This window comes from Tenebrio molitor, chromosome 3 (assembly GCF_963966145.1).
Source record: "Tenebrio molitor chromosome 3, icTenMoli1.1, whole genome shotgun sequence".
Classification (NCBI taxonomy): domain Eukaryota; kingdom Metazoa; phylum Arthropoda; class Insecta; order Coleoptera; family Tenebrionidae; genus Tenebrio; species Tenebrio molitor.
In genome coordinates, this window is record NC_091048.1 from 28,648,986 (window position 1) to 28,770,881 (window position 121,896).

Genomic DNA, 121,896 nt, shown 5'->3' on the forward strand with positions numbered 1-121,896 from the left:
AGCGACGAATCGTCCGTCGATTTTAACAGTGTACCGAACAGAATGCTAAAGAATGTTTATATGTTTAAGTAACATTAAAAGCGGGAGTGTATATTGAGTTATATTCAGGTTTCAAGGAACAGACTCTCCCGTATTTTGAGCTTAAGTCAGCTCTATATAAACATCGTTTCGTTCGTTGTGGCCACCAATAATTCCCCGAATAAAAAATCGGAACGCACAGAGAAAAACCCTAATGACAACTTAGCCCAAAAAAAATTGAAAATGCCGCTCACGCCGCCCTAATTCCCAAATTACTTAATGACTTCGCAAAAAGAAGCGAAGAATTCGGCCAATCGTATTTTCTTTTGAATCACGATCAATTTGCCCTAACCACAGCTTCTAACAGGGGGTAATAGCGCTCGTCGAACGCGACCGATTTTATTTGAAAACGCTTCAATCAAGGGACTCTCGACGTCGCCAACGCCGGATGGGACAGGTTCGGGTGGCGTCGCCGCCACAACAATCGGGCGCGCCCCTGGAGCCGAGCGTCGCTCCGAGCGTGGCACCGCCGCGGAGCGAAGATCTCCAGCTCCGTTGACAACTTTAGCAAACTTTTTTGTTGGCCAATCAAATGCCATTCTGTCTATACTTTGCGTTTGAGAGAGTCGTGGGGTTGGGGCGCAAATTGCGGAATCAATTCAGCGGCGTCGACTTCTTTATTCGACGGTTAAATGGGCACGAATTAGCGCCTCCACTCTAATTTCCGGGGGCTCGACGCACTGACAGGCTATAATGATGGTAATAATAATTGGGAGTAGTTTTGTTCGGGGTTGAGGACGATTTGGGAAAGAATGCGAAGTTTCGGAGGTCGGGAGAGTGCAAGAGGAAAACAAGCAAAAGGAGAAATGCGACAAAGCTTTCTATACAAATTTCTTCTGAAATATTTTTAACACTATTTTTATTTTCTCTTTTACTCACGAACAACGCACGAACTGTATAATATGGGTAATGTGGAGCGTTGACAGATATTATGTGTAATTAACAAAGGTTCTGAAGTAGCGTCCTGCGGGACGCTTTAATTTTTATTTTTAATCAAAAGCAAGCTAACGGTAATTCACTCAACCAAACTGATTATCTAAGTTATCTGTACTGAAGTAACTTCTCTATTCACTAAATCTGATCCCCAGTAATTATTATTATTGATTCTCTGAATTAAAAAATTGCTTGGTGCTTGTTGAGACACTTTTTTTTCAAAATGTATTAAACCTTCTATATTTTAAAGTACATTTTTGGTCTTCATTCTCCTCGTGTTTGTTTATTGTTTACATCTGTTTATCTTTGGTTTTTCCTTTACCCTTTTCGTTTTCATTTTCCTCGTTGGTCTTTGATCTGGTTTATTTTCATTTTTCCCAACTGTCTTGTTTTTCTCTGATCTTATTTCATATTTACATTTTCGACCCATTTTTCTCACTAAATTTTCTTCATTTATCTCCAATTGCTAAAAACCTATTTGACTTTCATTTCAACTCCAAAGTAGCAACTACATATATTATTTCTTCTTTACAATGCTTCAATTTTCTAAGCGCTCTCTGCTTTTATAACTTTTTTTTCTTCCTAATTTACCACCTGCTTAATAGTTATTTACGAACCGAGTGCGAGAAGACATTTTTCGCACATGACCATATTATTGCCGAATACGTCTTCGCGCATCGAAGTTTGTACAATATTTTTTGAAACGAACATTAGCATTTTTAAATTATTACTCAATAGTTTCCAATTTAGTGAATAAATGGCGCTTGCCCAAGTGTCAATCGAATTAATAACGATTTATTTTCATTCTTTCGTAATTTTCAACATCCAAATTGGAGAAATGACGTTTTGTAAACCAGATTTTATTATTATCAAGTCAAATTATTTTCAGAATGGTCAAAAAGACCAATGCTTTTTGGATGATTTTGAAGCAGTAGTGCGCGAAATTTACATTCGCGGTTAACTGTTGCGTTTGCGAAATGTCATTTTGAAGTTAGTGAGTTCAAAAATTGTATTTCTCTTTTTAGGTTCATTTTCTTTTTTTTTTCAGATATTCTTCTAGAATATTTATTTTTGTATTTTCTTTGCACTTATGTTACTTTTATATTTACTCGACTTTTTTTCTATAAACCCTGTAAAATTTATCTTTATTTCCTAGAAGCTTTTTTAATTTCCATTAACTCCAAAATAGGGACAACATTTTTTCTTTTTTCTTCTTATTTCTTCTTATTCAACCTTGTACCTACTACATTGCTTCAACTTGCTGAGTATTTTCTCTTTCTCTTGCTTTTTCTACCCTTTTCAACTTCATCCTGTTTAACTAAAATTTCTCTTTCTACTTTCTACTCTTCATGTACTTTTCTCTTTCTGTTCCAAATATTCTTCTAGAATACTCCTTTAATTCGGTTCTTTTTATAACATTACTATATTTCTTTCCAATTGCCAGAAATCTTTTAGATTTCTAGTGTAACTCCTAAATAGGAATTACATTCTTTCTGTTTTCTTCTTCTTTCTTCGTATTCAACCTTGCACTTACTACATACATTGCTTCCACTTTCTGAGTGTTTTCGCTTTCTTCTGCTTTTTTTACCCTTTTCAATTTAATCATGTTTAACTAGAAAATGTCTCTTTCTAGAGTTTCTCTTCATCTACTTTTGCTTTTCACTCTTCCAAATTTTCTTCTAGAATACTTCTTTGATTCAGTTTCTTTTAAAACATTCCTACATTTCTCTCCAATTGCCAGAAACGTTTTAGATTTCTATTGTAACTCCTAAATAGGAATTACATTCTTTCTTCTTTCTTCGTATTCAACCTTATACTTACTACATTGCTTCAACTTTCTGAGTATACCTATTCTCTTTCTCTTGCGTTTTCTACCCTTTTCAACTTCATCCTGTTTGAACTAATATTTCTCTTTCTACTTTCTACTCTTCATCTACTTTTCTTTTTCTCTCCCAAATATTTTTCTAGAATACTTCTTTAATTCGGTTCTTTTTATAACATTCCTATATTTCTCTCCAGTTGCCAGAAATCTTTTAGATTTCTATTATAAAGTAACTCCTAAATAGGAATTACATTCTTTCTTTTTTCTTCTTCTTTCTACGTATTCAACCTTGTACCTACTACATTGCTTCAACTTTCTGAGTTTTGAGTATTTTCTTTTTCTCCTGCTTTTTCTACACTTTTCAATTTAATCATTTTTAACTAAAATGTCTCTTTCTACAGTTTCTCTTCATCTACCTTTTTTTCTTTAGCAAATTTTCTTCTAGAATACTCCTTTAATTCAGTTCCTTTTATAACATTCCTACCTTTCTCTCCAATTGGCAGAAGCGTTTTAGCTTTCTATTTTAACTCCTAAATAGGAACTACATCCTTTGCTTTTTCTTCTTCTTTCTTCTTATTCAAGTTCAACGTTATACCTACTACATTGCTTCAACTTTCTGAGCATTTTCTCTTTCTCTTGCTTTTTCTACCCTTTTCAACTTCATCCTGTTTAACTAAAATTCCTCTTTCTATAATTTCTCTTCATCTACTTTTCTTTTCCTTTCCCAAATATTCTTCTAGAATACTTTTTTAATTCGATTCTTTTTATAATATGCCTATATGTATTTCTCTCCAGTTGCCAGAAACCTTTTAGATTTCGATTGTAACTCCTAAATAGGAATTACATTCTTTCTTTTTCTTCTTCTTTCTTCGTATTCAACCTTGTACTTACTGCATTGCTTCAACTTTCTGAGTTTTTTCTCTTTCTCCTGCTTTTTCTACTCTTTTCAATTTAATCATATTTAACTAAAATGTCTCTTTCTACAGTTTCTCTTCATCTACTTTTTTTTCTCTTTCACATCCTTAATAACTTCCTTTTATAACATTCCTACATTTTTCTCCAATTGCCAGAAACGTTTTAGATTTCTATTTAAATCCTAAATAGGAACTTTTTCTTCTTCTTTCTTCATATTCAACCTTGTACCTACTACATTGCTTCAACTTTATAAGTGCTTTCTGTTTCTTCTACTTTTTTTTACCCTTTTCAACTTAATCTTCTTTGACTAAAATTTTTCTTTCTACAGTTTCTCTTCATCAACTTTTTTTTCTTTTCCAAATCATCTCCTAGAATACTCCTTTAATTCAGTTCCTTTTATAACATTCCTACATTTCTCCCCAATTGACAGAAACATTTTAGATTTCTATTTTAACTCCTAAGTAGGAACTACATTCTTTTCTTTTTCTTCTTCTTTCTTCTTATTCAACCTTGTACCTAGTGCATTGCTTAGAATACTTTTTATTTGATTTCTTCTGTAAACTTGATCTTTTAGATGTTCAAATTCAAATTTCTTCTGATTTTTTTTTTCTTCTGATGTTTATTCTAGTTAGTGGATTCACATGTTGATCTATTTCCGTAATTTTTCCAAATTGTCTTCTGTGCTTCCTCCAGACCATTTTATTCTCTTTTTCGATCAGATTTTTTTTATTCTTCCTTAAATGGACTTCCAATGTTCTTCTTCAATAGTTTCAAATTTCCTATCCATTTTTTCACCTAACAAATATCTTCAACGAAAGCTCTAACTATTTCCATTCATTCTGCTGCTATTTACTTTTTGTTCTTTTACACATTTTTTCATGCGCTTATCTCTTCCGATTTTAATAAATTTTTTCTTGTTCTCCAATTTTCAACCACAGCAAATATTTCCCTTCTCTATTTAGTTTTCCTTTCTGATTCACTAATAATTTCTGTTCTTCGAGAATTCTTCTGCAACTTTCTGTTGCAAACATTTTCTAAGTGCTCAGTCATCTGTTGCGGTACCAGCAGATCGTGCAACAACAAATCGGTCTCTTCCGAAAGTGGAAAAGTACCAAAAGCTTGAAGCAAATATTGATTGATGCGCCTGATCTAAGAGTTCCAGTCAACGGTACTACATTTTACAACCGTTGTTCTCCCAAGTGGTACTACTAGATGCGAAGTGTCTAGCGTTGACGGGCGAAGCCCCAGCTTGTTTCCTATAATTCTCGATTAATAAAATAATAAACAGTCGAAATATTTCCCTCGCGAAAATATTTGGAGTCGGCGTCTCTCGTCGAGGTGATTCCCGTTCACGTAAACTAGGTACGATGTTTGTACGAAATGAATTATAATAACCATATGCGAAGAAGTGGCCCACTTCGTTCAAGTGCGCCTACTTAAGTCGACTTGTTTATAAAATAACTATTTTAGCCGGCTTAAGTGGCCGGCTACGATACTTTTTTAAGTGGATAGAGCTTCCAAATATTACATGTCCACTTAATCCGTCGATAATTCAGCCGAATCGCGCCGTTTTACATTAATTTCTGACGCAAACTGGTCGAGTACGGCATAACTCAGGGCCGGATCGACATCGCCTGATTAAGACCAAACATATTTATTGCGCCCTGCAAGATTTACGGCATTGTACGTCGGTGGAGTGGCGCTAATCGACCTGCTGCACTATTTTTTCGAATGGACTTTTCCATAACGAGGACGAAAATAATTTTTACTTCTGAGAGGAGGACCCCGATTCGCTCGGACCAGACTTCCTCCGTGGTGATTTTTCTTTCCGCGGCGTCACTCTTCGGGGCGATTTGCCTCTCAACCCCGCTCAATCCAAACAGGGGCACTAGAGCCTCCCCCGAAGGAGTTGCAGCGTAAGCAAGCGGCGGCAGGCGGGGGCGCTAATGACAATATTCGCGCTTGGCTGGGCCCCCGTATGTAATCAGGCGGCGGCAACAATACGGTTCTTTAGCGGCGGCGTCGCCGCAAAAGAATCGGCCGCCGGAAGGCGTCCGGAGCGGTCCGGATCGCTCCGGGATGCACCTGCGTTATTGCGACCGCCCTAATTAAACCATCCGTTTAACGTGTGTCATAACGTAAAATTATAAGATAATAAAAGTACCATGAACAACACATTTACTACTCCAAATCCAATATAGCACCGTACGCATTCGTAGCTCTGGATGGTTAATGGTCCGTTTTATTGGACAATCAAATTCCGAAATTCTCTTAGAAAAATAATCAAACAGTGGAACGTATATATATTATTTTTAACTGCTTTTTAAATGGTTATTGGTGTAAACAGAGAGTGACGTACTTCCGGAGTTGTTTAGGCCATCAGAGCGACGGAAACGCAGCCCTCGACTTCTTAAGAAAATACAGACGCCGGGAGGTGGACGGGGCTGTCGGGGTTATAATTAAGACGAGACCGCGAGACACGTGTTGTGTCACTTGCCCAGAATGGGAACTCAACACGGCGGAAAATCGGATGGGGGAAGTGGAAGAGCGAAAATTGGGACAGATTGGCGCATTCAAATCGCACAAGTGCTTGATTTTTTACGCGAGTCACGTCCGAAAAAAACGTTTTCGCCGAGGGCGTCCGAACCAAAACTGTTTAAAGTGTTTTTCAAATTCTAAATGAGTAAAATGGATAAAGAGGAAAAAGAAAAGAAGGAAAAGAAATTACAGGAATAAAATATGAACTGAAACAAAAACAAAACAAAAATGACAACATCAAAAATAAGAAACTTACTTTGAAATGTAGCAAAGAAAAAGCAATAGAAAAGAGAAACTCAAAAAATATTAATTTAAAAATTGTTATTGTAACGTGGGAAGAACAATCAGAACGCATTGGGAAGAGTGTGGAAGCAGGACCTTCTCGAATGATGATGTGATGGGTTTGGATGAATACTGTGTCAAGATCTACCGCGAAACGGTGAGGCCTACCTGGAATGTCCTAGACAGGGCCGGCATCGGGATAAGAGAGGGACCATTCGGAAGTCCAGTGAGTCAGTGATTTTAAGAGGCGTTAGTGTAAGAAGTGTGAAATGAATGATTGTTCTGTCTTAATGTAAATTGTAAAATTGACAATAAAGCAGTTGTTATTTTTTTCTGCATGTTTTTTTAAAGCGTATACGTTATAATATTCAGAAATACTAGAAAAACTGAGATGACAGAAAAAAATTGTCAATAATTAAGGGATTAAAGACTGAAAAAAAATACGTTTGAATGTTATACAGGGTGTCGCAACTAGAAATCATTTTTTCCAAGTTATCATGGCTAGAACAATTTAATAGTATATTATATCACGAAAGACAGCGAAGGCAATAATTACACGAGGGGTGAAAAAGCACCTTAGTCCCTATGCAAAAATCAAAATGTCACAATTTATTTCTGTCATCCATTTTTTGAATATACAGGGTGTATCTAAAGTACGCGTATTAATTTTAACCAGTGGAAGAACTCGCCAATTTATGAGACTTTTCTCTACAACATTTTGCAAAATTCGCAAAATTTTCCAAGATTTTTTGCCCCTCAATTTTGACCAAACGAGTCGTTTTGTGCGATTAACTAGTCTATTTTTGTGTAACCATGAGGATTTTAATTTTGATTATTTAATTTTTTAATGATAAACAATAAACCATATTTTTCATTGTTTGTTACTGTTTTTTTTAAATTAACTAATTCTACAGGGTGTCGCAAAATTAACGTATTCCAAGTCGGGGGTCTTGTAGGGAAAATCTCAGGAATCTCGAAAAAATAAAATAAAAAATACAGGGGGGGTCTTTACAAAGATATATGGGTCGGACGGTTCAAACTTTTCATCATGTTTTCTTCAAATAAAAAATATAAATGGTTGACATTCATTTTGAAATATGGTGAGGATGATTATGTAAAATATTAAAATATAAATGAAAAGACATTTCTTGAAAAAATAGCTTTATCTCGAAAAAATAAAAGTTTTATTTTTCCAATTGTTGTTCAAAAGGGAAGAACAACATAGCTAGAATATTAATCAGGTACTTTTGAACAAATATTGGCAACTTTGATATTTTTTTCAAAGTGACAGCAATTTTTTTTAAACATTTTTACTTGGTCAACAGGATGTCCCCTACTAAGCCCAGAACTCGGAATACGATAATTTTAAGACACCCTGTATAAAGAAATAGAAACAGAAAAAAAATGTTAAAGGAAGGAAAAATCAATGATTCTTATAATAATAAGACAAATGAAGGAGGACAAATCAAAGATTAGAATAGGTGACCGAAACAAAAGAATAAAATAAATGCCAAATAAATTATTACACAAAAGAATACTCAAGGGAAAAATATGGTAGACATAAATACATATTGGTTGGGCCAATGATAGTTGGTGTAAATAAAGAAAAATGGTTCTATATAATGAAAATTAATTAAAGAAAAATTAAACTAAAAAGGGGGAAAATTAAAAACCAAAAAAATAATGAGAAAAAGACAAGCACTAAAAAATAACCAATAGAAAAACTTGCTTTAAATGTGATAAAGAGCAAATAAAAGTCAACAAAGTTGGAAAAAAATTGCAAAAAAATATCTAAATCAAAGAAACGGATGTGACTAAAAGAGTAAAAATGAAAAATTCACTGTAAAAAGTAGCAAAGCAAGTGTAGAAAACAGAAAAGAAGAAATTTGATGATAAACAAACATATGCAAGATCAAAAGAAAAAGATGAAGAACTGAATTTAACATCTAACAGATGGATAACAGGAATAAGAAGAAATTATACAAAACCTATTATACATTAAAAAAAAACAGATACAATTGATGAGTGGAAAGAATTACACAAAATAAACGACGCAAAAAGGTAGAAAAAACTATTTTTTAATTATCACGTATAGGAGAAATTATTTTAGATTTTAGAACAGGTAACGTAAGAGAGACGATTCACAATGCACAGTTTGTGCGGCCCAAAGAAAAAAAAATGGATGCAAAACACAGGATTATCAAGAATATTTTATTGAAACAGCAGAAAAGCAATACATAAAATAAGAAATATGAGAAATCTGAATAAAAATGCTACAGTTACCGATGAGGATCATTTGTAGTTATACTACTTATCATGGAAAATGCAACACCCATATTTTGATGAAACTTTGTACAATATGCATGGTCGGATAAGAATAATCTAAAAGATACGGGTACTTTCTTGAGGTATTTCTTTCAAATTATCATCATTTTATCTTTAGTTAACACCTAATTATTGTACCAAGTTTCATCAAAATACATTCACTATTTTCCAGGATAAGTAGTATACTTTTCTAAATATAATTTCTTTTGCTACCTTCAATTTGATTTTAAAATTTCTCAAAATTGAAGCATCACAGTAAGCACATTTGCCCTTGTCATTTCACTCCATTGTATTAACATTCATGCCCAACAACAACAATACATGAAATATCAGGTGTTCATTTAAATTTTATCGTCATAGTTGGCGTTGAAGAGTCGATTGTGAACATACCACTCGTCAGTCTGCACAGTAAAAACACAAACAACGCAAAAAGTGAGGTTAGATTAAACAGACAATCCGTGATCGGTAATCCGTGGTGCGTTCACAATCGACTCTTCAAGGCCAATGAGGAGAAATTTAAATGAACACCCGATATCTGGAATAATTTTTAATAATGTTATACAATTAATGACAATAAATCAGTGACCTTTAATAAATCTTGTTACAAATTACATTGTATTTTGAATTTTATTTATTAACAAATTTTCGAGAAATGTCAACGTAACGTCTTTACTTTGATTGCCTAGGGAGGAAAAAAGACCCTAAATGAGGAAGAAAATGTCTAATTTTATACTGAAGTTGTTGAAAAAATTACTACGACTTACACTTGTTGTCAATTTTATAACAAAAAGGAAAAATTTTAGTGCCCCCGCTTTGCTGTGTCTCATTGAACAAATTTCTTTGTGGATGAAATAGTTATCCGTCGCGTAATTATTGACCTCGCTGAAGACATTTAATAAACATATACACCCGGGATAAAATAATGCAATTTAATCCCTTGTCACATAATGTAATATCTTTCAAAGACTTCTTTGTGCAAAAAGTGTTACAAGTTTACAAAAAATTAGGATTTAGCTCTATCAATCACTTTACTTTTTATTACGAAAACGCCCATTCACTTAAGTAATCACTTAAGCTGAATTAAATGCTGAAATTAGTGAAAAATATGCGAGGGAACAAAAAGTCAGTGTGTTGTTAAACATCTTTCATTTATGAATGTTTAAATTGACAAATTTGTAAGAAAATTGTGAAATGGGAAAATTTCTCGTTGGGAAATTGAACAGCAGAGTGAAACTCAAAATAGAGAAAGTATTTATATCTCCAATATATTGATTATAATAAATTACATCCGACCAGTTTTAAGTTGATTAAATTCGGATCGCAACACTCTTCGTTGTGAATTAAATAATGAATAAATTTGAAAAAAAAAATCTTTACTTCTTGTAATTATTTGATATTGCACCACTCCGCAACCCTGCCCTTCGTGGCGGTGTAATCGTCAATCCTTTCTGGCGTAAAAATCAATCTCAATCACAATATGTAATTGATTGTTCATTTTTGAGTCGTACGTCGGAAACGGGGTAGAACGCGGGTCGCGTTTCCGGCCAGCACCCCCCGGAATTAAACAAAGACTTATTAGCCCAGCGAAAAGAACAGGCAAATTTCCGGTTTTCCAAACAAACATTCCGCTTTTAATCACGAACGAGCGACGGTGTCGACGTTTTCATGAACAAAACCGATCGGAATTGATTGAGCAGTCGTCCAACATTGGATAAGAAGCATTTAAAGAATTAACTCAAGTCCCACCCTCAACAAATCAAAGTATCGGCGAAAGAGCGAGACGGCGACGTCGCCGCCCGCGTCCGACGAGGAGCGCAACACTCTCGTGGCTTTATGGAAGCACATGAGTGGTGTCAGGAGTAATTTAGATGATGTACGTCAGTCAGTTTGACTTCAGAATTTGTTCAAGGAACAACAGAGCGAAGAGGGAAACGGTGATCTGTGGGGGCGGAAGGATGGACGACGACGCAGCCAAAGTGGACAAGACGGCCTCGGTGACGCCGTTCTCCATCAACGATATACTCAACAGCAAGTGCAAGGACGAGGGGGACATGCAGGAGAAGGCGCTGGACATGTCCAAAGCCAACAAGGATCACACAGGTAAGGACGATTCTTTTTCACGCACTCAGTGGCGCATTCAATTTCCATCGCTGGTTATTTTATTATTAGAATTACATTTTTCCTTTTGATTATTATTATTACTTCACGCATTTACATTTGTTTTCTTTTATTTTACTCCAGTCGTGTGTTTATTTTATTTATTCTTCTAGTTGTAAAGTGTAATGATAGCGTCTGGTAAGTTGCTCCAGTCTTGTCTCATCACTATTATTATTTTTATTGTTACAAAGGTTGCGTTGCGGAGCGGGTGCGCTGCGACGCATAACGGAATATCCAGTCTGTTTAAAAAAAATCACATATTTTATTATAAGAGATAATGTTTGATGCGATATGAATTCGTAGGAATTCGTTGTAAAACTTTTATCCGTTTGTGAAAATTTCACACGGTTATTTTTTTATTTTGGATCCTGCAGCACCACCTTTTAGTGCTCTAAATTCGTTTTTAGAATTTGCGTCTCTAATAGGTCTATTATTGTATTCAATTTGGAGTCGTTTATGGCTATCTATTAAAGCACTCGTGGTTTAATAGATCTCTTAGAAATTTTTTATTAATATTTCCTAGAATTTGAAAATTTAATTTTTCTATTTAAAAATTAAAACAAGGGTGCAAATTCTAAAAAATAACATAAAAAACTCGTTTTATAAGGGCATTGGCGCACTCGTCCCATAGAAAACTCCCCTACGGCTCGTTTTCTACACTTGGGACTTGCGCCAAATAAAGCCTTATAAAACTCATTCTTTAATGTACTATTAATTGGTATTTTAAGTTTCATTTTGCCTAATAATGCTTCCAAAGATATCTATCTTGATAAACATATATTTTTTTCATTAAATTAGTGCCTTTCATTTTGCAAATTAATAAATGTCTCCGGGTTTATAATATACAGAATGTCCCACCTAAGACTTTTATGTCTTATCTCTCTATTATTTATGGACTGATTTTTGTGAAATTTTACAGACAGATAATTTACAGGGTGGAAATTAATCTCGCGTAGATTAACAATAAACAATAACTTCCGCAAAAATTCCTAAAGCCAATCGTACTACAAGAAAAAGGGGGAAAAGTCGTGTTCATTTTCCAAAAGGTTTAAAACGCGATTATCCTTGAAACAAATGAGTATCAGTGTGAAATTTTGGACATTCCTGCAATTCCTGAGCAATTTGAGTCAATGCATTTTTCCAAAAGAAATCTAAAATTATTGCTAACGTTTTGCAACGTAATACATATTTGCATTTATGGACGTAAAGACTTGCCGAATTTAAATTTAAATTAATCGGTCATTTTATTACCAGTAATTAATTCTTTATTTACTAGAATACATAGGATCTTCCAAATTTCACAAAAATCGGTCCATAAATAATATATACAGGGTTATGATAAAATAACGCACAAAATTCATAAAATGCACAGTATTAATTTTTGAAAAAAATGCAAAAACACGGCAAAGGGTTTTGTAAATTCTACGTCTTTTAACGTATATAGAAAAAAAAGTGGGTCAAATTTGTCAAAGTTATGACGTCATTAATATTTTTTTCAAATGGGAAGCTACGATTCCGATTAGATTATTTGATAGAGCTTATTTTTCTGGATTATAAAAATCTAGTGCAAGTAGGGATTACATAAAAAAACTAAGCAAATTTATAAACAACAAAATAAACTTGATTTTAATAATAACTAATAAATAAATTAAACAATACTTCAAAGCAAGAATTTACTCTAAAAACTGTTTTTGCATTTTTTTCAAAAATTAATACTTTACCTTTTCTGAATTTTGTGCTTTACTTTATCATAACCTCATATACCGGGTGGGGCATCGTATACGCGCACACGAGAAATCGCGACTTCTAATTAAATTAAATTGTCGAAATTTTATATACCTAACTAATTATTGGTAAGGTATATTTGAGAATTTTTAAAAAAATTTTTGTTAATAAATAAGGCCGTAACAGTTTTATTAGTTTTCTCAAATTAACTGTTAATTTACCTATAAAGTTTTTACACTAAATGAATCTGTATCTGCTAGCCCATCAAACCCTGGTGGCACAATTACAAATTTTGACTTGGTTAGCTAAATAATTCGCTTTTTTATTTAAACGCAAACCAGACGCGTGATTTATGGTACAATGGTATAATTTCCCAATTTCGTTTTAAACCTTTTTGCCACAAAATTGACAGTTTCCATTGTCACCTAAATTTACGACAGCACAAGTAGCAGGTCATAAATAAAAGTGATTTTGAAAGTTGAAATGTAAAACAGCGTTTAATTCAAAATCTAATTGGTGTTTTATTCCGCTGATTTCGTAAATAATTATAGGAAGTGAACCTGGGTAGGTTAGTATAAAAATCAGAATTTGACTTTTTGGTTGAAATTTACATTTTTTTTTTGTTGGCTTTGTTTGTAAGTGAAAAATTATCAAAAAATTATAAAATGTACCTTACCAATAGCCAGGTCAGTGTGAAAAATTTCGACAATTTTATTTAATTAGAAGTCGCGATTTCTCGTGTGCGTGTATACGATGCCCCACCCGGTATAAACTGAAAGTCAGGTGGGACCCTTGTATGTTTCAAAAAATTACTATTTTTAATAGGACTCATAATACACTGCACTTTTTCAATTTTTTGAACGGTGCTGCTTAAAAGTTGTCATTTTTACTTAAATATAATTAAGATATACGAGTAGGTAAATTAAAATCAATGATCTTTTTTTACGAGTCCCTTCTGTTGTTTAATTTGTCTTTATCAACTTTTTTCTTTGGTATGTATTTGCTTTCTATTTATTTAATAATCTTTGACATGCTTTCTCAGATATCTGTAACTATTTCTTGAAGGAAGAATGAAAATAACTATTAATCTAATTCATTTTTGAATTGACAATTTTCAATAAAATATTTTGTAAATGTTGAGAGACGATGTTTTAAATCACACCTCCATTTACAACATTTCTAAATTCTCTTCATTCTCTTTTTTGTACCAATCTTAATCCATGTATTTCAATTTGTTGCTAAACTATATTTGTTTTTTTAATTTGTTTTCTTCCTTATTTTCAATTTTTTTAGTCCTCACAATTATTATTTTGCATTCGTTGTATTTCTAGCTTACTATTCGATGATCTGGGCTTTGCCCTATTTCTTTAATATTTTTTGAAACTTTCCTTTGATTGTTACATTTTTTTTTTCTCTTTATTTCCACACTAAGTAAATTATTCTAATTTCTTGTACACACATCCACTCTTCATTGTTGTTTTACCAGTTTGTACAAAGAAATTATTATTTACTAGAGCTGTACTCTCAATAGTACTGAATAGTAACGTTGTTGCCTGGAAATAATTTAGTTCACTTATAAAATATTCCTTTTTTGTTTTCACACAAACGACCAAAATAGGAATTAAAGTTAATTTAAAAAAAATATTTGTGTCATTTTTCATTTCTGTCAATCTATTAGTACGTTCTGGTACTCCGCTTTTTTCCTTATTATTCATCTTTCAATTTTTTTCCATCACGATTCTCTTTTGATCTGTTACTTTCATATTTTTGAAAATATTATCCACGCTAGAACTGTCTTTTCTTCTCTCCAGCTTATCATCCTCATTTTTAACACAAATATGTTGTACTTCCGCAGAACAGCTGCAGTTTTCAAATTTTCTGAGTAGTACCGCGGTTGCATCGAGATGCAGTTCCTTAAATCCGCACTAACCAAAAATCTTGGAGAAGTATAGTTTTCCCATTTATAATTTGGTTTTACTACCAGCCCTGTTGTAAGGGTGTTAAATACCCCGACAATAGGCAACTACCGCCATAAATCCTAGGACTGTAAAAGAAGGTCTGTTGTCTGAGCAGGTTACAATATCTTCACTATCGCCAAAACCACAACCCCAGCCCCTAATAATTACAATTGCACTGCCATAAAACCAAATTATAAATGGGAAAACTATACCGTTACTTAAGTTTTCGTACCATTTTCTCTCCCTCCAATTTATCTTTTACTCTTATCAAATCTTCTTCAACTTGATATTTTTTCCTTTCTTAGCACCTCACTTGCTTTCGAAAATAACCTATTCCTTCTTTTAAAATTATTTTCTAATGTTGCAATCAACAAATACTCAGTTTCCTCTAATATATTTTACAAGAGTGAAAAAAGCTCCCTAATGTGGATGTTGGATTTTCTCATGGGCTATGAGTCATATCTGCGCAAACGACGAATATCGCTCTCAAGTAGGCCCTACAAACCGACCGAAAAACATCGCCACTCGTTACGTTACTGTCGTCTCTCTCTCTCTCTCTCTCTCTCTCTCTCTCTCTCTCTCTCTCTCTCTCGTCTATGTGCATGTAAAGTAGTCGACGTTTTCAGTTTTCATTTACAGATTTTTCACTAGTTTATCGCTCCGCCTTCGCGCAGATATTTCCAAGGTCACAGCCCATGAGAGAATCCAATACCTCTACTTTGACAGCAAATGTGCACTTTTCAAATTTTCTGGACTCTTAGAAAATTATTTTTTATGTCTATTTTCTTCTGCATGCGCCATATTTGTTCCGAATAATGTCGAAATTATTTTCTTTTGTAGTTACTTATTTGCTCTCCACTTTAGTTTTTGCTTTCATAACACCTTGTCAGACCTGATTCTTTCCTCAATCTTCAAGAATGTATTTTTTCATAGCTATCTGCTCTTTATTTCTTGTTTTTCTTCGTTCAACTTACTTAACAGAATACATATTAACTTCTTACTTAAAAAAAGTACTTTTCATTGTAATTTTGAAAAAGTAAAATGGCCCCTTCATGGTACCTTTTTTGGAGTACCGTTCTTTTAACATCCGTAAATATTTTCTTCTGTATTTTCTTTCCCTTCAAGTCACTTTGACTTTCATAAGATCTTCCTTGACCTAAACAAGTTCAAATGCTGTTGTTGTTCTTCTTACATTTCTTCTCCTTTTTCACACCTTAACCAGGTACTTCTTTTTAATAAAAAGAACCTTGCATTGTCATTGGTAGTTTGTTTCATAGTTTCATAATATAAACATAATAAAGTAGTAAGTAAAAAGCACTTTAAGATGGTACCTCAGTACTGCTGCACGTTTCAAACGTCCTAAATGGTACCACAGTGACACACATTTCAAATTGGACTCATTATTAAAGTTGAAACGAAACCACAAAACCCCGAATCAATCGATAATCTCCGATCGACAAGGAAATTGCCAGAAAGTGGGTATCACTTCCGCCATAAACAATCCACGATCATTCTCCATTGAATATTTTTATATCAAAGCACCAACGCATAAATCCCGACCGTCGAAATTTTATTTCCACGCTTTTATTAGTTTCCAGTTTCTGCATTGAAAAAATACACAATCTCGAGCTGCTTTTTCCGCCCAGTCCTACATTTTTATGAAATTCGGCCTTAATGTCTTTTAAATGGACGCCATAAATCTCACCCGTGCCATTGTGTCCCTAAAAACGGTTATTCTCCCACCAATTACCGAAATTAAGTAATACGTAAGCAAAGTGCAAAAAGCTTTTAAGCTAAAAGCTCCAAGTATAGGTACCAGGCCGTACCACCCCGGCCGCCCCATTGTCCCACCGGAGTATACCATCTTCCTGACTTCTTCATTGTCATTATTTGCTAATAACGCGACCTCGACGACACATACAGCGTGGCTCAAAAACATATCCCCAAAAAAAAATCGAAAGGGAAACGAGGAGTTCTTAGTAATAGTAATGATGATGATGATGATGATGATGATAAAAAGCAAACATAAATAATAGTAATGATGATGATAGTGTTGGTGTTTAATGAATTAAAATAAATTGATTAAATTCTGTTGCGTGGCAGTCATCAGTCAAGGTCGCAGCTGTCAAGAGAAGGTTGTTGCGTGTTCTATGGTTTGACCGTGCCACTGTTTCAGAGCCTCTGTCCGGAATCTCCGGCCTGGCCCCGGAGTATTGCGCGCCGAGCCAATCAGAGGATTCCGGGAGGGACGCGGGCCAACCGTGCCGCAAGAAGAGGTCGAGGGCCGCATTCACGCACGCGCAGGTCTTCGAGCTGGAGCGTCGATTCAGCCAGCAGCGATACCTCAGCGGTCCCGAAAGAGCCGACCTGGCCCAGGCGCTCAAGCTGACCGAGACCCAAGTGAAGATCTGGTACCAGAACCGGCGCTACAAGACGAAGCGGAAACAACTGCAGATGCAGGAGTCATCCATGCTTGGCCAGAACGCCAGGAAGGTGGCCGTCAAGGTCCTGGTCAAGGACGACGTGCCGCTGTTCCTCCAGCAGAAGGCGCCGGTCTACCAGAAGGGCTTCTACGCGGAGCCCAAGGCCGACTTCTTCATCTACGACCAGATCAAGGCGGCGGCGCCCAAGTACCCCAAGAGCCTCCACGAGTCCATGCTGAGTCTCTGCCAGCAGTACTCAAACTCCATGCAGCTCTTCCCCTACTTTAACTACTACCATCCAGCTATCATAGGCGGCTTGGGGCAGCAGGAGGAAGAGGAGGCGAGGGAGCAGAATTAGAGTGTTGCGAAAGCTTGACGGGGGCTGTTTCGTAAACAAACAACCATCTTGGAAATACTGTCAAATTATTTTGTATACAGCGTGGATGAATCAGATTTTTTCCAAATTTTAAAATAAAAATACAAAACAGCCTCGTAGCAACTTCGCGACAAATCACTCTAGAATCTAGGACTTTTTCCACCGTTATGTTGACTGAGCACTTTTAGTTTTAAGTCGTTTTCATAGTGTGCAATATTTGATATCTAACCAAAGTTATACTTCTTATGTAAATATCACTGTACTATAATGTAAATAAATAAGTCAGAGTAAGCGTTGATTGATTGATTGGTCACGAATTAAGCATCGATCGAGCGGCGTCGGAGAAACGCCTAGTGAGGTTAGTTTTGTTTCCCCCGGGCGAGAGATGGCGCCAGCGTTCGCGGCTCACTCCGGAGCGCCGCCGCGACTGATACAAAGCCTGCACGTCGATTTTCGCGCATCTCGCGTGCAGGCAGAGGATGTCCTTAATGAAATATTGTCGCGGTTTATTTTCGTTGTGTACCTACGTTAGTGGCCCATTAATAAATATTTATAATAGAGTTCTCGAGTCAAGTGTTGTGCACATGGCAACACTCATAATTTAAGTGTAAACAATATGAAATTACTGACGTATATACAATTACCGGGGGAGATTGTGTTACCCCAACCCCGGTGCCGCCACCCAAGACTTTCCACCGTCGATGAATGCCAAAGAGGACGTGTTTACACTGGATAAAAGGCTATTAGGGGCGACCGTAAACACCGAGTCAATCTCGAAAGCTCAAAGCTCAAAGAATCTGTTTGTTCAAATAACGAACTCGTTCCCCATGCCAATATATACATCTCTAATGTGTTTTTGCAAATGACGCTTTGTCCGCGCTGTCATTCCGCCACCGTTTCAACTCCTGAAAGGTGATTAGCATGTGAATGACGTGCGGAGAACTTTTCGCCGGAACTTCAATTCGCTTATTCTTTCGCAATTAGACGTTGGAGTTCTGCCACTTTTCTCAAACTTTCTGTCGACAAAAAAAACAACACTTTCCGAGTCGGTCTCGCCGGTGAAGAAAACTGTAAGCGCCCCCTGCGCCAGGATCGAGAAGCGACGAGTGCGGCGCTTAGACACTAGACGGCGCTCGAGGTGTACGAATGTTTCGTTCTCTGGGAAGTGTTGGGGGTTGAGGGAGTTTTAATTTAATTGGGATTAGGGGATGGTTGGGATGCTTAATACGGCATGACGAATGTGTTTGTTTTGTCATTAAATCGGATACTAACAAACAGAAATGTGATAGCGTTAATCCATTATTGCCATTAACCGGCAATTTTGTGCAAGACTTGTTAGATTTTTTTTTCAATTACGAGGGTTAATATTTTGGGGTGACGAAAATAGGGGGTGGATTCGAGAGATTGATGGCGAGAAAAAAATTGAATGGAGAGGAATCGGAAATAAAAGGGAATAATTAAGAAACTTGTAAAGGGTGTTTTTTTAAATTTGGCGTCGAAGTAGGCGTTGGAGAGTCGATTGAGAACGCACCACTCGTGTAAAAGCCTAAGATTTAAATAGCTGATCCGTGATCCGTAACCTGTATAGTGCGTTCGCAATCAACAATTCAACGCCTACTTCGACGCCAAATTTAAAAAAAACACCCCTTATAATTTTAAATTGATCAAAACGATTCAAAGTGGGGTAAAAAATGATTTCATTCACTTTTTAAAGAAAAAAGAAAGAGACAAAAATAAGCTGTTTGGTGAGTACATATCTGAAGCTCAGAAGCTTTCGAAAAATAAATCCAAAAACAAAAATCTTGGTGAGGTTTGCAAAGTTTAATTTATTTCTTGAAATCTAAGAGCGAGACGACAAAAAATATTATTTGAGACAACAATTCGACCTGATCTTGGATCAGTAGAGATTTTGTGTATGACATATTTTAATTTTTCAAATAAAATTGTACTTTTGAAAAATATGGGAAGAAGAAAATAGCATGAACTAAAATAAAGATGGAAGAAATTTAAAAATTAGCTACTGAAATTTTTTTCGGTTAAATTACATACATAGTTAGCAGCTGGGACGTGTTTATGAAGGGTGTTTTTTTTTTTAATTTGGCGTTGAAGAGTCGATTGTGAATGAACCATTCGTCTGATTTTTCAAACTGCAGAATAAAAATACAGACAACGAAAAAAGTGAGGTTAGATTTAAATAGCTGATGAACCACTCTGCTTGAAAAAGACTGATTCTTAAAACGGCCATATTAAAAACACTCAAAAAGTGAGGTCAGATTTAAACAGGTAATCAGAGTTGTAATTCGGTGGTGCGTTCACAACCGACTCTTCAACGCCAACTTCCGCGCCAAATTTTAAAAAACACCGGTTATAATGCCATTTCAACATAAAAATACGAAGACAAATTATTGCATTGTCGTAGATACACAGAAAACGTTGATTATTTTGCCAGTTGGGCAATAAAAGTTGTTTGCCATACTGGCAGAACATTTAATTATATTCGTGAGCTGCCAAATATGTCATCTTTTGTTGGAAAAGGTTTTTGTTCAGATTGAATAATTTACGTCGATGATTTAAAAAAAAAATACATAAATCTATGAGAAAGTGAGCCAGTAATTAAAAAAAAAATTGTGGGATGATCTGAGCTTTTGAAGCGTGGGTTTGAAAGTGTAAAAACAAAAAATGAGGATATTATACGTATACGATAAAATAGATGAAAGAAAAATTGTCTATAAAATATTATAAAAAGAAAGAAAATAAAAAGATTGTACGTTGACTGGTAGGTATAATATAGCGACCAGAGTTCCTTTGATTAGATTTGTTAATTAATATTTGGACAGTCTTTGTAGCTTTCTGTTGCACAAAGTACTGGAGAAAAATAAAAAAATATTTTCCATTAGAGAAATGAAAGTTGACTGTGACACTGGCGAAACGTAAAAGTAGATTTTTACTCCATTTATAACCTACAAAATATGTACAGTCGCGAGCAATAAATTTTGATCGTCAAGGTCATTCTTTGACGCAATTGAGAATGCTCCATTGTAAAACAGTCGTAAATGTCATAACCTAACATCATGTTGTATGACATTAATTGTAATTTTTTTCTCATTTTTTTGACACTTTGTTGACATGGGTATAATCAGGCAGGGAAAATTGTTTAACTTGTGAAAATCTAACCAAATTTTGAAATGACATTGACGACCAAAATTTATTGCTCGCGATATTATGTTCAACAGCTCTAATGTAATTGAAGAAAACAACATTCAATGAAAAATATTTTTGCTTATTTTTCATCAATTTTGCTTTTTTTAATTTATAATAAAATGCTCAATTACAACCGTCCTACATATTGTAGAATCAATTGTACCCACACATATAATCTGTTTCAAAATCAAAAATCCACCAACACTGCATTCTACCTCGAAAATACAACCGACAACGTCGCCAACTTTTGTTTTTAGTGTATCTGCAAATGTCAGAAAAAAGTGTGGTTATGAAAAAAAAATGTTGACAGTCGTTTTGATCGTAATTCATCGTGTTTTTTGTTCATTTTATTATTGCACTCAAAAGGTAGTTACGACCTTTTTGTACATAATAATTATTTTGTGTTACGTAAATAAACTTAACAGTTCAATGTCAAATTTTGGCAGGAGTTTGGGCCAACCCAAAAAAAATGAAGCTTATTCTAGGGATTTTTTTTTCTTTCAACATAATTCAACAACATTTTGGATTTTGAAACAAATTATAGCACTTATTGGGTGATTCAAAATGATTGTGGATGAATATGGCAACTATGTACGAAAATTTATGTGGGCAACTCTGTGGATAGGATAGAGTTGACATTTCTTTGACAGTTCATAGTCACGCAATTTTGAAAATGGTCAAGTCAATGTGCATTGGTATAAAAAAAAATCAAATGCACACTAATGAAATGTCAACTCTACGCCACCCACACAGTTGCCACATAAATTTTCGTACATAGTTGCCATACTTATCCACAATCATTTTGAATCACCCAATATTTTGTTTGAAATAAACTTTTAACTGTCTTTTTTTGCATATCGTAATGAAAGTGGCACTTTTTTACACGAAAAATCGTAGTAAAAGTAGGTATGTATAATCAATTCACTTTTGTAATGACGAACTAGAGTTACTAAATTTAGTAACTTTTGTCTTGTGAACACATCTTTTTACCGCGAATTTGGGCTTTTAAAAAGTTAGGTTATGAGTCACGTCATTTCTCATTTGTTCTGTCAAAACTGGTCCAATTCAAAGTATAGTGAAACTAAATGTGTTTAATTATTTTGAAGAAAAATCAAAGTTGCACTAAACAAATACGAAAAGGCAGTTGAACGTAACAATGAAATAATTTTGCATTTTGCTACTCATCCTCGTCATCGTCGCTGTTTTCCAAGTCCGAATCCGAATCTTCAACCAAATTAACAATCATTGGGGATACCTATGTCATGGATGCTAAAGTTTCCCATAAGCCTTGTTCTTGTCCTTCATTTAAAATTCCATACACACTTCTGGGACTGAAGCCTGTGCAGCACTTAGGAAGAGTTTTATTTTAGATTAGGATTTACCGAAAAAACATTCGCTACTGCTTCTACAATTTTGTACTTTACGTATTTACGTTTCCATTGTCTCCATGAGTAATTTCTTTCTTAATTTTGTTGAAAGCCTTTAAAATGTGCTGCTTCGCTTATTGATGCTTTACTCCGTTTTGGAAATTCATTCATTTTGGCAGTGACAATAATATGACATTTTAAATCATTGCCAACTGTCGAATTTTCATATATTTAAAAAAAAAAATTAACAAAAAAAAAGTTCCAGTTAGTTCGTCATTACAAAAATGAATGCATTATAGTACTTTTTTACATCATTTTATTCCATCTCCTTGGAGATGATTGTCAAAGCATACCTACCTATTTTTTTTGTAATTTTTCATAAATCCTTTTAGACCAAATTTCTCAACTTTTTTCGATATGCAAAAAAAATAGTGTGTACAACACGTTATGAAAGTCTCTTTTTTTCACTTATTTGCACTTATCTGCAAATTCGTGAAAAAAAGTATGACTCATAACTAGTACAAATACTTAACTATTTCAATTTTAATTTCAATAAATAAATAATCTTCACTTAAAATCCTTCGACTTGTTTAAGCAATTGTACCTGAAATTTAATTGTAGCTGGCTGAAATTTAAATACATACAGTGGCGGCCAAAATAAAGTAGGACAAGTCTTATTAAGAAATTTAGCCAAAATTGAGTTGAGTAAACCGGGGTTACTATAATAAATAAATAAATATTTTCATAGTAACCATAGAAAGGGCAAGCAAATTTACATTAGCGAAAAAACATTGTCCTACTTTATTTTGGCCGCCACTGTACCTAGATGTAATAAAAAAATATTATCGAACAAAAATTAATTTTCGATATTACATATTTATTAAATAATCTTCATTTAGAATCGTCCAACTTATTGTGTAAACAATATCCTGTTTTTATTTTCTTTGAAATCTGGATAATAAGAAAACAAAATTAAATTGCAATTGCTTTTTGTTTACTTTTTAACTTTTAAACCGTTTTTTGTTTCATTTTTAATTTCAATAAATAATCTTCAATAAAATCGTATGACTTCTGTAAGCAATTGTACCTACACATTAGGCTTTTATTTTGTCTGAAATTTAAATACATACCTAATAAAAAACAACATTGAATGAAAATTTATTTTTGTTTATTTATTAACTTTTACACCGTTGATTAATTTTTAATTTTAATAAATAATCTTCAGTTAAAATCGCTGTGTAAACAATTGCGCCTACAGATCACACTTTTATACAGGTTGTCTCAGCTAAGACTTTCAAGTCTAATATCTCGGTTATTTTCCAACAGATTTTTGTGAAATTTAAAATGCAGATTTTTTAGACGGTAAAGAGTAAAATCCCATTATAGCTATTAAGACAACAAGGGTTTTACAGACGATTTAAAAATCGAGATCGTAGTTTAAATCAGAGCGACCGCAGGGAGCGAGGATTTAATAGATCGAGATTTTTAAACTATAAAACACGCGTTGTCTTCAAGATTTTTTCTAACACTAACATCTTATCAGAAATTTATTCAGAAATTATTCGAGGCGCGTCACAATACACAAAATGCGGAGGTTGCCGTGGGTACTATGGTAATAATATCAACAAATTTGGAAAAAAACAATTTTCATCGTTGAAATGTGCCAAAACGTTCCAGGAGAAATAAGAAAAAAGGGGCAATTTGTTACCAATGAAGTCTAAAAGTGCATACGAGAAGGTGTATGTTTCATTTCAAGGCCGGAACAATAAAAAAAAGGATCACGGAGGTAACGGAAGGTGTCATTTTGGCTTTTCTTGATATGGGGTAAGTGTGTAGAACTTCATTAAAAGTTAATTCACACTACGGCAAGAATCATTTGAAGAAAATGTAAAGATTGCCAGTTTTCGATGGCCGGCACTTGCATTGGATGAAACAGCAGAAGTTAAAGAAGGATATGTTAGGAACAAGAGCACGAAGCTAATGTGGCAGTTCCAATTCAATAATTGTACTTTTCACTTTTGTGATAATTACTGTAAAAATGATGAATAAAATGTTACTTGAATAATATGTGTGAGCGTATTTTATGACTCTATAAGATACGTTGCTATTGACGACGTGTCTTATAGAGAAAAGCGTATTTTATGGGAAACATAAGGTGTGAGCTCAAATGCACCATGGAAACAGTATAAGATATTAGTGTTAGAAAAATGCAATAACCTAAGTCTTAAAAACGTGCCTTTTTAAAATGTTCAATCACTTAAGATTTATATCCAAAAATTGATCGTTAATAAAAAATGCTGTAAGGAGAAACTCGTCCTTGAAAGACGTCTGGTTTGCAAAAAGGAAAAAAGCTGTGGCTGCAGATGCAAAAACGTAGACACGTAAGAAACAAACGCGCAGTTTTGCAGAATTTTGGTCATCCCTTTTCGCAGAAGCTGAGGTGACATATTTGACGTTTATCTTGCTAACCTTACAAACACTTACAAAGTTAAAGACAACATTTGGATGTAATTTATTATACTGGATGCTTTAATTCTTCCATAAAGGACTAAAACACGATCGGGATATTTTACCAAGGTAATTTAATTCACGTACCCTTTCTGTGTCTACAAATAAATTGACGACTCTCTTAACCTTACATTTTGTAAAGCCAACTTTTGGATAGTGTTCCACAAGAAAATGATCTGTGCCATTGAAGTTCTTACGACACTCTCCATATGCAATTTTTTTTTCCTTTTTCAACAATATTGAAATTTCTGACGCTGTAGTCTATTTTTAGAGTATTTTCAATAAATTTTCACAATTTGACGTTTCCAATAAAGCGCGCCCAATTTTGACAGACTTTAAAGGGTGTACAAAATGTTGCTTGGCAATTAATCATCAATTGTTTCAAAAGGTAACTGCTCAAATACCTTCAAATTTTATATTAAATTTTTAACGACAAAATCTAATCTTTTCGTTGAATCAGACAAGTGATTTAAGTACTTAATTGTTTGTGTAGATCCCTATTTTTTAATGTTTAACAATCTAATAATAATTGCGCTTAATTTTCAATAAAGGAAACATGTGTTAAAATTACATTTTTTCACTTGAAGTAATTTTATTATTACTAATTGAACCTTCACCGTCTAAAATATCTGTATTTTAAATTTCATAAAAATCCGTTGGCAAGTAACCGAGATATTAGGCTCGAAATTCTTAGCTGGCACACCCTGTATACTTAGTTTAAAATCTACAAATAAAAATTTATTTTTAATCAAAATTGCTTTGCTTACTTTTCAACCGACTAGTTGTGTAAGCAATTGTACCTGCATATCACATTTTTATTTGGTCTGAAATTTAAACAATAAAAAACAACGTCGAATGAAAATTCTTTATTAAATACATAATATTAAATTAAAATCGCCCAACTTACTGTGTAAGCAATATCACACTTTTATTTTCTTTTAAATCTTTGAAATAATAAAAAAACCTTTAAACCGTTTTTTAATTTTTAATTTCGATAAATAAATCTTCAATCAAAATCGTTCGACTTGTGTAAGCAATTGTACCTGCACCCCACGCTTTTCTTTTTTTGGTTATTAATTAAATAACCATTAATTGAAATCGTCCCATCACAAAACACAAAATGAGTGTCACTTCACACACGGCTATTAACAATCCAATAATATTTTATTAATACATTTATTTGCAAAATTTATTAGATACAACAAAAATAAAGTTTCTTAAAAATAAAATTTGGGTCCTAGAATAATACTTTGTAATTTTTACATTAAATTTCATTGTATAGACGCGATATAAATAAAAAAATATATTTGTGTGCATTTTTATCTACATGCAAGACAATCACAAAAGCAAGAAAAATAAAATTTTACTTAAAAATTACTTCCCAAGAATATGTAATTGTATAGTACAGTTGAAAACAGTCTTCACGTAAATTCCCCACTGGATGCTTCCACATAATGTAAACTGCTGCCCCGAGTTATGGCCCACTTCACATTAGTTACGACGCCACTTACATGCTCATCATGCAAACAATTGTACACACCGATTCGATTGTACAAAATGCATTCATGTTTATTTAAATTTTATCCTTCACAGGAAAATATTTTGTGCGATTTGGTGGAGGCGCCGATTAAAAATCAATTATGCCGTTGATGAAAATAGAGCACTCACCTCCACCACGGATTATTAATAGCCGAAGCTCCTGTTTAGTGTCTTTAAATCCGGGCGAAAAATTCAAGTAGTTAGCACCAGATCACCTTTTAACCTAAAAGCTTTTGGCACCGGTCCCGATAAGGCACGTATCGTGGCCGAGATAAACCCTTCCTTTCTAAATTCAACAACATCCGTCTGTGAAACGTATTTATTTGTAACTAAAATGCGTAAACTTACAAAATACATAATAATGAAATTGGATCAACACTGTCGTCGTCGTCGTACAAAACCCTAATCTACCCTTAATACTCTTTGGACATCTTTGGCACCGTCCTTTTCACACCCCACTACACGAAGTTGATATCTCCGTACTTGACCCCGTCGCAGGCGAACTCCTGGGGGTGGTACGCGTTGGTCTGGAAGACGTAGGGCGTCGTGCAGAATCCCATGGGGTTGGCGGTGACGTTGGGCCCCACTTGGCCCTTCTCCTCCTTCTGGCCCACCGTCTGGCGCTTGCTCTTGTACCTCCGATTCTGGAACCAGATCTTGACCTGCGTGGGGGTCAGCTTGAGCCCTTGCGCCATCTGCTCCCGCTCGGGGGCTGACAGGTACTTCTGCTGCTTGAACCGCCTCTCCAGCTCGTACACCTGGGCCTGGGAGAACAGCACCCGCGGCTTCCTCTTGGAGCGCTGCCGCCCCGACTTGCGCAGCTCCGTCTTGGAGCTGGTCACCTGGGGGTGCACCTCGATGGGGACGTCGCTCCGCGCGGTGTACTCCTTCTCTTTGGCTTGGGGGACGTAGTAGTCGAAGTGGTCGAACTGCGGCCTGGGGGCGCACTCCTCCGCCTCGGGGTAGTAGTTGTACGCGGGCTCCGCCGGCGGGCCCTCCCAGAACTGGGGCCCCAGGTCGTAGTGCGCCGAGTACTCGCGCTTCACGTAGTAGTTGTAGTCGGGGTCCATGTTGAGGATGTCCTTGACCGAGAAGGGGGTGCTGAGGCTGGTGGTGGTGTCGCACGTGGGGTAGCTGTCGATCTGGTATTCGAGCATTTTTGATTGGCACCGCACTGGACGCCGTCGGAACTAATTATGTGAGTTGGAGCCGGTGGTGGTGCAGGTTCGGACGAGAGATGGGTGCGGGACTTATGGAGGCGGCGTTAGGGCAGATTTTCGTGCGGAGTGGCGGAGATGAACGAGACCATAAATTGGATTCGCTTTGGCTTTTCCACGCGAGGATCATGACGTCAAGTCGTTCACGCCCATCGCCAATAGAACCCGAGAGTAAACTAATACTTGGACAAATGATTGATTGTTGTTTGAGAGGGAACGGATTGTTTTTATGGGGGGGTTGTTTGGACTATTTGCGGGGATATTTTTATCGACGCAATTACGACGCTTCCAATACTGCAAAAATTTTGCTAAGTACCCAAAAATTAACAACACAAAATGCAAACCTCTCCTTCCTCCAAATATCCTACTAAATTTTTTAAAAAATCACTTGCTATAAATACGAATTGCAAGCCAAAGAATATGTGGTTAAGAGAGTACTCAAGAGATCTACTCCTTGCAGTTGCAATTGGTACCTTTGTAACCGCTTCACAGGCCCGTTATTCATTTCTACAGCTTTAGAAATAATTATTATTATTAGTTTTTGTTTATGACGTGGACAAGACAAGATGTTGAAATGTCCTTTGGGAAGGTATGAAAAGGATCGTGTTAAGTTGTTAGATTTATGACGGTCCCTGGTCTAGTTTCTCTGTTGCCAACAAAATTTTTTTTTTTGCTCTTCCGTAAAGTACTAAAGAATGTTTACTGTGAATACATTTATCTGTTTTGTGGCGCCGTTAATAATGAAGTGAGTCTAAAATGGTCAGACCCATTTTGAAAAATGTGGGAATCGAAATGGAGACAGAAAAAAGCAAACAGGAATCAACTGTTGAATTTTGGGGGAAAAGAAGAGCGCAGAAAAGAGAGTATAGTGAGTGCATGACATAAGAAATGACTGGAAAGGTGAAAAATTATAAATGAAGGAATAAAAAACATACGTAAATACAAAGTAGAAATTAAAGAAAAAAAATTCTGAAGGAAATTATTGAAAAATGTGTGAAAACGAAACATTTTTGTGAAATTATAACGGAACGGATAGAATTAATAATAAACCATGGAAATAATTAAAAAAAAACAATGATAAGTTCTGAATAACGTTTAAAAGGTTTAGCGAAAATAGATGAAGATGTACCTACTATACAGGGCTTTCATAAATGATTCATGCATCAGGTGTGCTAAGTGCTATGGCTCCATTTATTAAAATGGCAACGCAGCACTCTTGTGACACGAATCATTTAGGAATGCCCTGTATAAAGAGAGGAAAAGAATACATAAGTACGTTAAAAAATGAAAGAAATTGTTACGACAGAATAAATAATATTTGACGTACCGAGAGACTTGTTTATAATATCGGGTGTTCATTTAAATTTCTCCTCAAAGTTGGCGTTGAAGAGTTGATTGTGAACGCACCACCAGGGTAAAAACACAAACGCTAAAAGTGAGGTTAGATTTAAACAGCTTATCTGTAATCCGTGGTGCGTTCACAATCAACTCTTCAACGCCAACTTTGAGGAGAAATTTAAATGAACATCCGATAATTGACACATCTGAGAGAAATGGCTGACATTCCATGAGGTCTGATTTCTAATGTTTTTATTGCAAAACTGTTGCCAAAATCAATTTTATAGAAAATGACAAGTTACTAAGAAAATGTTGTGGCGTTTAAAAACTCTAAATGTGATATTTATTTAAAATTCAAAATTTGTATTGAGGAGAAGAAGAATTCCTGATTTTAATGACATTTTTATTTTCGAAGCTAAATTTTTTTGCAAACAATTTTGAATAGAAATTTTGACATTCAGGTAAACTTTGAAGCTTTATAGTACAATTTTTGACAACAGAATCACGATTATCTGAGAGGGGCGATTTAATGTAGGTAAGTGTAATTATTCGCAGAAAACAGATTTGCCAAATTTTATTATAAAATATGCGGTTTTTCGATCTGGTATCCCGAGATCAACATTTTTTAAAGACTAAAGCGAATAAGAATTTAGCAACAGTGAAGTGAATAGAAACGAAATAATTCAATAAAACTATGAAAGCAAAAAAACACTCCATTTTCAAAAAAATAATTAACCTAAAACTCATAAATTCATAAATCCATGGAGTGAAAATAGAGAAATTTGATCTTGACAACTTAAAATGTGGAAATCAAAATTCAGATTTGTTATGTAAAATTTAAATAAATGGAATTTGATATTAGTGCAAAATTTAATTATCATTTATTATTAAATTGGGCGGTCACTTCCACAGAAGAGGTTGACATGGGTTCTTTATGGGACTTAAGAATTACTAGAAAAGTTCTCAACAGATGTTTGTTGGCTGTTTACCAACAATGAGGTAGGTATTTATTTTTACACTGTTAATGTTAAAAAACGAATAATTTTCCTTTAATGCGAATTTCATAAATGTGTTCTTTGAATTAATTACAAATTATAGCATGTACGAAAAAAAATTGTTTGGGCTCAAAATTGATTTTTTTAAATTTTATGGCTCTGAATGAAGTGATACGGGAAAATTTATTGCACACATTTGAAGCCTTATATCCAGGGAATGTAACCCCAACGTTTCGTAATTTTTACTAATTTTTTCATAGGTAGAGTTTACCGCCCGAGCGAAAACACACTTCTTTCTAATCGAATTAAAATTCTCAAAAAATTCAGGAATGATTGTGTGGCGCTGTAGAACATTCTGTAAAAATTTCAAAATTTTTAATGAAGCGAGTAAATATTTCGTTTTAATTCAATAACGGCTATATTAATTTACATAATTTTTCACTGAGAGTCCTTTCAAACATTTAGGAAAAATTTGATGTCATTAAAATCATGAAAGCATCACCGGTTTTGGAAATAAATGGAATTCGATATTAAAGTGCAAAATTTAGCTATGATTTATTTTTAAATTGGGCGGTCAGTTCAACAATTGTAGAGGTTGACATGGGTTATTTATGGCACCCTCAAGAGACTAAAGAATTACTAGAAAAGTTCTTAACAGATGTTGCCCAACAAAGAGGTACATATTTATTTATGACACTGCAGTTGTAAATCTTGATCATTTTTCGCTGCTTATGTTAAAATTGGAATAATTCAAAAACTAATCCTTTTCTTTTGATGCTAATTTCATAAATATGTTCTTCGAATTAATTGTGAACGGGCACGGAAAAAATTTTTTTTTTTGGTCAAAATCATTTTTTTAAATTTTATGGCTCTGAATGAAGTGATACGGGAAAATTGATTGCACACGTTTAAAGCTTTACATGAAGGGAATGTAACCCTAAAGTTTCGTAAGTTTTACCAATTTTTTAATAGGGTTAATCGTGCGGGCGGTAAAACTTGAATCACCCTGTACATATATGTTTATTTCTACATTCAAGATTTTTAAAAAACCGGTGATGTTTTCGTGATTTCAATCATATTCTTCCTCCAGCGAGGAATTGGGAGATTTTAAATTGTAGGCTTGTAACCCAACACTACAAAATGCACTAGAATACATTATTTAGAGCATAATTTCAGGACAAAAAATGTTACTGCTGAAGGATATATGTATTTCAAATTTTACGTCCGCTAGGTACTAACGGGCCTTCAAATAAATTTATATTTAGAGCAACCTCTGGAAATTCAATTGTTGGCAACATTTTTCCAACGTAGAAAATAGCACAAGAAACGTCTGACATTTTAACGAAATAAAATTAGGTTAGAAAATATTTTTAATTTTTGTAGTGCATTCTCCCTATTCTCCCTCCACGGAATATGACAATATGAAATTTGGAAAAAGCTTACTATGTAACCTGTGTAACTCCGGAGAATAATTGGTTACCCACAAAAATTACTTTACACTGTTAAAAGAAGTAGAATGTCTCCTACGCCTACTCTAAATATATATTTATTTGAAGGCTCGATACTTTCTGTACCTAGTACCGGTACCTTGTACAAAAAAGAAGGTAATAAACCGTTCCAAATTTGCGTTTGTTAAATTTGTTTGCAATTCAAGATTACTGAAATAATGAAATAATAAATAAAATAGATTCATAGAACTTATCGTCTTTATCACATATTCAAATTTACAAAAAATAGTCTATTATACATTTATGGAGAAAAATTATTTTTACGGAGGTGTAATCTCTAATCAGAGGGCGAAGCCCGAACAAGTAAGATAAAAAAAAAACGAAAAACTGATTTCTAAAACCTAATTTATAGACATTTTAATTGACATTTACTAATTTTAAAAACGGTATAATTAATCAACTTAAGTACATAACATTTTTGATTTACAATACCAAAATTTTCGATAATAATGCGGAATCTGGAAAAGTGTCCCGAATGCTTGCAGCATTTCCACGTCGAATAGCAAGGGAAATCCTCCCGAAAAGTAATTTCTTTGATTTTGAGTCGCCTGATTCCGCAATAAGTCGGTTTCCGATGACATTAATGAAATCGATGGCTTCTTTGCATCAAGGGCCTAAGGTTTTAAAGGCTAAACCTTGAAATATGTAATTTGACGAAATCTGAAACTTCAGAAGTTTTCTAATTTTAATAGTTATTTGTACAATCGCGGCCATCCAAAAGTGAACGATATCTTGCGAAAATTTTCGTATTTTTCGTTAGATTAAATCAGGCTGTATTCATTGGCGTTCGTGCAGAAGGCGTTACTATTTTAATAATAAAAAGTTGTAATAAATAATTTTTAATAAAAATGAGGCTGAGAAGTAATTAATACATTATTAAAGTGAAAGTAAACTGTAGTAAAGAAACCTTTCCAACACCTATTCGTATTGGCCTTGTAAGCCTGTTTTTTTGCCAACGCCTCTTTATATTGAAGATGCAAGTCTTATTACAATGTAATTCTCTCGCCACAGAAGGCAACGACCAATTTTCTTCTAGCTTTGCAATAGCCCTAGCTGTCTGAATCGGAATGAGATGTGGCATTTAAAAAAAAATAGTTTCAATAATTTTTTCAACGCTAGTGTCAAACTTTGACATTTTAGGACGCCTATGATTTAAAGTAAAAATCAAACTATTAAAAAAAACCGTTCACTTTTGGATGGCCGCGATAGTACAACTAGTTATGAAAGTCATACTTTTTTTCACGAATTTGCAGATTGATTAACGAGGTCGTAGCCTGAGTTAACTAAGCAAATAAGTGAAATTTTTTTGCATTTTTTTGTAAGTTGAGAAATTTGGTCTAAAAGGATTTATAAAATTTTACAAAAAAAAATAGGTATGTTTTGACAATCATCTCCAAGGATATGCAATAAAATGATGCAAAAACGTACTACTTTCACTACGATTTTGCGTGTAAAAAAGTGCCACTTTCATTACGATATGCAAAAAATTATTAGAAGGATGCAATAAATTTAAAAAAATTCCAGACAACTGTGAAAATGTATGTAATAAACATGTATTTTTTTAATATATAATTTTTATTTGAATCAATGAAAACTCCTTGGGGGATTTTTTGCAAAATTATTTACCTAAACAATAATTTGTTAATCTTCGCTACCTTTGATATTGGTTATTGTGTACTTTATTACTGAAAAGAATCAATAAATGAAATGAAAGATTTTATATTTTTTTCACTACCTTCTTTACATTTTTAGAAAAAAAAATTAAAATATAAATGAAACTTTCTCAAAATGGAAGCATCAGAGCAAGCACATTTACCATTACCTCGGTTGTGTTTTTACTTTATCTTCGCTGGTTGTGCCTTGTTTTTACGTATTTTCAAAAAATGAATTAGTAAGTAGTCATTATAGTGCCAATAAGGAAATCGAAATCGCTCCCCAAGATATTCTCGAAGTGGCGAAAGCGACCAAAGTGGATTTATTATGAAAAAAAAGTCAAGGTAAAGGTACGACATGAGATTATTCAAAAATTACACTGGATGTCATTTTGGCTTGTTTTTCAAACAACAACATTGGATATTAAAGAAAATATGTATCTGGAATCGGTGTTAATTATTAATAATTTTGATTTGTTGCTATACATATTAAAAAACGCGTCATTGTTATTTGACACTTTTTCTCTAAGGGATATTTTACTTCCGATGAAGAGAATAGTACTTTCGATCCTTGAACTTGTGAGGAAATATTTCCTTTCTCTTGAGATAGCGGAAAAATGTAGCTAAATTGATCAAGAGGCGGAAATGATCTAACGCTCTCGCTAAACCATCTGAAGACAACCGGAGCCGAAGTTTCTTAATTTTGCAAATATGTGCAACAAAAATGTTTTTAATCTTAATAATAGTGAAATATCTTAGATAACCTTCTCTGAATATGCGATGGCCCTTCAAACCCCACCAACAAAAACCTCAACCAAAACAAACAAACGCGCAAACAAAAACAAACAAATTAAGTAATATCTAAATACAAATTCCTTTTATTTGCGGCTATAATCACCAACATTGTATCATGTTTATTTTAAATTCGCCTCGTACGCCGCACTCGGCCTCACAAGACCTCGCCGCCGTGTTTATTGAACATCTAAAAACTGACGTCTCGGTACTTTATTTGACATTTTCATGGGAACGCCTCGGAACAAATGAGGTATACCAGAGCCTGCTCTCCGTCAAACAACAATAACTCATCGCGCACATCCCGAAAAAAACTGCGTCTTTTTTCGAATTCGTGCTGGAAGGGCCTCGGCGCCGCATCCATGAGCCGCCCGACGACACGGATGTCGCTCAACAGGCGCTCCATTTTTTGATGCAAAAGTGTCATAATTTGGCAGATAATTGGTCGGGTGCCGATCCGGCTAGACGGGCAGATAACAAATTGCCCACTTTCCGATACTTGTCACTTTAACACGTCTCCCTGGGGCGATACGCTTGTCGAAGGCTGGCGAAATTTGGGGCTGTCCTGTCTTTTGCGTCTCACGTTGGTACCTCTGTAATCGGATAGGTGTGTCAGCGGGTTTTTTCCTCCACGTGGGGAAATCGAAAGAGTTATGGCGTGATGGTGCAGCAGCACGTGCAATTTAACACAACATTATTTGTTTGCTTTGACTGCGACGTCATTTTCTTTTTGCAAATCTAGGGTGTTTTGAGGCACACGCAAGGCTGTTGGTACCGGCGTAAACAAAAGATTTTATTAAATGACAGTTCGGACGCTGTTATTAATTCGCGATTAAACTCAAAAAGTAAATAAAACCATTGATTTTCGTTGTGTTCAAGCAATAATTATCGTTTTGGAACGAGGATGTAATACGCGAGTTAATAATTGTGGGATTTGTGGATTTGCGGAAACAATGCGAAGTGTTTAATTAGAAAGGTCAGTGAACTTAACCTCACTTACGCCAGGTAATGAATCTTGATAAAGGGTGATTTTGGTGTTTACCGTAATAAATAGCCCCACATAAACCTTTCTTTGCGTCATTTCGTCAAAAATAATTTCACTGAAAGTTGAGTTAAAATTTATAAATAATAATCCTAATTTAGTGCCAGTTGTTGATAATAAATTTGTTGACAATTGTTGCAGAAATATTTTATTATCAAAATACATCATTGTAGTGAATAAATAAATAAATTAACAACTTTGTACAGCATGTACTTTACTCTAAAAATTTGTAAACAAAGTTGACCTTGAGAAAAATTGTGAATTACAAGAAAATTGAGGGTTGTGAAGACTACATGAAAGATGAAGACGGTGTTTTCAGTGTTGAATTGAGAAATAAATTCTACAACAAACTTACTAGAAGTAATCTGCAAGAAGAAACTAGATCAAAATCGCTAATACGTAAGTTAATGACGTGTACGTCTGGATGGCTAAAGAAATTGGAAGGCCTCCTAAAAAATGAAGAGCTTACGTAAAGCAGCGATGGCAATAACAATTATTTTTTAAGAGATTGTAAAGTGGAATCTCTTGCCAGAAGTAGTTGGTTATTAAATTGTCTCTACGTAGCGCCACGACAGTTTAAAAAAATGACAGAATCGTTTTGTAAGATACGGAAATTATTAAGATTATTGGAGTTATCTTTGGATGTGGAGATGTGTCAGATAAGTTGACTGGAATTTGATTGTTGTGAAGTCGAGGAAGAGAATGAAGGAGACGCTAATCGTTTCAGCGAAACACAAACAATTAAGATAAACTTTCTGAAGTAAAATCTTCTGTTAGAAGCTAGGTATCTTGAAAACAATCTTTAGATATCTTGTTAGTTCAAATTATGGATACCAAACAAAAAAAGTGAAGAAAGTAGAAGACAAATAGTAATTCACTGCTACACATGTTCAGGAAATTTGGAATATGTAGTCTGTTCAAAAGTAATTTGGCAGCAAATAGTTTTCTGTGTGGAATAAGAGAACATATTTTTTTCCAGTCAGAGATAATTGATGACAGTATTTTTTTCTTACGTTTGTTTTTTGTTTTGCCTGTAACATTTCTTTTTGGCCATCAAATGTCTTATGTTTCATATGAAATAATCACTGTTTATTTTGTACTAGACAAGGCTAAGTGGGATAGCCTAAATCGACTTTGCCTCACTAAAGCCAGTTATTTTTATTATTAATAATTAATATGCATATAATAATAAATTCTACAACCAAAATCTAAAATAATTCTGTTTTATTTTCAAATATGCTCCTTTGAAAGAACTAACAAAAGAATTAATATTCTAGAAAAGAAAGTCAATCAAATCTCTTCATAACATGGAATTACAGATTTACGCTTGCTCGAAAAATAATCCAATCATAATTTCCGTCATTTTTTTGGGATTTTTTTCTGTCATCCATTTTTTTTAACAAATACATATTCCATTTCATACTTCTCAGATAATAAATAATAAATGCAATCAGAATCGCTACCGGAATCCATTCCTAAAAAATCGACACAGCTAGAAAGAATTGCATAAACTGTGTGTAAAATAACTTTTGTAGCGGCAAATGTGCTTACTCCAATTGAAAAAAATAAATAAAAGGAAGAGCAGAAAAAATTGTAGCCAAGCCTTCATTTAAATATTTGTAAAAAGTTCTCGAGTTGCATTATAGAGTTCTTACTTAAAAAAATTTAATTACCTACTCCAATTTCCATATTTATAAAATGTTTACTCCTCGACCACTTCCCAATTCGTTTGGACATTTTGTTACCAGCGCGGTTGGTCCGACCACCATCTCGTAACCTTGCGGCATTTTAATTATAAACACACAATCCCGACTCTCCCATGCCATTAGGTAGCTGTTGAAAAAATTACCATATCCTATAAAGACCTAATTCATATATCTTGTACAGCTCGGCGAGCTAATTTACGACCAAAACACCACCAACGACGTACATTTTACACGTGGGAAATTTCCCTCCTAATCTAAATGGTCTCTCCGTTAGATAAGTCCCGAACGATTCATCGTACCCCTCGCAATTTTTCTGTAACCGAATCCTGGAGCCTCGTTCCCGACGCTCTCCTAAATGGAGCCGTTATGACGTTTTAGGTGAGAGAAGAACGACGGACAATGGATGCATTTTCTTGGTCCGTCGCGTTTACACAGAAACAGTATGGTCATCTGGTTAATGTAAGTGTTGCGCCCCACACGATCCGAAGAGAGTTGGCGCCACCAGAGGGGCACCCCGGGCGACTTACATGTGTACTACATGACACATCGATATCGGGCGGCGACGCACCGAAAAGGATGTTTGTTGGAAAGTTGAAAGGGAGACGATCAGACAAGAATGTATCGAAAACTTGAAGAATTTCAACCGTGAATGGATGAGGGTGACAGTTTTCAGATTGTTTTACGGCTGAAATACTTCCATTTGGTTGGGAAATTGTTTGGAGTTAAATATTATCATCAAAGAAAGAGACAAAAATTGGATAGGTGAAGTGGTAATTTAAGAGAATAAAAAGAAATTTACAATACATAACACTTTGTGGTGTTGCATAGGTGCAAATAAAGAATAGGGAATGAACCAGTACGATGCCTACAGCGTTCAAAACTATTTTTAATTTTAAAAGCCAGGAAATTATTTGGTCGTGTGGAATTCTGTAAAGTGCAGTTAAAATAGAATTCTGTAATTTTAAATACAAGATGGACTGCGCGTCATGTGGCGACATCTCTTGAAGGGAAGCTACACTCGCAGCTAGAATAAGCTTAGTCGCATGAGTCTTGGAACAGATTTTTTGCCTTCATTTTCTTTCTCCAACAGGTCAAGATCAATCAAATCACCAAAGGGAAGAAATGACACTTTACAAATATGTACATATAATTTTTTTCGCAAAAAAATTGAAACTAAATTTTCACAAAATAAAGAATCAGAGTAAGCACAGTTGCCGTTGGAGTGTTGCGTTTGCAGAATAAATTTCAGTAGTGATTAGACTGATTAGAGGAAATTGTTTTCCTCCAAGAGCATATTATGGCATCTAAGGAGAAGTGTTAAATGATGTGTGAGGTATTTGACAAATACCTAGATCACAAAAAGACATGGCAAAGAAAGTTTTTTTTTGGTAAAAATGTGTCATTTTGTATAGTATAATAACTATAACATGTAGTACAATAGTAAGATAGTAATAGAAATGAATAAATTGTGCTTTTTGTACATTTTCTTATAAATTATTTAATTTTATTTTTTGACAAAATTTCAAGAAACGTCAAATCGACGTTTTTACTTTTTATTCCCTAGAGAGAGATTAGCTTACTTTCGACCCCAAAAAGCAACCTGGTATTTAATATTTATAATTATCTATCATTTTCACGTAATAAAATACGTTTCAAAGTAGCAAACTGTCAGTCGGTAAATTACAGGAATCTGTTTCTCTACTATTAGGTCATTTTGTAATTATTTGTTTATTTCATTATTGTTTATCTCTACTATACTATTATCCTGTAAAGCTACTGTCCAAGAAGTTTTTGCAATGTTATTTGTACACATAGCGTGCAGAAATCTGTTTTCTGTTGTCATCTCAACATGTCCTCTCCTCTCTTAGTTCGCGACTTAGACACGAGATGTCTCATCGATGCCCAACCCGAGGCCACCACCTCCCCATTCTCCACACCGCAACATCTCCATCCCCCGACCAATTTTTGTTTTGTTTCTGGTCGAAATGAATTTTGTTTTTTTCGTTTTTGTGGTCTTCCTTTGAGTCGGCAAGCAGCGACAGGATGATGTACGCGTCCGGGAGGCCCAACGGCGTTCCAATAATATGATATACGACGGCTAATAAACACATGATAAGTATTAACAACCCATAAGTTGGTATAACACGATGGTGTATGTTCACAGTTAATAATAGGTGGAGTTGTGGACAGAAACAAAGCGGGAAGTCGGCGGGAGACCCCCGTTGCCCAGACACAGAACGGCGGACCTCGGTATAACAGAGTTGTCCGCCGTCGGGGGATCCTTTACCGCCACCCTGCGGGGGGCCGGACCCCGCACCACACGACCACTTAATGAGACGTGTATTTATATCGGCTGATAAATTGATACGAATTCAAATATGCGGCCCCCATAAAACAAACAACGAGAGAGGAGGCCAGCGCCACAAAACGCAAATGATCTCTCAACAGTTCCAGACGCTCGGAGGCCAACTTGCACTATCATCAGATCCACGATTTGTCAATTTGTGACAGTTCTATTTGTGCAAATATAGGTAACGTCTGTTCAAAAAGTTTTGGACATAACCTCAACTGTCAAGAATTGACAGAACTCGTTCGTGCGGCGAGTCGGGAGCTTATCTACAGCGGATCCGAAAATAAGATAAGTACGTCTGGAGTAAAAATTCCGATCGAGGGTGGCTGTTGTGAGGATGAGTCGCCGTTCCGCGGCCACCTTTGACGCTCCGCACCGACTGTACCTCTTCAATAAGTAACTAATGACGATGACTGGTCATGGTTTTAAGACCACCCAATCACAATATCACAACATTACCATTGTTGCCTCATAATAAATTACGTTAATTGTTGACAGCTAGCCGCATCGTGGCGGCCATGATAACATCTTAATTGCGCCTTGCTTAACTTTCCGCGAGTGTTTTCTTAATCAGCCACTCTGTGTGCGTGCGTCCTTTTTTTGGTCGGACCATTTTCGGCCACCTCCGATATCTGCCCCAGATGGGATCTTAACGGCCGCATTTTTTCCAAAAAACCAACAATCGAGCGGCCGTTGTCCCCCCGAAATAATTGATTAAGCGCGGTCCACGCGGGCCGACGCTGCACCGCCGCGCGGCACATCAAAAGCGAATTACAATCGCTAATTGCGTTAGAGATAATTTACCAAGTCGGGAGTTGGAAGGGAAGCGCTAAATAAGCAGAAAAGGAGTTGTTAATAGTTTTTTAGTGAATTACGGCCGGTCATATATTAGCAGCGCTAAAAGCCGCTTTGTTTTTATAGTTATTATCTTGTTTCCATTATTGGATGTGTTAGTTACCTGGATCTCGGTAGGCTACGGTCTCTGCCTTACCTGGCCGGACCCCGGTCTTCTTCGAGGGCCGGCATCCACAAGAAGCGTTCAGCGGGTTTTGCCCTACTGCCGTGGGGGCGATAAACATGTCAGGAGTCAGGACACAGCTCTTTCCTAATTTACAAATTTCATTTCCACAATTTTGGCAAATATTTGAACATTTGCAATCACAGCATAATTCTCTTACGTCAATTATTTTTTCTACTAAAACTCACTAGAAAAGAGACAAAGCAGAAACGTCAAACTTGTCAAATGATATTCTAATTAACAAGGTATTTTCCTTAATGACCATAGTATAGTTCTCAAGATGACACATGATTTTTCAGTTTTTTTTTTGGTAGTTCTACCGCTTTGGCAACGGCAAGTGTGCTTACTCTGACGCTGTAATTTTGAAAATTTTTAATTTAAATTTGGGTTTCTTTCTCTAAAAACAAGAAGTAGCATACTCCCCCCTTGGGTGATTCTTATCTAAATGACGAGTACAGTTCTTTTGACGGTAATACTGGCGCGTTGAACTTGTATCGGCGATTCTCGGTCATGTGTTGGCCTCATCAAAACAAAAGTGTCTTAAGTCAAGTTGACTTAGGTCCATTCTGGCTTTAGCAACGGGATCGCGCGAGATCAAACGGTCGCAAATTAATATTTAATTTCTTCCAGGAATGCCAATTCCCCAAAGTGCGATTATTTCATTCCGAGAGGCACAAGACTCGACCGTGGTTATTATTAGAAATCTGTAGCAGGTTTATTGCGGTCGACAAGCTGGGCGCAGCACCGGAGTCACCGTTTAACTTCCAAGAGTTCTAAGTTTGCTCACCGTCACTTGTCTCGGCTAATTAATGGCCGTTGTTTATTGTCCAGTTCATAATTCCTCTAATTCGAAACGATTAACCATCTCGGGGTGGCGGCGAATTCCCTTCTCGTTTTTTTTTCTACCAGAGCTCCTTCAGATCTCGCGGAATTTTCCCACACCCTCGTTAACACCTGTTACTGGATGTAAGGAAATTTTAAGGGTCATTAAATGCACGCTGAAGACCAGAACGAATCGTCTCACCATCGCCACTAAAAATTTCCAAGGCGGCGACCCACCCCAATTTGTTAAAATAGATTTTTTTTTTGAAAAATGACCGCTCTTATTTATGATATATGGTCGGGGTTTGGGACCCAGGCAAAGCCGTTCGTCGGATCTGGACGCTACGCCATGGGCCCACCGGGCGTCTCGCACATCTGGTGTGACCACCTAGCCCCAGAAATACAACCCTTGAGTATGATTTTTAAATTGTCTTGGATTTTCTCATGGGCTATGAGTCATATCGATGCAAACGACGAATATCGGTCTGAAGTAGGTGCTACAAACCGACCGGAAAACATCGTCATTGGTTTCGTTAGTTTCCAAGGTCACAGCCCATGAGATAATCCACCACCTTGACCACAGTAGGAAGTAGAGGTTTTCTCTTCATTTTAGTCTTGAAAGTATGTATACTATTCCTCTCTCCCTATGGAGTAAAAGCAAAGATTACTAAACAACGACAAGTGTGCTTACTCTGATGTTCCAGTTTTGGCTTGAACTGTAGATACATTTTTTTAATAGAGAAAAGATAGTAGGAAAAATCATTTGGGTGATACACTTTCCTCCCTTGCCATGCAGACAATTACGAATTCAGTTTTTTATGGACTCGATTTTGTCCCTTTTTGTCATTTTTTCCTTTTACTTCGAGCCTCTAAATTATCACCGCACCGAAATGCAAATCAGTGCGGTGGTCAGGAATCGTCCTCTACCTGTATTTAAGAGATGCCCTTATCGTCCCATCTCCCGCATAAATTATATCGACCGCTCCCGGTATGGGCACACCGATCGGGGTGTGCTCGTTAGAGAGACACCATAGAATTGCATTTAGTACTTGTTAAGTTTAGTACAAATTTACTGCACATCGTTTAATTTTATACACATGCCTCTGGTATTTAAGCACGCGCGATCTCTTGTACTTTCTACGCTGGCGTGCCTCCCCTCCACCGCCATTAAAATTTATTTCCATCGATAAAACGCTTTTCTACGTTTAATTGGTAGACGCTCGGGAAGAGGGTACGTGCATTGTCCTCGAATTCAAATTAAGATCGTCGACGTCACTGAAGAAAGTTAAATTGATACCAATGCGATTTGTACCACTCTCCTGGAGCAGTTCCCATCGAGATTTTGCTAGTTTTGTTGGTGGAGCGCGAGAGATGGCGCCAGTGGCGTCGACTCACCGCGCGGCTGTGACCGCTCGCGGTATATAGTGAGCGACTAGGTCGCCGCGCGCTCGAGTAAAACTGGCATTTTTTTGGGGAATCGACGGAAGATTTTTAATTTAATTTTGCCCGGCATTCATCTCCAACAAAGAGAGGTCTGACAAAGCGTTGAGATAAACTCCATCGAAATGGGATATTTTTTCGTGGCGGGAACAAATCGCCGTTCGGAAACAAAGCGGCGGCGGAATCGAGTATCGACCAGTCGATTTCGACTCCGGTCAGTTCGATACTTACTTCCCCGGATTCGTCCTGGTGGCCGTCTACACGACTCTATTAAGACATCACCGGAGCATATCTACATTATAACAGGCCGAACACGACCGGCTAACATGCGCTTGTATATTCTTTATCCGCAGGTGACTCGATATCGATGCGATAAATATGTCGCTTTTCGGCCGGGGCCGTTTATTTTCGCGTGATTTATCCGCTCATTGTTCCCCACCACCGCCGCCGCCGCGACAAGAAAACCAACCGAATCAAAAATCACGTGCAATAACAAAAGACGATCAATCACGGCGGCGACAGCGTGCGCCGGACCTAATGAACGGCGGCGTCACAAAGGCAAAAACCGTCGATTCATAAATTTCATTTGTTTTGAATAAATCAAATCCGGTGGACAAACAACGGCCCCTCCGGCTGATTAATTGGCTCCTAATGAGTCGAGGCGGCGGGCCCGGCCGCCGCCGAGACGGACCTGGCGGCGACTCCGGCCCTGGCTTTCTGTGACGGCGGAAGTGCCGCCTTACGACTGGATTAAAATTTGTTTCGGAGATGTCGTCCGTCCGACTAACTGTACCTGACGTGCGCCTCGATAACTAATTAATTCACGATTTTTAACGGCGTCAGGTGTGATCGGACCAACACGACGGATAAATCAGGTCATCTTTATAATATTTACGAGCAGACAGGTCACAATCTTTCATTATCACAATATGAAAGACAAATTATCAATTATCAATACGGCGACGTATTCTACTACAGGTAATTCCTGCAAAAAGCTTGAAAAGCTTAATTTTTTGTATTTTCTGCTTTGTTACCACTAGAAGTATTCGCTGCAGAAGGCTTCAAAAGCTCTATTTGTTAGATTTTTCTGCTTTGTTTTATCGCTTTTGAAATATGGACTACAAATTATCAATAGTTACAGAGCGACGTATGCCATTATAGTTAGTACCCGTTGCAGAAAGCTTGAAATTCTCAAATTTTTACATCATTGTTCTTTGTTGTGTCTTTTGAAATATGATAAATTATCAAAAGATACACGGTGACGTATGTCATTGACAGCAAGTGATCTAGAAAGCTTGAAAATCTCAAATCTGTTACCATTTTTCAATCAGTCCTCTTATGAGGGATAAGTTAGAAATTATGAGTAGTTACATGGTGACGTTTTCCACTAGAAGTATCCTCTGCAGAAAGCTTCAAAAGCTCTATTTGTTACATTTTTCTGTTTTGTTTTATCGCTTTTGAAATATGGACTACAAATTATCAATAGTTACAGAGCGACGTATGCCATTATAGTACCCGTTGCAGAAAGCTTGAAATTCTCAAATTTTTACATCATTGTTCTTTGTTGTGTCTTCGATACATTATCAAAAGATACACGGTGACGTATGTCATTGACAGCAAGTGGTTTAGAAAGCTTGAAAATCTCAAGTCTGTCACCATTTTTCAAACGGTCCTTTTACGATTGACAAACTAGAAATTATCAATAGTTACATGGTGACGTTTACCACCAGAAGTTTTTGCTGCAGAAAGCTTCAAAAGCTCATTTGTTACATTTTTCTGTTTTGTTTTATCGCTTTTGAAATATGGACTACAAATTATCAATAGTTACAGAGTGACGTATGTCATTATAGTACCCGTTGCAGAAAGCTTGAAATTCTCAAATTTTTACATTGTTGTTCTTTGTTGTGTTGCTTTTGAAATACGATAAATTATCAATAGTTACATGATGACGTATGTCATTGATAGCAAGTGGTTTAGAAAGCTTGAAAATCTCAAGTCTGTCACCATTTTTCAAACAATTGACAAATTAGAAATTATCAATAGTTACATGGTGACGTTTTCCATTAGAAGAATTCGCTGCGGAAAGCTTCAAAAGCTCTATTTGTTATATTTTTCCGCTTTCTTGTATCGCTTTTGAAATATCAACTACAAATTATCAATAGTTACAGAGCGACGTATGCCACTATAGTAGTTCTCGTTGCTGAAAGCTTGAAATTCTCAAATTTATACATTGTTGTTCTTTGCTGTATTGCTTTTGAAATACGATAAATTATCAATAATTACACGGTGACGTATGTCATTGATAGCAAGTGGTCTAGAAAGCTTGAAAATCTCAAGTCTGTCGTCATTTTTCAAACGGTCCTTCTACGATTGACAAGTTAGAAATTATCAATAACTACAAAGCAATCTTTATCAATAGCAATAATCGCTGCAAACAGCTTGAAAAGCTCCATTTATTGTATTTTTTGAAGTGAAAACTTCTTTAGGCGCACCTCATACGTTATTATATTATTCCCGGGCAGTAAATTAGTTTTACCGTCACGCGTCACGTCACACGCTCCGAGGTGAAATCCTGATTCTAGTAAGTTCGGGGGAGTCGAGTTTAACCGAGCGAGCGAGAAACAGTCAGCTGTGCGTCACTTCCAAATTTTCGTTGTGTTTTCATTGTGTTGCTAAGTGACAAATGACTAATTAGAAATTATCAATAGTTACACTACGACGTATCAGGTCCTGAAAGCTTGAAAAGCTCAAGTATGTCACTACCGAGTTGCGAACTTTTCAAGTGACCCCCGTACGAGTGACAAATTATCAACAGTTGCACGACCGAAGAAAACTAGAAACTTTCAATTTTTTTTGCATTTTTCTCTTTTTCATTCTTTGTTCTCTCGAAGAAAAATCCTTGGTAAAATTAGAAAAACACTTAATTAATGAAGTTAAGTGAATCGGCGAACAATTACAGCAATTACAGAAGAAGCAGCGAACAAGCACTTCGCCATCGCAGTCCCGTTGACTTATCTTATTTTCTCACGCATCTCTTTATTCCAGTAAAGAAGCAACAAGACAATAAAATCCCAAACATTTAAAGTACTCTATTGTTACAAAAACCACAAATCGTTTTGTAGCCGGGAATGCACACTCGGTAGACCAATAAATAGCGGGCGCAGTATTGCGTTCGCCTCGAAAATAAAATATCTGTCGGAGTATTGTCACCTTTGCGCTCGAAAATATCTCGGCTATTTTTGACGTTCGCCTCGGGAAAAAGCGGTGATTTATCGCAACAGCACGTTGCTGCGCCGCACTCGTCCACTGACAGTTGACGTTTCGGCCACACCAGTGCCATTCTTTGACCCCGACTAATCGCCGTATCAACGCCATCTCAGATCGATTAGTTTCTTTGAACAATGGCCGAGAAGCGAAGCCATCAATTCGGTCGCCGGGAAATAAATCAAAAAGATAGGCAGCGGATGATCGACTTTGGACACAATACAAATAAATTTCAAAAGTCGGACCGATCTTTGTTTCCTGACAATCTGTTGTATCATCATCGTAATATTTACATGACCGTTCGGGCGTTATCGCGACGGCGATCGCCCGAACGGCCCTCTCCTTTTTCGCCTTTTTCCCGGCGCCATTGTGCGCGCTTTTCCATTTTCGCGATTTTCCCAAGTGTTTGTTCTGCATTAAAATGGAAATTTCGTTCATTTCCTCGCGTAAATCTCGTTTGAAATATTACCGGGACGGCTGCAGACACCGGATTGATTTATACTTTTCACCGGAAAATTGGAAATTCAACTCCCAACCCTCCCCGCGCCGCCGAAACCTGCACTCGTTAGAAACGCGTTAGATTTTAACGTCGCAATCACGTCGGAGATCAACCCGATTTCGACCACGTCGAAAAGCGGTTGATTTTTGGTTGATCTCGTCGCTGTTTTAGGCGCGGGCTCCTCTCCTGCCTCTCTTATTAGCTTTATCGCCGCCCCGGCGCTTTACGGTCGTAATCCCGCGAGAAATGCACACACATTTGAATTTCTCTCGGCGTTCGGAATGTCGACAGCGCCGCCATTTTATTGCCACTTCCACTTTATATTTAAATTTGAAGCCATCCAATATTCTGGCAATTTCATCGCAGCTACTGTACAAACACGTCGGAATGGAGCGGGACCAGCTTATGAGGGCATAACGACGATTGCCTCTTCTCATCTGGAAACGTTCCACGGGAAAAGTGGGGAAAATTGCCGCCGAGCAATGGAAATGTATTCGCACGCCCATTTTCAGGCTGTATAAGTAGTTTTTTATTCAAAGCCGAGACCGGAGGTCGTCTTATTTGAATTCTGATATTGCCGAAGGTGGCCATTAAACATTTTCGGTTGGAGGAGGCGGCGAGTCGGATCACATTCGCTCGTTCTGCTCGGGGGTGGCAAGATGCGATCGGAATTTACATCTCACCGAAATTCCTTGAACCAACACAGAGTGGCGAAGGTGGACCAGCTTTGTTCAACAAATTAAGACGTTTAGTTTGTTTGCTCCGTTATTGCAAAATTTGTGGGGCAGCTGCTCTGACAAGGATCTAGAGAGATTTCGCAATTTGTTGCCATTCCACACAAATCGCCCAAGACCAGGTTCCACGAAAGCTTTACAACTCTCTTAACTTTTATCTCTGTTCAAAAATTTCACAGTTTATTTACTTCACTCCCAATACTACCAACAAAGATACAATATTACACTAGAAAAACCTAGAAAAGCATTTTGAAGTGGAAACTTCTCTAGGCGCAGCGCGACGTTATTCCCGGGCAGTGTATTAGTTTCACCGTCACGCGTCACGTCTCACGCTCCGAGGTGAAAGGCTCATTCGAGTAAGTAAGTAAGCGGTTGAATTAAAAATTCCCAGTTGAATAAAAATTGTGAATTAAGTCTCAAAAATGTTTTTCTTTCAGAAAATGGTGTCCAAAGAAATTTTTGATTTTTTTTTGTGGAGTGTGAAAGTGTTTTTTTTTTGTTCGGCTCGCAGCCCTCGCCGAAGCAGGAATTGAGCAGGCGAGAAAATTCAAATAAACACATTTTAAACGTTAGCTTAGCTCAGCAAGGAGACTGTAACCGGCCCCGGAGATCCCGTCGGCCGTAAATCACGTTCTAAGTTCCAGATGTAAATCGCAACCCCATTTTATTTGCATGGAGGATGTGACGTATAAGTGATTGCCAATCTCCCCGAAGATCGTATCGAAACTCCGGAAATCTATTGGCGAATGCTGATTACAAAACGTCTTCATTTAAATTTTAATACAATTCGATTCCGAAGGAAACGGTCCGATCCGTCACGGCCCTGCGGAATTGATGGCCCCGAAATAGGGGTAGTTCCGAAAACCGGACTGTTTCCACACGTAATTGAAAAACAAACAGCGGCCGTGACTAAATAAAGCGATTAAGGGGGTGCCACCCCTAAATATAGTGTTACAAAGCTACCGAGTGTTCCCATCGAGAATTAACATTTAAAATCGCTTAGCGCCGTGTTTGCTTGGATACAGGTGTGCCAACATTTTCACCACAAAAAAAAAAAACAACACCACACAACAAAATTATGGAATAGAAATGGCGCGTTTGTTGGTGGGACGGCTCACCCGATTTATATTATGTGTTTTTGATGGCCACTACCAAAACAATATTTAAATTTTGAAAATCCGGGACTTTATTTAAGCAGCGATCGCCTTTGTATGGTAATCAAACCTCTAGCCATCTTCCTTCGAGGGATTTACGAATTAATCTTCGAGGCACATGTGACAAGGCCCCATTAAGAGTGACGGCGCTCGCTTATTTCCTTTGAATTATCGTCACTTACCGGTTTCCTTTCCAAATCAAATAAACACCATTAAGGCGCGATCATCCAGACCACTCCAACAACCCCTCAATTAACGGGGGCGGCAATTAAAACTTCACAAGTGCCTAAGTGGCGTCAAGATTTGACATGTGTTAAGTCGGTGCACCTGTATTTACCGACGCCGGAAACACGATAATCGGTCGGCAAATAAAGAACCAGAGGGCTGATGGGGCCGACTTTAAAGGATGATGGAACGGCGAAGGACGACCGCGAATCCAAGATTTCATCGAAGTTTGTAGATTTTTAATAGCTTTTTCGAAGCTGATATAAAAATCAAATCAGAAGAAATATTTTGAGATAACACAGCGTGATGTGATATATCTTGTGACATTCCTGGAGGAATGAGCTTTCTATCAGTGAAAGTCCCGTCGAAATCGGTTCAGTTTTTAATAATACAGGGGTGCACAAACATACTTATATACATACATTTACCATTTAAACACATTCCTCCCAGTTAAGCTGTTACATTTGACCATTTCGAAGCTCCGACTCGACAAAGCGTGCCAAAAATATGTTTGGAACGTCAGTTACTCGGGAAAAACTGCAGTTCGAGCGGTATTTGCACGATGATTTCGCGAAAAGTCGTCAGTTTCGAAATTTGGAATTCAACAGGCTTCGGTTTAATGGCACATTGTGAGGTGAGGTACGACCGTGGCGGAGGCCGTCTGGGCGGTACAGCCGCCTGTTCGTTACCAGCTGAGTGACACCGCCACCTCGTACTGTCTTGTTAGTGCGGCGTGGCGACCGAGACCACTTTACATTGAATGAAGATATCGGAATAATAAGCTAAATGGACATCGCCTTACCAGATATTTATCACGGTTGGTCGTTCTTTTTTCCAGGTTTTTTTTTCGCCTATTTGGAAGAGCACCGTCAGTAGTTGCTGAACGGCACTTTACGACCGCGGCCAGGTTCTATGAGAACAGGAAATTGTGGCCTTAATATTGTCGCAGAGATTAACGATTTTGATGGCGGAGCGGTTCGTGGAACTGCGATGGGGAAAGGAGAATGATTTTAACGACGAGGAGGGCGGAGTAGGAGGTTTGCAAAAATTTACAAAAACGGTACATTTTTTGTTGAATTTGTGTTGAAAAGTCAATGTGGAGAAATTGTCAGATGGAAATGAAATCGCGAAAGTCAAAAGAAAATTTTTAGTTTGAAAACCAACATTTTTTTTTTGAAAAGTACCTTTTTTCGAAAAATCAAAAATCAAAATTTGGATTTACGAACGGAGAGAATGAATTTTAACCGAAAAATGAAGAGTATTCGTAAACGTGGAAAGTCCAAATTGCTCAAATTTGTATTGTGGGGGCCAAAAATTTTTGATTTAAAAAGCAAAATCTTCAGTTTTTATTTGTCCACCAGTTTCAGAGTGGATACTTTGATTTTTGAAATGTCAAATCATCAAAGCTTCGAGAATTGATTTGAAAATCCTGATTTGAAAGTAAAATTTTGTAGTGGAAGAATTTTGAAAAATCGTTTCACTTTCACTTGTTTATTATTAACGACCCTGTAAACGCACCCAAGGCGCCACTTCACCATTGTTCCGACCACATTCTAAATCTAATCTACTTATTCAGCATTCGACACCTGGAGCACATTTTTTATTTCCCCATGCCCACGACCCATCACGTGATTAATTAATGGATGTCATTCGACCGGATTTGTCTGGTCTTCATTAATAATTTCATTAATAAATTAATTCGCTCGTGAGTGCCGTTAGATTTATGCGTCTTGAGGTTGTTAACATGCCGCGATTACACGAGTGGTACATTTTTCCGGTTTTGGGACACCATGGTATGGTCAAGGCCGGATATGGGACTGCGTGCACGCCACCCATAACAATAAAAATGATTAATCGCGACGGATTCACGTTAATTTAATGGGTTTGTTGCGATTAATTTGGTTTGTTTTTCGGCGGCGGCGAGCGGGGGCGGCGTGCGGTAACGCGAATGCCAATTGAATTTATTTGCATAGGATATTGTTCAACGTCACGAATTGTAAAAATTCGTTCGTTATAATAAATTCGTAACGCTTTTGAAGGAGAAGACAAAGCAAAAAGTGTAATCAACAAATGATAAAAAAAATTACTTAAATTGTAGAACAATGGAAACAAAAGAACTTAATTCATAAAATAAATTCCAAAAATATTAATTAGGTAAAAGAAGGATTATGGAAAATAAAGAGTGGGAAGAAATATTGTAAATAAAAATAGATTAGACAGGTGGCGTGAATAAAAAAAGGTATATACAATGAAAACTATTAAAAAAAACATATCCAAAAACGAAAACAAAAAACAAACAAAAACAATGAGAAAGAAGCAGTTACCAAAATATTAATAATATCGAAAGTTTGCTTTAAATAAAAGATAAAAGAACAAATAGAAATTATAAAGAACAAACATTTTTTAAATTGATCTGGGAAAAAATAGTTAGAAAAACTAGACGAATTAAAAGCAAAAAAGAAGACAACAAAAAATATTAAAGTTAAAAAACCAGATATACGTATGTATAGTCGCTGAAAAAATAAAAATAAAAAAATACTCTAAAATGTAATAAAACAGAAATAGGAAATAAAAGATTATGATAAATATTTATCAAAATCTAACATAAAAAAAGAAGATTTTAGAAACTAAATACTGGAGAAAAACTAGTTCAAATTAGAAGACAAGCTGATAGGATGAATTAGAAAATAATCTAACAACTTAAAAGAAATTTAAAAATTCAAAGGAAAAATGATTCAGTAAAACTCTCAAGTAGGGAAAAGATTTGAGGATAAAATTAACAATATTAAAAAAGATTTAGGACAATAATTAATACAGCTGTTAAGAGGTCCATCTAAGAAAATGTGTAAACGTTGTGCTAAATAAAAACATATTTGTATTTCAATTACAACAATTTTTTGTTGTTGCAATTAACAACAATGTAAAATGCGTTCACGTTGTTTTGGCATAATGGGAGGCCATGGTAATTTTGCATTTAATTTGATAGTACAGCTGTCTGTTGAATTAGATTAAGATTTTCTAAATTTGAGGTTATAAATAGCATAAATGTCTAGTCAATGTCAGTTTTACTAGTTTGCAACAGAAGAGTACTCAGACATCGCGGGAAATTGAACAACATCTTAATTTTGATAGATCCACATGTCAGGCACTTTAGTGACGGAAATAAAACAGTATGTCCAACGTTAAAAAAATAAATCATGGCTTCCCATCATGCCAAAACAACGCGAACGGTGTTTAGAAGAGGAACTGGGTGTTTTCTCGAAAAGCCTTGAAAAGCAGGAGTCGAATCTGAGCAGATATCAAAAGAAACAATTTCAGAACAAATTATTATGGTTGAAAAAATTGATGTTAATGTTTTTGGGCCACCATGTAGTCAAATATGTAGTTGTGATTTTAATAATGAAGCTACCTGGATAGAGACATAAGCAATAAATTAGATAACGTTGAGGTAATGAATACCACAAACATAAAGCCTGAAATTATTCTTAAATGTTGTTAATAAAATACATAAATGGAAACATAAACATATTCTAAATTATCTAAACAGACTTGTAATAAAATCTTCAGAATTTCTGGAATTTTTGGTTCAACGCATTTAAAACCAAAAGATTCTGATACAAAAAAGCGGTCTAAATATAGACTAATTACTTGTTTACCAATAATCTATAAAATAATTACTTCACGCCTTATAAAAATAATTTATAATCATTGTCTGAAAAACAAGATAATTAATTAATGCACAAGAAAAACGTTGTATCGAGGGCGCTTTTGCTTGTAAAGAACAACTATCGATGACTCCACTGTAATTCAGCAAGCAAAAAAACGTAATATTTACACAACCTTTATAAACTATAAAAAGGTAAACCTGTTTTGCATTCATGGCTCGCTGAAATTTTAAAAATTAGTAAAGTTCATTCTACGTTAACGATGTTTTTATTATGAAATTTTGGCCCCAATATTTGGCTTGAAAATCAGACCCAATTTCAAAAAGGAAAGAATTTTTTCAAGGTCCTTGTGGTTTTCATATCGGATTTAATACATGAATTATAAAATTATTGCTTCGACCGAAAATTAGCTTATCTGTTTACCAAAATTAACCAAACATTTTTCTGCTGATGGACGAAACAACATACAGAAGCCACAATACAGAAAAATAATGTTTTATAGAATACTGTAATTATGACAGTGTTTTTCACTTAAAAAAATCACGGTAAATATCATAGCAACTAGTTTAATGCAATGGTATCAAGTATATAAAGTAATATGTAATTGTAAAACATCAGTTTCATTTTTTCTAATAATGAAACTTATTTATAAATTTCTCGTCATTGTCGTAGAAAAAGTATAGTATTGTACTTGCGGATAATGGCTATTACTCGCACACAATATTATTCTGACGAGTAATAGCCATCATTATCTGCTTATTGAATAACATACTATTACAGTAGTTAAGTGGACCAAAATTCATACTCAGAATATTAACATTAAAGTAAGAACATTATTCACAAAATTTAATATACATCATCCCATGCCAGCTATCGAAAGACTGAATTTATCATGGAAATATGGTGGTCGAGGATATGCAAGTTTACAATTTTTCTTGATAATCAAATTGCTAATTATTTAACAACCTACTTTTTAAAAAATGAAAAATGAAAATATATTAGAGAAGTCACTTATCGGAGCAGATAATAATTACAGAGTTCAAAATCTCAAAGAAACAACGACACAAATTGAGAATTTTTAACAACATTATCGGTAGGAATCAAAGAGTGTCCTTCACCATTTTGAACGAGAAACTAATTGATCTGACATTCTGGTTATGAATAAAACAATTAATGATGCATTCTTTATTGACATTTATATGCCAAATTCCAATAATTTAAACTAAATGGATAACAATGAAACTGCAAAATGAATGTACCTTGAGCTAGAAATAAAAAATCACCGAGTGACCGAGTCAAATGAAGCATTTCTCACGATTTATTTATCAATAATTACACAAAATATTTGATAATTAAATTACCCCTATTAAAAAAATACTCTAAAAAAGGGAATTAACGAAATTATTACCAATATTTAACCGGTGCCACTGTGGTGTAACACGAGTCGCCCATGTGCATGGATGACAGATGTCAAAATCAAAAATAGCAAGATGGCCGTTCAACGTTAAAAAGTAAACTTTAAACTTTAGTAGACTTTCCTTACTAATACTATTGAACCTTCAAGTACTAATAATATTGCAACAAGAGAATTAGGAATTACTGATGTTTTAAAATTTGAAAATTGTTAGTTTTAAAAAAGGAAAAAAATACATAAATGAGAACATGTCCGATTTTTTTTTTGTTATTCGCTTGAAGATTAAATAGTAAATATCATTCAAAGTAAAAGGTCTTTTTGTGTTTCGCCCAGTTGCCAACCTCGATTTCGTTTCGGTTCTCAATCTCTGGGGTTAGCACAAAAAGACTCACTTCTACTCTTAATGATATAATCTGCTATAACGTATAGATATAAATGAAAACGTTTTAATTCAAATTCAAAAAACAGTACCTAGTGTCATGCGCTTATCACTGTGTTTTTTTTTTAACATGGACCATTATCAATGGATTTAATACGTGATAATAATTAATTTGGCCAGAATGCCGTGTCACCGGATGTGTGGTGGGCCAAAACATAATATGTACCGCTTACCTACCAGTTTCTATAAATAAATTGAGTCTTGATTTGGGGTTGGGGGCGCAGCCTCGTCCTGTTGAAACATTTAAAGTGTTCGAGGGCGTCGGTGTTTATTTGTTAATAATCGTCCCCTCGTCGAGCACCCTCCGACTGAATTTTATAAAAGCGCCATAAATTTCCACTTGGAAGACAATAAAAACTCGGACTCATCATTTAAGATAATAAAGCTCCATCAGGGCGCGAGTTTCATCAAGTAATTGCGGTGGTTCCCCGAGTTTCGCGAAAAAAAAAAAGTAAAGATGTCTGAAAAATATGATCGGAGCATGTGTACGGGGGCGGCGAAAATCTCCGGCGGGAAGAGCCCCGGCGGAAGTCGAGTCTCTAATCTGGAGTTTCCGCTCGATTAGCGGCGCACACTAACCGCCATATTGGAGTTTGATTTAAGAACACTCATTTAGCGCCAACAAAGACGTTCAACTGTTCTATTATCTTTTTGACACGGAGTTTATCATGTCGGCTATGGGTCCGCCGCAATTCCGACCAATATCGTACGTCAACTTATTGTACGGTGAAGTGAAAAGCATCAATAATTTTTCAGTTATCGCCGCCCGAAAGCGCCGTATCATCGGTGCGTTCACCGTAAAAATCGCAATATAGCCCCGGAAGGGGTGCGATTTACGCGCCGCCCCCCGCGCCAAAAAACAATCAAATCGAAATTTTTCGCCGCCGCCGTAAAAGCGACGGTTATGCGTGTCAGGAGAGGTTCCAAGTTAAACGCTAAATTTTCAACACTTCAACTCGGATCTCCGCTGGAAAAATCTCATAACCATCAAAAAATAATAATTCGTTTTCCCCTTCGCACCGGTCGTCATGGAGACGGTGCGCCCGGAGTCCGCCGGATTGTTATTATGCGAGCGCCCCGAGGGTCGGGCCTTCCCGCACCTTTATCGATTCAAACGAGCTTTTTTCGCGAATCGTAATTAATCGAGGGCCGAGGATCGACGGATCAGGGGGTGGCAGCGGACGGGGATCGCGAAAGGAGGTTTTGCCCGGAACGGGTGCAGCGAGCATTAATTTCAGGGAATTGGGGGTGCGGTTTGATTTTCCTTTATTTCTGACTAATTTGTTGCTGCGCAGGGTGCCAGATCGCGTGACGAAAATTACGAAGGTAATTCGCTGCAAAAGTGACAAAATTCTTATCGGAAAATATAAAATAAGTATTTCGCAGTTATCCTGGAAATGCGTGAAAACGTTTTTCCCGCACGCCGACGTTATTTTCTTTGCAACACAAACTAGGGCAAATTGCTTTGTAAGGTTGGTATTAGGTGACGTAAGAGACGGAAACGTCAATTCACTTTAAACAAAATGGGCGTTTCGTCACATTTGTAAATGTAACATTAATTCTGATCAACACAATAAATTTTAGTAACTTGTAGCAAAGAAATAAGGAACAATTCTACAAGGTAAGAGTAATAACAAGGCCATGAAAATAATTATTGTTATTTTTCAGGTGAAAAGAAGCAAAATTCGAATAATAAAAAATTCGCACATTTAAATTTTAATAACCCACTAGTAAAAAAGTTACTAACATTAATTTATTTAATTTTAAATTTTATTTTTAAAAATTTTTGAGTTATTCCTTACAAAAAATTCCTTACTTCTTCGGTATACGCATGTAGCTTATTTTTTTTTTTAAACAATTGTCAATGTCAAAATTCTCTCAAATCTCTCTAGATCAGGTTTGAGGTTATCTAAATAATTTTCAAAAGTCTGAAAAGTTTTAGATTTAAGCAAATTTTATACCAAAAGACAAGAAATAAAGACATTCAAAAATACAACTGAACATATTCAGTAGCCCAAGTGTCTTTACATCAAAATGGCTGACGTACAATTGACATTTAATTTTGCCAACCTAATAACCATTAAATAACTAGGGGCTCATATCAATATGACAATACTTTGACAATTGTTTTATACGTCAGGTAAATAACTATTGATTTTGTTTTTGACAACTTAAAATCATCAAAATTGTTGAAAAAATTTCGGAAAACACATTTGATATGAATTGTTCGTTTTCGAAACCCGATGATAAATAAGAATTCGAAATTGTCACTTGAACAATGAAGAATCTTTGTTTTCGTTAAGTATTGCAATTTGGAAGTTGAGATTTTAAATTTACTTTTAACGTTTTGAAAATATCGAAAGTTTCACATTTACACTGTACAGTTGGTTGCAAAAAAATTGGGAAATTTGATTTTGTCCATTTGTCAGTTAATTGTCTACTTGACAGTACCTATCAAATAATTTTAAAAAATGTCTCGTAAGAAGGTTTCACACTATGGAAAAATTGTAAAAATGTGTCAATTTTATTCTGACAGTTCCCGTTTTTTTTGCAACCAACTGTACACACTAGTACAAAGTCTTGGGTGTGAAAGATTTTCATTAAGAAATGTTGAATTACAGCTAGAACTAGAATTTAATACTTTGGAAGTAGTTTTTTGAGCTTTGGATTGAAATTTTTGGAAGGAAAATTTCGTTTGTCAAATTTATTCTTGAGGAATATCGTCTCTTTACAATTTTTCTGGTTTAAAAGAGATATTTAATAGAATAAAATCAATATATAGAAAACACATGCTCTTTCAATTAAAAAACGAAAATTTGTAATTCTGAACTTGGTACAGGTTTGTAAAAGCATCAAGAACTGGAAATTTTGACATTTAAAAATTCAATTTTTTTTTATTTTCATCAATTCTTATGTTTGTCGAGGTTATTTCCGTAAAATCAAAGTTTTTTGGTAGTAATTAAAAATTTTTTGATAAAATAAAATTTATGAAAATGTTGACACTAAAATCTCAAAACGTGATACTTCAAACTTAAAAAAATTAGAAAAATAGTTTGGCTTCCAATTGGATTTTTTAGCTTTTAAAACAAAATTTTTGGAAATAAAATTACGTTTGACTGAGGGGGGGTAATTTAATATTAATTAATTATGTTAGTGTTTAATTTTAATTCTTCAATTATTTCTGACTATTTCTATTTCAGGGAATTGCCGTAGCAGATTTTAAAAGGTGAAAGAGAGAATTTTAGGAAATATTTTAAATTCATTTTTTTAAATTCTTCAAGAAAATTAAAATAAGTGTGATAAAACGTTGAAAATAATTTTCTCTTTAGAACGTACAAATTAAAACTCATTTTAATTTAATCCAAACTGGACAATTGTGAGAAAAATTACAATTTGATCGTGAGGCACGTCAAATTTTGACTTTCAAGGTTATCTTTGAGCACTAATTTTCCGAAAGAAAGCAGATTTGTCAGATTTCATTTTAAATAAATAAAAACAAAAAGTCATATAAAGCTTGCAAAACAAAACGAATTACACTTTGAAACTATAGTTTTACAAAACAAAACTTTCGGGGGTAATACCACGAGTGCTTAAAAATTACCGATAATTTTCATGAAAACTTGTTGTTAATAATTCCACGAATTCCAAGAACGAGTGGAAATAGACAACAAGGTTGAATGGAAATTATCCGGTTAATTTTTAAGCACAAGTGGTATTTAGGGAGAATATTTCTCAAATAAAAATACTGAATACTTGAAACCAATAGGTATTTCCCGTATATTCAGATACGAGTACAATTAATAATTCAGTACCTACCTGTTGCATTGTTACAACAATCTATGAGTGAAATATTCAATGAAAACGTTAACTTATAACTAATAAATTTATAAATCGATGGAGTGAAGATTTTATCTTCACAACTCAAAATGTGGAAATCAAACGTCAAAATTGTACCCAAAATTGAATAATTTTTAAATTAAGGAAAATATTGAAACAAGAGTCGTTATTTATGTTTACTATTGAAAGTTTATCTATATTGACAAATTTGGCAAAGTTAAAACAGGAGAAAGGACAAAGGTAAGAAAAATGTGTCAAAATTAAATTTGCTTGGAATTCAAGATTTTTTAAATAATGGAACAATAAATCCAATAAATTGATAACTCTGTTTGTTATCATCTTATCACATACATATTTAATAAGATTTTAAAAGTGATTATTTCCTTCATGTGTTTAGCAACCAATTGCGTGACAAATATTGACCAATCAAAACGAGAAAACAAAAAATAACCCGACAAAATTTCTCTAAAATGCACATGGGCAATAATCTGATAAAAAATGTCGGTACCTGATTTTTTTTAAAATTATTTTGAATAAAAAGGATTGGAATTAATGCGTTTGGTTTCATTCTATTCAGGAAATAATCAGCCGTATACCTCTCGTGCAAAATTTTAATATCGGCAATTTTTTTGCTAATGAACTCAAACATCCATAAATTATTCGGTCAGAAGACCAATTATTATCAAATAAAAGCCCTCGACTTCGTCTCGTGCTCTTATTTGCTAATAAATTGGTCTTATGACCTCATTTATGGATGTTTTCGTTCATTAGCAAAAAAATTTCCGATAAAAAATTTTGCTCTTGGGATTTAATATGTGAAAAAATAAAAATTATTCACATATTTATTTTAAGTCCTGTTGTTTTACCTTTGAAATTATAATTTTCATAACATACCTACTTCTTAATATTTCCACGATCTACGTAGGGAATAATTTATTATTTCTGTCATTATTTTTGTATGTTACAAACTGCTCCTCTTCTCGGTCGCGAAAAAAATTTTTTTTGTATGACTTAAAAAACTGTATTATTATATTTCACCATGATTAACTCGTAAAACATCTGTTTACGGTAATAGCGCAAAAAAGCAAAAAGCGTTAGAAAAAGTCCCGTATAGTGTGTACTTCTCTCTGACGTTATGCAAATATATCTATGCACTGAAACAGTTGAATCATATGCGTGCATTGAAAACAATTCAAATTGGCCGCGATCTTGGCTTTACAAAGACATTTAAAATTTGTGTTTTGATGTTTTCTAATCCTAGAAATAGCTATTTGTACAATAAATTAGGAAATATAATTTTTTCCGTATTAGGCATGGGATTTTTTATCGAGGCGAGAGCCGAGATCAAACACGCCTTGCACGGAAAGAAAATGGATTTTCTACGTATTGCACACATGATTTTTTCGACTGGAGAAACAATTTTGTTTACAAAAAACCCAAGTTTGTGAAGGCGTTTAAGTTAAATTTACGGAAATTCTATTAAAATATCTAATACAAGTGAACACGCAGCGCACGAATATTGAACGTTTTTCTTGTTAGTTTAAGCAGTGTTAAAAAAACATTAATTAGTTGTAAATTTTGAGGTTATCTTTGACAGTTCTGTATCTCAGGAAACGATCAAAATTGAACTTTTAGTGTTGAAATATTTTTTCCGCCCTTGTTAAGAAATGTTTCACTTTTTCACTTATTCAAATTAGTTAGTTTTCCAAACTTTAGTAGAAAAAAATATTTATCGGGACTCATGGGATTGCCGCACGAGCTACTTTATGCCCTTACTATAACTATTAAATATTAAAAACATTTTATCATGTTGTATTAGATACTTCATTTCCATTACGAAATCCTTATTCTCATTAAAAATGAAAATTTTTGACTGCGTAGAGAATTTTCCCGTTTTGCATCTTGCAATGGTTCTAACTGTGCCTTCGCGGTCAAATTTTCCCTCAGATTTTGGCAAATTCCGTTCACATTTTAGTCATGAAGTGGTGCGCCTAGATTCTTCCTCCTATTTGCCTTCCGATTGACACTCTCGGTCCTAAAATTACGTAAATTCATTAATTAGCTGGTCCCCTCTAATCGCCTCCGAAAAACAATAATCAAAAAGCAATTTTAGCGGCGGTCCTAATTGTCTTCGACAAGCGTTCTCGTGCCTTTCCAACAAACAAATCGGACACGCGTTAACAAACATTTACACTTCCACCTAATTATCGCCTTATATTCAGTGAAACACGAGTCGTTCACGAACAAATTTCGAACTCGCTAATGAATTGGAAACAGATTTCACCGAACCAATCGCGACGCCGGACGTCTAATTGCCATAACAACAAAAGACCATAATCATAAAACGACTATTTATCACTCGATCATTTTATTTATTTCGATACGTCTAATAACGCGAATGCAAATTAGACTGCGGATGCTAATCGGGCCGTGGGGGTCGCACCACGAACAATACAGGGTGGACGGAATCGAGTTCCCGTGGGCGTAACCGGCCGCATTACAATAACACGTGACCGGTCGATGATTGATCATTACGCTTTATGAAAATTGCAGACTTACGTGCTCGTATTTTATGCAGATCGAGCAATCATGTCGCGCCCCACGTTAAGCTCGTTTCTCTCATACGGTCTAGGGGGGGCAGATCTGCCAGAATTGCTGGCCCCAACGAGAACAAATCAAAACACATCACCAAAACACATCTTCAAATGTGTTTTCTACGATTCGCACCTAGATTGGTCTAAATTACTTGGAATTGCTCCATGCGAGTTTTCCAAGCGAGGGGGCTCAAATCCGGTCGTACTGGTGGCCACTAGGGGGGAAAAATGCAAATTAACCAGTACAATTTTGAATGTGAAAGCAAATACACCTACAAATGTGTTTTTCTATTATTATTATTATTTATGTGTAGATTGTTGTAGATTTCTTTGTTCGGACATGCAAGTTGCTCTATCTGAGATCTGCGCACAATTATTATGTTAATTCGTTAATTAAATAAGAGAGGTCCAACGTTTGCACATTTATGTGCGCTGTTAATTATATTTTCCTATAAAATTTGTGTTTTTTCTAATTATTTTAATTTTCATCTGACAATTAGTGGTTGGCTTCTAATTACTCGTTAATTAGTTGGGGGAATGGTTAGATCTTAACAAATTCATTTGAAAAAGTGCTCGCATGGCAACACTGAAAAAGCTGTTTTATGTATTTAGATGTGTTTTTTAATTTCAATTAATGTTCATTCTAAACTCGTTCCTGGTTTATGTTTCTTTGATGTTTACTACAAACTTCCAGATTTAATGGGCAAGGTGAGGAATATTATTACCTATCTTGAATTGCAGGTGGCGGTAATGTTGAAATACACTCTTTTCACACTTACAATTATTATTTGTTCGATATCTCCCTAGAAAGTGAGTCTGTATCCATAATTACCAGTGGGTGAAGGTTTCACTTTCGCTCACTGTCTTTCGCTCACGCATAATAACTATAAAATATTTACTTGAAACAGTATATTATATTGTTAGGAGCAAAAATTAAGCTGAATTAAACTTGATTTTAAGATTTTTTTCTACGAAAATGAGAAGAAGATTCCAAAGAACGTCATATCTATGATTCTAGATTGCATTTCGTTCCTTTTTATGCAACTGAATATAAAAAAATTAAAAACTGGTGCATTTTCTGGTTAAAATTTGCAATTCTGTGGAAACCTTCCCTCCCCAGCCCATTCCTCGCTGTCGCCAACCCTACCCTTTTAAAATATTCCGGGTGGTGCGGCATCCCGCTTCCCGAGGACGTCCCGAAGCGTCGGCATAATTCAGATTTGATATTAAAGACGTAATAACAAGGAATAAAGCAATAAAGAACCGCCGGTTAGAATATGAAATTGTCGCGCTCCGCTTTTCGCCAACTTTAATTTCTTTCGCTATAATTCAGCGACATTAAAATATCTCGCGACATTTTTACGACGGCCAAGAATTATTGGGCTAAATTACATTTCACATCTGAAATATTTAAATTTGAATTGGTGAATTATTCCCGGATTTTCGCCGCATCGACCAGCACCAAAAAAAAAACCAAATCAAATTCATAATTACGCGTGTGTGAAAGTCAAACAGCGTGATTCCATCACAAACATTTTAATAGCGGCCACGCGCGGCATAAATCAAATCGTTTAATATCTTTTACACATTCAATATGCCAACGGTAAAAAGCCGGGGCTAATCCTTGTAAACCACATAATCCGATGGACGGGACGCGTTCCCATGCCGAGGGGGTGCATATTAGATTACAGATTTATTTATTATATTGTTCGGAGGGTGTAACTCAATATCCGACCGTTCTCGGCTACATGAATATGATTTTATTGCCGGGACAGAGGACAGGGAGGGAATGGCAAAGAGAAAGCACCAATAATGAGCGAACTGGTCGCAGGTTTTTTACAAACGCAGATTTATGTCTTCACGTTTCACTCTCCACGCACGACAAATATATTGCGTGATGGAATTTGCTTCGGCAAACAATTAGTGAAAAGGAATTTGACTTTTCGAAAGCTCTAGCCGATAATTGAAAGCTTATTTTGTCACGATTATTTGCTAGAGATTGTCTTTACTGGATGAACCGAAGCTCCGGCAGTAGGTTTAGAAAGCTTAGAACAGAGAACTTAGATCTCTTTAACGGCTGTCGTTAAGAGCAACGGCCGCGAAATTCACTTTCGCGGATTTCGCTGATTTCGCGGCTTTCGCGGTACGCGAAATGCTCGTTTCTCTTCCAAGACATTGCAGGATATGTTTGTACCCACTTAGACCTGTTAAGCGTCCAGTATTGGCACTCTGGGTGGTCATCACGTCTGACCAAACTTAGAAAACTGCTTCGCGAGTTGCTTGGATTACTTGAACTTTCAAAATTTGAAGTTTCAGAGACGCAACAAAAGATTAATTGTTTCTAATGATTGCAGGTCGTAATGATGAGCATTCTGGTGGCGATTCTAGATCTGGACAAAGACAAATTCCAAAATCGCAACGAAAATTTTGGAAAACTTGCTTCGATTCCCAAATTTTGAACACTTTGGGGTTGGAGTTTCGAAGGCCACACGGTTGAGGTGTTCCCGAGGGGCAACGTAAATTTTGAAAATTCTTTCCAAAATCGAAATTTTGGCGAGGCATTTTGAAAAAAAGTGTTTTTTTTTTTGGTAGAGGTTGTTTCTCGTGAGGTGAATGTTTCCGTCGGGGTTTGTAAATTATGCGTGTGCGTGCTCGTTGTCTTATTAATGCGTCCAGTCAGGGCCCATTCGCATAACTCATCTGGAAAAGTGTCGAGTCGCGTTGCTGGACTGCCCACCGCGGATATATCGGCGTAACGAGCGCAATTTATAAGAGCCCGGATGAATGAGTTGTTACACGGTTTAATTTTTCATCAGGTCGTTTGTTATCCGGCTCAAAATGCCGATTAACTTGTCCATGTCATTCGAGTGCCGAAAGAGCCATCGCTCATCCGCCGCTGAAATGTGTTCGACCGCGCTCCCCGACGTCCGATATTAATAAAAGCGGGCCGAGTCCGGCCCTTATCGCGCCCCCGAAAATCGCACCGCCGCCGATTAGGGCCGATTTAACGGCGCGGGGACAATAAGGCCGTGGGGGCCGATAACGAGCCGGAACTGATACGCGCCCCCTGCTCGATGATTCGCCTTTTATTTCGATTTTTCGACGCCCACCCACTCGAAACCGTCCATAATCGGCTCGGATTTGTCCTCGATTCTCGCCGCCGCCGAAAATCAAAAGCCAATTTCCTGACGGACGAATGGAACGCACTTAGGCGCCCTATCTGCCCCCAAATGGGGCTCGATGGGGCGATTATAGACGCGTTCGGGTCAAATTTAGCGTGATCGAGATACTTTAAAACTTCTTCGCTAATTCGACTCACCATCAGACCTGCCATCGACAAAACGGCCCATCAGAGCCAACCTCCGATTCCGATCGACCCGAGATACACAAAATGATTTCTCACAGACTTACGATCATCTTCCTGCACACAACACCTGAACAAAATCCTCTCAACTCATATTTATTTTTATTTACTTTATTTATTCTATTTATTCTACAATTTTTTTTGTACCCTACAGGCTTTCGGATTTCTAGTTACAACGATATTAACATAACTAAACCTAAAGTATCAATTCCAGAAATTTCCAAAAATAACCTTTTCAATTCCTATTCTCCACCCCTCTCCTTCTCTATCCTTTCCCTCCTCTTCCATATCTCTTTTATCCATCTTATTTCCCTTTCGTCTTCATTTTCTCAAAGTTTCTTTCCCCCCCTCTCTCATTTCGCTACATCCATTCCACATGTGCTCCCTCTCTCTCCTCATAGCACATTCTGCACCTTCTTTCCTCTTCTTCCATCCAATACCTACCTCTTTTCTCTCTCCTCGTTTTACCACGTCTGAATCTCGCCATCATTTTTCTTTCCTTCCACTCTCTCTCCCCAGGTATTCCAGAATTTCCTCTGTCATACACCTCTCATACTCCCTTGTATCTGGATTCTTTGATTCTCTCCCTTCTTCCTTGCTCGTCTGTGTCTTTGTCTCTTTTACTCAGCTCTACATTCATCCATCTTCCTTTTGCTCTCAATCTTTCCACTTCCTCACTGGCATTCCCGTTCCACTGGTGGTATTTCTCTGTCTTCTTTTTCTCCATGTTCAATCGAGCACTGTGGCCGAGCGCCTAGCGCACCACTTTGCATTCGGGAGGTCCCGGGTTCTAACCCCGGTGCCGCCTGATCTGGTGTGGGTTTTTTTCAGAGGTTTCCCCACACCATCGCATCATGGTATGTCCCATATCACAGATAAGGAGAATGCTGGGTCAGTATATCAACCTTTCAGTACCTACCACCTTCCTTCCGCACCCATTCTTACCGTACCCATCCCGAATCTTCCCGTCAGTGTGACTGAAAAGGCTCTGGAAAGCCTCAGCAGCCCGCCCCCCTTCGGGAGGGAATGAAAGATGTATCATTTCCTTTCCTCCATGTTCTTTTTTTTTCTCCAGCATTTCGTTAGTATACGGCATCCTATCCCGCTCTGTTTCCCGATTTCACTCTCAGCCTATTCTCCTTGCACTTTTCCCTCACTGTATAACCTAGCGTTTACTAATTTTGACTTGGTTAGCTAAATAATTCGCTTTTTTACTTAAACGCAAACCAGACACGTTATTTTTGGCCCAAATGGTATAATTTGCCAACAAAAGGATCATTCACTATTGGCCGACCGTTTTGAGCCATAAAATTGACAATTCCCATTATCACCTAAATTTACAACAGCACCAGTAGTAGGTCATAAATTAAAATTATTTTCAAAGTTAAAATGTAAAATTGCGTTTAATTCAAAATCTAATTGGTATTATTTTCCGCTGATTTCGTAAATAATTATGGGAAGTGAATCTGGGTAGGTTAGTATAAAAATATTGCCACCAACACCCACAACAAACTTTTACAATTTGTGTTCATATTTTATTCGTTTTCTCGACTGCTCTTGGGTAACATTCAGTAAATTGTTAATAATCAATAACCGATAGGCTCTCGCTGATTGGATATAATTATTATTATAACGAATTAATCTGCCGCCATCTAATCAACGTAATTACTTAAAGAAGAAAATAAAGTTACACCGTTACATTCATTACTATGTACATATGTAATAACTAATTGAGCAACGAATCGATCAGATATTGAAAAAAACATTTGATCGGGTCGTCAAATTTTAAGCCAAGTTCTAGTAAATCTTGTCCTCCAGTCTGACTAAATCAAAAAATTACCGTAAGAGCAAAACAATTAATCTGGGCTTGAACCTGAGAAATTTTAGCATGAACCTGAGAAATCTGTAATTTAAAAAAAAAGAGAATTAGGTAATAATATGAGTTCCTAATGCTACAAAGTTAAGCTGGATTCATACTGAACCTGATACGTTTTAAAGAAATGAACCTGAGTAATACATTTTGAATAAAAATTTGACGTTACCAGTTGGATTTTATACCTTGAAAATTGCAAAAGAAATGATCTTGGATCGATATCAAGTTTGACAACAAAAATTAAACCTGAGTTTGGAATTTTGGTTTAATTCGTGTGATGTCTAAGAGAAGTAATCTTAGAGTTGACCTGAGCTGCACCAATACATTGCTGCTTCAAGAGGAAAATTAACTCTGAGTTTAAACCTGAAAAAATATGAACCTGAGCGCAATTTAAACTTGAAATACAAAATCTGAAGCTGGTTTTAGTCTACAGGAGAAACTTCTGAGCTTGCGTGACATTTGAACTACTAAAATGTAGAGAAGAATGTAAATTCTGAGAAAAAAATCGTGAACCTGAGCTGACTCAGTGATAGAATATGGAATTTGATCAAATCTTGCCGTGAAGTATTTGATGGGAAGATAAGAAGTTGCTTCCACGGCCAGACTTACTCTGAGCATAAACCTGAGAAACTTTAATGTGAACTTGAGTAAACCGTGATTTCGATAACATTAATTGTAATTCAGAAGTGCCAACAGTGATGATGTGAAAATGGCGAAAATGTCAAATTAGGACTGATACCAGAGATATTTTGATGATATGAACCTGAGAAGAATCACCAGGTTGTTTTAAAAAATTGGAAATCGTCTCAGGTTCAGACGTGAAGCAGATTCTGGTCTTTAATATCCAAGTTCAAGATATTATTTTGAAATTAGGTAGATTATCGGGTGCGCTTCCCACAGAATATTACATTTTGAAATGTTATTAAGTAAAGTTCAGTAGGTAAGTAAAGTTTTGTAAATTATGCTGTTAATCTACGACTGTAAATATTATGGCTGGTGGTTGTTGATTGGATGTAATTATTATAATGAATCAATCAGTGGTCGCCTAATCAACGCAATTACGCAAACAAGAAAATAATATTGGACCATTACACTGATTAAGTAATCACTTAATCAAGTCACAAATCGATCAAAAAGTCAAAGGGTGAACGAGTCGGTTTGCTTCCTTAATAACTGTATGTGAATTTAGCAAATACGTATTTAGTAGGGGGGCAGAAAATGAGAAGCGGCACAGTTTTGCAGCAAGGCCGGTAAGACTTGGTAGTGATCGTGTGAAATCTGAATCAAAACGAAAACAATTTGATCGAAAGCGACCAAAAAAATCTCACATCGCACAACAATGGACGTCGAGAATCACATTTCCGAGTGTCCGGAAAAAAAGTCTGAAAAACAGCGCCGACACGTGTTAACATGACAGCGGTGGCGTCGTTTCAAAAAACACAAAAAAAAATCCACCGAAAATAGCGCCGCCGCCCGACTGAAACTCATCACTGTTCGGAAATTACAACCGCCTAAAACCAAACAACTGGGAGCTTATCTCCGCAACGACAAAAGATACTCCATTTAACAGGCAATCTGAATCACTCGGTATAAATTACAAAATTCACCCCAGCTTATTTGTGCCGCTTATCGGCGCGGACCGATCGGCGGCGCGATTACGCCGACACGTGCGGATTAGCCTTAAGCACGCGTTTGTTTAAACAAATGATTGATGGCTCCGGCTAATTACCCACAGGGTAGGTGTCGATTTGACGATGGAGCTGCCAGTTAATTTAGACGTCGGGAGCGGCAGCGCCGAATTTAGTTTTTCCTGCCGGTTTGTTTTTTTCCTGCAGTGCACTTGTCGCCTGGTAATTTCGTCCTGATGTCGACAAACACATTGTCGGCTAACTGAATCTGGAGCGGTTTATCGGGCGAGGGTCGCTTTATCCCGCTAGGGTTGTAATTGGTATATTAGTTTTGCGGTCGTTATGAACTCAGCAGGACGGGGACGGCGGGCATGCGCCCCATGGACAAGCAGGAATGGAGTCGTCAGCGCTTTCCTGCTTTGCTGGACAGCGCCCCGCACAGAATACAGGGTGGACCACCGAAAATCAAACGGACGAATCGTGATACACTCAAGGGAAACATTTTTTTTACCAAAGACTCTTATTGCAGCACAGAATTGCAATCAATATTTTCAAAATTACAATTTACTCAGGTTCATTTTAAAATTTCTCAGGTTTGCAAAATCAAATTCTGCTCAGGTTCATATTTTCAAAGCATGTCATTGTCATTTTCACGTCATTTATATTTATCATTTGATACCCCTTGTCATTTAAATTCTAAGGGTGAAATACCCCTGCCTTGGGGTTGAAAATCCGTAAACTAAAATAGCCACATTACATCTCCCTTGCAAACTCCTTTGACCCACCTGATCGTTTTTCAAATCACTGAAATAGTTTTTATTTCGTTCGGGTGTTCCTCAGGGGTCCAGTTTGTCCCCCCGTGTATTTCCAGATTAATACACAGCGTGGCCCCGGTCGCCTTCGATAACTCGTCGATTCTCAATTATTTCCCAGGACCGCCGGACAATATGCACTCCATCATTGCTGCCCCGGGTTGTTATGGCTTCGTCGTGGCCGAGATCCATTCTGCTGTCTTCTGAGGCCGGCCAGGAGTTATGTCTTGGCCGTGTCGCTGACACACTCGCTTATATTTTATTTTATTGTGCCGGTCCGCACGCCCGATAACCGCCATATTGCCCGTTCCTACGTCTCAATTCGTTTTGACGACGTGTGTGCGAGTCCTGTTCTTCGAGACGCACGAGTTGCTGAAGGATCACCCAGACCAAAAGGTCGCACGAGAAATCATAATCGCGGGATTCGTTACTGTACTTGAACCAAAATTACGGAAAAAACGCAAATTCGAACGTAGCGTGAACATTGAGAAAAAATCTTGAACCTGAGCGTACTCGCTGGGTTTGACAAGCAAAATTTGAACAAACTGTGATTTGTGGCTCAAGATGCAAAATTGTCACTGAGCATGAGCCTGAGCCATCAATTGTGAACCTGAGCAATCGCTTCTCTTGAGGCTCAAAGTGCGAGGTTGGTATTAACTAACAAGTGAGAGTCGCGAACTTGACGAAAATTAAGAAAAAACACAAATTTGAACGTATTGTGAACACTGCGAGATAATCTTGAACCTGAGCATACTGGTTGATTAGATCTGACAAGTAAAATTTCAAGAAATCTTGATTGTGGCTCAAAATGCAAAGTTCTCATTGCGAATTAACCTGAGCGATCGATTGTGAACCTGAGCAAATGCTTTTCTTGAAGCTCAGAGTGCTTCTCTCGACACTCAAAGTTGAAGTTGGTTTTAATTAACAAGTGAGAGTCGTAGTGTTGACTCCTTAAGCCTGACTAAAATAAAGAAAAAACAGATTCGAACGTGTTCTGAACACTGCGAGAGGATCTTGAACCTGAGCGGACTAGCTGATTAGATCTGACAAGCAAAATTTGAACAAACCCTGACTTCTGACTCAAAATGTAAGATTGTCACTGAGCTTGAACCTGAGCTATCGATTGTGAACCTGAGCAAATGCTTCTTTTAAAGCTCAAAGTGCGAAGTTGGTTTTAATTAACAAGTGCGAGTTATGAACCTGACCAAAATTAAAAAAAACATGGATTTGAACGTGTTGTGAACACTGCGAAAGAATCTTGAACCTGAGTGAACTCGCTGATTAGATCTGATAAGCACAATTTCAACAAACTTTGACTTGTGGCTCAAGATGCAAAATTGTCACTGAGCATAAACCTGAGTAATCGCTTGTGAACCTGAGCCAAGCTTTTTCTTGAGACTCAAAGTGCGAAATTGTTTTTAATTGACGTGTGGGAGTCGGAGTGTTGAACCTGAGCACATGTCTGACGTGAACCTGAGATTGTGTGGATCGTGCGTAATCTGTAAGCAGGTCTCGGATGTAAAAGTATCGATGTTGCAAAAAGCGGCCTGCGATTATGGCGTAACGGATGAACCTGAGCCGGAGCACGCCGTTCCATTACAAACGATTTGAACTAACGATCCCGGCTACATAGTATATATTTGTTGATGAAGTCTGAATCGGCATCGAGCGGTTTCTCTTTTATCTGCATCGGTTGCGTTTCTGATTAGGCGGCGTTTGTTTTATGCGGGTTTTCAGCGATTGGTGTCGTAAATGGTTTGTACATTGTGAGTTTGACGGTCGTAAAATTGCGATGTAAATAGGTTCAACAGTCGCGTATTGATTGACAATGGCGTTAACGACGGCTCCTGGCGGTAATCGGGCGCACTACGTGGGTGTAACGAGTTCACCTTTCGCCGTCAGAGCCAGAGGGCGTCTTAATTAAGCCGTCGCGTACTCGGTATGACCGATGATGTATTAATAAATTCACGTCGCTGCCATCATAACGTCGCCGTAATAAACTAAATGAGACGTAGCAAAGGCACTCGGATATGTTCGGTTATTTGTCAATGACATTCACTATTTATTAAAGACAACGGAAAGTTAAGGATCTCCGTGCCGGGATTAGAATGTGAGGAATTCGTGGAGCTGTCCGGCCGAGGCCGAGCCTCGCATCTGCGACTCTCACAGTATAATGCCTGACATCCGCGGTATGCATCCGAGATGAATCTATTAAGGTATTTTTATTTATATTTAACCGTGGATATGGTACATCTTGTAAATATTTTTCTGATTTGTTACCGAAATATTTCTCTTCCACTGCAATAAATTCAGACAGGATGAAATTCCACCGGCTGGCTCATTTAAATTATTTCTTACGATGGAATTCTGACCGAATCGGACTTTTCGACAACGTCCTCCCGCATATTTTATCATAATTCGACTATCTCAGACCCGGATCGGACCGACATGTCACTAAAATAATCAATTGCCCATCGAACAACGACCAGACTGAGATAACACACCAAAATTTATCTTCCACTGACAACGACAAAACGCAAACTGGAACTCTCAAACAACCACGCCGGACGCGCAACAGACACAAAATTGAACCTGAGCAAGCTACGCACCAATTTTAAAGTTGCCACAACTCAAAACAAATCGGAACTCGTTTTGAGATCGATTCCTGAGACAAATTTGAACCTGAGTCTCAGTCTGAGCACCGAAAGCACAGAAAAACTTGAACCTGAGCTGCACCTGACTCTGAAAATGTATTAAAATTTTTGATTCTGCATGTCCATGTTCACAGAACTCATAAGAAATTCAGAACATGATTAATTTGAACCTGAGGGACCATGTTCAATTCAAAAAATAAACTTGTAATCCGAACCGACAGTTTTAAAATCAAGAAAATATAAATTTGATTGGATCAAATTAAAAATATGTTGAACCTGAGCGGTCTGAACCTGAGTTGATTTCAAACCACAAGATTTAGACGACTCTGAGCCAGCATAAAATCGGAAATTAATGAACCTGAGTAAATTTCTGGATTGAACAAGTCTTGAACCTGAGCTGACATTTTGAACCTGAGCTCTTGTAGTTGAATTAATTCAGAAATTTGTTCTACTTGAGTGTTTTTTCTGTCGCATGTTGTCAACATTTATCGCGTCGCCCTTGCGACCTTTTATCACGTCTATTTTTAAACGGAATTAAGAAATTGAATTTCACGGCGCATTAATTTGCGTTTGTTGAAATACAATTGGCAATTTGTCAAGTCCGCATTTAGATAAATAAACAAGATTGCTTTCACTTCGGCTTTTCCTTGTTTCCTTTTTTATTGTCGTTTCGATAAAGAATCCATTCTCTGTGTCCATTTCGAGATTATAAATTTACGTGACCGAAACAATAAAAGAACCGGTATTATGTTAAAATATTTTGTGAGAAATAGTCCCAATTAGCTCGGTTTAAATTGTTTACGGAATTGTATAATGTTACGCTTCCTGATATATTACGTGGTTGCGTAAGCTGATTATTCGGAGGCAGATGGGAGAAATGGATCGATCTAAGGACTAGATAACAATTTATAAATTCCAAAGGAGCCGAATTAATTTGGGGATGGCTCCGTAAAGGACTCTCTAATTATCGGAATTTTTATGGAGGAAACACCCACAGAAATTTTCAAATCTTTTAGGAAGCACTGTGAATTTTCTTCTGTGAAAGAAAACTTCCCTCCAAAATATTTAGATAAATAAAATACGTTTGCTTTGAATACCTACAAAATTTAATGTGCACCTCTGCTAAAAAATTCTGTTTGCCTCGGCTGCGCCTCGGCCAGAAAACTCAAACTCGCACGAAAAAAATGCACTTTTTGGCCTTGATTCCAAATAACTGTTAAAGAGAAAAGATAAGTTCAAAAAGATTTCGGTTCAAATTGCCAGAACGCTTTTTTAGGGTTCTCGTACGTTTTGAGCCTATGAAACTGTCAAATTCAGCAGGGCTGTAGCGTTTCTAATTTTCTTGGTCCGCGTCGTGGTGGCTGATTTGTCGTTGGTGTGTGTGCGTTGTGTGGAAAGCGTCGATTTTCTCGTCGTCGACCTTAATTTCCATCATCATCGATAAAGGGGCGACGGAAAGCTGTGGAAAACGCGTCGGTATCTGGGAGAGTGCGGTATCGGTCCAAATAAGCAGTCAATATGATTTTTATTGGGGGATAATAAGGATCAAGCAGCTCGACGGCAGTGGTTATCTGGTCTACGTTGCGAGATTACGCTACAGTGCCATATTGGTCCCGCATTGGGCGCCCTTTCATTCACGACGCTTCCCCGCGGCGGAGGCGGCCGCCGAGATTTCCGGTCCCGGACCCTCGGCCCACTCGGATATCGGGAATGCGATATTTATTAGATTTTTAGGAGCGCGAATTTCCTCCCCCGTCGAGATTTGTGTCTTTTCTATGAATTTATTTTCGACGGGGGCCTTATTCACACGACGAGAGAACTTGTTAGTCGAGGCTACATGTATTAGGGGTTTATCCGGAGCTGGCTTAAATGAAAAGGCGGACCCGGCCGATACGGGCGTCAAAAAGGGGCGATAAGGCCGATAATTGAACGTTTGCAGCCCTCACTTTTGGGGGACGCGATCATGTTTAGATCGCACATTTAGATCAATTTTGTTTGTTGTTGCTCAACAATTGCTGCATCATAATCCCTCTTTTATGTCCTCGACGGCACACACAGATAAGAATTATTTTTCATTCAGGCATGAATTCGTTCAAATGCACCCCTCCATCGACGCCACTGACTGACGACACGAATTATAAGCCCAAGCCGCACCTAATTAACCCCACAAAGAAACTTCTTACAAACAAAAAAGATTATCTTCCTCTGGCACTTGCAAAAAGAAACAATCACACCAAACTCCACAAACTGTATTCCCAAAAAAAAAATTCTGACCCGCTCGATAGAACTCGAGTCTGGACATATCTTGGGCTCCTTGCACTCCATACGCTGACCAAAAGCAACTTTGCAGGAAGTTATGATAAAAAGTTTGCTAAAAATATGTAAAAAGTCTTTTGCCAATTCGTGTTTGTGTTAAAATTTGATTTTTAACTGGAAAAAATCTATTGGTGTAGATTTTTCAACAGGACGAAACACGTCCCCACACGACACCCAATAGCGTTTTTAATTTCCAATTGATCAGAAGGAACGGCCGGGTGTCCCAAACGAGCTGCGACAACGAGTGGCGGTCGCCGAGGGGGTGCGAGCCGCCGCCGCCCCATCGTGTAAAAATTCGGTATTGATCCCTGCGAAATTCGGAATTAATTGTCGAGTGGCTTGCGCGAGCGAGAGAGAGCCCCGATAAGGTCGACAAAGGAGGACCATAATTGGTTTGTTTTAATTTAGGTGATGGTAGGGAAAACAATTAACCTGCCCTTTATAGTTTTAATTACTTCATTTTCGTGGCTATCTCCGTTCCCTGCGAAACGCAGCCGCCTTCACACCGGTCGACAGTCGGCCGCCCCTTTTCCGGCCGGCAGGGCCCCCGGGCTCGCTGGTGTCCGGGGGCGGTTGTGCGGTGTGAACCGGCCTCGTTATCTCCGAGGCAATTTACCATTTCTGTATTCTGATTATGCCTCTATATAATGACTACACCATTGTTAGGGGCGGCCATTTTAATTTCTAGTAAAAACAACATGGCGCCCTCGCGAGGCAATTAAAACAGATGATAGGCGATAATGGCGTTAATTAATTCAGCCTTTCTCTGTCGGGAGCTAATGTGCAAATTAAACTGTTACACAGGCCGGGGCCCGTTCACAATTGCGCCGCCGCTTATGGCGCCGCTCCACCGACCACGCCGTGAGCCGGGCCTTAGCCCGCCGGTAATTATCCCTGTAATTGCTAGATGGCGTCGCCCGTAGATTAGCCATTGTTTTACAATTCCCGAGGGAAGATGGATGTTGGTGCGATTGTTGCTCGTTTGTTTCGGAAGATAGAGCGACTTATGCTGCTGTTTCGGCCCTTTCACCGACGGATTATTTATTTTAATTAATATAAATTGCCCAAGGAGAGATTTCTGCGGTATTCCTTTTATTGTTGTTGTCGCTCTTTCAGGATCCGTCTTAATAACGGGACGGCGCTCGTAAATTTACGCCTATCTCGACGAGATCGCCTAGTTTTAACTTTTATAATTTGAAACATAAGGTCGACAAGTCGTGGTATTTCTGGTCCGGCCGAATTAACGTTGTCTTTGCTTAATTGCCGGGAACGCTCGTGTCATGGACCATTAATGCCCACAGACGGAGCTGATAGTGGTGACTCTTCAAATTCACATTTTTTTTATACTTACGACCAAACTCGTAAACACAACACTCCCTTTTTTCTTCCATCTTCCTATCTTCTTCCTTCTTCTCATCAAACACTATTCACCTTTTCTCTTCGTTCTTCAGACACTCTGTAATCTTTTCACTCAAAGAAGACAATATGAAAAAACAAGCAGCAGGAATCAGTTTTTGACAAGAACCCAGATGTTAATGCTTGCAAAGCAAAATAACTAAAAAACCATTTCTTCTTCCAGTGATTTGTCAGAATAATTTTAACAACTCCACTATCCAACAATATGATTAACAAAATTGCGAAGGCCGTATTTTATCAGTTTATCAAAAAATACTGTATCAACACAAAAGACCCGGTAGTAAATTGACAAATTAACAAAGAGGAAGCACCTGTATTACCCATTTTTTTGACACTCGTGTAACCTGCATCGCACTTCATGCGTTAAATTTTAATATTTTAATAACTGCCAATTCAAAAGGTGTGATTTTTTACCAGTTGGATAATTGGACCTCAAGGCCCCACATCGCCCTTGTCCATTGTCACCACTCGTATAAAAGCTCGATCAAATCTGACATCCACAACCAGTTCGAAATGCAGAAGACATTCCTGATTTGTGCTATTCTAGTGATGACCGCCGTGATGGTAAGATTTTGGGAACGTTTTTACAGGATTACAAGTGAGGTTTCAGGCTGGCGCTCAAGGCTTCCCAGGAGGTCCGAAAGGAGGACCACCAGGAGGACCACCGGGAGGCCCAGGACAACAAGGAGGAGGAGGATCCGGTGGTGCTGGCGGTGGTGCTAATGGTGGTTTTGGATTCAGCGGCGGGTTTTCTGGCGGTGCTGACGCCGGTGGCAAGGGTGGAGCTGGAGCCGGTTCCAACTAATAAATGATTTTTTACACCAGGCTAGAGTTGTACGATAAATGATAAATAAAATATTCAAAAAGTGTGGATGTTTTCTTTTAACGATTTCTTGGTGACCGTGGGGACCATTGGCCAAACGAGATAGACTAGTTTTACTCACTTTGAACGGTTTCTAAGACGGTTTTTGACTATCCCGAAAACAGAAAATACCTACATTAACCACATCGTTACAAGTTTCATCATAAGATACTCAGTTCAAAAAACACTTCTTTGATAAGATTTACCAAAAATGTACGGCTAGATTTACACCGTGTTTACATACATACGTATGTATCAGTGAATAACAAAAATTTGGTTAGATATTAAACGTATTTTCTAGATAAAACAAAAATATTTTAATATTTTAGCGGCTTTATGACGTCCCCACTCCGGACAAAGATTCACTGTCACCACACGTATAAAAGCTCGACCAAATCGGACACCAATATCGACAACCAGTTCGAAATGCAGAAGACATTCCTGATTTGTGGTGTTCTAGTGATGACCGCCGTGATGGTAAGATTTTGGGCATATTTTTACAGAATTACAAGTGAGGTTTCAGGCTGGCGTTCAAGGCTTCCCAGGAGGTTCGAATGGAGGTGAACCACCAGGAGGTGGAGCTGGCAGTGGTGTTGGTGGTGATTTTACAACCAGCGACAGGTTCTCTGGCGGTGCTGACGCCAACGCTGGTGGCCAGGGTGGAAGTGGAGCCGGTTTTAACTAATAAATGAATTTCCACTTCTCGTTTGTCAATGCTTATCACACCAATACAGGGTGCTCATTTTATCTGTTCACGCCTGAAGATTCAGAAATTGGCAACATATTAAACATTCCGTAATCAACTATGTCTTTTACACATTTGCATTTCCATTTGGTTGAATGAATGCAAATTTTTGTTGCTCGAGGCGCACGGAATGCCTGGCCCCCACGGAGTTCTGACCTGACGTCTTTAGATTTTTTTTATGTTTAATATGTTGCCTATTTTTGAATCTCCAGGCGTGAACAAATAAAATGGGCACCCTGTATATTATTTCTTCCTAACATTCTATAACCAAATTTTTGATTGACTTGTAGTCCTGAGCTTTGAAAATTAATCAAACTAAAAACTCTTTGAACCTTTACGAAGTAAATAATGACAATTTTTTTTTAAAAAACTACCAATCTAGATTTTCGTATCTTCTTCTTTCTTGTGGTGGAACAACTTCCATCTCATTGACAGTCAATGATTTTTAAATATCTGATAGTCTACTAAAAGATCATCATCAGACACTTTTTTTGCCTTGCTTCTTGATGCAGCAAAATGCTGTAGATAATTTTTTTGAATTCTTAGTTTTCAAGACCATTTTCTATTATCCAGAAAACATTTCAACTATTCCTTTATAGAATTTATTGAAAGCAATTTACACTAAAAAAAATTGATTATTTTTTCCTTGTAATTGACCTAATAATCTACCACGACAATTATTCTATAGAACTCAAATCTTGACTATGTCTGGTTTTACATGTAATATTCAAGCTTCACGAGAAGTTTAGGTTGGAATTTATAAAATTACCACACTGCTAAAATTGTTACGTCCAACAAAAATAAAGTGTCAAAAAAGCGACAAAATATGCAATTGGTGCATCTTGTGGAGATTTCTTCATTTGTCCTAGATAACCTAACAACCCCTAGTTCTATTTTTGTTTATTACACTAGAGAACCGAATATCCTCTGTCCTTAAGTTTTTAAAAAAAATTAAAAAACTATATCAACGGTTTTTTAAAATTTGCTTCTTGTCTTGTTTCAAAAATATGTACATCTAATTTTCCAATCTAGTAAAATTAAAGCAGTAGTTTTTTTAAATTACTGTTATATTTATCCCAACCAAGAATTAAGAACCTTAACCTTCCTTAGAAATAATACAAATAATACAATAGTACAATAAACCTGCTAAAAAAAAGATAGGGGCAGCTATGGAAAACAAAACTTTTGTGAACGTGTGACGTAGCTTCAGACATACCAACAGCGATGATAAAGAGGGATTTTGTGGAAACCCCAACGAAAAATGTTGTGAAGAGTAAATCCAGTCATCGTTTGGAAAATATGCTTCTGTCAAGAATATTTTGTGTTCTCGAATGAGAATCATTTTCTTAGTAAAATTCACTTAAATGTCAAAATAGACAAGTGACAGTTTATTAAGTCATTCCGTACGTTTTGAGATTTTTTTTATTCCCAGACCTTATCTCTTTTTTGTCCGTTCACAAGATAATGTTCAATCTGAAAGTACATTTGAATTTTTTCCTGTTCTTTGTAATTCCCATTTTTTTGACATTTAGTCTTCCAATAATCTGTCAAAACAATTTTAAAAACTCCACTATCAAACAATATCGTTAACAAACTTGTGAAAACCGGATTTTATCAGTTTATCAAAAAATATTGTGTCAACAGAAAAGACCCGGTAGTAAATTAACAAATTAACAAAAAGGAAGCACTAACCATTAAGCATTAACCATTTTTTTGACACTCGTTTAACCTGCATCGCACTTCATGCGTTAAATTTTAATATTTTAATAACTGCCAATTCAAAATGTGTGATTTTTTGCCATTTGGATAATTGGACATCAAAGCCCCACTTCGCCCTTGTCCATTATCACCACTCGTATAAAAGCTCGAGCAAATCTGACATCGACAACCAGTTCGAAATGCAGAAGACATTCCTGATTTGTGCTGTTCTAGTGATGACCGCCGTGATGGTAAGATTTTGAGAATATTTTGATAGGATTACAAGTGAGGTTTCAGGCTGGCGCTCAAGGCTTCCCAGGAGGTTCGAATGGAGGACCACCGGGAGGTCCGAATGGAGGACCACCGGGAGGCCACGGCCAACAACAAGGAGGAGGAGGATCCGGTGGAGCTGGCGGTGGTGTTGGTGGTGGTTTTAAATTCAGCGGCGGGGTTTCTGGTGGTGCTGACGCCGGTGGCAAGGGTGGAGCTGGAGCCGGTGCTAACTAATAAATGATTTTTAACACCAGGCCAGAGATGTACGAATAATTAATAAAATATTCAAAAAGAGTGGATCTTTTCTTTTAGCTGTTGTACTTCTTGGTGACTCTTATGAATATGATCATTGGCCGAACGAGTTAGCTAGTTTTACTCAATTTGAACGGTTTCTAAGACGATTTACGATTTTCCCGAAAACAGAAAATACATTAACCATATCGTTACAAGTTTTATTACAAGAGACCCAGTTCAAAAAACACTTGTTTGATAAAATCTACAACAAATTTACGCGTAGACTTGCACCATGTTTGCATACATATCATTAAACAATAAAAATTGTTTGAAACATTCAAAACATATTTTTCTAGACAAAACAAATAATAAAACAAAAATGTTTAACATTTTAATATTTTACCGGCTTTATGACGACCCCACTCCGCCTTTGTCCACTGTCACCACACGTATAAAAGCTCGACCAAAACTGACATCAACAACGACAACCAGTTCGAAATGCAGAAGACATTCTTGATTTGTGCTGTTCTAGTGATGACCACCCTGATGGTAAGGTTTTGGAATTTTTTTTACAGGATTACAAGTGAAGTTTTCAGGGTGGCACTCAAGTCTTCCCAGGAGGTCAGAATGAGGGGCAACCGGGAGGCCAAGGACAAGGACAAGGAGGAGAATCCGGTGGAGGTGGTGGTGGTGCTACTGGTGGTTTTGGATTCAGCGGCTCTGGCGGCGCTAGTGGCCAGGGTGGAACTGGAGCCGGTTCCAACTAATGAATGATTTTTTAAAACACCAGGCCACGGATGTAATGGGGGCCTAACATACAGAGGGAAGAGTCAAGACTTGAATGCACAAGCCACGGGGTACAGTTAAAACTCCGTGTGTGTGGAGAGCATTCAAATCAATTGGAATCAAAACTATCTTGATTTTTGGCGTGCACATTCAAGCCCGCGCGGGGATAACTTACTGTGTGTGGCGACAAGTCGCTGCATGCTTTGGTTAAAATTCAGTGGCGGCCGTATTTTGTCTGATTTACGAAATATGTCTCGTGAATACAATATAGGGGCACGCCACTGTTATCAGACAAATTTCCTTTTTGGTCACAATCACAATGAATGTTTGCTGCACAACTGACGGGGAAGCAGTAATGTGTGTGTGTACTCACAGAGAGTACTTAGGACAAGCGTGTACACTTTTAACTGCACATTCTTCCCTCTCTGTGTGTGTGACCACCTTAAGAGTGATTAATAAAATATTCAAAGAGGTCGATGTTTTCTTTTAGTGTGAATGAATGGTTTCTAAGACGATTTTCGATTATGTCCAAAACAAAAAATACATTCCTAACTATATCGTGACAAGTTTTATTATACAAGACACTCAGTTCAAAGAACACTTCTTTGATAAGATCTACCAAAAATCTATTGTTTTACAAAATATGGTTCAAGAATAATTTGTTCCGAAAATGTGTTGTATATCTTCTGGTTTCTTCCAGATCTAACAACACATTTCTTCTACCACCTTTATCTTTAGATGTGCGTAAAAAAACCCAAATGAGTTCTTCTTTTATTAGGTAATTAGTTGCGTTTGTTTTTTTACATTAACTCTCAATTCCAAAAGGGTGATTCGATCACTTAAATCAAGGTTCCACTTCGCCCTTATCTATTGTAACCACCCATATAAAATTTTCTAGTGATGGCCGCCGTGATTTTCGATAAAAACGCGAAAGCACTACGAGAACACCACCAACAAAAACCCATTTTTGACGAGAACCTAGATATTCATGTTTGCAAAGGAGAATGACAAGGAACGAATTCCGATTTTACAAAATCCGACTACTAGTAAAGAAACGAACATCAATACGAGCTTTTTGTTCCTCTTTTGGATTTTATTCTCATGGTGAACAACTTCCACTTCTCGTTTGTCAATGCTTATCACACCATGTTTCTTGTTATAAATACAGAGTGCCCATTTTTTCTGTTCACGCCTGAAGATTCAGAAATAGGCAACATATTAAACATTCCGTAATCAACTATGTTTTTTACACATTTACATTTCAATTTGGTTGGAAAATTGCTTTGCATTTTTATTGCTCAAGGCGTACGGCAGGCCTGGCCCCCACGGAATGTCTTTAGATTTTTTTTATGCTTAATATGTTGCCTATTTTTGAATCTCCAGGCGTGAACAAATAAAATGGGCACCCTGTATATTATTTATTCCTAACATACTATAACCAAATTTTTGATTGACTTGACTGAGCTTTGAAAATTATTCTTCATTACAACCTTCGAAGATTATTCTTCACTAACCAAACTAAAAACTCTTTGAACCTTTACGAAGTATAGTGGATGACAAAATAATTTAGAAAAATTACTAATCTAAATTTTCGTATCTTCTTCTTTCTTGTGGTGGAACAATTTCCATTTCATTATCAGTCAATCTTATTTTAAATATCTGATAGTCGTTACTTAAAAATCATCATCAGACATTTTTTTTTGCCCTGCTTCTTGGTGCAGCAAAGTGCTGTAGATTTTTTTTTTATTTCTTAGTTTTCAAGACCATTTTCTATTATCCAGAAAACATTTCAACTATTTCTTTATAGAGTTTATTAAAGTAACTTACACTTAAAAAAATTGACTATTTTTTCCTTGTAATAGTAAAAGTTTTGGACATTAATTGATTTTCTAATAATAATCTACCACGACAATTATTCTATACAACTCAAATCTTGACTATGCCTGGTTTTACATGTAATATTCAAAGCTTCAGAGAGGTTAGGGTGAAATTTAAAAGAAAAAATTACCACATTGCTAAAATTGTTACGTTCAACACAAATAACGTGTCAAAAACAGCGACAAAATATGCGATTGGTGCATCTTGTGGAAATGTCTTCATTTGTCTTAGATAACCTAACCTCTAGTCGTATTTTTGTTTATTACACTAGAGAACCGAATATCCTTGGTCCTTCTTAAGTTTTTAAAAAAAATTAAAAAACTATATCAACGGTTTTTTAAATTTGTTTTTTGTCTTATTTCAAAAATATGTACATCTAATTCTTCCAATCTAGTAAAATTAAAGCAGTAGTTTTTTTTTTAATTATGCAAAAAAAAAGATAGGGGCAGCTATGGAAAACAAAACTTTTGAAAACGTGTGACGTAGCGTCAGACATACCAACAGCGATGATAAAGAGGAATTTTGTAGAAACTCCAACGGAAAATGTTGTGAAGAGTAAATCCAGTCATCGTTTGGAAAATATGCTTCTGTCAAGAATATTTTGTTCTCGAATGAGAATTATTTTCTCAGTAAAATTCACTTAAATGTCAAAATAGACAAGTGACAGTTTATTGAGTCATTCCGTACGTTTTAAGATTTTTTTTATTCCCACCCCTTATCTCTTTTTTGTCCGTTCATAACATAATGCTCGATCTGAAAATTAACTTGAATTTTTTCCTGTTCTTTATAATTTCCATTCTTTTAACATTTAGTCTTCCAATGATCTGTCAAAACAATTTTAAAAATTCCACTATCAAATAATATCGTTAACAAAATTGTGAAAACCGGATTTTATCAGTTTATCAAAAAATATTGTATCAACAGAAAAGACCCGGTAGTAAATTAACAAATTAACAAAAAGGAAGCACTAACCATTAAGCATTAACCATTTTTTTGACACTCGTTTAACCTGCATCGCACTTCATGCGTTAAATTTTAATATTTTAACAACTGCCAATTCAAAATGTGTGATTTTTTTGCCATTTGGATAATTGGACATCAAGGCCCCACTTCGCCCTTGTCCATTATCATCACTCGTATAAAAGCTCGAGCAAATCTGACATCGACAACCAGTTCGAAATGCAGAAGACATTCCTGATTTGTGCTGTTCTAGTGATGACCGCCGTGATGGTAAGATTTTGCAAACATTTTTACACGATTACAAGTGAGGTTTCAGGCTGGCGCTCAAGGCTTCCCAGGAGGTCCGAATGGAGGACCACCAGGAGGTCCGAATGGAGGACCACCGGGAGGCCACGGCCAACAACAAGGAGGAGGAGGATCCGGTGGAGCTGGTGGTGGTGTTGGTGGTGGTTTTAAAATCAGCGGCGGGGTTTCTGGCGGTGCTGATGCCGGTGGCAAGGGTGGAGCTGGAGCCGGTGCTAACTAATAAATGATTTTTAACACCAGGCCAGAGATGTACGAATAATTAATAAAATATTCAAAAAGCTGTTAGCTGTTGTACTTCCTGGTGACCCTTATGGCCATTGGTCGAACGAGTTAGCTAGTTTTACTCCATTTGAACAAAGCAGAAAATGCATTAACCATATCGTTACAAGTTTTATTACAAGAGACCCAGTTCAAAAAACACTTGTTTAATAAAATCTACAACAAATTTACGCGTAGACTTGCACCATGTTTGCATACATACTCGTATCATTAAACAATAAAAATTGGTTGAAATATTCAAAACATATTTTTCTAGACAAAACAAATAATAAAACAAAAATGTTTAATATTTTAATATTTTGTCGGGTTTATGACGACCCCACTTCGGTTTTGTCCACTGTCACCACACGTATAAAAGCTCGACCAAATCGGACACCAACATCGACAACCAGTTCGAAATGCAGAAGACATTCCTGATTTGTGCTGTTCTAGTGATGATCGTCGTGGTGGTAAGATTTTGAAAAATTTTGACAGGATTACAAGTGAGGTTTCAGGCTGGCGCTCAAGCATTCCCAGGAGGTCCGAATGGAGGGCCACCGGGATGCAACGGACAACAAAATGAAGAAGGATCTTGTGGTGCTGACAATGAAGGTGGCGGTGATGGTGCTGTTGGTGCTGGTGGCCAGTACCAATAAGGCCCTCCTAAGTAATAAATGTTTTTTAACACCTAGCCAGGGATGTACGAAGGATTAATAAAATATTCAAAAAGTGTCGATGGTTTCTTTAAGCAGTTGTACTTCTTGGTGACTCTTATGAGTATGACCATTGGCCGAACGAGATGGACTAGTTTTACTCAGTTTGAACGGTTTCTTTCTAAGACGATTTTCGATTATCCACAAAACAGAAAATATATTAACGATATGGTTACAAGTTTTATTACAAGACACTCATTTCAAAAAACACTTCTTTGATAAGATCTATCAAAAATGTATTGTTTTCCTAAATATGTTTTAAGAGTAATTTGTTCCGAAAAAAGGACGATCCAGCCAACGAGACTTGCAAGATAATACTAAATATCATACTGTTGCTAAAGCAAAACAATCTTTGAGAACTTTTCGAAAGATTATTATTAAAAGCAACTTGCAGTTAAATGCACTTCATTATCTTTTGTTGGTGGTGTAAAATATTTTTGATCTTCCGTTGGCAGATTTCAAGACAATATTAGAAACAAGGTTTATAAAAAAAAGATTACTAAAATCTAGCTTGGAAAATGTCTCAAAAATAATTAAAATGTTCTACTAACTTTTCCGATTCATTTTAGAATCATTTTGTTGGACTTAAATCTGGACAATGTTTGGACTCAGATGCAATATACAGGGTGTAACAGAAAAAAGTGCATTTATTTTAACTGGTAATGGGACTCATCTACTACAACTTTTTTAAATAATTATAATAATAAGTCTTTACATGGGAGATATTTTAAAGAACTGGAACAACCAGAAATTAATATTCAGGCTTCTCATGCATAGCTTAAAAAATCAAATATTCACCCTGTGACTGAGTGTTTTATATTTGCAATACAAGATCGTGCTATAAATACAAGAAATTATAAAAAACACATATGCGGTTTGCAATCGATAATTGATAAATGTAGGATTTGCGGAACTGAAGGGGAAACCATTGAACACATCATTTCTTCTTGCACCGTTTTGGCTCAAAGCGAATATAAGAAACGTCATGATATATTCCCTAAAATTATACACATGAATTTAGCAGTTAAATTCAACTTATTAAAGGATACACAACCACATTATATTTATAAACCAGAAAGTTGTTTGGAAAATGACAATTACAAATTATATTTTGATCGTACAGTTTTAACTGACATTCATATTCAGCATAACAGACCAGACATTATTATTTTGAATAAACAACAAAAGCAAGCGTATCTTTTAGATATATCTGTTTCAAATTCACACAATATAATACAAAAATTAATAAATATTTAGAACTCTCCGTTGCTATGAGAAATCTTTGGTGTTTAGAAAAAATTTCGATTTTACCACTTATAATTTCAGCAACGGGAATAGTACCGCAATCTCTTTTTAAAAATTTAAAAATTTTGGACTTAGAGAACACATTGGTGGTTGAAATTCAAAAAGGTATATTATTATACTCATGTCATATCGTGAGGAAATTCCTTAACATTGACGCAAAACATAAAATACAAAGAAGTCAAAATGTGGAGGCGAGAGGCCGGTAATTATGTTGATAAGCACTGCACTATTACTTGATAGTATTATCCGTAATAGTGTATGTACTCCGGCAAAATTGCCGTGCCGCCCGGGGTGGTGGAGGGTTAAAGAAAAATTAATCAAATCATTGTCAATCCAAAAACACACGAAACCAGTCGGACATTAAGTTTTGAAGGCACCCTCGGTCGGCGTACTCTCCTCGGGCCGGAGACCCACGGGTTTCACTCTGCCGACCTTGCGCGTTATCAATCTTATAATAACATCCTTGATACCTTAATAACTATAATATGTAACTATTTTATCGGGTTTATCAAGGCCCCACTTCGCCCTTATCCACTGTCACCACACGTATATAAGCTCGGCCAAATCGGACACCACATCGACAACCAGTTCGAAATGCAGAAGACATTCCTGTTTTGTGCTGTTCTAGTGATGATCGTCGTGGTGGTAAGACTTTGAAAAATTTTGACAGGATTACAAGTGAGGTTTCAGGCTGGCGCTGAAGCATTCCCAGAAGGTCCGAATGGAGAGCCACCGGGATGCAACGGACAACAAAAAGAAGAAGGATCCTGTGGTGTTGTCAATGAAGGTGGTGGTGATGGTGCTGTTGATGCTGGTGGCCAGTATCCCTCCTAAGTAATAAAAGTTATTTGATACCTAGCCAGGGATGTACGAAGGATTAATAAAATATTCAAAAAGTGTCGTACTTGTTGGTGACCCTTATGACTCTTATGAGTATGACCATTGGCCGAACGAGATGAACTAGTTTTACTCAGTTTGAACGGTTTCTATATTATTACAAGACACTCAGTTCAAAAAACATTTTCGGCTTCCCTAACTGGTAAGCACACCTTTACCTTTCACTTTAGGTTAAGGTAGCTGCGATTTCCCCAACGATGTTGTAAATTTCGGGGGGATGTTTACAACATCGATGGCATGCACTTTAAAATTAAAGTGTTCATACGTTACTTAAAAAAACATATTTACATGTATTATTTTTCCGATAAATGTGTTTTTTTAATTTTTATTAACTGATAAATAACCATAATCAAATAGGGAAAATACTAATTTCGGGTTGGCAGCTCTGTACCTATATCAAAAAGTTTGACAATTGTTATTTTATAAAAATCGGCAAAAATGCAAAATAAAACGTTTGGTCAGTCGAAAAGTCTAATACAAATGTCATACAGTAGAATTATTTTACAGTGTTCAAACTTATCAAGCACTCGGCTTCGCCATCGTGTCTGAAACTTAGTTTTCGCGCTGTAAAATAATTCTACCGTACTCTAATGTAAATAACTATTCTTTGATAAGATCTACCAAAAATTTATTGTTTACCTACAGTGAGGAGCACGGAATTTCGGATAGCAATTTATATGTCATTACAAAAAAAAACAATGTAGTCTAATAAACTGTCACAATTATGCACAATTATTTTACATTTTAGTTATTGATTTCCAAAGTTTAATAAAAGACTGTTCAGTTTTCGGAAAATCACATCTAAGCATTTGCAACTTTTCACGATTGATGAATGCAGTTTGTCAAAATGACACTTTTTGTTGTTGCAGTAGAAGTTTTTTCACCTTCCTTTGGCAGATTTCAAGACAATTTTAGACACGAGATTCGCAAAAAAAAATTACTTAATCCAGATTGGAAAATGTCTCAAAAACAGTTAAAACTTTTGGGAGTTCCAAATTTACAAAATTTTCCTTTATCAACTAGATAAATAAAAAATTGTTAACAATGACGTAGTTGTAAAGAAAAGAAAATCAACACGAGCTTTTCATTTCACTTTTTGAGTTTCTTCCTTCTAGTAGTGAAACATTTTCCAGATTTCCTCTGTCGATTCCTCTTCTAAAGACTTGTCAACAAAGTAAAAGTGATAACCATAAATTAAAGATCATTCTTATCACATCATGTTTTTGTGTTAGAAAAGATATTCTCACTTCTGTCTTGCATTATTTTTTACTAATTCTAGATAAAATATATCGAATTCTGTTGATGACAACTATAACCTAATTTTTGATTGATTCTCTTCTGCGCGTTGAAAATTATTCTTCATTATGATCATTGAAGATGATTCTTCACCAACCAAACCAAAAACTGTGAATTTTAATGAAGTTTATTGAAGATGACGAAAAAAAATTTCAATCTAGATTTTCGTATCTTCTTCTTTCTTGTGGTGGAACAATTTCCATTTCATTGTCAGTTAATCTTCTTTTAGAGATCTGATAGTGACTGCTCAAATTGATATTTTTTTATATTTTTAGGACCAACTCCTTGTGTTCTTCTTTATTCTGATCAAACGCTCTTCACCTTTTTGTCCCTTCGACGGTCTGTCGAAGACAATTCTAATCAGACACTCTACCTACAATTCTTTCATTCAAAGAAGACAATGTGAAAAAACAAGCAGCAAGAATCAAGTTTTTGACAAGAACCCAAATGTTGTCGCTTGCAAAATAAAATCTGAAGGAACAAATTTAGAAAATTTCCTTTTATCAACTAGATAACTAAAAAACCATTTCTTCTTCCAATGATTTATCAGAACAATTTTGAAAATTCCACTGCCCAACACAATAGACCCGGTAGTAAAATAACGAATTAACAAGGAGGAAGCACCACCATTAACCATTTTTTTGATACTCGTTTAACCTGCATCGCGCTTCATGCGTTAAATTTTAATATTTTATTAACTGCCAATTCAAAAGGTGTGATTTTTTTCCAGTTGGATAATTGGACATCAAGGCCCCACTTCGCCCTTGTCTATTGTCACCAATCGTATAAAAGCTCGACGAAATCTGACATCGACAACCAGTTCGAAATGCAGAAGACATTCCTGATTTGTGCTGTTCTAGTGATGACCGCCGTGATGGTAAGATTTTGGGAACATTTTTACATGATTACAAGTGAGGTTTCAGGCTGGTGCTCAAGGCTTCCCAGGAGGTCCGAAAGGAGGACCACAGGGAGGTCAAGGACAACAAGGAGGAGGAGGATCCGGTGGAGCTGGTGGTGGTGCTGGCGGTGGTGTTGGTGGTGGTTTTAAAATCAGCGGCGGGTTTTCTGCCGGTGCTGACGCCGGTGGCAAGGGTGGAGCTGGAGCCGGTGCTAACTAATAAATGATTTTTAACACCAGCCAGGGATGGAATGATTAATAAAATATTCAAAAAGTGTCGATGTTTTCTTTCAACAGTTGTACTTGTTGGTGACCCTTATGCCCATATGGTTGCAAGTTTTATTACAAGATACTTCTTTGATAAGATCTGTCAAAAATGTATTGTCAAGCACAAGACGATAACGAACACAACCTGACAAAAGTCCTCCCGACTCGCGAACCAGCGATGGGCCCGATTTGCGTCCACCAGAATCCGCGTGGCCCCGATGAGTCCTCCCCGTGTGGTACCCTCAGCCACCCATAAATCTGTGTGTCACTCGGTGCGAATTTTTAGGCCCTCCACCTGTCTCCTCTCTTTTGGGAATTTCACAAACACAATCTGTTCGGAGTTAATAAAGGCGTATTGTCGACTTGATCAGTGCACAATGGAAAGGTGTTCGGACCGAAACGATCTCTTCAGAGTTATCGAGAGCGTTGGCATTGTTGGAATTGGCTCCATTGTGCGCACCACCCGACGTCCAACGGCACACTCGAGCCAAAAATCTTTCCGAGAACAACGTACGCGCCGTAAAAATAATGAGTAATAAAGATGCCAGAGCAAACGACGCCTGAACGCATTAAAAATAATGGCCCTGTATTATGACATTGATTAGGAGTTTGATAACTTTTAATTAACGCTTGAGATTTTTACTAATTCAGATCGAGATAAGGGACACAGTGCTACCAGTGTTGTGGCCAACTGGTTTCCCAAGACCAGCGCTATTTACGTCTTCTTCCCGATTTCGGCACTCGCTGTCACGCCCGGCGAAACCAAATCGCAACACAAATAAATCGACAACGCTCCTCTGTCTTCTCCACAGCCAGTGTTGTCATTTCTCCCGCAATCAAGGGACACCAATTAATATAATTTATTTATTTCGTAATAAAGCGTAATGGGAAGCCGAGATTCGTGCAGTCATTTCTACTTAATTGCTTATCTCTGCGTTATTAAAAATACTGTAATAACAGCGAGGATGGTGTAAAAAATATTAAAACCAGTAGTCTATCGCGGGAACATCTTGAGAACCTGAGGACATGTGGCGGGTTCTAAAAGTATCTTTATCTGGGATCTCCGTCCTTTCTACAGCTGATGCAACCAGACACATGAAACCTACACCCATTAGAGACAACAGCTTTGCATTCCGGAAGCCCGGACTCGAAACGTGCATTTGTTTTTGGCGTGACTCCCGGAGTCGTTATCAGTGTTTGCTCGAAATTTTAGAGTCGCGGGAAAACAAAGTCATTAATGATTTTTAAGAGACCTTCGGACTTTTCTTTGATGTGTTTGTTGTTTTTCATGGCTCATTTGCGACAATGATTGCTCGTTTTGCTAATCTCGCTCATTATCTTTATTCTCCATTTTTCTTACTGTCCTCAAGATATCTACACTAATTTGTTACCGACTGCGTCATCCTCTTCCAAATATACCTCTTACGTCACGCGTACACTATACAATACATCACGCCGCACTGAGCTGCGACGTCACTTTCCCAACTCCTGGACTAGCAATAAACTGCTTGTGCTTTATTTAATTTTTTCCGCTTTTAAAAGATTAAAGTAATGAAATCGTGCATTTCGAAGCTCAAGACAGAGCAGCCACCCTTTCCGTTTTTGGAAGGATTTCGGGTCACTAATGACCTCGGGTCACGATGAGCTGACGAATTTTCGTGAGAACGCAGCAGTCCCCTCGGCGAACGTCTCTATAGAATGACAAAGAAATTCCATCACGCCGCCATTCCTCCGTTAAATTGATTTGTCGGCGGCGAACCTCCTCTGCGCCGCAATAAGCAACAATGCACAATCAAAACGTTTAAATATTGAATGCGACCTGTCAAATCAAAGTGAAATTGATATGTGGCCGCCATTGATCACGAGTTTCACTGGATGGGCCTGATTGGACGTCGCGACTTATCCGCTGCGGCGATCGATTTGCTAATTGCCGCAGCGCGCCTTTCGGGGTCCCATTCTTTTCGAGATTTAATTGTGCCGCCCCACAATTAATGCGGTTATTTACGGCGGCGTAAACGGCGGACTTCCAGGAAGAATCCGGGGTGCCGCAGGGGTCCAATTAAGGCCCCATTCTGCGTCGGCCCTGGGGGTCGGTGGTAAATGAAAGGCGAGAGTATCGAACTTGGTTTTATTCATTTCTTCCGTCCTAATCATGCTAAACCGAAGTCGTGGCGAAACTAAGTTGTGTGCGTTACCTGGGAATCTTTACACAATAGTAAAATTACGCCTAAATAATTTACATCGTAATTTTTACAACACTATATACAGACTTTGTACAAATACTATTTACAAAATACATTAAATGCAATCATTTAACGGTTAGTTTGTTTTTATCACTCCCGCAGCTGAGTGACCCCCTTTCGGCCGGCGATAACCCCCCCAGATAATCCAAATTAATTTGCTTTTGTCATAAATAATAATAAAATCTGTTTGCGTCCGAGTGACTCAGGTTTAAATTTAGCCGACGCCGAGCAACGTGCGCTGCCGCGCGACGTGTCGATCCGACAGCGGGAAGTGTCAAGATCAGGGGTCGGCAGTGATAAAACAAGCGACGAACAAAAATGCTACATGAATCGCTAATTTGGCACAGAGAATCTCGTTTGATAGTGGTGGTGGTGGCGGCGGTGGTCGATCACAATTTCGCCCTTTTAGGACATGTGCGGGCTGGGGGACCGGATCGCACCTTGCGGCGACGTCATGTGCGGGGGCGGCTGCGGAATGAGGCCGAGAGGGCCCATGGGGGGCCGCGCACCCAGCAGCGACGCCAGCGGGTGGGCCCCATGGGGGAAGTAGCCCTGCAGGGCCGGATGGGGGTAGAGTGGATGGTGGTGGCGGGTCAGCGACGCCATTTTCAGCTTCTCCAGCTCGGCCTCCTGAAGCCTCTTCGCTTTGGCGCGCCGGTTCTGGAACCAGATCTTCACCTGCAACGAAAAGGAAATTTTCAAAAAAAAAAGGTACTTCTGGTTTTTTTTTTTGGTTGGTTCTAGTTTTGCGTGTTCAGAAGGAGTTAAAAACTATCAACAAGAGAAAAGAAGAAAACTCTTTTAGAGAAAAGATCTTTGCAACCCTTTTCACGACGCCAAGAAATCAACCCCTTCTGCATCGATGTTAGAACGTAGAACCCTCCTTGGTGCAAGTACCTGGGTCTCCGTGAGCCTCAAGCTGCTCGAGAACTCCGCCCGCTCCGCTATGCTGAGGTACTGCTTATCCCGGAACTTCTTCTCGAGTGCCAGGAGTTGCTGCGTGGTGAAGGGCGTCCTGGGCTTCCTGTTGGGCTTGTGCTTCCTCAGATTGCACTTCAACTTGGGCGGTTCCCCGTTGGAATCGACTGGAACAAGCACACAAATTATCTTGTTGGTCGCCGTTTTCGTCAATTAGTGGGGCCCATCCAGCCCGGCATACAAATGCGCTTCACGCACGGCTCATGTGCGACTAATTGCCCCCATATTGCAATATCCTGTCTGTGCCAGCCGAAAAAACGCTCATTATATCAACTGTCGCACAGTGAGCCATTCACGACGAGAAAACGCGATCGCGCTGGTCTTATGCCAAGTCTCACGGCGGCGGCCATCTTGCCCTCCACATCGGAAGTTGATTAATCCCTCGCTTTAATTACAATCTTAATAACATACAATTAGTTCGGCAAGCTCTAATTATATCAACACAAACCGTCAAGTTTGACGTTAAATTGATGCAGCTCTTGTTGTTGGTAATTTGGCTTTTAAGAATCGAGAGGCGAGGGAGCTGCGCCGGGGGCGCACCGAGGACCAAGGGACCTCCACTACCCGACAATTACCGCCTCCGCTAATTGATATTTACACGGCCGATCGAATTTAATCACAACTTAATTAATAAATAACGACCTGATGTGTAACTCGATATGCATAAATTACAGCCAATATACATAATAATAACGAGGTGACGTTAATTTATTACGGACAATTTTCGAAGTAATCACGGTTTTTGTCGCAGGCGCCGTTATTTGCATCTCAACATCTTTTTGCAGAGGTTATTATCGATTAAAAATACATTGACGCTAACTTAATAACTTGCTACGACATTCACGATTTTTTACGACTCTATTTACACAGTTTCTTGTCTCTCCTCGTTACTTTATTATTTGTTTATTCTGCTTCAGCAATGGGGGTACCTTTATTTTCACTTTCCGCCTGTCCATAGGGGCGCTAAAAGCAATCAAATGAAGTCATGATCTTCTGATTGTTTTTATAAAAAATAACCCCGGAAAAAATATACAGGGTGTCTTAAAATTATCGTATTCCGAGTTCAGGGCTTAGTAGGGGACATCCTGTTAACCAAGTCAAAATGTTTTAAAAAAAATTGCTGTCACTTTATATTTTTTATTTGAAGAAAACATGATGAAAAGTTTGATCCTTCAAACCCATATATCTTTGTAAAACCCCCCCCTATATTTTTTATTTTATTTTTTCGAGAGTCCTGAGATTTTTCCCTACAAGACCCCCGACTTGGAATACGTTAATTTTGCGACACCCTGTAGAATTAATTAATTAAAAAAAAACAGTAATAAACAATGAAAAATATGGTTTACTGTTTATCATTAAAAAATTAAATAATCAAAATTAAAATCCTCATGGTTACAAAAAAATAGACTAGTTAATCGCGCAAAATGACTCGTTTGGTCAAAATTGGGGGGCAAAAAATCTTGGAAAATTTTGCGAATTTTGCAAAATGTTATAGAGAAAAGTTACATAAATTGGCGAGTTTTTCCACTGGTTAAAATTAATACGCATACTTTAGATACACCCTGTATATTCAAAAAATGGATAACAGAAATAAATTGTGACATTTTGATTTTTGCATGGGGACTAAGGTGCTTTTTCACCCCTCGTGTAATTATTGCCCTCGCTGTCTCTTGTAATATACTATTAAATTGTTCTAGTTATGATAACTTGGAAAAAATGATTTCTAGTAGGTACCTAGGTATTAAATAGCCAATAAAAAAATATATCATTATTTTTTTACGTTTTTCTAATACTTTTCACGTTCACTCTTAATGAATTTGCCAACTTTTCCAGCCACTGCTTGAGTATGCCTTATAATTAGTTCACAAAATTCACACCAGATGCCTCACTGTTAAATGGAATCGCCAATAGAATGTATGTACAACCAACTCTCGCTGTTGTCACATTTCTAAAAATTTCTCAACACTCACTAGTTTCAATTTTTGTCTCAACATTTCCTATTCCGGTGCATCTGTTCTTCATGGTAATTCGTAATTATCGCAGTCCCCATGGTCGCCAGCGCCCATTCTTTCCCACCAAAAACCGTCCCGGATTCAGGTGTCTAAAGGTCGCACCGGAAGCATGATTATTCATAAAAAGACGCTCGCGACTTTTTGCAGTCGCTCCGGGCCGCGAGTCATGTGCCCCGGCCCTTTTAATTTTTAATTGGGTTCGCTTTTAACGACTCCGTCTCTGTATTTTATGTATGCCGAGTCTCATATTTTTTCCAGTCTTGTAGTACGTTAGCCTTGGCCGTGTTGTCACCGGTGATAATTTTGAGGAATGCTCAAGGCCCCAGATATCATCAGCTCTAACTTTAATTCCCCAAATCCAAATTAACAATTCGTTATAATGGAGATTCGAGATAATGGAGGCGATTTGGTCCCCGGAGAACCGGAATCGGCGCACTCTTGACCCGGACTTCGGCAGCCGCCTGAATAAATTACGTTGATTTATGTGGTTTCGCCGCGATTGACACATCAACTTGTCTTTCACCGGCTGACTAATTGCGATATTAAACGTCGAATGCGATTAGTAATTTTATTACTAATAAAAATAAACAACTAAATTGGCCGGGTACCGTTTCTAAATCGACGAAAAAAAAACGGCAGCCGCGATCGAGTCTCGCCGAAACCGGCACGCCGTTAATTATAATTAACGAGCAATTAAAAACTAATTAGCTGCAGAAATACAATATAGGCGGTTTCGACACCGCCGCACGCATAATCTCCATCCCAATTAACAATTGCACTCGTCTCGCTTGGATTACCCCACCGGAAAATCGATTTTTCCGCACCGATTTTCCGCACACGTGCTCCCAATAACTCGAACGCTCGATTAATAACACTCATTTGCCGGTTTGCACCTGGCCCATTTTCGTAATTGCCGGATTGCTGTCCGCGCACCGAGATTTCGCACCAGGACGCGGTTGAAAGCTCGCCGAGAGATGGCGCCAGAGGCTGCGTCCCGCGGACGCGGAGAGTAATCGAATAATTAGCAGCAGTTAAATGGAAATTTGTTGGTGTTTTGGGTTCGAACATGTGAAATTACAATTATTCAAATTCGAGCAAGCGGAAGTCGCGAAACATAACCTTTCGAGCATTAAGCGTATATTTTATGCATTCTCATGCAAATTAGCGCCGGACAGACAGGCTTATGCCATTTATTCGGACAAAGAAGTGGACAGTATAGTTTGTTCGTTTTGGAGGAGTTATGGAACGTCAGTTTTTCCTGTAATATTGTATTGCCCGCTTTATAAAGGAGAATAGGTAGAGAGGTGCTGTACGTTCAAATCGAAAAGTACATGGGCGGTCCTGTGATTTACGTGATGACCAATTGGCTGGACACCACGTGATGTGTACTTTTCATTTGCAGCGTAGAATGACGTCTAAATTGAATCAGTTGGACAAATAAAAAGAAAATAGAAACAGTACCAAAAGGAATTTGTTTTAAAATTCAACAGCTTGGCGAAATAATGACTGCAGCGGGGCTAGAACATGACAGTTGAACTTGATTAACTAATAAAACATCAAAGACATTTTTAATAGACTTGATGACATTTAAATTACTTTTTCTGATGCTAAAATTTTTGAAGAAATGAATGTTGGAAGCTGAAGAAACCAGTTTCAACTACCTACATCGAAGAATATAGAACATTCTGAAAAATCTGTCCAATGAAAAGGTGCATTCATTTTAATAATGTCGTAGGCGTAGAGAACATTCAAATCGAGAAGTACATGGGAGGCCCTCTGATTTATGTGGTAACTACTTAGGCTGTAGACCACGTGGTGTGTACTTTTCGGCTTGAGCGTAGTCTAGGCCTACGACATTGACATCTTTTCATTGGATGGACATGGTGAGCGATTACCTTAAAAAAATTAGTTTCCTCACAAAATTTAATTCATTTAATAAAATAAGCAAAAATATTTTTTTTAAGATTTCTTTTGAAGTTCGTCTTTTTTTTACTTTTAACAAGTTAATAATAAATAATTAATAGGAATTATATCTAATTTTTTTTGTGTCTCATTTTATATTTATTTTCATTGTTCTCAAAACTGTTTAACATCTTTGTCTTTTATATTTCTCTAGTAATTGATAAAATGAAATTTATTTATACCCAAAACTTGAGAATTTTCAACGCCACGTAACGGAAGTACATTGAATAACAGCAACACACTAGAATTAATAGTAGGGACACTTCAGAAATGTCAAAATATGCTAAAAATGACAAATCGAATTAAATGCACTCAGTGTACATGTTGAACACAGTCAACAATATTAAAATCAGATAAAATACTTTTTACAATGGTATTTAAGCAGTATAGCAATGGTCCCAAGTTTACTGCCTTGAGGGACACCGATACAATTTCTCCTCCACTACTCGACATCTGATGCACGGATGCGAAAACAACAAATTTTGAAATACCTTGTTTGCCTCCGTATCACCGCAATTTGAGTCCCATTGAGTTGACGTGGCGAACCAGCGGTACAAAAACATTCGGAACGTGATGAAGTGTTGTTTGGTGTACCGAAAGGTCTAAACTCGTCAGAATTTGTTGGTTTTGGTTTTGTTGGGAGCAGCTCCACCTGATCCCGGTTAATTGCCCCGACGGAAACGGAAACGGCATTTTTCCTAGTTTCGGTAATTGGAAAAGATGTCAGCAGTGTTGAACGATGATGGCATTCTGGTACAGCGCGCGGCCAATTTGAAATGTTAATGAGCGAAACAATTTAGCGAGACCGCGTCTTTATTAGATGAAATTAAAGTAGAATTTATTAATTAGGAGGGGCGAGGGGTCGGAGGGGGCCGCCGAAAAAAAAATAAATAATATCCGAATCTGCAATTTTAATTAAGGACATAATTTAGCGTTCGTTACAACTAATTAAAAATATACAATGGGGATATATAAGGATCATTTGTAAGGAAAAGAGCGTTCAGACGTTAATTTAAATAAAGTGACGCATACAAATTTGTATTAATTATTGTTATGTTGATTCTTGGCCGTAGTTAATTAATTGCGATACATTATTCATACCGGTGGCCGTTTAAGAAGGAGACGGCGTTGAAAGCTCATAAGCTGAGGATCGGAGCAACAAGATATCAGATCTTGCCGAGAAATGGCCCGAATTAGAGTGAAATATTCTCGGAGATAAGATCGAGACCCATACCCAATAATAATTCGAAAATAGTCCAAAATTCCTCCGGACAAAAAACCCAAACGCCGAGCTATTCGGAGAGAAGGCGGCTCATTATTCATCCGATGAAGGGTCCTTTAGCTGAAACAAATGCCGCCCGGTGTCGCCGTCGCATGCTAGATAGTTATACGTCCGTATTTCAGGACGAATGTTCACCTGTTATATTTAGAAATCGCGGTCGGCCACGCATGCGACCGCCGCCGCCGCCACCGAATAAACAAACATTTCCGGCGATTTGCCGTTTATTTATCGGCGGGGCAGCGGCGGCGGCGGCGGGGCGTTTTTACGGGTGACAAGAACAGACACAAATATCTCGACGGCAGAGGCGCATATCTGTGTCGGAAGTTAAAGAGCCAACTAAACGATCGTTACCAAATATTTATTGCCCCCGGCGTTACTCGGATTAATAACCATCTATCACGGGCCAGACGGCACGTACGGCCCTGCTATTTAACATTCCGAGGCCGAAAAATACACACACACGACAAGGGAACGGTGCCGGTGCATAAATTAAGACACCCACCCCCGATATTTTTAACGGGATTGTTGGGTATTTTTAACGCAAAAGGGGACAACGGAGGTCTTGCTTTGTTGCCGGCGCCCCGTCGGAGAACGTCACGGTCAAGGGAATTAATTAGGATTTTTGAAAAACGAGTCAAGAGAAAAAAGCGTCGAAGAAGAAGAATGTGTAAGAAATTTTTGTTGGGGAAGAAAATTGGTGAAATGCAGTGAATGAGAATACCAGTAGAGGAGAGAAGAAGAAGTCAAAAATATAAAACAAGGGAAGAATAAAAATATTTTAAAAAGTTATAGGTCTAGGGAATGATGTAAGAAAAATGAAATATTTTTAGTGGAGCCAAAAGAAGAAATGAAATAATGAAGCCCAAAAACGGTAAAGCAATTGGGAGGATAAAATCAAAAACAAAAAGAAACCATGAAATCGTAAATATGAAAAATAAAACAAGAAAACAAAAAAATCAAGAAACTTTGCCGAGATGAAAATATAGGGTGATTCAAAATGATTGTGGATAAATATGGCAACTATGTACGAAAATGTATGTGGCAACTCTGTAGGTAGAATAGAGTTCTTTGACAGTTCATAGAAGCGCAATTTTGAAAATTGTCAAGTCAATAGGTAATGGTATAAAAAAAAATCAAATGCACGCTATTGAAATGCCATACAAATGTTAACTCTATCCTACCCACACAGCTACCACATAAATTCTCGTACATAGTTGCCATATTTATCCACAATCATTTTGAATCACACAATATATTATAAAACAAAAATGTTTATGTAATTATGTTATTAATATATTAAGTAGAATTAAAATAAGAAAGATGAAAAGGGAAAAATAAATTAATTAAAGACAAAGTAAAAAATAAACAGAAAATAGTAGTGGGTAGTAAATTCATCTTTGGTAGAAGAAAGACAATGTGTGTAGAAAGAAATCTTTCTCTGGTAAAGGCAAAAGTTGGTAAGAAAAAAGAAAGGGTAAGAAAAATTAAGAACAATTTTGAGATCCTTTTTTTTTTCTAAATAGCAGATAAACTAATGTGTAATAAGAAACACAAAATATAAAAATGCCCTGTTAAACTACATGAAACAAAAATTAAGTAGGAAGAAAGGGTATTTTTCTAATTTTTTTTTAATAATAAACTTGGAAAATAGAAGAACAAGACCCAAACAACACAAAGTAATTTCTTGACAGGAAAAGAATTAACCGACAAACCCAAAAAACATAAAGGAAAAACAAAAGAAAATAAACCATTAACATAAAAGTTAAGTAGAAAGAAAAAAAAACTTGAAGAATAATCGAACAAAAAGAAGAAGACTTGAACAGAGGTAAATAGAACTATGTAATTGATAAGTTAAAAAATAAATATAAAAAAAACAGGAAATAAATTAATGTTTAATGACGAAGACTTAATAATGAACCACAAAGAAACAAGACGCTTGGAAAATGAGAAAGAACGAAAACCAAAAGAAAATAGAATAACTAATTGTAAGAAAACAACTTTCAATAATTTTGTTTCAGTAAATTTGCTTTGAGAAAAATTACACTTGTCATAACTCTGAAATGTGGGAAAGTGTATTTCGGGCAACTAATATTTTTTCTACAGCTGTATTTCACTATTTTATTACGTAACACATCTGTTTATGGCAAGAGTGAAAAAAAGCACATTAAAAATTCCGTAGCGTGTCATTATTTCTCTCTCGCGTTATGCAAATACGCGCATCGAAGTAGCTGAATCATGAGTGCATTAAAAAGTAATTTTAGATTTATGTTTCGATGTTGATGGTTTCTTAACAGATTGTTTCTGCAGACAGTCGTAGAAAAAATATTGTGTGGGATTCATGCAATAAAAATTTTCGCTCATGGGATTGCCGCACTCGCCTACAACTGTGGCCTATCATACATATTTATTTATTTACCTATGTTCTATTTTATTTATGTACGTAATTGTACAATTATTTACACAAATCAAAATGAAAAGAAAAAATAAGAAAGAGAAATGTAGACCGTCTCAGAAAAATCGTTATTTAAATATTCTTCGAAAGAGTAAAAACATTTCTTTATGAAATATATTTTTACATTCTTTAGAAAAATTCTTTTAGGAAGAAGCGTCAAGGAATCTAGCACCTGTTGAAGGCCTTAATACAAAAATAATTAACTGCACGTCATAATTGCGTTGTCCTGACGTTATATTGATGAAATGATGCTACCACCATTCTTTTTTACCACACTTGCTTTACGGAACATGGAGGTAAAAAAGAATCACGATCATAAAAAAATGGGAAAATTTGCTAAACAAAATTGTAGCGAGAACCAAAAAATTCTTAGAAAGGTGTTTTGCACAGGGACATCTTGACAACCAATAGGAGATGGTACTAAAAATTGTTTGACTAGTTTAAAGGACACTCCACATTTTGTCTTTTGCAGAGACCTAGATTCTGTTTTCTTCATTGCATTGCAGAGAAGAGAACCTGTAGAATCTCATCCCGAAAAAGCAAAGTTTGGAGATTGTTCTGAACAAAACAAAAAATTTTAAAAATTGAAAAATTCTATTAAAAAATTAACTCATGTTTTTGGAAAATATTTTTGTAATCAGGTGTCTACCAAAATATTTTTTGAATAATGTTAGCCAATAATATAGATCATAGAGTTTCCAAATTCCGTTGTCTGTCTGTCAGCTGTCCGGCTGTTGGTCCATCTCTGGAACTTTTTCGGTCACTATAACTACTTGTGCAAAAATGCACAGATTTGAATTTTTCTTTTTGCAAAACGTTCATTACAGCGAGAAGGCTAGCTCTATTGATTTTGTATCGTATCGTATTGGATTTTCTGACAAATTCCCAAAAAAAATTTTTTTTGAACATGGGAGAAGTCCTCCATTTCGGTTTTTAATATTACGACAGTTTCCTAATACATATTATTGTTTACTATGAACATCTAAAACAACTTTCCCGAGCATAACTCTTCCAACACCTGCACCGGACAGCTCGAAAATCCAGGACCGCATTCGCGGTCACGTCGATTACGCCGCCTCATTAACATAATTTTAACATAATTATCCAACGCCAAAAACGATTATCTGTCGAAAAGTGCCTCCACCATCGCGAGCAATAAAGCAAATGTTGGTATTAACGATAATTACAATTTATCAGCGAAATTTGGACGAATAGGGGCTACCGGTGATAAAAATTAGGCCGGGCCATGGTCCCGCTGCAACTAATTATGCAAATCCGCCGAATAAGCGATACATATTCAAAAATGTGGCGTTATTAAGCCTCGAACATGACAACTACGTGAGCATTAAAACAGATAATTTTTTACAACTGCCTAATCTATTGTAATTTGGCGAATGTCGATATCTTTCGCGGGGTAATGGTGGCGGTTAAAGGGGTGAGATAAGATAATTTTATTTTTTATTTCACGAACAAATATGTAAAAAAAACTATTTGGGTAAAAATTTGCCAAATTTAAATTTTAAAAAGTGAACGTCATAAAACTCTTTAGATGCTTAGTTGCGACTTAAGGTATACAAATTACCAAATTTGAATAAATAGGAACCACTTAACATTAATAGTTAACACTAATCGGTGATAACATTTTACGATTGAGTGATAAGGCGACGTTCTGGCTCGTAAAGTTTTATCAGTTGATTGTTTTAATTCCTGTGTAGCTGCTCTATTTCATTTTTCAAAAACAAATCAAGCCTTGATAATTATTATGTCCCAAATTTATACAAAAAAAAAAAATCTTGCTGGGATTCGAACTTGAAACTATTTTTTCGGCTGTATCGTAGTTCAAAAATTCTTTACTATTGATGATTACAAACAATTAATAACAATGTGTAACAGAATTCAATTTGTACGCCGTGTTTAAACAATAAAATCTTGTTTATTGATAATTCAATGGATATTATTAATTTAATTGCACTGTGCATCTAGTTGGTGGCCGGCGCCTGACGTCACGAAACAATCCCAACTGACATCCGAAAGAAATCTTTCAGTTCGCGTCCGCGTCCGTCTCCAATTAAATTCGATTTTCGCCGTAAATTCGCCTCGTTTTTCGACAAAAATGTGCAAATCAGTGCGCGGATCGACAGTGAATCGATGTGTGATAGTTTTCAGCGATGATTTTGGAATTTGTGGAGCCGAGCCCCGACACGTAAGTGCGTAAGGAAATTGGCTTAAAAGTGTGCCCGACTGTGCGAAAATGTTTTTAACCAGGTTTTCTCTTTAGCAGTAGGTCCAGGAAAGGAGAGTGGATGCTGAGAGAGGAGAAATGAGGTCGGGAAGGTTAGTGCAATTTTTCCTTATTTGGTAATGGATCGGTCTGAATTGGGGGAGGGTAGCGTACGCGGTGACTTGATTTTGAGTGTTGCGATTGTGACGTAGTCGCTGTGGGTTAAATACGAAGGTGTGCGCATGTTTGTTTAATTATCTAGAAAATAATTACAGTGCGCTAGATATTTGTAAATTTATTAAAAGTGAGACAGTTGCCAAGCCGGAATTAATTTTGCAACATTTTAATAATGCAGAAAAAATGATTGATTTACGAGTTGACAATTCCAGGACTTTCTTTTTACGTTAATTTGGCGAATAAGGCGGCTTAAATATGTTACCTGGAATTACAAACAGTCGAAAAATGCACCGCTAAGTGAATTTTACTTGTTATAAATATTTATTGCTTTCAGCAATTTGCCCAATCAATAAATATCTCTTTTTTTTCAAATGTAGAAATAAAATGTAAAATTGGATTTGTTAAGCGCTGAAATGTCATTTCTGACAACTACATCATTAATTTTGTGACGTTTTTGATTAACCATAAATAATTCCAAACTTAATTATTGTAAATTTATAATTTGATATATTTCTTCATTCGTTAAATTTAATCCGTAAAAAATATGTAATTTGATATTAACAAGAACATAAAATACAAACTGACCTTGAAACTTAGGAATTGACTTATTGACGACTTATTGAATTATGTCAATTTGTATAAACAACGTGACATACGTTTAGCAACTTTAAATGACAGAATAACATTTTTCTGTAGAAAATATTTTCAAAATTGTTTAAAGTAAATACAATATGTCAGTTTAAATTACATAATAAGGTTGTATAATAGTAGTTTATTTAACGAGTTTGTAAACGAATGTTTTAAACTGGCCCACTCATGCCAAAAAAGGCCCAATTTACACATGAACGAGTTGAATAGAACGTTATTTTGTTCGACGAGCTCCTTAAAGGCTCCAAATCGCTTAAAATCTTTAAAATTAGCTTGACGTTTCGTTTTGACAAGTTGTGACATTTGTCAAAATCCGTTCACACGGGAGAAAATTCTCAAATTCTGACAGTGTCGAACAAAAAATTCATTTAGGTATTTAAAGTATGAAAAATGTTTCCTCGACCACATTCTGCAAAAAAACGAAAAGAACTATAAAGTTGATTGTTTTGGTTTGTGAAAACTTGCTACATAATTAAAAACTTTCTCAGGTTTGTATAATACATTTTTCAAAGCTGAGCAATTTGGACTCTAATAAGTCCAAAAAACAAAATGAAAAAATTACAAGGAAATTACATATTTCAGCAAATAAATTCAGTTGTGACAAAAAATACATTTGGTAAGGAAATCTGCAAGTCTTATTATACTGTGAGTAACAAGAAAAGGTTACTTTGCTGTACCTACTTCCGGAATTTAGGGCGATTTTTTCATATATTTTATAACTCATGCCAAAGTAAAAAATCTCACAAAAAATTTGATGCTGGGATTTATATTTAAGGGTTGAGATTACTCTGTGAAAAAGGGATTTTTTTTCGTTTTTCGCTTATATTTCACGAAAACTAAAAGAAGCTGCGAAAATGTTACGCTTGGAAAAATTTTGGTTTTTTACGTCCTACCAGGGAATGAAAAAAGAAAAATACCTAATTTTTTTCCGAAAAACATTTCTTTTTGCTAACTAGTATCTTGTTTCTTTTCATAGAAATATATTTTTTTTTACATGAAGTACAAGATAAATAAGGCGCTGAAAGTACCAAAAAAGAAGTTTTGTGAAACCTTTCTGCTGTCTCTTGCAAAGGGTATACAGGGTGATTCAAGTTTTACCCGATCAAAAACACCCACTACTAACCGATTTAAAATTCTCAAAAAATTCAGGAATGATTGTGTATCGCTGTAGAACATTCTGTAAAAATTTCAAATTTTTAAACGAAACAGGTAAATATTTCGTTTTAATTCAATAACCGCTGCATTAATTTACATATTTTCTCACTCAAAGTCTTCTCAAACATTTAGGAAAAATTTGGAGTCATTGAAATCGTGAAAACATCGCCGGTTTTTGAAATAATTGATAATAATAATTTAGCTACGATTTATTATTAAATTGGGCAGTCACTTCCATAAAAGAGATTAACATGGATTATTTATGGTATCTTTGATGGACTTAAGAATTACTAGAAAAGTTCTCAACAGATGTTTGTTGGCTGTTTACCAACAATGAGGTATTTATTTATGGCACTGTAGTTTGTAAATCTTGATCATTTTTCACTGTTAATATTAAAATTAGAATAATTCAAAAACTAATAATTTTCTTTTGATGCGAATTTCATAAATATGTTCTTTGAATTAATTGTGAATTATGAGCGTGTACAAAAAAAACTGTTTTTTGCTCAAAATAGATTTTTAAAATTTTATCACTGAACGAAGTGATACGGGAAAATTGATTGCACACATTTGAACCCTTATATCAAGGGATAACCCTAACGTTTCGTAATTTTTACATTTTTTTAATAGGGTTGGTTTATCGTGGTTTCAGGCGTAAAACCATTAAAACGTCTATCGTACAGTCCCGATCTGGAACCTCGTGATTTCTTCTCGTTTTCCAGATTAAAAAGTAAAAACTGTTGTTGATTTTAATAACCTTATTTCTGAAACAACTCCTTGTCAAAAGCAGTGGAGTTTCTATTGTAACAATTGGTTCCATCGAATCTACAAACGTATTGAACCGAAACTGATTAATTAATTAAAAATATTCCAAATCTACTGAAATAATGAAAATATTACCTACGTAGAGTGTTAAATTAAGTCTGTTATTTTTGTAACTTGTACCAAGAGGCAGATTTCTAAATGATCAAATTGTAGGAGTTAAAATTGGTAAAATGTCTGAAATTTGTTGACAGAACTTACAAATTGACTTCCTATGAGTGGACAGTCTGGAAAATTTGGGAATTTTGCAACCAGGTGCCTGACACATCGACGAATAGACAAGATTAATAGTGGCATTAATAATTTTTTTTCTGCTCTGCAGGTGTATTAACGTCGCATGATTTACGGACTAGTTCCATCTCGTAAATCGTAGATTTGCCCAAATCTATCTCTACGTGTGTAGTAATAATACACAACACATTCACCGCTCGCGGTAATTTATAAAATTACACTTGGGAGAAATAAAACTGACCGTTGTCGGTTTCGTAGAGGGAAAAAAGACCCGTTCCATTTTTCATAGCGCAAATGTGGCCATTTACGGTGCGGAGCGATCGAATTAAATGTCAAAAGGACAAATCGAAAGAGAGCTGGCGTCGTCGTGTTTGGAACAGCGAACAACGTTGGGGGTAGACCAAGCGATGACGTTTCGCAATAACGGCATAATCGAGCAATTAGAAAAAACGAAATCGTCATCAAGAGAGATAATCGTATCGGTCCCTAAGCCATAACGAAACAAATTAGGAATTTTTCCCGTGTCGATTGCATAACAGTAGTTTGAAGAAATCGTCTCTGGGACTCAATTATCTGTGAGGTAGCCGTCCAGGTGCTTGTTTTCGGAATTAAACGATAATTTATTCGCACCAAATTGGTATAATTGGTGTCTCCGAGGTCGAAACGGCAACTGGAATGTCTAAAACCGGGAGCTCGTTCGCTTTAATTGAACTAATCTCCCGGACCATTCAGCATACATTAATTAACACATCGGAATTTGAATAAAATGCTCGTTATAGGATTGGAAAGTGGTGTTTTTAAATTTAAACTTAAATTGGTCGGTTTTTTTTATATAACAGAGAGAGACGCCGGGTCGTCCGTTTTACGACTCCCCATTGATAAAACTTGTGAAATGTATTTTGTCCGTGGAGTTTTTATTGCGTCCCCATATTAATTATCGGCTCCGTTAATTCCATACTAATTTAACTATTTGTTAATAAGGCGTGCGTATCTGTATTTTTTTTTGTTTGTTCTCTCTCCGGTGTCGATTTTTCGGTGGCAACTACTACTTGGTTACGTAAAAATCCGCCGGTCGACTTTTTACGGCGAAAATTTGTTTATGCACCATTAATTTTTAATTAATCAGATGCAAACTGGCGAATTAACGACCGCTTTGGGACGCTCCGTGTTCGAAAATGGCTCCAATTCGATACAAATTAAACGTTACGAAGGAAGGAATAAATCTCGAAACCGGCACCGATCAGATAAACCCAGCTACCGAAATAGCACAATTACTGGACATTTATCAAGGCGGCCGTGTTTCGTTAGAAATTCCCGGAATAATCAGTCTTGCTCGGTTTTCGAAAAGATATCGATCTCGAAATTAATTTGGCCGAAAACGTCCAACAAAAATTGGATCGAGTTTATTGGAACAGTGTCAAAAAATATTATTATTATTTTTATTTTATTCGTCTTTTTGACAGAGTCAAATTATTTTCTATAAATTCAGATAATGTCCTGAAACGTAATTTCCGTTCCAAGAGGACGAAAATATTTTTTTTTTGTTTTACTTCAATACAAAAAACAAAGTGTCTCTAAAAGGTATATAAAGAGTCCTGTGGAATTCGAATATATTTTTGCCGCTCTGTAGCATATTGTGGTACCTATGTAAGTCCATTAATTAATTAGGTTTTTAATAGACTGTTGTAATTGATGAACAGTAATCAGAATATATAAAATATAAAACTGACGTCGAATTCGCAACTGATGCTAAGATTTCATAATTTGACATTTGACTGTTGACATCTGATTTGACGGCTTTAACGGTTCGACATATCTAGTTCAACACTATAAAATTATAGAGCCGCACAATTCCACAGGATTCTTGATATACCTACGTTCTTTTATAGACACTTTGTACAAAGTAGGGTGTAAAAGTAAAAACGTCAGAGTGACACTTCTCGACAATTTTATTTTTATTTTTAAGATCACAATTCATTTATTCATGTGAATCGTGCAATATTTCTTCAATCCCCAGCGTTGTTCTTAATACCTACGGAATATGATTTTAACGTTTTAGACATGTTTGAAAAATAAAATAAAAAATTACATCTTCCATAACGAGACGTGTGCTTTTTCTTTGATGCTCTAATTTTGAGAAAGTTTCATTTAAATTTCAAGGAATTTTGATCTAAAAAATAAAAACATATTAGCAGAAAAAATTTATTGTATACCTCGTCCCTCAAGTGATTCATCCGCCCTTGTCAAACAAATAACTATTTTTTCTTCAACCGTCTTAAAAGAAGTTACTTTTAGTAATACCGTTTTCTCTTACTAAAATTAATGTTTTTGTAACTGTACAAAAAGTTACGTGTTACCTACTAAGGCAACACTTTTACCTCCTAAGATTAAAAGTACATATGTATTTTTAATTTTAGGCTCAAAAATTTTGAGTTGCAACTAATAGTTTAACACTTCGTGGATTTAAAGAAAATAACTAAATATGTAAACAAAACAAAAGCCAACACTGTCTCTTTGGTTACACGAATATTTAAATAAAACGTTCGCTTTAAATTTACATACTTGGTTGGAGAAAAAATAGTATGTGCCAAAGTGACTTTTTTTGACCTGTAATTATTGCAGCAGCTCCGCTACGCTAGGTTTGCAAAAAAATTGCCTGTCAAAAAAGTACCATTTTTAATCCTAATAACACAATCTACTATTTTACGATTCTCAACCGTTTCTATGGAAACTAAAAAAAAAAAATTGAAAATGTGTATTAAAATTGTGCAAGAAAGTACATAATTGGGTATGCATATCAATTTTCCAATGCACTTATTTAGTACTCATCATTATTATTTTATTTACAGTTTCAAGTACATATTATTTTTCACATACATACATACATATTTTCTTTTGTCTTTCTGTCTAACTTTTCTCAGAAAAAATTGCTTTTAAGTCTAACAAATTAACAAATCTTGGAGGGAGACTTATTTTAATTTTTTAATTCTCCTAAATTAATTTTAACCTTATCAGTAATAGAACAAATCAAATCAAGAGAGCTAAGTAAGATCTTACTGGTTTTCTTATTTTTACAAAAAAAAATGGAATTTTACAATTCACGTGGTACTAATTTCTTTTTTGAACTGAAGTACCTACATACAATATGTTGAAAACCTGGTTAATTTAATTTCACCTAATTGTCTTAATTAATTAAAATTTATTTTCATCTTATACCTACCATTTTAAGTCCTACATACCTACATATTTTAATTTTTGGATCTTAGCTTCTGTTTTAATTTAATTTTGTATTCATTAATTGAAAAATGAGTTAATTTCTTTTGTTTAGCGCAGTTTTCTCCAAATTTATTACAAATCCATTTCTTTTATTTAAAATTTTATCACTTGCGAATTACCACGCAATACAGTACTGAATCTAAATGTGGCGCAAATTATTGTGAAAACAACATGTAGGTACCTCAACAAAAATTAATGCTCGGTCGTGTAAAACGCAAAACATATTGATTGGAAATTTTGTTGACAGTTATCTGTATCACATTTACATAATTACTTGTTTGTTTGTATGTATTTTGTTGTTGATGTTTGTATTTTTAACTTTTAATTTGTGCAAACCAACCGCAAATGCGCAAATTGTCTCTGGGTCAATTTTTAAACATTAGGAAACGGAAACTTCTGGTGTGGAAAATTGCAACACGGTAAATTTCCTGTCGTTTCGTATTTTTATAATTGCGTTATTTCTAAATGGGTGCGGGTTGACAGGAAAGCCTGACCGGCGTTTTTTGTATTCGTCGGTTAATTAAGAGAATTTTAATTGTCAATAATTAATTGGAGTCCGCGTTACGGCGAACAACCCCAACGTCGAGAAGTGGACACCTGGTGGTTAACGTTTTCATCGAAACGAAGCTCGGCCGGACGTCTGTCTGTCTGTTGAAAAGTGGACGCAGATATGCGAGGGCCGGTCGGAGGAATAATAATAAAATTTGATTCTTCGGAACCGCGTACGCGGAGGAGAAAAGGACGAAACAAGAATAAATTGGATGCCGGTCGGTATCGTCGCCAGCGGCCCCCTCATCAAAATTCAACAATTACCGAATAATAAAGTTTATCTGCAGGAAATCCATCAAAATCCAAAAACAATGGAACAACGACATGCAAGCCTGACGGATCTGAATTCGATTCGCGATTTGAGCGAGGCCGGGCTTTGACAGAAGTCTCTTTTGTTCGACTGATCCACGACAAGCCATCTAGATTTATGTTAACAAGGCCTCCAACGCACGCTCTTCGGTCCCCCTCCCGGTGCCACCGATTCACCTGTAATTGGAGGCGAATAAATCGATCCGGGGTCCGGATCCGTCGGTCCCCGACAAAAAGAAATTTAATAAAGTTATTAACGAGATAATAACAGAGAGAGCGCCGAAACCCATCGCCCAAATGAAATCCAATTAAAATAAATTTACCACCTGAAAATTATGCGCGCAGCCCACCTCGCGGGCACCATAAAATACGTCCTTAATATTACAAATGGCAGGGGATTAATTAGAGGACGGGGCCGGTGCCGTCTCCTTCTGGACAACGGCGAACGACGGAGACGGCGACAGGACCGGCTCTCGTCTAATTACCAGGTGGCGGCGGTTCGTGACGAAAAATTGTAAAAGGGAGGCACACGCGCCCGGGGCGGATCGCCGCCTCCAACACCGTTCGACCCGTCCCCGAACCGATCGTCCGTCGCTCGTTCATTTCGTGTCGTTCGAAAGAATCCCCCGAAAACGGACAGGATGCACCGTCCGGAGCTGGTTTTCGGACGGTGTGTGGCCCCCTTTACCGTTATGTTGTGTTTGATTTAGTTGGCGAGTGGCTACCTACATTATCGATACGGTTATTACCTGCTGTTCTGCCCGGAAATCATTCAATTTACGCCGCTGAGACGCCACATTATGTACGTAATTTTGATTTATGAATTATGGTTCCAAGTATGAATATACGAGCGCGATTTTGTAATTGAAATTCGAGTCACGTGAGCTTAATTGCCGGTTGGGTCGCGTTGTTTGTGTTTATTTTTTTTTACGACGCTGCCGCCGCCGCTCCGAACTAATTAATTCGACGATTTTTCGAGGCCGCATCATCGAACGACGATCGAAAATAGTCGATCGATTCGATTATCGTTTCCGATTAATTACCGCCGCCGCGGTTTCTGATCAATCGTACGCTTTTCCATTTGTGTTTCGCGTAAGGCGAATTATTTCGATCAGCCTTGTGGCCAGGGCAGTGATTTATTTTTCAGGATTTTGCGTGAGGCGAGTGCGTGACCCTCGCTCATAATTAGAATTAGAGATTGACAAAAAGAAAAGAAAAAAAATTAATCGAGCATGTACGGTCGGATCACGACAGTGGCGCGCGCGCGCTCCCGGAAAATCGAGCAGCCACATGCGACGTTTCCATGGCAATTGGAACTGTCGTTAATTGGTCTCGACGACTTTACTAATTAATTATCGTCAGGTATAAATTTTCACATTTTTCCCCACTTGGTTTCTATTTAATTAACTTTACAGGTGTCTCGACATGATTGAAATATGGCGACGCAATTATAACGTGTCAGATAAACAGCTCGAGCGTTTTGTTGCGGTGACATTTTGCAAATTTTGACAATTCAAATTTTGGCCTTATCATTGGTTTATTTGAATTTTTAATCGTTTTCCACGCTGTGCATTTGTACCGGTCACGTGACTCGACTCTCTTAATTTTTAATCATTACATTAATATTCATTCTTGTTATTTTCACTCTGCCATTAACACCGACAAGACTGGCTGTTTGTTTTATAATTAATTGCTTGGCACTTAGTGACAGATTAACGATTTTTTTCCCATTGTTACTACTCCGTAAGGTCACAAGCTGTTCGATATGAATGTTAATTAATTGTAAAACATCTAAAGTATAGATATTGATTGTGTGTATCTTGTCGCAAACACTGACAATTGCAAAATAACAATAAAAAACCACAACAAGCGCCATTAATTCAATCGTGTAATTTTAATCGCACTTTCTCATTTTCAATCGTACTGGTGCTTATCATTCTTTGAGGATAATAACGTAGTAGGCAGTGGTAATAAACAGGAATTTGACATCTGACCCGGCGATTGTCAAATAATCTCGATCATTAGGAGTTATGGCTTTATTTATTGCACCACCAACACAGTCGAGTCGTACAAATGTGGGATATTATATATCAGTAAACAAATTAATAATATCTGGAAAGTCGTTAGAACTGTTCTGATAAAATGGAATTACTCTGGATGATGACAGTTTGAAGAATATGTAATACACGTGAAATTATGTCGGAATGGTACAAGTTGGCGTCGGAATTTCGAAGCGTCGATAGCGACTCCATCACGGTCCGACGATAGAGTGACAGCTGTCAAAAAACTTGCAGAGTTGTCACGGTCGCGTTAAAAAAAACGAACGACACTGTTCACTGACACAATCTTGGCGTCGCAAGATGTTTTTAAAAATGTTTCACTGTGTAAAAATATGTGGGGAAACGTAAAAACGGGGATGCATGCGAGTATGCGAATTGAGTATGTTTTAGAAGTTTTATGCGATTTTTTTTCGAATGGTAACAGAAATTCATTCTCCTGCTTGATTACAAGTAGTTTTTTGGTGTGGGCCATAACATCCGTTCGATACACAGTGACATATAGATTTTTCTTAAATTTATGTCAGGGTGAAACAACTTGTTGGCGGTGACAATATTCTTTAAATAAAAAAATATTATAAAGAAACATAACAATAAATATTCAAATAAAAATTAAATGTTCAAAAACAAGTCGTGACGGAATAATTCCTAACGAAGGTAAAATTTTGATCGTTGAGCGACGGATAGAGGCGATGCGTACGGTGAAGGTTAGTGAGCGCCTACCTTAATCGTGTTTTTTTTTTCAAGTACCTATATGTGTATTTAGATAAAATGAATATAAATAATAATGAATATAAATAATTGCAGTCGTGTATGGTGCATTTTGTAATTTTTTATATTTACCTGTCAGTATTTTTTATTGATGTATGAATATCTACCAATGGCTAACAATGCACTTGCAATAAATTGATAAAATAAATATTTTGAAATGTATTTTATTGAATACTATTTATCTAACTAGAGCATTAAAACTATTTTAATTGTCATTCTTTTGTCATAATAATAAAAATAATAATAATAATTTATTTGTTGGCAGTTGAGTAAAAATGGTTCTCTTTGTTTTTATAATTCGATATTTAATTATACTTAGTTTTAAGGCGTAAAACGACATTTCGAAGGCCTAATGAAAACAAACATAGGTATCTGTACCAACTAGTATTCCTCGTTAGAAAAGGCTATATGGCCTCCATAAACACTCTGAATCCGATAGGATTTGTGAGCTCTATACCTATATCTTATTCGACGAGGAATAGTATACCTTCCGAAGTATGTACAGGGTGATTCATATATGTAGTATCATACAAACTTTAGCCGGTGGTAAATTCGAACCCTTAGACACTTTTACAAAAATGTCTAGGTTCTAAGGTTAAAATTGTTGAAGATAAAGCATGTTGAATAGTGTAGGTACCTACTATAACTTTTAAGAATTGCAGATAAATGACATTTTTTTTACGTTGAAACCAACTGTCAGGCATTGTTGTCAAAATGAAACTAAAGCGAACTTTATAGGTAATACCAATATTTTCTCTAAAACAACAATTGTTTCTTCTATTATGACATTCATGACATTTGTTATACATTGGACGTAAAGTGGAATAATTTAGCGAAGAATGGCCGTTACTAATAGTGAAAAAACCAATATGGTAATTTTTGCCAATTTTTGATGTATGACTCAAAATTTTATTGTCAAGAGCCTTTTGAGACCGGAATCTGCCGCTGGTTAAAATATTTATGAAACTATATGAATCACCCTGTATACCTATTATAATTAAGTACATATGTATCTACATGTTGGAAATAAGATTTGTTTATTTATATTTTTATTAATAAATCTTTACAAGCAGATAATGTGGATCCTACTTTCCACAAAATCAACTGTAAACGAAATTTGATCGCAAGAAATAAATGTTTTGAAGAGCAATTTACGACACACTTGAATTATGATTGGACTGCCGAAGTATCACATGATCAAATAAAAATACCATCGAAATGAAAAACAAAAGTCAATGTCTTTTCTAGCTTCCTTTCCTCACTTTCCTAACTCTTGAAATGTCACTACTGTCATTTAGTATTTTATCAAGCACTAAACAGTAACATTCTGTGTTTAATGCTTTTCGCAAGATAGTTTTTACTTGGAATTATAAAAATGTATCTTTAAATCTTACTTTGTGATAGACAAGTGACTTTGATTGCATTTTTTGATCATGTGATATAATAATCTAAAATATGGAAGTAACCATAAATATTAAAAATTTTTGAAAGTGAAAATTTCATGAAAATCTGGGCGTCAACCTGTCCGCAAAAATGAAAATAACTGTGCACCGTTATGATTTTATAGATTTTTTTCGGCGTTAACGACATAATTTATGTCGCGGCTGGGTTTTATGGCCTGGTGGAAGAATTATTCGAATTTTTTTTACGACAAAATATAAAAAACACAACCAAATTATTTTTAATTGTCGGTATAATAAATAGTGGTGAATTGTTGTCGACCGTGATAATTTCCTTTTGACATGAGAGAGTTGGTGCCGCCGCCACCGCCGCCGTCGCTTTCATTCGGGTGCCGTTGTTTCTGTTAATCTCCACGGTGCTAGGTCTGGCGGCGTGTTGTACATGGACGGGGTCGATGAGCTTTCAATTAACCGGAGGGCTCCGTGTAATCTCCGGATTTTATGCATCGTTCTTCCGACGGAGCAATTCCAGGCTCAGCGTTCTCGGCCGTAATCGCCGGCGGCGGCGTAAATTACTTAGTCATAAGAGGTGATAAGATCGTTAAACAAATGAAAATTTCAAATGGCTCGGCCATTTTATCGTCGGTAAGTGCGCGTACGGTGTGAACGCGCCATAAAACATGGTCGCAACAGATCGACGGACAGATAAATGGGCATTATGTGCAATTAGTTAGTTGACTATTAAATTATTTGCATTTTATCCGGGCTGAATCCTTATTTATTAGATAATCGAGATGGCGGAATTCCAAACAAGCGACTACTCGAGCCAATTTATTACGATCGAGGTGGCTATGGGAGGCTAATTTACGGCGGGATTATCGGTTTTTTTCGGTGCGTGTGCATCGGACCTTTTGATCGGTTCTCAGCTCTAACAGTCGATAATTTATTCGGATTTCTTCATCCATTAACGCCCCATAAAAAACGGACTTGTCGACAACCGTAATTCAGTTTTTAATCACACCCGCCATTAATCCCTACATTATTGCTACAAAATAAATAACGCGTTACGTGCATGTAAAGGCGTAGCCGAGCACACGCTCCATTGCCTCGATCGACTAGGTAGGTGTGCCTCATTATCAAGAATCGGCGATAAATCGCGACCTACCTGCGTTCAAATTGGGGACTCCGAAGGGCGCCGGTCCCTGGAACATGGGCCCCGGTCCGGCGAAGGGGTTGACGAGGCCCTGGTGGGACCAGTTGGGGTGTGCCGCCTGGTAGACCGCCGCCGCGAGCGCCGAGAAAGGCGTCGGTCTGATGGGGCCCTGGCTCAGCACGGCCTCTTTGGAGAAGTCCCTTTCGCGCTGCTGGTGCGCCAAAAAGTCGCCGTCTTTGGACGGACTGTCGTCGGACTTGTTGTCCGAATTGAGGTCCTCGACGTCGACGATCGAGTCCTCCTGGTTGGAGTCGTACTCGTCGTCGGAGGAGTGCTGCTGGGGGCCGGGACTGGACGCCGCCGCCGCCGAGTTGGGCCTAGTGTCGGCGAGCAGCGACGCAACACTGAAACTGATATGTCCATTCTTGCTGGTCAACTGTTGCGGTACATTGTTCGCCTTGTCGCCGCTTATGTTTTGCATTGTTTCACCGTTCTTAGTGTCCAAACCGTCTAGATTTTGGATAGTCATACTTTGAGCACTTTCCGACTGTTTCTTGAGCATGAATGGCCGATCTTGCGTACACTAGCAAACACCCAAACACGCCATAATCGCGCGATCGACACTATTATTACAATCAAACCGACTGTTACATCTAGATGCCCAAGCTGAACTGACCAAACAAGCTGTCATTAACGAGAACGGAGTTGTGTGGGGGGCGGTAACCGTGGAGGGCGTGTCCCGCTGCGCCACGCCCTCAATTAGAGCACCTCGCTCCATCCGGACCAATGGCAACACGGCCAATTTAAACGAGCTACAGTGGAACTGCTCCCGAGTGGAATGGGGAGCGATGGGGAACGGTGGAGGCGTCGACGGTACCGCTGGTCCGCTGTGCTCACCTTTATTTCCTTTTCCACACTTTTGTTATTACTATAACTGCAGCTTTAAGAGCTTGCACTTGTTTATGGTCGTTTTAAAGCGGCCTTTCAAATTGTTATAACTTAATTACGAAGTCGAAAGATGGTCTTAGTTATTTCGTATTATTGGCAGTGTTAATTTTTTACGAGCTCTGCTTATTTGCGAGACGAAATTGTTTTGTGCGACGGTTCTTTTTTTTCCCTCTTCTTGTTCCTTTCTCCCGTTCTCTCTTCGCCTCGACAGGACTAGTTTTAAATTGGACTAATTGTCTACAGGAACTCGTCGTTTTGCAACGATCGATTCGTTAAGTTTTAATAACGCTATTAAATATAATTGTCGAATTCCTTAATCTCTATTGACGAGCATCTCGAAGATCTTAACGAGTCCCGTGAGATGCGCCGATTATTTGATTATTAGCAGTCATTACCAATAGGAATCGACAGAGACGGAGGGCGAAGGACGAGGGTGAGAGGGAGAAGGAGATTGTTTCCATGGTAATCGGTGCAATTTATCCGTCGGGAGTACTTCCTTTGTTACGTTATTTTATGGCTAACACAAAACAATAATCTTCCATTGCAGCAAAGTTGACCTCGGTATTTAACACTCCTCATTAGACCTTATAAAATTTAATCGCAATCACGAAAGTTCACTGTTTAATTTTCTATTATCTTCAGAATTTCGCATTGGTCGCAACGAATGTCCAAGTGATTTGTGTTTTTTTCCTAATTACAAACATTCTCCTTATCATCACTAGCATTTTGACCCCTTTTTGCGTAAATGCCGCTGATGCAGTTTTTGTTTATTTTCGCGAATCCCGTTTCGATTTTTTCTTGTCGCAACCACTGACCTGTTTGATCTTTTAAGACCGACCGCACCGTTATTAAAGTACAATTTGAGTAAAATTTTAATCCGCTAACGTCAAAGAAACCACAAATATAAATCAAACGGAGATTTAAATCCTCTTATTGCCATCTCAAGATTACGGACCTAGTATCAGGTTTATTTATTATTAATGGTACGCTTGCGGTAATTATTAATTTATTAAAAAATTGTAATTTGACACTGTCAGGCCGTTGAGAAAATGAAACTTTTTTTTAAATGAACGTTCCATACTGGCTACAAATTTTAAACCAACCAACCGAAGTCTCCAGTGAGGTACGTCAGCTAACAGGTGTTCAATTGAAAAGTTCATCGAATTTATTTTATTTTTTAAGAGACAACAACATCGTAAATTAAGTTGGTTAGACAAAGATAGCCACAAAGATCAAAGCCAATTCGATGATCTTTTCAATTGAACACATGTTATAATAAAAAATTTAAATTATCTACATATTCGCCCACTACATCTAGGTACGTGCCTAATTTTAAATACATAATTCTGTTAATTCGTATAAATACCTATTTGTAACTTTCACCTGCTATTTACTGAAGACATAACCTCTAGATGACCCCAACAACACCCATTAGTACCTATCCTGGATTCTTCTAATTTATTTGGTAAAATATTTGTTTAAAGTAAGTTTAAAATTAGTTTTATTAATTAATCGGCATAAAGAAATTACAGACAAATGGTCTCAATAAAATTTAATTGTAGTAATACCCGGAAACATTGTTAAAAATAATTAATAACTGTAAAGTAAATTACGTGTCTAATTATGAAAATTAACACAATGAAATTATCTTTAACAAGTAAAGTAGGTGTAACCCTCGACGTGGAGTGAAAAGAATAGAATAATTTTGGTCATCCACTCGGTGTATTTTAATTAAGCAAATCTGTTGAATTAAAATATGGTAAATGAAATTAGTAGTGGATTTAATGATAAGCCACTTTATGTTCGTAATAATTTAAACATCTTAATTGAGAAAATTAAATCAGCACTTGCAACATTTAATTTTTAACCTTGTAATAACTTAATTTATCAATCGTGGCAATTACTTAACGTTATTTATCGCTGAAGTTGGTTATAATTTATAACATTGTATAAAATTTATTAATTAAACAATTTATTATTCATTACTGAACGTATTGTTCAAATGATACCTACAATATATCAAATTATTAATTGTGAACCTACCTACTGTTTTTTTTTTAAGTGAAAGTCTGATGTAAAATTTGCTAAACTTGTACAGTTGTCGAGTTTAAAAAAATTGATAATTTTGGAAGTGTTCGGTCGGTGATTGAAATTGCAAATGTCGGAAGGATCGGAACCAGTTTTATTAAAAGCCGTCTGATTTCCTCGTTGAATGGGGGCCGTTTTTGCACCACAAAACATCTCTTGCACTCTGCCCAATCAATTCAGCTCCGTCACATCCGTTCCGCACCGTATCGGAAAAAAAAATTATATTTTCGTCCACGTCCTGTTCCAGCTGCAGCATCCATAATTCCAACAAGATATCCGTTAACAAGCACAATAACTCACAATTAAGTGATCATTATATCTAATTGCAACGGCAGTATCAATTCAAAAACACACTGCATCAACATCGGTCGCGTTTTTTTTTTATTGTGCGGCCGTCTGTCCCGATTTTCGAACTGGTAACAAGCAATTTGCAAGGCTCATTAGGCCACATTGTGATCGTCCCGTCTCTCTCTCGTCCGTTGAATCCGCGACGGGCGCGTCCCTTCGCCACGAAAAAATCCACCAATAAATCGGAATTCTACGAATTCGAAAATCGAAGCCGTAACAAATAATGAAGGAGACCGGCGAGTAAATAATGGAGTCGAGTGGTAGTAACTGTTGACAGCGATGGATTTCATATAATGGGTGAATTTGTTGTAGCGTTCGTATCGAACGCGAGATATTAGAAGAATGCGAAGAAGACGACGACGGCTGTCATATGAAGGGAACGGACACGGTTATGGAAATTTATCGGCGATGATTCGATTCGAACGCGATTGATCGGCCATAATTACGCAAATATGGACTAGTTAGTTGTCTTTGGCGATGCGATTGTCAATTGGTTTGACTATTATCGTCGGTTAGTCGACGCCAATTGAGTCATACATTTAATAAAAAACAAAAAGTATAACGAGTCATTACGAACGAAAATAAAGGTTAAAGATAGACAAGAAAGATAGGTGCTTGTTAGTAGGTTGAATAATTGTCATTACGTAGTTTATGTAGAGCAAATGGGTTGAAAATAGAGCAATTGCTGCGAAATACCTTGGTTCTTCATCCGGTGGTCAAGCTTCTAGCGGTAGCGTCTAGGTGGTGCTAGTCACCGGTGCGGGACCAATAGTTGAAATTGACAAAGTTTTAAAACTGCAAGACCAGGGACATACAAGAAAATTAATGTTTCAATAATTAGAAAATTCAGAAATGAGCTTTAGATAAAACTTGGGTTCTAGAAGCTTCGTTACATGATACATATCAGACAAATCAGTAAATTACACATTTACAGGATGTTCTTCACTTGTTTAATGTTTACCAATTACATAAAAAATGTTGATTGTTCATGAATGCACGAACATTTTGTGAGAAAACTTCTTTTTACCTAATGGTAACTGTGAATGTTCAAAATTGTACGTTTAAAATAAACTCATTAGATAAAAAGGACAAGGAGCAAACGATAAAATATTTGGTCAAGTCTCCTCGAACTTTTATGTACTCTACAAAAAAAACTTAAGGTTAGATACAATTTTAAATTTTGGAAAAAAATGACAACACCGTAAATTCAAATTTATTCAAGGTCATTTTCATTGTGACATTAATAATATCAAGAATGTATTAGTAAGTTGGTAAAATATTAAATTTAATGCCCTTAGTTCAAATTCTAAAAACATTTAAGTACCTACCTATGGCTTAATTTGTCTAATTGTTTTTTGGACCACCGTTGAGCAAAGATAAGTATTTTTTAATAAATATTATGCGTCCATAGTGGCCATTTTTTTGTAGTATAAAACAGAAAACCTTATTTTACAGTTTGGGAATAGTTATTTTTATTTATATACAAATGCGGTAGGCTACATTTTACAGCGCGAGGTTTTTAGATTGTTTTAAGAAAAGCCGCATTAGTAATGTATGTATTAATCTTTTTGGACGACGACCCATTACTCGTTTTCTCAAATCTCAAATTTGTTGTAACCAATAATTTTGCAAAACCTGTCAAATACTCACATTTTGATTAATAAAACCTATTACACCAATAACTGATATGCTTACGATTTACACCACAAGACGGCGCTATCAAACTTTAGACAAAAATAATTAAATTCTGTTCATTTTTGAACTGAACGGATCAATGGTAGCGGAATCTTGTCTTAATAGAAATGGACTTTATTTATGCTAAACAGTTTTTTTGGAGGTCCCTGAAAGCTTAAAATTTTCGTGTTAGTTTACACACTCCGTGCGGTAAAGTGACAGATAGTTTGATTAGTGTGTAAAAATTAAGATACCGTAGCAGTTCAAAATGTGTAAACATGTCATTTAGAGTTGAGGAGTATTTTACACTTTACCACTTTTACACTTAACCGAGTTCAGCCTAAATTGCTACAGAAATAAACAAAATAAACTAGCCAAAAATGAATAGGGAATTCCACAATTTTTCATGGAAAGCAAAATAATTGCCCCAATCCTCCCACGTATTCTTAAACACTGGATAAATTTAAAATGTTACAGGTGCTTGAAACATTACATTTGATGTGTATATTGATATATTTCTAACACATTTTATTACAAATTTTAAACTGTATTTATAAAAAATTCAAAAATAGAAAAATTCCCTATTCATTTTTGCCTAGTTTACACAAAGAATTTCTGGTGGTATATTATTTTTACTTTTATCACTGTATTTATTCATTTGATGGAATGAAAATGTAATTTTTATTTTTACCTACATTAAACATGTTTCACGTGTTGGTTTAAAACACTCGCACTTGTAAAAAGAAGTTTTTCACGCCCACGTTGCGTAAACTAATATTTGTATTGTAGAGTTTTAAAAATTACTAATTTTCTTGATCCTTCTCTTTTTATTACACATTATATTCAAGGCTGACTTGCCGACTTCGCCATAAATCACGTCATTCTTAATTGTTATAATATGGAATTTTAATAATTAATTACGAAATTAGAATAATAATTTTAAAACACGCCTTTCCATCAAAATCTGGAACTGCTGTGGTGTCTAATTCGACCAATTGACTAATTAGAAGAGTGTAAAAACACGTGGGAGCCTGGAGGACCCAGCAGGCGAGGAAACGAACACCAGGTCCAAAATTATGACCATATTGGAGGAACATGCACTAGTCGCTCCTAATTAGTAGCGTTCGCGTCAAATTTGCAGTCATGTCGTTGAGTTTGTGGTTTTTACGTCGTACCCAATTTGTTTGCTTTTATTCGGTACCTATTACATTGTAATTCACTCCACATGTCCTTGTTTGTCGAATCTGTGCAACCCGATCCGTCTCATGTGCTAATAATTTGGCTCAGCTCGGTTTTTATTAGAGGAAATCGTCACTCTCTCCGACTCATTTTCATCTTGTTTTTTTTCCTCGTTCTTTTGTTCGGGAGTCCGGAGTGGGTGCTCCCTCCGCGATGCCGTCCGGTCTGGCCCCCTAATTAAAACATCCAAATTGCGAGTCCTTTTAATTACGGAGCCAATTACCGTCGTAGTTTTTAAGCAGCTTAACTTGTACATTTAATAATTACGTAGTCCTCTCTCTGATTGTATCTACGCATATAGATGGGCCCATTTGTGTTGGTGCTGGGCGACAGGGTAGACACTAAACGGCCGATATTAAGCTTCGTTAACATTTTTGTTAACAATTACCGAGCAACATACCAATTATCTACAAATGTTACGGTGTTTATGTTCTTAGGAGCGGAATTAGACCCAATTTTGACGTTTAAATTTACTTTTATTGCTCCGGTTTACGTCGACGGAATGGGAAAATTCAGGAAATTAATTTCGTTAATACGAGTGTGGCCACGGTCTGACTTTCTAACCAATTAATTTCGACAGTGTGATGGACAATCGAGTGACAGATGGGTCCAACGGGAGGAAACCATGTGGACCATCCAGGGTGCGAAAAGGACCCGGGAAATTTAAAAAATAATTTGTGAGAAATGTAAATTATTTATTAAAATTATGTAGGTACATGATTTGCGTACATCGTTTGCGTTGAGTTAAAAGAAGAGATTGGCAACATAGTCAAAGAGAAAAACTAGTAATCTAGCAGTTATGACACCTAACAGCAGAGTACAAAGACAAGCCTCCCAAAGGACGCAACCCATTAAGATCATGATGTTGTCGGAAACACGAAAGGTGACTTGGGAGGTGTTCAATTCCTTTGACCCCGTGTGACGAAGATCTGAAATTGTGTAGAATTAAAACGAAAATGTTTTCTGATCAAGTGTTACAATTACTTAGGTATATTGTATAATTCTTACGAGCGTGTTCGATTGTAGTAAAGTGCTGTTGAGGAAAGAGTCTTCTTTACGTCGCATAAAATGTTTGAAACGATGCGAAAGAAAAATCCGAAAAAGACGTTCACGACAAACAAAAACGAACTTCTAGTTTTTTGAAAATGTGAAAGAAATTTCGTATCTTGTAAATACATGTCAGCTTTAAATTTTAATTAAACAATAAAATCACCGAATTGTCGGGGATAAATTTATTCAGTACCTACGTATGATGTAGCGACAAACGTGTTTCTCATTATCTGAAATACGTTTTCGGAAACTTCATAACAATTAGGTACTTATCATGAGTTTTAAGTAAAATTTATGTTTGGTAAAAATTGTCATTATCAATTAATTTGATATTCATTTACGTCTACACGTAACAACACTTTTGGAAAACAAGGAACACAGCAGATTTTTTGTAGCTACCGAAAAATGTCATCTAACAGTCGAAAAATTATAGTTGCTACCTCGATACAAAGAAAAAGTAACATTTCACAGAGAAAAAAAATTCGAAACATCATGTTGGGACAACACACCAAGACGAAACATTTGTAAGAATATGTAGTTCTTGCAGGTCTTCAATTTGATGAAGTGCAACTGAAAGAAGAATCAAAGCAAAAATAAAGAGGTAGTAATCATATCGAATGAACTTCATTGATTGTGTAATAGTTATTTTCATATGAGTAACGCTGTCAGATTATTTTTCAGGTATGAGGCCGAATTTGAAGCACGAGGCGTTCGCCGAGTGATGTAAGACAGGTCGAATACCTGAAAAGTGACAGCGCACGAATATTGAATAACGTTTTTCGTGTTCGTTTGGACAAAGTCTTATAAAACATTAATTAATTGTAAATTTTCAGGTTATCTTTGCAGATGTCTAGTTAGGTATAACCGGGAAAGTTTATATATTTAGTTATACCTATACCACTTTCCCGGTTATGTATCTCAGGAAATGAACATGAAAAATAAATTGTTAAAAATGGTTGCTTGTTAAATATGAAAATATGTACTTAAATAAAACAATATTTGTTACTTACTCGCTAAGATAATTGAATGTGTTTATAAATATCCATTATTTTTTATTATCACTTTACATGCTCTCTGTCCCTCAAATACATAAAATAATTTATTAAAATTATTAAAAGAAATGCATTAATGCGTTGTAAAATAAGTGGATAAACCCAACACTCGTCTTTACTTCATTTGAAGAAATGAAAGTCCACCGCTAGAACAAAAACCAACAGATAATTTTTTTCGAACAGTAGAAAACATTCTTTAGTGATAAATAGTCCAAACAAAATTTTTATCAATTCTAATTTAGAGTAAACTAAGTTTCAGAGTTAATAATACGTAAAAGCCGTTACAAAATTTTCAAATCTGTATACAGGGTGTATGTTAATTTGTGTGTTAATTTTAACACGTAACAGAGCTTGTTAAATATGTAATACTTTTTTTTCTATTTTTTTTTTTTGGAAAAAGCGTTACAAATTTACGTGGAATAAATTAGCCATCAAAATGTACACCCGCCAATGGGCAAGGGCGAAAATTTTTTGTTGTGATGGAAATGGGACCTTGTATTGTTATAGA

The 121,896-nt window shown here is 36.7% G+C and overlaps 3 protein-coding genes and 6 long non-coding RNA genes across 12 annotated transcripts; 6 read left to right on the plus strand and 3 right to left on the minus strand.

The window, feature by feature from the left end:
- Positions 1 to 10,746: 10,746 nt before the first annotated feature.
- On the plus strand, positions 10,747 to 17,824 carry LOC138126670 (homeobox protein bagpipe-like). Its single transcript, XM_069042436.1, has 2 exons — positions 10,747 to 10,993; positions 16,910 to 17,824. Exons 1-2 carry the CDS (start codon positions 10,762 to 10,764, stop codon positions 17,512 to 17,514), a joined length of 837 nt encoding a protein of 278 aa, XP_068898537.1. The 5' UTR covers positions 10,747 to 10,761; the 3' UTR covers positions 17,515 to 17,824.
- Positions 17,825 to 25,770: 7,946 nt separating this feature from the next.
- On the minus strand, positions 25,771 to 28,654 carry LOC138127317 (homeobox protein Nkx-2.5-like). The gene has a single exon (XM_069043291.1). It carries the CDS (start codon positions 27,302 to 27,304, stop codon positions 26,606 to 26,608), a length of 699 nt encoding a protein of 232 aa, XP_068899392.1. The 5' UTR covers positions 27,305 to 28,654; the 3' UTR covers positions 25,771 to 26,605.
- A 5,768-nt stretch (positions 28,655 to 34,422) lies between these two features.
- On the plus strand, positions 34,423 to 74,782 carry LOC138127028 (uncharacterized). Of its 3 annotated transcripts, none has more exons than XR_011158070.1 (3): positions 34,423 to 34,654; positions 74,333 to 74,479; positions 74,526 to 74,782. It is a non-coding gene; the product is annotated as an uncharacterized lncRNA (long non-coding RNA). The 3 variants fall into 3 exon arrangements; XR_011158069.1 differs by having other exon boundaries at positions 34,423 to 34,625; XR_011158068.1 differs by lacking the exon at positions 34,423 to 34,654 and adding an exon at positions 60,425 to 60,560.
- Positions 74,783 to 76,801: 2,019 nt separating this feature from the next.
- On the plus strand, positions 76,802 to 77,787 carry LOC138127307 (uncharacterized). Its single transcript, XR_011158184.1, has 2 exons — positions 76,802 to 77,471; positions 77,518 to 77,787. It is a non-coding gene; the product is annotated as an uncharacterized lncRNA (long non-coding RNA).
- A 6,686-nt stretch (positions 77,788 to 84,473) lies between these two features.
- Positions 84,474 to 84,830, plus strand: LOC138127426 (uncharacterized). Its single transcript, XR_011158228.1, has 2 exons — positions 84,474 to 84,578; positions 84,624 to 84,830. It is a non-coding gene; the product is annotated as an uncharacterized lncRNA (long non-coding RNA).
- A 1,578-nt stretch (positions 84,831 to 86,408) lies between these two features.
- LOC138127356 (uncharacterized) lies at positions 86,409 to 87,299 on the plus strand. The gene is made up of 2 exons (XR_011158195.1): positions 86,409 to 87,003; positions 87,050 to 87,299. It is a non-coding gene; the product is annotated as an uncharacterized lncRNA (long non-coding RNA).
- A 2,106-nt stretch (positions 87,300 to 89,405) lies between these two features.
- Dr (muscle segmentation homeobox protein Drop) lies at positions 89,406 to 113,676 on the minus strand. The gene is made up of 3 exons (XM_069041964.1): positions 113,002 to 113,676; positions 90,432 to 90,619; positions 89,406 to 90,212 (listed from the first exon to the last, which is right to left on the minus strand). Exons 1-3 carry the CDS (start codon positions 113,549 to 113,551, stop codon positions 89,940 to 89,942), a joined length of 1,011 nt encoding a protein of 336 aa, XP_068898065.1. The 5' UTR covers positions 113,552 to 113,676; the 3' UTR covers positions 89,406 to 89,939.
- LOC138126244 (uncharacterized) lies at positions 100,092 to 119,956 on the plus strand. Of its 2 annotated transcripts, none has more exons than XR_011157711.1 (3): positions 100,092 to 100,423; positions 100,499 to 100,554; positions 119,867 to 119,956. It is a non-coding gene; the product is annotated as an uncharacterized lncRNA (long non-coding RNA). The 2 variants fall into 2 exon arrangements; XR_011157710.1 differs by having other exon boundaries at positions 100,502 to 100,554; positions 119,867 to 119,948.
- A 4-nt stretch (positions 119,957 to 119,960) lies between these two features.
- Positions 119,961 to 121,521, minus strand: LOC138126243 (uncharacterized). The gene is made up of 3 exons (XR_011157709.1): positions 121,347 to 121,521; positions 120,271 to 120,906; positions 119,961 to 120,215 (listed from the first exon to the last, which is right to left on the minus strand). It is a non-coding gene; the product is annotated as an uncharacterized lncRNA (long non-coding RNA).
- Positions 121,522 to 121,896: the final 375 nt, after the last annotated feature.

Bases quoted from the DNA above. Each gene is read 5' to 3' on its own strand.
- LOC138126670 (XM_069042436.1), top strand. From the start codon at position 10,762: ATGATGTACGTCAGTCAGTTTGACTTCAGAATTTGTTCAAGGAACAAC. The intron at 10,994-16,909 runs GTAAGGACGATT...CCACTGTTTCAG, and splicing joins AGCCAACAAGGATCACACAG to AGCCTCTGTCCGGAATCTCC.
- LOC138127317 (XM_069043291.1), bottom strand. From the start codon at position 27,304: ATGCTCGAATACCAGATCGACAGCTACCCCACGTGCGACACCACCACC.
- Dr (XM_069041964.1), bottom strand. From the start codon at position 113,551: ATGCTCAAGAAACAGTCGGAAAGTGCTCAAAGTATGACTATCCAAAAT. The intron at 90,620-113,001 runs GTAGGTCGCGAT...TGCTTGTTCCAG, and splicing joins AGTCCCCAATTTGAACGCAG to TCGATTCCAACGGGGAACCG. The intron at 90,213-90,431 runs GTACTTGCACCA...TTTTCGTTGCAG, and splicing joins TGAGGCTCACGGAGACCCAG to GTGAAGATCTGGTTCCAGAA.